At 40.7% G+C, this 144179-nt stretch overlaps 1 protein-coding gene and 1 long non-coding RNA gene across 2 annotated transcripts; one reads left to right on the forward strand and one right to left on the reverse strand.

The window, feature by feature from the left end:
* Positions 1-12257: 12257 nt before the first annotated feature.
* LOC308352406 (small ribosomal subunit protein eS24-like) lies at positions 12258-12578 on the forward strand (the record flags this gene model as incomplete). The annotated part of the gene is made up of 1 exon (XM_080818664.1): positions 12258-12578. The coding sequence occupies one exon, from the start codon at positions 12258-12260 to the stop codon at positions 12576-12578; it is 321 nt and encodes a 106-aa protein (XP_080674790.1).
* A 17852-nt stretch (positions 12579-30430) lies between these two features.
* Positions 30431-101179, reverse strand: LOC308352358. The gene is made up of 5 exons (XR_013967657.1): positions 101022-101179; positions 94290-94379; positions 35379-35432; positions 31109-31219; positions 30431-30954 (listed from the first exon to the last, which is right to left on the reverse strand). It is a non-coding gene; the product is annotated as an uncharacterized lncRNA (long non-coding RNA).
* Positions 101180-144179: the final 43000 nt, after the last annotated feature.

Below are 144179 nucleotides of genomic sequence, written 5' to 3' on the forward strand. Positions count from 1 at the left end.
TGCAAAGAAGCTAGATGGGCTGGGTGTCACTGGGTGCCGGTCTTTTGTTCGTTGAGAAGGATCCATTGTCCAAATACATGTCCACAGACCATGGCTCCTTTTTCCCAGTCATTACCCTCAATGGAAACTGGAAAAAAATTTGTCTAAACATTGTTGAGCATAGAAATTATTTTTCCCAAGTTAAGTGGATGGACTTTTTAGAATAAATCTAAGAATGGTAATTTGAAACGGAGGCTATCCACGTTCTGTTTCTGATTTCTAATGAGAAGAGATATATTACAAGATTTATGTAATTTTTTTTTTAATTCAATGATTTAAAAACTAATGTAGTGGATGGGAGTTGGGAAACAGTTTGGCTGGCAGCATGATTGATGGTTGTTGAGTTTGGGCAGGGAAAGAGACCCCAGGCCTTGGCCTAGAGGAGCAGTGAGACAAAGAAAATTAAATTGGCCTGCCCAATAAAACAAGAATTCACAATTTTCATGGCAGCTTAAGAGGGAGGCTATGAGAGGGCTTACGGATGAATTGGGGAGTAGGGAAGGATTGGGTCCAGCTGCATGGAGGGAGGTCAGAGGCAGGGGTCAGCCAGGGAGATGTTCCCTCTGGGGGAAATGGCCAGGAGAGCACCAGGGACGGGGGAGGGGTCTCCTCATACACAGGACTAGGCATTTTCCAGCCACCTGCTGTATGACTATGGAGTATTTCCCCTTACTTCTGACTCCTTAGGCAACTTCATTAAAACTACAGTCTCATGTGAGTGATACCTCAGAAAAATCATGGAAGAGTATCCGTCTTTCCACGTTTGGTTTGACGTAGAGTGGAGACAGGAAGCAGATGTGAGAGATGAGAATCTAAGTGAAACATAATTGAACAGAAGGAAGATATTAGTGCATGGAGTAACTGTAAGAAATGGAAAGTCCCTGAGATTCCTGAGAAATGCAGGGAGTCAGCTAACTGAGGGATGGGGAATAAACTCACTTTTATTTCGATTATTAAAGGAGAGGAGGATGCTCTCACAAGATGGAAGGCTTGGAAACACCCACACAGCTGATTCTGGGGCTGTGTCTGTAATTCCTCTGATGTTTTTCTTAAATGGCAGCTTCTCCTGACTTTTCGCTGACCAGTTGAGCAACATCTTCAACTTTATGGTGTAAACAGAACCGGGAATCTTGCCTATGACACCCAACATCCTCACGTCGTGGGAGGAACCTCCTCGCCTTTTTCTCAGCACCCAGAACTTTTCCTAGGAAGATGGTTTTAATGGCAAGACTTCAAAAATGGACCCATAAAGCTGCATTACAATAAGATATTTTTTTGCCAAAAATTATTATTATTATTATTTTTTCAGAAAACAGCATCAAACAGAAATTTCTGAGATCAAGAACAGGAAATGAGTGATTCAGCAGGTTGGATTTCACCCAAGGAGCTGTCTCCACAGCTGTAGAGAATAGTTGAGAAAAGTTCCAGGGGACTCGCCTGGTACTGCTTGAAAGCAGTCAGGCTGAGAACCACAGAGAACTCTCCAGAATGTGATGGAGGACAGTTGCAAAGCCCAGCTTTGCGTCAGAAGGATGTCAGCCCGGTGCTTCTGCTCCACTGACTCTCCTTTAACTCTCCTGAACCCACATTTGAAGGGGGTCCAGGATGACTAGGGATTCAAGAGGGAAAGAACATCTTCCCAGATAGGAGCATCCAGGTGTTTGTTCTTCTCTGAGAAGCTGAACAGATGGTTTACCCCAGCAGCTGGCATCACTGTGCTGTTTCCCAAAATCTAATATAGGGCTGTTTATGGGGATAGAACTGCCCTTTGGGTAAGGCGGGGGGAGCTCAGGGAGCAATGATTCATTTGCTTACTCCCTCTATCATCTTAAAGAGCACTCAGCAAACACCAGCTTGGCCTGTTATTATCTAATGAGTCTATGTGCCCAGTTCTGTTGGGTCCATGGAGAACCATTTGGAGGGACTTTCCCAGAGACCGGGCCTTGAAGGCCTGCATTGAAAAGAGGAGTAGTCCTCAAATGTGCTTTGTTTTTGAACACTTCGTGCCCTGATTTTAGTAGGAGAGCAACGCCCTTCTACCCCTGTAGATGTTTCAAACTTCCTTAGTCCTCTCACTGGTCCCCCACATCCTTCTGCCCCCACAACCAGCAGCACACCTGTGCCAGGTCCTTTTCACTACACGACTAGATTTCTGTAACAGACCTCTTTACTTGTTCTTCCTGTCCCCAGGCTTGTCACACCCTTGCCCAGCCCTCCCACCACCCTCAGGCTAATATTTCTTTTTAAAAATTGTTTTGAAGATTTTACTTATTAATTTGACACAGAGAGAGAACACAGCAGGTGGAATGGCAGACAGAGGGAGAAGAAGGCTCCCTGCAGAGCAGGGAACCCAAAGTGGGGCTCGATCCCTGGACCCTGGGATCACGACCTGAGCTGAAGGCAGACGCTTAACCGACTGAGCCCCCCAGGTTCTCCCCTCAGTTTAATCTTTCTAAAACATTATTTCCATCATGTCACTCTTCTGTTCAAAAATCACAGGGGCACCTGGGTGGCTCAGTAGGTTAAAGCTTCTGCCTTTGGCTCAGGTCATGATCTCAGGGTCCTGGGATCGAGCCCCGCATCGGGCTCTCTGCTCAGCGGGGAGCCTGCTTCCTTCTCTCTCTGCCTGCCTCTCTGCCTACTTGTGATCTCTGTCTAATAAATAAATAAAATCTTTAAAAAAATCGCAGATATACCTTTAGTATCTTTATAGTATCAGACGGGTTTTTTCTGGATCTCACCTGTGTTTTAAGTTGTATTTTACGCATTTCTGAAGCTGTGTACAACCTTTTCAAAATGAGTTGTGCTCTAAACACAGGGACACTTACATGTATCATAACAACAAAATATTGATTGGACTTTTCCTGTCATTGAATACTTCTGTCAAAAGGCCCTGAGCCAAGGATAAGGTTTGACAAGTACCCCCAAATTTTTACAAGTGCCTAGATTGCCTCTAAGAACTAGTAAGAGGTGGCCAAATTGGTCTTCCAAGTGCCTGTCCCAATCCCCAAATATTTATAACTAGAGAAGACAAGAAATTTGAGGGGAGTTCGACGTAGTGGCCAAATACTAGAAGTCTCAGTGCTGTGTACTGTTGGCTGAGTGGGGGAGCTGTAGGCATTTTCCCGCTCTCAGGCCAGCTGATAGAGACTCTAGGATAGCCATGTTTGAAAATGGGGAGTACCTAAAGGAGGGAAAGCTGGTGTTTACCTCCTCAGTGAGATGTTTGGTGTGGTATCTCCAGGTCTTCTCCAGGGCCGCCAGCCCCCGAGAGGGAAGTTGGATGGAGTGTTCTAGGGATAATTTTGTGTGTCTCTGAGAGCACGCGGTGCTGGTGAATGTGGGAAGGGATGCTTGCTTCTCTCCAGAGAATCCTGCAGGCAGGAGACTGGATTGAACAGCCTGTAGACGAAGGCTGAGGACAGAGATCAGCAGCATGGTAAGGATGCTTGAATTTCTCCAGGTGTCCAGACACAGAAGAATATAGACTCGAGACTTCTCAAAGGTGCCTCTATGAAAAGGACCACCTTCTTCACGCCCGCTGACGGGTCTCATGCCTGGTGTAAGAGTCTTTGTGCGCTGTGCTCTTAGGGACAGGAGCTGGAGGTGGTCAAGAAGAAAGGAGAGGAGAGCTGCCAGCACAGCATCCTCATCAGAGAGCTGTGAGGTGCTAAAGTCTGCAGAGGGCTTCTAAAGAAACCGTGCACACTTTCCAAGAGCAACGTAGCTGTGGGCCGGCCCACGCTGAACAAAACCATCAGCTAGAACAGTTCAGTGAAACAAACCAACACCTTTTTTTTTTTTTTTTTGGTAACATTCTCAATACTTGCGAGGGACTGTGGCATCTGCCCAGATGTTGGTAAGTCAGGGGAGAGCTGGTACAGGCTGTCTAAGGCAGTGGATGGACAAAATAAACCTGTTTGTTCTTTTTATTCCAATGAGTTTAGACTATACAATAAATATTTCACTTGTATACACATGTACAAAGTATAGCCAAAAGCTTTACTATTTAAAAATTTCCAATTTCCGATAAGCATTTCGCAGATCTCTGACGTCTGAGCAGTGGAGACATGTCACTTGTGATCCAGGAAGAAATAACTGTTCTTTCCAAGGAACGCATATGAGAGAGGTCATCACACAAACACGTAAGCAGACGTTGAGTTCCTTTCTGTATACAGGTTTGAATACGGAGTGATAGGAATGCAGGGGAAGGAGCGTTCGGGAGGCGGGAATTCCTAGCCCCCGTGACTTGGCCACAACAGAACTGGTCAATTTCATTGGTCACTTCCCCTTCAAAAATTCTTCTACTTCGTTTTTTCCTGGAACAAAACCTGAGCTTCCCTTTCCCTGTTCCCTCATTGACTTATTTCCATCTAAAACGTCCTGCGTTTCATTCTCTGCTTGGAAAACATGACTTATCTTTACGTTCTGCTCAGGTCTTGCCTTCTTTCCTAACCACCGCCTGCCTCTAAGTCTAAGACATTTCTATTTCTCCTCCGTGCTTAATCATACTCTAACTTGTTGCATCTCCTGACTGATGTTTAACTTTAAACTTGCAACACTGTTCTTTGCTTATCACTTTAAGGTCAGATGCATGATTTTCTAGCTTTCTTCTCTTCTGACTGGTATTCAACCCTGTTCACTGAGGCTTCATGGGAAATCTGCTGGGAGCATCTCACAATTGAAAAAGTCCCTCTGCGTGTCCCTCCAGACATCATTCTGTCTGTATGTCATGGGACACACCGTCCATGCATTAGGCGGGATGCATCATTCAGGGCCCAGGCAGGAGACACTTACTAGACCAGGAAAGTTTAATAGAAAGGATGATTAAGTCAACAGGGAACTAATCCATAAAGGGTACGGAGAACTCTAAGAATACAAGACGAGAAGATACGAGGAGCAGCCAGTACTTCTGAAACAGAGGCAGAGTGTTTAAGGAACGAACAAATCAGAAAGGGAGCCCAACAGCCCCCAGACTGACTGAGATTCATACCTCCCGAGAGTGTGGCTGTGCGCACCGCCCGTCCCCAACCCAGTGGAGAGGTTAACTGCGGTGTCCCAGGGCGGCACTGGCAAGCAGGAAACTGCCCATCGGCATGCTGGCAAACCGTTCTAGGAAAGCACCAGGTTTGCAGGGTCGTGGTATAGGAGCGAATGCTGCAGGGCGCCAGGAAGCTGGCCGAGGTGCCAGCGGAACTCTCTGGAAAACAGCCCTCTTGGATGTTGCTGAAATTCACTGGGAATCTGCCAGCTGGGGCCCCAGGGACACCGGGAAGCCCGCTGGGCCTGGGCAGGATGCACTGGGAGTGCACCCTCTGGAGTGGGGGTGAACCCTCCGGAGTGGGGGTGAGCCCCGCACGATGCCTCGTGCACCACAAGCCACCGGGTGCCGCAGGAGCCAGCGGGGCATTGCTCGCTGCAACCGCGAAGGGGCGCCCCCTCCCCTGGAGCACCCTATTTGGAGAAAGCTTACCATGGTGCCTTCTGAGCACAGAGCCCAGCCCCAGCATCGCGAAGCAGAGCAAAGAAGAGTGAATTTGAAACTAATGGCTGTAAAGTGATCGCAGGCTCAGCGAGCGGAGCTGACAAACCGGAAAGTGGTGCGGGAGGGCGCTGTGGGACCCCGTCTGAGTCTCCACCCACTCGGCTCCCAGACTCCTGTTTATGGGAAACCATGCTTATTTTTTATATATCGCTTTCAGGTGGAAATTCTGTTACCTGCAGCTGCAAGTATTTTATCTGATACAAAACTCAGTTGCTTTGTTTTTATCAAAATGCAAAATATCAAAAATACTACCCTGGCTTTGTGAAGGCACGTGATTAACAAACCTAAAGAACACAGAGTTTTAATAAAATACAGCGGTCTCATACCCACTTCTTGCTACTTCAGAGTCGATCAGTGAAACCAGTTCTCTCTCTCTCTATGGAAAAAATCTTAATTGCAGCAAGATACACTAACAGGAAAGTTAGCATCTCATCCATTTTCAAGCGCATGGTGTGAAGCGGCGTGAAGTACTCCCACCCTCACACTGTTGTACAACTGATTCTGTGTTTTGAATTTACTTTTGGTGGCCTTTGTGCTGCGAAAATATTTGCTTCACAAAATGCTGGTGTTTATTTGTCAGTGACGAAGTCATCTTTTTAGATCCTCCTATTATACGTGATAAGTCCACTTACTGGGCATCTCCTTCTTCAACCCAAAGAGCTATGTAACCATTTCATATATGACCCTTTCACTCTTGTCCTTGTTTTAGGAACTTATGTCATGGCTGACATGGCTGTAAACATGTCATGTAAACAGCCATTTCTCTAGATCGGAGGGACCATCTTTCTCAACTTCTCTTTGAAAAATACAGTATTTCCTCATTTTCCAAAGTTAAAAAGGGGAGTTACAAAAACCAGTTTATTTGCCTAACTACCATGTAATGACTGAGTGAAGTTTTGGATCTATTCGCCAGAATCCCAAGTGATCCAAGGTTATGGGCAGGAGATCAAATTTCTGTGCTTTATTTCCCGACTTAACTTTCTAAAGTTTTCTAAATCATGTCAGTCCTTTCCAGTGGTGTCACTTTTTTCTTTTTCTTTTTTTAAAGAAAGAGCGAGCAAGAACGAGCACAAGCGATGAGAAGCAGACTCCTCACTGAGCAGGGAGCCCAACATAGGGTTTGATCCCACGACTCTGGGATCATCAGTCAAGCCGAAAGCAGATGCTTAACCAACTGAGCCACCCAGGCACCCCCAATGGTGTCACTTTTGTCAGGGAGTTCCAGGCATTAGAAATGCCATATGTGCTGCTGATAGAAATTGATGGCTGGGTGATTCCAGTATACTGGGGCCATCCTTTGGGGAAGTTTGGTGGCATTTGCAACTGTGTTCCTGATGCAGACTTCCCTGTGCAGCTGTTGCTCTGGGACCTGACTTCTGCGTTGGGTTCCTGGATTCCGGGATTTAATGTTCTCCTGTTTTGGGTGGTTGAATCCTTCATGGTCCTAAGGTACATTCTTTAGTAGCTTTTTAGGAATAGGTACATTTCTGAATCCTTGCACACCTGAATTGTTTTGACTTTGCATGTTCGCTTAATGGATAGTTTGTGTATTTTATTTTTGTTGAATATAAATCATATAACATAAAATTCATCCCTTGAATTATACAATTCAGTGGGTTTTAGCATGTTAATGAAGTCATGCAATCATCACTATGTTATTCCAGGACGTTTTTATTATTGACTTGGTATTTAATTTGTGTGTATTTCTACATCCAATCTCCTACAAAAATCCTTCAGAGCAAGGACTATACATCATATACCTGGAGCTAGGCTAAGGCAGTATTGAGTAAGAGGAAAGGTAAATGAAAATCTAGAGATTTCCATTGCTGCCTTGGTGAAGTCAGTGGCCATGTTGGATAAACCCATGTGGTAGGAATCTGTGTTCAGCCTTTGGGGTCTGAGGGCAACCTCTAGGAGCTGAGCACAATCTCCAACCAACAGCCAGCAAGAAGCTGAGGCCCTCCGTCTTACAACGGCAAAGAAACGAATTCTGCCAATGTCATGAGCAAGTAAAGAGGGTTCTTCCCCATTAAAGCCTCCAGCCAGGAAACATCTTGACTGCAGCCTTGGGAGATCCTAAGCAGGAGACAGCCAAGCCATGTGTGGAACTGTGACCCACAGATAGTGTTAAGTAATAAATGTGTGTCTGCTTGAAGCTGCTAAGTCTGATAGTGTGTAGCGCAGGAATAGAAAACACGTCTCCTCAGCATCTTCCACTGATCATTCCCCAGAGAGCTCCAGCATCCTGTGCATGGGGCAGCCAACCTTCTCGCTGTGTTGTCAGCATCAAGAATGGGACCTTATAAATTGAAGAGAAGTCACTAAGATGTTGGTACAAATTTTAATCCAACTTCTGAAGAAATCATTACCCTCCATATTCTTTTGAAGAACAATAGTCTAAAAGCACAGTTGTAAGGTCAAGACATGCTGAATGTCTTCAGGAATTTTTCCTACCACGTGAAAAAGGCCAAGGGATACAGAATCGATATTACCAGTGCCATTGTTAAGGCTAAAAATCTGAAGAAAGACGATATCATCTTTTTTGGGGGGGGGGAATGGCTGAAGAGAATGTGGGCCCAGAGAAATGATAGGAAACAGCTTAGTGGGGTGCACAGAATCGGATATGGAATCAGGCAGACACATATTCAAATCCTTCATTTGAAATCCTGATTTCAAAAAAGCTACTTACTCTCTATGATGAAGCCATGTCATATGAAAAAAATGCAGCCAAAAATCTCCCTTAATTTTTCTTGTGATGAGTATTGAATAACACGTAAAGCATTTAGGATAGATCAGTACCTGGCCACATAGTTATACTACCTAGAGGTAAGACTACTCAAAATATCTAAATTTTTTAAAAGATTTATTTTATTATTTATTTGAGAGAGAGAGAAAGAGAGCACAAGCAGGAGGGACAAAAGAAGAGAGGGAGAATTTCAACCAGACTCCCTGCTGAACACAGAGACCAATGCGGGGCTCAGATCTCACCACCCTGAGATCTTGACCTGAGCCGAGACCAAGAGTCAGATGCTTAGCCAACTGGGCCATCAAGGCACCCCCAAAATGTTTTAATTTTTAATTTAATAATTTTAATTTTTAATATCTAACTTCACTTTTAAGTTTGTGGTAAGTTTTAACTTCTACACCCTAATTACTGCAGTGCCTCTCCAGGAAGATCCTGGCCCAGCCACGACCAAGGCTTTTGTGCGGCATAGACCACAATACGTTGACAATCCATGAGACTTTGGAGCACAACCTGCTCTCTGAGCTTTGCAGCTAAGCTGGAAACAAATAGTCAAAGGGACAAAATGCTGGACTCTACCTATCCAGATTTGCTTTTCTACATTAACGCCTGCTACTTTCACTCTCCCAGGAATCTCCTTTTGCACTTGTCCAAGTGCCCATGACTTCTTATGGCTCTCAAACTCGTTAAACTGGGTGGAACATAATGGTAAACACTGAGGGACAGTGTCTTCACTACCTGCACTAGACTTTGTTTGAAGGGGCTTGTGTTACTTCCCAGGGACACGTTATCCTCAATCCTCATCACTAAGGTTTCCAGGCAGAGGGACGGCAGATGAAGCACGGAAGTGGGGAAATATTTGGAGCATTTGAGGAACTCAAAGAAGGCCAGTGTGTTTAGAAAATGATAAATAAATGTTAAAGTGGCAGTAAATGAAACTGTAGAAGTAGAAAGGGGCCAAGATAAATAAATCTCTGCAGATGAGGGTAAAGAGTTTGATTTTTTTCCCCAATTGTAATGAGGCTTTTATTTATTTTTTAAACAATTTAATTAATGAAACAACCAAGCTTAAGGAACAGAGCATCACCAATTGTGCCAAATTCTCTCTGTTCCCATGGCTGCTTACTGACCATCCACTCTCAGGAAGCCCACAGTTTCCAACCGCTATTGCCCACCATGGTTGTGCCTCATAAAAGATGCTTTCCCAAACAAGGATATCATTATACTTTGTATAGTTTTAACTTTTTTGAAAATGGAGTAATAATACATGTCTTCTTCGGCAGTTGTTTTCGGTATCTCAGCTTTTCGTTTTCTAGATTCATCCATGTGTATGTGTGTAGTTGTCTTACTGACATGTCCAGTGTTCCACGGTAGGGCTCTTCTTATGGCTCTTCTTTGGGTTGTTTCCCATTTTTATTTTAACAGATATCATGCTGGGCACATTTGTAAACATGTCCTATTGGACCTGTCTGCAAGAGTTTGTCTGGTACATAGAAGTACGAGTAGGATGACTGAGTCATACTTTGTATACTCTTCAAGCGTATATGAGAAAATGTCTAATTATCTTCCAATATGGTCACCAATTTACACTATTCAAAAGACTATGAATTCTCATTGTTGTACATGTTCACCAATATAAAATGTATTCCAATTTAAAACATTTTTGCTAGTCTTTTGGGCAAAATTGTGTCTCAAGATTTTATTTTGCCTTTGGCTCATTACTAATGAGGATGAGCATTGCATCATTTGTTAATTTGTTTCCATGTTTCTTTTTCTCTGGAATACCTCTTTATATTTTTTGATCACTTAAAAAAATTAAGCTCTTTATCTCTTACTGACTTATATAACTTCTTCCATGTTAGATAATAATCCTTTTTTGGTTTTATGCATTGAAAGTATCTTTGCCCAATTTGTGACCTGGCTTTTCATTTACTGATAATGTTCTTTCAAAACAGATGTTTGTAATATAGTTAGTAGAACTGATTTTCTTTTATGACTTTTGCTTTTTGTATTTTGTTAACTGAATTTTTCTTTTCTTTTTTTAAAGATTTTATTTATTTATTTGACAGAGAGAGAGAGATCATAAGGAGACAGAGAGGCAGGCAGAGAGGGAGGGGGAAGCAGGCTGAGCAGAGAGCGTGATGTGGGACTAGATCCAAGGACACTGAGATCATGACCTGGGCCAAAGGCAGAGGCTTAACCCACTGAGCCACCCAGGCACCCCTGAATTTTTCTTACCTTGAAGTAATAAAGATATTCACATTCCTATCTAAAGTTATAAAGTTTTGCTTTTTAAGTCTTTAAGTCACCTGGAAATAATTTTTCAGTTTGGTGGAAAGGTATGAGATCTTATTTATTTTTTCTGTAAGGTTAATCCATTGTTAGAACACCATTAACTGAATAATTCATCATTTCTCCATTGACTCACTGTGTCTCTTTTGTATATGGTATTTATAACACCTGAAATCTTTCTGGATATCTTTCTACCATCCCCTTTTCTTAGATGTTTGTTTAATAATTCTCTACACAATTTCAGGGGCATAGTGGTTTTGTTGTTGTTGTTGTTTAGTTTAGTTTTGTTTTTGCAGGGGTGCTTAGTGTTTTTTAAGAAGAGATTTTTAAATCTCTTTTAAATTTTAAATTCTTTTCAGCCAGAAGCTTAGTCTGGAGAGCTGGTCCTCTCTACTTGACATCAATTGGTTATCTAGCTTTAAACCACTTTTACCTTTTTAGGGTAAACTCACTTTAGCCACTGCATGCTATTTCTGTTATTTTTTTTTCTTATTCTGCTAGATTTGTACTATCAATTTTTAAAGGATTTTTACACTCATGATTACGACTGAGATTGGCCTGTGTTTTCTCATTCATACTGTTCTTCTCTAGTTATTGTGCCGTAGTCATCCTAGGTTCATAGAAAGAGAGAGTAGCTCCCTCCATTTATACTCTGGAGAGTTTTGTGAGATTAGAAGGATTCGTCATTTGAAAGTTTGGTAGAATTTTTCTATGAAATATTCTGGGCCAGATGTTTTCTTTCTGGGAAGATTTTAACATATTGATTCAATTTCCTAATGTTATAGGGTTATTTTGGCATTCTGTTTCTCCTTGAGTCATTTTTGGTAAGTTATATTTTGTAAAAATGTGTCCACTTGCCAAGTATTTAAGTATATTGGCTTGAGGCTGATTTTTAAAAGCATTTTCTTTGCTAATGTTCATTTATACCTTCCTTTCTTATTGTCCTGAGCAACCTCATTAGCACTTTTTCTCATTATTCTTTTCAACCAGCTTTATGCTTTGTGTAGCATCTCTAACATATTTTTTGTTTTATATCTTTAATATATGATATATTTATTATCTCTTTCATCTACTCTCCTGAAGTTTATTTTGAGATTCTTTTTGCAATTTCTTTATCTGGAAGGTTCTTTCTTTTGATTTATGTATTTATTTTTATTTTATTTAAAAGATTTTATTTATTTATTTGAGAGTGAGCGAGCAGGAGGAAGAGCAGAGGGAAGGACAAGCAGACCCTGTGCTGAGCTTGGAGCCCATGCAGGTCTTGACCCCTGGACTGTGAGATTGTGACCTGAGCCAAAATCAAGAGCAAGTCACTTAACTGACTGAGCCAGCAAGGCACCCCTATCCTTCCTTATCTCTAATAAAACGTTTATAGCTAAAAATTTTCTCTAAGAAATGCTTTGGATTTATTCAACAAGTTTTAAAGTGTTTGTATTGTTTAAAATTCTAAATGTGTATTTTAAATATCATTCAGTTTGTACTTTACAATATGATCTCTACATTTACATATGCATTATTTGGAGGCACATTTAAAATTTTCCATATGAATAGTTTATTCTTAGTTTTTATTTTTAATTTGTAAATTAATTGCATTTCTGTCAAGAAACATAATCTGGGGCTTGAAGCTTGGCCGCCATCATGAACGACACATTAACTATCCAGACCAGGAAGTTCATGACCAATCGACTACATTGGCGCAAACAAATGGTCATTGATGTCCTTCATCCTGGAAAGGCAACAGTACCTAAGACAGAAATTCAGGAAAAACTAGCCAAAATGTACAAGACCACTACAGATGTCATATTTGTATTTGGGTTCAGAACCCATTTTGGTGGTGACAAGACAACTGGCTTTGGCATGATTTATGATTCCTTGGATTATGCAAAGAAAAATGAACCCAAACATAGACTTGCAAGACATGGTCTGTATGAGAAGAAAAAGACCTCAAGAAAACAGTGAAAAGAATGCAAGAACAAAATGAAGAAAGTCAGGAGGACTGCAAAGCCAATGTTGGTGCTGGCAAAAAGTGAGCTGGAGATTGGATAAGAAGGAGTAAAGATGCTGCCATGGCTCTATCTGTGGTGATTGTGCAGATTTTTCATGAGAGGATTAATAAACTAAGAATGTTAAAAAAAAGAAATATAATCTGGATATAGCAAATCTGTTTACATTTTCTTAAGAGCTTAGTATATAATACTTTAATAAATGCTCTGATGTATATAGAGTATACAGAAAATGTATACTTTAATTATTGAGTACCCAGTTTCTATCTATTTATCTATTAATTTATTTACCTCAAGCCTGTAAACTGTATTGTTCAAATTCTCTGTGTTTTTACTATTTGGGGAGTCATGTCAAGTTTTTCCCACTGTGATAGTGAATATGTCTGTTTCTCTTCATATGTTTTTACAATTTAAATTTTTATATTTGAGGTAGTAGGGGACAGAAAATTTGGTAATTTAAAATTTTTATCACCAGGAAGCAATTCTTTTATTCTCCAATAAATAATCTTACATAAGCATTGATTTTATTTGAAATTAATATAACTACACCTGCTTTCTTTTGGTTACTGGTTTAGTACTTTTTTCCTTTTTTTAATATTATTAATATATAATGTATTATTTGTTCCGGGGATACAGGTCTGTGAATCATCAGTCTTACAAAGTTCACAGCACTCACTATAATATATACCCTCCCCAATGTCCACCACCCAGCCACCCCATCCTTCCCACTTCCTCCTCTCCAGCAATCCTCAGTTTGTTTCCTAAGATTAAGAGTCTCTTATAGTTTGTCTTCCTCTCTTGTTTCATCTTGTTTCATTTTTCCCTCCCTTCCACTATGATCCTCTGTCTTGTTTCTCAAATTCTTCATATCAGTGAGATAATATGGTAATTGTCTGTCTCTAATTGACTTATTTTGCTTGGCCTACACCCTCTAGTTCCATCCACGTCATTGCAAATGGCAAGATGTCATTTCTTTTGATGGCTGCATAGTATTCTATTGTATATATATACCACTTCTTATTTATCCATTCATCTGTTGATGGACATCTAGGCTCTTTCCATAGTTTGGCTATTGTAGACATTGCTGCTATAAACATCCGGGTGAATGTGCCCCTTCGGATCACTGCGTTTGTATCTTTAGGGTAAATACCCAGTAGTGCAATTCCTCAACTTTTTGAGGACTCCCCATACTGTTTTCCAGAGTGGCTGCACCAGCTTGCATTCCCATGAGCAGTGTAAAAGGGTTCCCCTTTCTCCACATCCTCACCAACACTTGTCATTTCCTGACTGGTTAATTTTACCCATTATTACTGGCGTGAAGTGGTATCTCACTGTGGTTTTGATTTGTATTTCCCTGATGCCGAGTGATGTGAAGCACTTTTTCATGTGTCTGTTGGCCATTTCAATGTCTTCTTTGCGGAAATGTCTATTCATCTACCCACTTCTTGACTGGATTATTTATTCTTTGGGTGTTGAGTTTGGTAAGTTCTTTATAGATTTTGGATACGAGCCCTTTATCTGATATGTCATTTGCAAACATCTTTTCCCATTCTGTTGATTGTCTTTTGTTTTTTTTTTTTTTTTTTTGACTGTATTCTTTGCTGTGCAAAAGCTTTTGATCTTGATGAAGTCCCAATAGTTCATTTTTGCCCTTGCTTCCATTGCCTTTGGTGATGTTTCTAGGAAGAAGTTGCCACGGCTGAGGTAAAAGAGGTTGCAGCTTGAGTTTCTCCTCAAGAATTTTGATGGATTTCTGCCTCACATTGAGGTCTTTCATCTGTTTTGAGTCTATTTTTGTGTGTGGTGTAAGGAAATGGTCCAGTTTCATTCTTCTGCATGTGGCTGTCCAATTTTCCCAACACCATTTGTTGAAGAGATTTGTCTTTTTCCCACTGGACATTCTTTCCGGCTTTGTCAAAAATTAGTTGACCATAGAGTTGAGGGTCTATTTCTGGATTCTCTATTCTGTTCCATTGATCTATGTGTATGTTTTTGTGCCAGGACCAAACCGTCTTAATGATTACAGCTTTAATAGAGCTTGAAGTCTAGAATTGTGATGCCACCAACTTTGGCTTTCTTTTTCAACATTCCTCTGGCTATTCGGTTTTTTTTCTGGTTCCATATAAATTTTAGGATTATTTGTTCCATTTCTTTGAAAAAAGTTGATGTTATTTTGATAGGGATTGCATTAAATGTGTAGATTGCTTTAGGTAGCATAGACATTTTCAAAATATTTGCTTTTCCAATCCATGAGCATGGAACATTTTTCCATTTCGTTGTGTCTTCTTCAATTTCTTTTATGAGTACTCTATAGTTTTCTGAGTACAGAAACTTTGCCTCTTTGGTTAGATTTATTCCTAGGTAACTTATGGTTTTGGTGCAAATGTAAATGGGATCAACTTCTTAATTTCTTTCTTCTGTCTTGTTGTTGGTATATAGAAATGCAACTGGGGGCACCTGGGTGGCTCAGTGGGTTACTCCTCTGCCTTCAGATCCCGGGCTTCTGGGATTGAGCCCTGCATCAGGCTCTCTGCTCAGCAGGGAGCCTGCTTCTCTTCCTCTCTTTCTGTCTGCCTCTCTGCCTACTTGTGATCTCTGTCAAATAAATAAATAAAATCTTAAAAAAATGCAACTGATTTCTATGCACTGATTTTATATCCTGATGCTTTACTGAATTCCTGTATGAGTTCTAGAAGTTTTGGAGTGGAGTCTTTGGGTTTTCCACATAAAGTATCATATCATCTGCAGAGAGTGAGAGTTTGACTTCTTTGCAGATTCGGATGCCTTGTATTTGTTTTTGTTGTCTGTTTGCTGAGGCTAAGACTTCTAGTACTATATTGAATAGCAGCGGTGATAGTGGACAGCACTGCCATGTTCCTGACTTTAGGGGAAAAGTTCTCAGTTTTTCCCCATTGAGAATGATATTTGCTGTGGGTTTTTCACAGATGGCTTTTATGATACTGAGGGATGTACACTTATCCCTACATTGTGAAGAGTTTTGATCACAAAAGAATGCTCTACCTTTTCAATTGCTTTTTCAGTGTCTATTGAGAGTATCATATGGTTCTTATTCTTTCTTTTATTAATGTATTGTATCACATTGATTTGCAGATGTTGAACTAATCTTTCAGCCCAGGAATAAATCCCACTTGGTCGTGGTGAATAATCCTTTTAATGTACTGTTGAATCCTATTGTCTAGTATTTTGGTGAAGATTTTTGCATCTATGTTCATCAGGGATATTGGTCTGTAATTCTCCTTTTTGATGGGGTCTTTGTCTGGTTTGGGGATCAAGGTAATGTTGGCCACATAAAATGAGTTTGGAAGTTTTCCTTCCATTTCTATTTCTTGGAAAAGTTTCAGGAGAATAGGTATTAATTCTTCTTTAAATGTTCGGTAGAATTCCTTTGGGATTACATCTGGTCCAGGACTCTCGTTTTTTGGGGAGATTTTTGATTACTGCTTCAATCTCCTTACTGGTTGTGGGTCTGTTCAGGTTTTCCATTTCTTCCTGGTTCAGTTTTGGTAGTGTATATGTCTCTAGGAATGCATCCATTTATTCCAGATTGTCAAATTTGCTGGAATATGGTTGCTCATAATATGTTCTTATAATTGTTTGTATTTCTTTGGTGTTACTTGTGATCTCTCCTCTTTCATTCCTGATTTTATTAATTTGGGTCATTTCTCTTTTCTACTTGGTAAGTCTGGCCAGGGTTTTATCAATCGTATTAATTCTTTCAAAGAACCAGTTCCTAGTTTTGTTTATCTGTTCTACTGTTCTTTTGGCTTCTATTTCATTGATTTCTGCTCTGATCTTTATTATTTCTCTTCTCCCACTGGGGTTAACCTTTATTTGCTGTGCTTTCTCCAGCTCCTTTAGGTATAGGGTTAGGTTGTGTATTTGAGACCTTTCTTATTTCTTGAGGAAGGCTTGTATTTCCTCTCAGGACCGCCTTTGTTGCATCCCAAAGATTTTGAACAGTTGTGTTTTCATTTTCATTTGTTTCCATGAATTTTTTTAATTCTTTAATTTTCTGGTTGACCCATTCATTATTTAATGGTCATTAGCCTCCATGTATTTGAGTTCTTTCTAAAGTTCCTCTTGTGGTTGAGTTCTAGTTTCAAAGCATTGTGGTCTGAAAATATGCAGGGAATGATCCCAATCTTTTGGTACTGGCTGAAACCTGATTTGTGACCCAGGATATGATCTATTCTGGAGAATGTTCCATGTGAACTAAGGAATGTGTATTCTGTTGTGTTGGGATGGAATGTTCTGAATATATCTGTAATGCCCATCTGGTCCAGTGTGTCATTTAAAACCTTTATTTCCGGGGTGCCTGGGTGGCTCAGTGGGTTAAAGCCTCTGTCTTTGGCTCAGGTCATGATCTCAGGGTCCTTTCGAGCCCCGCATCGGGCTCTCTGCTCAGCAGGGAGCCTGCTTCCTCCTCTGTCTGCCTGCCTCTCTGCCTACTTGTGATCTCTCTCTATGTGTGAAATAAATTAAAAAATCTTTAAAACAAACAAACAAACAAACCTTTATTTCCTTGTTGATCTTTTGCTTAGGTGATCTGTCCATTTCCATGAGGGGGGTCTTAAAGTCCCTTACTATCATTGTATTATTGTTGATGTGTTTCTTTGATTTTGTTATTAGTTGATTTATATGGTTGGCTGCTCCCATGTTAGGGGCATAGATATTTAAAATTGTTAGATCTTCTTGTTGGACAGACCTTTTAAATATGATATAGCATCCTTCCTCATCTCTTATTATAGTCTTTGGCTTAAAATCTAATTTGTCTGATTTAAGGATTGTCATCCCAGCTTTCTTTTGATGTCCATTAGCATGGTAAATTGTTTTCCGCCCCCTTACTTTAAATCTGGAGGTGTCTTTGGTTCTAAAATGAGTTTCTTGTAGACAACATATCAATGGGTCTTTTTTTTTTTTTAATCCATTCTGATATGTGTCTTTTTATTGGGACATTTACCCCATTTACGTTCAGGGTAACTATTGAAAGATATGAATTTAGTGCCATTGTATTGTCTGTAAGGCGACTGTTGCTGTATATTGTCTCTGTTCTTTTGCAGTCTATGTTACCTTTAGGCTCTCTCTTTGCTTAGAGGACTCCTTTCAATATTTCCTGTAGGGCTGGTTTGGTGTTTGCAAATTCATTTCGTTTTTGTTTGTCCTGGAAGCCTTTTATTTCTCCTTTTATTTTCAATGACAGCCTAGCTGGATATAGTATTCTTGGCTGCATATTTTTCTCATTTAGTGCTCTGAATGTATCATGCCAGTCTTTTCTGGCCTAGCAGGTCTCCGTAGTTAGGTCTGCTACAAATCTAATATTCCTACCATTGTAGATTACAGACCTCTTGTACTGAGCTACTTTCAGGATTTTCTCTTTGTCTCTGGGACTTATAAGTTTTACTATTAGATGATGGGGTGTTGACCTATTTTTATTGATTTTGAGGGGAGCTCTCTGTGCATCCTGGATTTTGATGCCTGCTTTCTTCTCTAAATTAGGTAAGTTCTCTGCTATAATTTGCTGCAATATTCCTTCTGCCCCTCTCTTTCCAATGCTCTCCATGAGCTCTTTCCAATTTTGTCACTCTTCTTTTTCATAGCATCCAGTTCTTGTCTCATGGATGCAATATAGTTTCTTGTCTTTCTGAGAATAGTAGGTTTTTAAATTATTCTAATATCGTTTCATCTTATGGTATCACTTATCTCCTGAATTCTCCCCTCGTGATTCAGTAGTTGCTTATCTCTCTTTTTCTCAGCTTCTTTATTCTTCAACATTTGGTTTTTCCATACCACTTATTCTCTACTCTGCCTCATTTACCCTAGCAATAGGAGCCTCCATTTTTTATTGCATCTCATTAATGGCTTTTTTGATTTCAAATTGGTTAGATTTTAGTTATTTTATTTCTCCAGAAAGCAGTTCTCTAGTATCTTCTATGGTTTTTTTGAAGCCCAGCTAGCATCTTTATAATAGTCATCTGAACTCCAGTTCTGACGTAGTACTAGTGTCCATATTGATTAGGTCCCAAGCTGTTGGTACTTCCCCTTGTTCTTTTTTGGAGAATGAGTTTTTATGCCTTGTCATTTTGTCCAGAGAAGAATAGATGAATGAGACAACAAGATGTTAAAATGTTAACAATGACTCCAGAAAAATATACACTAAACAAATCAGAAGAGACCCAAAACTGGGGGGGGGGGGTGGAGAAGAAAGGGGGAAAAAGATGTATGATTAGACTGGTGAATAAAGAGAGCCACACAGTTGATTTTGTTCTGTTAGAAGAAACTGTCTCCCAAAATTTTAAAGAAAGAAAGAAAGAAAAAAATATATATATGAATTAGGGTAAACATGGTGAAAGACGAAGGACTGTAAAGATGAAAATTTAAAAAGATCTTAAAAAAGAATTGAAAAGATAAGAAGTTGTTTGAAAAAAGAAAATAAAAAGGAGAGAATGTGATCAGGCTGGAGACTAGAACAAAGCCATAAGCTAGATTTAGGGTATATTTTGGTTTGTTAGAGGAAACTGTATCCCAGAATTTTAAAGAAAGAATAACTTATATGTATACAAAAAATAAGGTTAAATACAATGAAGGGATAGAATATAACTATAAAAATGAAAATTTAAAAAGATTTTTAAAAAGGTATTGATAAGATGAAATAGTTAAAATAGGTTAAAATAGGAAACAGGAAAAATTAAAAAAAAATAGAACAAATAAAAAATAATGAAAATTTAAAAAATTTAACTGTGGGGACGCCTGGGTGGCTCAGTTGGTTGGGCAGCTGCCTTCGGCTCAGGTCATGATCCCAGAGTGCTGGGATCGAGTCCCACATTGGGCTCCTTGCTTGGCAGGGAGCCTGCTTCTCCCTCTGCCTCTGCCTGCCTCTCTGTCTGCCTGTGCTCATTCTCTCTGACAAATAAATAAAATCTTTAAAAAAAAAAAAAAAGAAAAAAAAAATTAACTGTGAAAGACTTAAGAATCATGGGGAAAAAAAGCTGTGAATTCTATGTGCTGTATTCCCCTGGCTTTGAAGTTTTGCAATTCTCATTGATCAGTAAACTTGGTCTTGGCTGCATGTTCTTGCTGATCTTCTGGGAGAGGAGCCTGTTGCAGTGATTCTCAAATGCCTTTGCCAGAGGCGGAATTGCACCACCTTTGCTAGGGGCCAGGCTAAGTAATCTGCATGATTTTGGTCTCCAGAGCTTTTGTTCCCCGAACGCTTTCCATAGAGCTTTGGACATGGCAATGAAGATGGCGGCCTCCTAATCTCAGGCTCAGAGAAGCTGAAATCTCAGGGCCCCACTCCTCAGTGTGCCCTCAGAGAAAAGCAGTCAATCCCTCCCGTCTCCCTGGTCTCTGGCCGCACTCTGAGCTCACCCAGCCTGATACAGCGCATTTCTATTTCTGGCCCATGACCCCATTTGGAGTCTCCAAATTCAGCAGATTCCTGCCACGTTGCTTCTCCTGGAAGAGGAATGTGAGTCTCCCCAGATCTGCCACTTGTGGGGTCCCTGCTCAAAGAATAGTGGCCCAACTGTGTCTTGGATCATGGTTTAAGGTAATCCCAAGCTGACAGTTCACTCCTTGGTTCTGTCTCCACAGCCGGCTTCCCTGCTCCGATACCTGGGAGCTCTGCCATTCAGACACCCCTGGTCTTTCTGTGACCCGAACGGTCCTGAGACTGCACTGTTGCCATGAGGAGTCCACCCTCCCCTTAGCCACTGGAGCAACGTCCCTTCTCGGGGCAAAGTTTTAGAAGTTTTAATTTTGTGCTTTGTTGCTCTAACACTTGTCAGGAGCCAGCCCCTCCCCTGCAGTCTATCTTCCTGTATGTCACCTCAGATTCACTTCTCCACACGTCCTACCTTCCAGAAAGTGCTTGTGTTTCTGTTCATAGAATTGCTGCTATTCTTCTCTTCAATGTCCTGCTGAGTTTGTAGGCATTCAGAATGGTTTTATAACTATTTAGCTGAATTCCTGGGACCAGATGAAATTTAGGTCTCCTATTCCCCTGCCATCTTGTTCCTCCCCCCAGTACTTTTTTTCTATCCTTTTGCATTTGTTATGTAGTACACTAGGACTTCTTCCCATGATCTTTCAGATGTCTATTTTCCCTAAAGTCAACAGTTATCTTTAAAAAAAATTTTGTTTGGTTTAATACAATGTATCATTTGCACACATCTCAACTCTCATAATTAACTAAATCACCTGTAAACAGATTAGACACACATTTCCCCCTTTTCAGAGTCCTCTTTCTTGGAAGCCTCAGACCTGCTTTAGAATGTGCTGATTACCCTCCAGGTCCACTCCTGACATTGAAAGTTTAGGACCTCCTTTCACCATCATCTTGGGAATTTCTTTTGCTTCTTTCTTAAGTTAGAAACTGTTTCATGGATTCAATTTCTGCCTAGCTTTTGACCATCCTCATTGATTTTGGGAGAAAATGGTAGATGATTGAATTTGCCCCTACAGATTCACTCTTCTTACTTTTCTACTCTACTTTGGCCCTAGGAGGCTAATTTCATGCACTGCATCAACTTCTTGCCCTCTGGTTTCTAAATGGTCTAGGCTAGTGGGAAGCATGAGCAGGAGCTCAGAGGGGAATAATGTCAGAGCTGGCTTCCTTTCTTCCTAATCTCCACTGGTTGTCTATGTTCCTTTACTGAAGTTCATAAGCTCCTCTCCACAGCCTTTACCAAAGTTAAAGCTATTCTTTTGGAGTTCTAGTAAACACTGCCTCCCATGGTCATTAGGGCCAAGGAGTGGTAATTGTTCTGTATCATTTTCAGGACAAGAATGCTTCACCACACCTAGCTGCATGCCCACCTTAGACATGATTTCACTACTTGTCAATGTTCCTGCTGGAAAACTGATGGATGATATAGGCTTTACTGGTTTCCTGAGAAAGTGTGCATGGGAAGTAAACATTTTACATACTGAATGTTTAAAATATTTTATCCTACCCTCACAGTAGAATAATAGTTTGATTTTTACATAATTCTGGGTTTCAGTTTTTCTTCAGAATATTGAAAACCTATTTTACTGTTTTCTTTGTTCCAATATTGCTTTTAGGAAGTAAATTCTTAAGATCTCCATCCTCCATGTATAGAAATTTCATCATGTGAGGTGTTGCTGCCCATCTTCATTTTTTTGGACATTAGATGATAACTTTCAATTGCAAAATTAGAATTTTAATTCTGAAAATTTTAAATTCTCTGTTCACTCTAGATTAACCTCTCTGACTTTTATTTTTATCTTTGCTCTGTTATTTTTCATATTGTCCTTTCTCTCAATTTTCTGGTAGATTGCCTCTTTATCTTCCAAGCCTTTCATTTCTGTTATCATGATTTTAATTTCCAAGAGCTCTTTCCAATTCTCTCCATGAGCTCTTTCCAATTTCGTCATTATTCTTTTTCATAGCATCCAGTTCTTGTCTCATGGATGCAATATAGTTTCTTGTCTTTCTGAGAATAGTAGGTTTTTAAAACATTCATTATCTTGCATTTTCTATTTTTTCCAACTTGTTTTTATTTCTGCTTTTGGAGGACTCTGTCTTTCCTGCTTGAGACCTCTGTGCTCTAGTGATCTTGGACATGACAGCTAGTTGTTAATCTTAAGTACAGAACACTATGTTGATGATTGGAAACTCTGATCACATGGCTGGTACTTGTTGACTGGGGGTTTTCCTGTAGAATCGACTAGTCTTGCCATTTCCCTGAGAGTCAGTCTCTTTAGGTTCTTTTGTTAGTTGGTTAAGATTCTACAAAAAATAACTTTTTAACATGCTCCCTTCTGTGTCTTACTCTTTTTTCTGTGTTCATGTTTTCCATTTCCTTATCTCTTTATGTTGCATACCAAGTAAATTTATACAGTTCAAATACGTTTACTATTGTTTCAGTTTTTAATCCATTGAGTGTTTTTTCTTTCAATAAAATAATTATATCTACTTCTAAAAGATTTAAAGAAGTCTGCCTGATCATTTTCTTAGTTTTGTATTCCTTACTAATGCTTTACAGTCTGTATTCATTTTGAAATATTTCATAAATATTGATTTTTTTTAAATTTAAATTTTTATTTTTTTATAAACATATAATGTATTTTTATCCCCAGGGGTACAGGTCTGTGAATCACCAGGTTTACACACTTCACAGCACTCACTATAGCACATACCCTCCCCAATGTCCATAACCCCACCCCCCTCTCCCGACCCCCCTCCCCTAAGCAACCCTCAGTTTGTTTTGTGAGATTAAGAGTCACTTATGGTTTGTCTTCCTCCCGATCCCATCTTGTTTCATTTATTCTTCTCCTACCTCCCAACCCCTCCACATTGCATCTCCACTTCCTCATATCAAAGAGATCATATGATAGTTGTCTTTCTCGGACTGACTTATTTCACTAAGCATAATACCCTCTAGTTCCATCCACATCATTGCAAATGGCAAGATTTCATTTCTTTTGATGGCTGCATAGTATTCCATTGTGTATATATACCAGATCTTCTTTATCCATCCATCTGTTGATGGGCATCTAGGTTCTTTCCATAGTTTGGCTATTGTAGACATTGCTGCTATAAACATTCGGGTGCATGTGCCCCTTCGGATCACTGCGTTTGTATCTTTAGGGTAAATACCCAGCAGGGCAATTGCTGGGTCATAGGGTAGATCTATTTTCAGCTTCTTGAGGAGCCTTCATACTGCTTTCCAGAGTGGTTGCACCAGCTTGTACTCCCACCAACAGTGTAGGAGGGTTCCTCTTTCTCCGCATCCTCCCCAGCATCTGTCATTTCCTGACTTATTAATTTTAGCCATTCTGACTGGTGTGAGGTGATATCTCATTGTGGTTTTGATTTGTATTTCCCTGATGCCGAGTGATGTGGAGCACTTTTTCATGTGTCTGTTGGCCATCTGGATGTCTTCTTTGCAGAAATGTCTGTTCATGTCTTCTGCCCATCTCTTGATTGGATTATTTTTTCTTTGGGTGTTGAGTTTGCTAAGTTCTTTATAGATTCTGGACACTAATCCTTTATCTGATATGTCATTTGCAAATATCGTCTCCCATTCTGTCAGTTATCTTTTGGTTTTGTTAACTGTTTCCTTTGCTGTGCAAAAGCTTTTGATCTTGATGAAATCCCAATGGTTCATTTTTGCCCTTGCTTCTGTTGCTTTTGGCGATGTTCCTAGGAAGAAGTTGCTGCGGCTGAGGTCGAAGAGGTTGCTGCCTGTGTTCTCCTCAAGGATTTTGATGGATTCTTTTCTCACATTGAGGTCCTTCATCCATTTTGAGTCTATTTTTGTGTGTGGTGTAAGGAAATGGTCCAGTTTCATTCTTCTGCATGTGGCTGTCCAATTTTCCCAACACCATTTGTTGAAGAGATTTGTCTTTTTCCCACTGGACATTCTTTCCGGCTTTGTCAAAAATTAGTTGACCATAGAGTTGAGGGTCTATTTCTGGATTCTCTATTCTGTTCCATTGATCTATGTGTATGTTTTTGTGCCAGTACCAAACTGTCTTAATGATGACAGTTTTGTAATAGGGCTTGAAGTCCGGAATTGTGATGCCACCAACTTTGGCTTTCTTTTTCAATATTCCTTTGGCTATTTGAGGTCTTTTCTGGTTCCATATAAATTTTAGGATTATTTGTTCCATTTCTTTGAGAAAAATGGGTGGGATTTTGATAGGGATTGCATTAAATGTATAGATTGCTTTAGGTAGCATAGACATTTTCACAATATTTATTCTTCCAATGCAGGAGCATGGAACATTTTTCCATTTCTTTGTCTCTTCCTCAATTTCTTTCATGAGTACTTTATAGTTTTCTGAGTATAGATTCTTAGCCTCTTTGGTTAGGTTTATTCTTAGGTATCTTATAGTTTTGGGTGCAATCGTAAATGGGATTGACTCCTTAATTTCTCTTTCTTCTTTCTTGTTGTTGGTGTAGAGAAATGCAACTGATTTCTGTGCATTGATTTTATATCCTGACACTTTACTAAGTTCCTGTACAAGTTCTAGGAGTTTTGGAGTGGAGTCCTTTGGGTTTTCCACATATAGTATCATATCATCTGCGAAGAGTGAGAGTTTGACTTCTTTGTCGATTTGAATGCCTTTAATTTCTTTTTGTTGTCTGATTGCTGAGGCTAGGACTTCTAGTACTATGTTGAATAGCAGTGGTGATAACGGACATCCCTGCCGTGTTCCTGACCTTAGCGGAAAAGCTTTCAGTTTTTCTCCATTGAGAATGATATTTTCGGTGGGTTTTTCATAGATGGCTTTGATAATATTGAGGTATGTGCCCTCTATCCCTACACGTTGAAGAATTTTGACCAGGAAGGGATGCTGTACTTTGTCAAATGCTTTTTCAGCATCTATTGAGAGTATCATATGGTTCTTGTTCTTTCTTTTATTAATGTGTTGTATCACATTGATTGATTTGTGGATGTTGAACCAAACTTGCAGCCCTGAAATAAATCCCACTTGGTCGTGGAGAAAAATCCTTTTAATGTACTGTTGAATCCTATTGGCTAGTATTTTGGTGAGAATTTTCGCATCTGTGTTCATCAAGGATATTGGTCTGTAATTCCCTTTTTTGATGGGATCCTTGTCTGGTTTTGGGATCAAGGTGATGCTGGCCTCATAGAATGAGTTTGGAAGTTTTCCTTCCATTTCTATTTTTTGGAACAGTTTCAGGAGAATAGGAATTAGTCCTTCTTTAAATGTTTGGTAGAATTCCCCTGGGAAGCTGTCTGGTCCTGGATTTTTGTTTGTTTGGAGATTTTTGATGACTGTTTCCATCTCCTTACTGGTTATGGGTCTGTTCAGGTTTTCTATTTCTTCCTGGTTCAGTTGTGGTAGTTTATATGTCTCTAGGAATGCATCCATTTCTTCCAGATTGTCAAATTTGTTGGCGTAGAGTTGCTCATAGTATGTTCTTATAATTGTTTGTATTTCTTTGGTGTTAGTTGTCATCTCTCCTCTTTCATTCATGATTTTATTTATTTGGGTCCTTTCTCTTTTCTTTTTGATAAGTCTGTCCAGTTTATCAATCTTATTAATTCTTTCAAAGAACCAGCTCCTAGTTTCGTTGATTCGTTCTATTGTTTTTTAGTTTCTATTTCATTGATTTCTGCTCTGATCTTTATAATTTCTCTTCTCTTGCTGGGTTTAGGCTTTCTTTGTTCTTTCTCCAGCTCCTTTAGTTGTAGGGTTAGGTTGTGTATTTGAGACCTTTCTTGTTTCTTGAGAAAGGCTTGTACTGCTATATATTTTCCCTCAAGACTGCCTTTGCTGTGTTCCACAAATTTTGAATCATTGTGTTTTCATTATCATTTGTTTCCATGAATTTTTTCAATTCTTCTTTAATTTCCTGGTTGACCCATTCATTCTTTAGAAGGATGCTGTTTAGTCTCCATGTATTTGTGTTCTTTCCAAGTTTCCTCTTGTGATTGAGTTCTAGCTTCAGAGCATTGTGGTCTGAAAATATGCAGGGAATGATCCCAATCTTTTGATACTGGTTGAGACCTGATTTATGACCCAGGATGTGATCTATTCTGGAGAATGTTCCATGTGCACTAGAGAAGAATGTGTATTCTGTTGCTTTGGGATGAAATGTTCTGAATATATCTGTGATGTCCATCTGGTCCAGTGTGTCATTTAAGGCCTTTATTTCCTTGTTGATCTTTTGCTTGTATGATCTGTCCATTTCAGTGAGGGGAGTGTTAAAGTCCCCTACTATTATTGTATTACTGTTGATGTGTTTCTTTGATTTTGTTATTATTTGGTTTATATAGTTGGCTGCTCCCACGTTAGGGGCAGAGATATTTAAAATTCTTAGATCTTCTTGTTGGATAGACCCTTTGAGTATGATATAGTGTCCTTCCTCATCTCTTATTATAGTCTTTGGCTTAAAATCTAATTGATCAGATATAAGGATTGTCACCCCAGCTTTCTTCTGATGTCCATTAGCATGGTAAATTGTTTTCCACCCCCTCACTTTTAATCTGGAGGTGGCTTCGGATCTAAAATGAGTTTCTTGTAGGCAACATATCGATGGGTTTTGTTTTTTTATCCATTCTGATACCCTGTGTCTTTTGATTGGGGCATTTAGCCCATTAACATTCAGGGTAACTATTGAGAGATATGAATTTAGTGCCATTGTATTGTCTGTAAGGTGGCTGTTACTGTATATTGTTTCTGTTCCTTTCTGATCTACTACTTTTAGGCTCTCTCTTTGCTTAGAGGACCCCTTTCAATATTTCCTGTAGGGCTGGTTTGGTGTTTGCAAATTCTTTCAGTTTTTGTTTGTCCTGGAAGCTTTTTATCTCTCCTTTTATTTTCAATGATAGCCTAGCTGGATATAGTATTCTTGGCTGCATGTTTTTCTCGTTTAGTGCTCTGAATATATCGTGTCAGTTCTTTCTGGCCTGCCAGGTCTCTGTGGATAAGTCTGCTGCCAATCTAATATTTTTACCATTGTATGTTACAGACTTCTTTTCCCGGTCTGCTTTCAGGATTTTCTCTTTGTCACTAAGACTTGTAAATTTTACTATCAGGTGAAGGGGTGTGGACCTATTCTTGTTGATTTTGAGGGGGGTTCTCTGCACCTCCTGGATTTTGATGCTTGTTCCTTTTGCCATATTAGGGAAATTCTCTCCAATAATTGTCTCCAATATACCTTCTGCTCCCCTCTCTCTTTCTTCTTCTTCTGGAATCCCAATTATTCTAATGTTGTTTCGTCTTATGGTGTCACTTATCTCTCGAATTCTCCCCTCGTGGTCCAGTAGCTGTTTGTCCCTCTTTTGCTCAGCTTCTTTAGTCTCTGTCATTTGGTCTTCTATATCATTAATTCTTTCTTCTGCCTCATTTATCCTAGCAGTAAGAGCCTCCATTTTTTATTGCACCTCATTAGTAGCTTTTTTGATTTCAACTTGGTTAGATTTTAGTTCTTTTATTTCTCCAGAAAGGGCTTTTATCTCTCCAGAGAGGGTTTCTCTAATATCTTCCATGCCTTTTTCGAGCCCAGCTAGAACCTTGAGAATTGTCATTCTGAACTCTAGATCCGACACATTACCAATGTCTGTATTGATTAGGTCCCTAGCCTTCAATACTGCCTCTTTTTCTTTTATTTGTGGTGAGTTTTTCTGCCTTGTCATTTTGTCCAGATAAGTGTATATGAAGGAGCAAATAAAATACTAAATGGGTGGCAAAGACCCCAGGAAAATGTGCTTTAACCAAATCAGAAGAGACCCCAAATCATGGAGGGGAGAAAGGGGGTAAGAAGAAGTTCAGAAAAAGGAAAAAAAAATTTAAAAAAGAGTACAAATAAAGAAAAAATATAAAAAAGAAAAAAATATATATATATTAGATAAACTAGTTAAAAAATGTTAAAAAAGAAAAGGGTAAAAGTTAAAAAAAATTTAGCAGAAGAAAAAAAAATGAAATTAAAAAAATTCAATTATCCGCAAGACTATAGAATCATGGGGAGAAAGCCATGAGTTCCGTGCTTTGCTTTCTCCTCCTCTGGAATTCTGCTGCTGACCTTGGTAGGTGAACTTGGTCTTGGCTGGATTTCTTGTTGATCTTCTGAGGGAGGGGCCTGTTGTATTGATTCTCAAGTGTCTGCCTGAGGCGGAATTGCACCACACTTACCAGCGGCCGGGCTAAGTAATTGGCTCGGGTTCGCTTTCGGGAGCTTTTGTCCCCTGAGCACTTTCCGTAGAGCTCTGGAAGACGGGAATGAAGATGGTGGCTTCCCAGTCCCCGGCCCGGAGGAGCAGAGAGCTCGGAACCCCACTCCTCAGTGCACCCTCAGAGAAGAGACCACTCACTCCCGTTTCCCTGTCCTCTGGCTGCGCTCTGTGCCCACCCAGCCTGCGACCTGTTCAAGGTAACCCCAGGCTGAGAGCTCACTCCTCGGCTGTCTCTGTAGCCGGCTTCCCTGGTCTAATACCTGCGAGCTCTGCGGCACTCAGACACCCCCGGTCCTTCTGTGACCCTGCGGGACCTGGGGTTACGCTGACCCTGCCTGGGCTTCCCCCCGGTTTAGCCTCTGGAGCGATGTCCCTCCGTGGAGCAGACTTTTAAAAGTCCCGATTTTGTGCTCCATTGCTCCGCCGCTTGCCAGGAGCCGGCCCCTCCCCCCGTGGTCTATCTTCCCGTCACTTTGGATTCACTTTCCACCAGTCCTACCTTTCAGAAAGTGGTCAATTTTCTGTTTCTAGAATTGCTGTTCTTCTTGTCTTTGATCTCCCATTGGATTTGTAGGTGTTTGCAATGGTTTGATAAGCTATCTAGCTGATCTCCTGCTACCTGATGTCATCTCAGCCTGCTACTTCTCCGCCATCTTGACTCCCCCCATAAATATTGATTTTGTATTCTGAATTTTATAATTTTAATATTAGTGGTCCTTGAGGGGCTCTAATTTTTGTCCTTTCTTTGCTTACTTTTCTTATAGGGAGCTGTTTCCTTGAATGTATGGAAATTTATTACTGAATACTCATATCTGGTTGAACATGAGCTGTAGAAATACTGGTGATAATTTTCTTCAGAAAACAGGTGAGTTTTACATGAACTATCTGTTAACATTTTAATTACAGTTTGTGAGCTTAGATTTCCCAGAATGTAGGTTGTGTTGCATTTGAATTCTAGATCTGCAGGAGAGCAGACTTATGATTGTAAATTAGTAGTGAGAATCATTATTATTTTATCTCATTTGCAGCAGAAGGAAAAAAACATGTTTCTTTGCAGGCAACTTTGTCAGTCAGAATAGGCTACTTAATACTGGGTACCAGAAACTCCAACAAACAACTACCAGTGACTTATACCACACTCTCAGAGACTTACACCGTAAAAGTTGTTGTTATTGTTATTATTATTATTATTATTATTTTATGTAAAGTATGATTTGGATCCAAGAAGCTCTTCAGGGAAATTGTCTTCCATATGATTGCTTAGATCACATACTACTTCAATTCTGTAGTATTTCCAACTTAATATGATGCATTAGAATTAATGCTTTAGAATTTACCATAGCAGAGGAAGAGAGCTTGTGGAATTAAGCACCAAGAGTTTTACATGAAAGTGACATGTGTCACTTTCACTCCTAGACTATTGGCTGAAGCTGTTTTCAACCACCAACAAGAAGGTGGAAACTTGTCCAGCAAGGGGAGGAGAGTTAGAAGTATTTATGAGTACCAGTAATAACTGTCACACAGTCCTTTAACTGGCATTGCATTCTCTTTCATCTCTTTTGATTGTTCTAGCTTAATGCTGAGGGCTGAGATCTCGGATTTAGCTCCCTGACCCTGTATAGGCCTATAGCTTAATCTCCTGTTTGTGGCATGCAAATGTTAATCCCCTAAATTCTATGTTGTTCGTATCAGTATTTGGCCCAGGGCTGCCTTTGGTTTTATATTCATTTATTGCTCACTCCTTTGTGTTTCGATTCACTACTTTTTTTCTTTGGGGATTGGGGATTGAGGGAAATCTTTGGGGAGTTCCTTTATCTTCCTGCTAGCTCCACAATTAATTTAAAAATATGCTCATGGTTATTTATCCAGAATGTATTTGAGTTGTGTTAGGGGCACTTTTGAGAATATCTACTTGGTATTACTTCCAGAAGCAGTTCAAAAAAAATTATTTCCAACTGAAAAATGACAAAAGCATTTGAGACCAGTAGCATGCTTCTAATTTTGTAAGTTAATGAGGACCCTGACATTGCTCTCTGGTTTTATATTATGTCCTGTTGGAGTAATTGGGTTTCTCTTAGATTGACTTTTGTATCATGTAGTATTATGTTCTATGTTTAGTTTTAATGTGATATATTTTTTATTGAGGACAAAAATACAGTCATGCCAAAGGACTTATAAGGAGCTGGGAAGAAAATGTCAGTCTACACATGCAATATTTAGGACAGGGTTTTGGAACTGACTTGTAAAGAAACACAAAACCTAGTCAAAGAATCAAAGATCAACTTGTATCGGAGAAACTTAAAGTCAAGGAGCCAATATTTACATGTTCAATAAAACTTTGATTTTGCTAGTCCTGCTTCCACTGCTCAGCTGGGGCAAAATAGATTCACAGAGGAATCAGATAGAGGCCTTTCTGTGGCAGACTCAGGTCACGCACTGGCTCTTCCTTCTTCAAAGCAGATGCCATGTTCTCGCCCACATCTCTTGACTTGATGGTAGCCACTCTTTCTCCATTCTGTGCAGGTTATCGTCCCCTTCTCCCAGTCCTGCCCCAGGATGGAGACAACACATTCTCTGGCACTTCTTTTTGTTTCTGCTCCCAAATGAGGGTACTTGAGTCCTTTTTCATATAAATGGCTTTATGGAGGGAAGAGAAATAGAAGTAGACATAGAGACATTCTAAAAACTTTATAATCCAATGTTCTGATTGTTTTGATCACTGACATCCTTTCTAAGCAGGAAATTGGGTTCTAGAGAGTTCTCTCTGTCCATCTGTTGGGGAAGCACTTACCAATGTAGTTTTCCTTTGGACGTGACATAATCTTTCTCCCCAGGAATTCCCATCCTTCCTGGCAAGTGTGCCAAAAGTTGCCAGCAAAGCTTAGGTGATGTGTTCACATTTCTGAAGGTCAGAAAATTAACTGGAGTCATACCCATTCCACAGAAGCTCTTTCCCTTAAATAGGTTTTTTGGAAGGTGGTTGGAAAGCCCAAAGGCATAGCACTAAAAAGCAGGACAAGTTACCTCAGGCTCTGATGGGGGCTTATTAAGTGACCATACACACAAGCAAAAAATAAGGAAAACATCTGGGAAATGCCGCGACATGGGGAGTTGATACTGGGAGGAAATTAGTAGTCTATATCTTGAATAATTATTTAACAAATATAAAGGCAACATGCTCTGCCAGTCTTAGCACCATGTTAGGCCATAAGAACACAAAAGTAAAGATATACATGGTCACTGCTCATGGAGATTATACCCTCACAAGTAAGACAAACATTAAACCAATTATTTAAGTAAATGGTTAATGAGAGTAGTTTAAGTAGTAGGAATAAACACCGCTATCTTTTTCTCTCTTGTAACTTTTGTGGTCCTCAGATTTTCATTTGTTTATTGAATTCTTTTCCAATCTCATGTGGGGTCTTCCTTCCCAAATGGTGTGATTGCCTTGATAGAATTCAAGGTCATGTTTGGTGCATGTGTATAGGTAATAGCCCTGTACCTAGTATTACTCCAGTCCTGCCCCATACCAGAGATGTCTATCCCTGTGTCCCTAAGGGAAAAATATAGGTACAGGAAAGTGACCAAAAAGTGGAACAAGAAGAAACTTTGTTTTTTAGCTGGGACTTTGGCCCCAAGCCAGAGTGTATAACTTCACAAAGCTGACCTGAACCACATGTCTTGTCACCCTCCTAGACATAAAACTATGCAACTTGGGGGGATGTCTGAGTATTGATTGCATCACAGTCAAAACACACTGATTCAAAAAACCCTTGAAAAATAATGTAAGCTTCTGCTGAAGGTTCTAAAAGACATAGTGAAAGGTTGAATTACTTCAACCCATGCAGTGTCCTAAGGTTCCTCACCCCTCTATCTCACTCCAGTTCTTTATAGTGGGTAAGCTGCCCTATTCTTGCTTCTCCCTCTTCTCATTTATTTCTAACCCTTTAGAACTATGAAGCCCGACTGCAACGGCCCAGAGTTCTCCCTCCTTTTCCTATAACCCTCTCTGCCCATCTAGATGAACTCTTTTGCCCTTCTTCGTAGAAACCCATTTAGCAATTTAGCATTTCTCTGTCAGCATGGCTCAGGTAATATTGGTTTTTCCACAGTCTCTTTGCAAGGTCTGGCTTAGTCTTCCAACTACTGGCTCTTGCATAAGATCTGGAAGACAAATGAGAAGGATTAGCTGCTATTCTGGAAGAACAGTGGTAGCTGCAGGTAGTTGGATAAGCAGAGGCAAGTTCTTGACAACCACACACTTTGACAGCAGAACGCACTGGTGGTCACTTGCACAGTAATTGCTGAGATTTGCTACAGCTTCTGGGCCAGTCCCAGCAGCCCTGAACCTTACCTTTGCTCTCCCAGCCCCTCTGGTGGAAGTGAAACCTTAGTTCTCTCTGTGAAAGCTCTCCTTACTTGAAATTTCTGGAGTGAGGCTGCTGTGACATCTGGTCTACCTGGACAGTCCCATTTATATCTTTGGTACTCACTAATAATAATGCCTCTGTTTGCTCTCAAAGTGTTCCAGAGTGAGTAATAATTATGTGATGGCTTTGCCTAGCAAGGTTCCTGTTTCTCTGATGGAATCCTGTCCACTGTACCAACCTTGTATAATTCTCTCTTGCCATCGACTTGAGATATGACAAAGAGGCCAGTCCTATGGAGGGCAAGTCTGTGAATGCTTCCTTTTGGTCTCTATCACACTTCAAATGAGGTATCCCCAAATGGAAACCTGAAGCAGCCTCTGGGTAGAGCCCATTTTACCTCTCACCCTTGGTCTTTCCTGGGTGCAACAGGGGCCGCCCCTCCAAGAAATGCCACAGAGTCTTTTTATCAGAGAAAGGGAGCCCACACCCATGTATGCTTGTAAACTGTGGTGTTCCTTCTACTGCTAGAAAACAGGGCTCACTGACAGGTCTTTGAACTTGACCAAACCAGATCAATTCTCCCCTTTGGAGAAGAGGAATGAGTTGGATGAATGAGATGGTCTTCCCTCAAGTATAGTTTCATGTGGAACTGTTTCCCTCTTTGCTCACAAGCAATGAACTAGCAGCAGGATACTCCTGTTTGGCACAATAATTTCAATGTTGAATTTTGTGCTCTAGATGCTATGTGCTACGAAGCTCCTCATTTGTAAGCAAGGAGGAGAAAATTAAGGGACCGTCCTCACAGCTACTCTTAATGCTCCAAGACCTCTTTAAGCTAGATTTCAGGGAGAGACAAAGAGGGAAGGAAGATACTGAAAAATAGCACCAAGGGAAATACATGGCTTCATTGTGAAGTCAGGGCACCACAGCTGGTCCAGCTGGGTTCTCCAGAGAGCCCTTGGCCTCAGGAGTCGCAGGTGGTCTGCATGCTAGATGACAAGAAGAGGGTCTTGGCTCTGTAGCAGAGTGATGTGCACAAGATAGGTTTTCCCCTTGGACCTGCAAATGCTTCATTCATAGTAAATGAGCACTTCGCTGTTCTTCTGAGCTTATCCTCCACAACCTCTGCTTCCAAGCCTTGAACCACGGAGACCAATTGAATATGAGTATTAGAGGCTGTGGAGTGTGTCTACTGAAATAGCACTATTTCATTTCCTCAACAACAAGAGAACAGCATTTAATGGGAAAAACAGAAATGACAAGGAAAACGATGATTATGAAAGGAAGGCAGCAGAAGGAACATTCTAGGAGGTGCAGTAAAAGAGCCTTCCCTTGTTCGGAACAGTGGGAAACTGGTTGAGGATAGAATTTGTCATATATAGCAATACTGTCACCTTTTCTTTACATAGAGCTGTATGTTCCTGTCACTTTTGGGAACAATAGTACTGAAAGGTTCATATTTCCCCACCACAGAAGGCAAATAACTTTTATGTTGCTGTTTTTAATTCTCAGTTAATTCTGAGTCTACTCAGTTCAGATTGAGGGGAAGCTGGGAAGTGAGCTAAATCAGCACCAAAAGCTAGTTTGGGTAACTCAGGGTCTCAGTCGTGACTGTCTTTCATTAACTGGGTATTGCATGTTAAACCACAGCATATCCCTCATATGCTTCGATATATTTATTGTGGTGGTTGCATAGTTACGCTAAATATCATTGGCTTATCAAAAATATTGATCGTGATGGTTGCGTAGTTATACTAAATATCATTGGTTTATACACTTTGAATAAGTGGACTGTACAGTATGTGAATACTGAGTTTTATCTCAGTAAGATTGTGATAAAAATCAACAGCTTTATTGAGTGCCCAATATATGGCCAGCAGGCTTTGTTCACATGTCTCACATTTGTGAGAAAAATTTAAATTCCTGACAAAGCTGTGTGATATTTATCCCCATTTCTCAGATGAGGAAATGGAAGTAAAATGGGGTTAAGCAAATTTCCCAAAGTCACCAGGTGGTAAACTGGGAAGCTGAGATTTAAACCCACATCTGTTTGAATTGAAAGCCTGTGCCTTTTATCACTCTGTACTCAGGCCTCCCATTAAAGGTCATTTGTGAAAGCCAATACAAGATTCACATTCAGTGACCAAGTCATCAGATTACTGTGTGTGTGTGTGTGTGTGTGTGTGTGTGTGTGTGTGTGTGTGTTTAACCACCTAGCCAGTCAGAAAAAAGGATTGCTCGATCGCTTGTGATCTTGGCCAGGGTTTGGATGCACATTGTGAGGTAGTTGCCTTACTTGGGGGAGTCCTCCCACCTTCAGCGAGAAAACACACATGAACCCCAACTTCCAGGACAGTCAAACCAGCACTTTTATAAAGGGTGACTCACTTAAATTTCATCTCTTAGAGTAAAGATAGAGGCAACAGGTTCTAAGTTAGCCTTTCTGGAAAAAGTGGTAGCAGACTGATCTCTTAAAAACCAAAGCTCTTCTCTTTATGGACAGATAGTTAGTGGCTAGTGGTAACTACCAAGAATCAGAGCAAGCTGAACTATCAGTCAGGGGCATCCCAGGCAAAAGAAGAGCATGTGCAAAGACCCAGGCATGTACGGGTAGGCACTTGGCCGTGTATTGAGTGTGGAAACACAGCCCAGATGAACCAGAATGTCCTCAGTGGGTTCTAACATGCTTACAGTTGGTTGGGCTTGGAGGTTTGGGCTCCCGGGCAGGTGTAGTGGGACATGAGCCTGAAAAGGAAAGTTTGAACAGGATTAGGAAAAGCCTCGTATATGCACAATCCATTTGGGAGATTTTTTTGAAGGTAACAAAGAGCCATTGGAACTTTTATTTTTCTTTTAAAATTTTTTATTGTGGCCAAATACACAGAAAATAAATGTACCACCTTAATGACTTTTAAGTGGTCAATGAATAACATTAAATACAGTCATAATGTTTTGAAACCATCACCACTGTCTATATGCAGAGCTCCTTTCATCTTGTAAAACTGAAACTCCACATCTTTTAAACACTAACTGCCATTTTGAACCTCTCCCCACATTTCTACTTTCTATCTCCATGATTTTGACTACTCTCAGTACCTCATGTAAGTGAAATCATACAATATTCATCTTTTCGTGACGGGCTTATTTCACTTGGCATAATGTCCTCAAGATGTTGCAGCAAATGTCAAAATTTCCTAAACTTTTTAAAGGCTGACTAATACTTACTTCATCATATGTAGATGCCATGTTTTGCTTAGCCATTCGTCCATTGATGGACACTTGGGTTGCTTCCATGCTTTAGCTATTGTGAATAGTACTGCTGTGAACAGGGGGGATTCAAAGATGTCTTTGAGACTCTGCTTTTAATTCTTTTGAGTATATACACAGAAGTGAACCTGCTGGATCATGTGGTAATTCTATTTTTAATGTTTGGAGGAACCACCATGCTGTTTTCTACAACAGCTACATCACTTTATGTTCCCACCAACAGTGCACAAGGCTCTAGCTTCTCCACATCCTTGTTATTGTTATTTCTGGGTGGTGGGGGGCTGTTGATGGTAGCTTTCTTTGTGAGGTTGTAGCTCATTGTACTTTTGATTTGCATTTCTTGACTGATTCATGATGTTGAACATCTTCTCATGTATTTCATTCTCACATATATCATTAGTATATCTTCTTTGGAGAAATGTCTATTCCAGTTCTTTGCCCAGTTTTGCATCAGATTTTGATGTTGTTGTTGATAATAAGCTTTGAGAGTTCTCTCTATATTCTGAATATCAGTCCCTTACAAGATATATGATTTGCAGGGGCGCCTGGGTGGCTCAGTGGGTTAAAGCCTCTGCCCTCTGCTCAAGTCATGATCTTAGGGTCCTGGGATCCAGCCCCGCATTGGGCTTTCTGCTTGGCAGGGAGCCTGCTTCCTCCTCTCTCTCTGTCTGCCTTTCTGCCTACTTGTGATCTCTGTCAAGTAAATAAATTAAAAAAAAAAAGATATATGATTTGCAGACATTTTCTTCCATTCTGTAGGTTGTATTTTTACTCTGTTGATACTGTCTCATAATGCATAAAATGTTAAAATTTTCATGAAATCTGATACAGGTCTATGCCTTTGGTATCATATCTAAGAAATCATCACCACATCCAATGTCATGAAGAATTTTCCCTGTTTTCCTGCAAGAATTTTATAATTTTGGTTTTACATTTAAGTCTCTGACCTATTTTTAGTTATTTTTTTTATGGTGTTAGGTAAAGGTCCCATTTCATTCTTTCACAAGTGGATATTCAGCATCATTTAATAAAAAGATTTTCCATTCCCCACTGGATGGCCTTGACACCCTTGTGGAAAATCATTTGGCCATAGATGTGAGGATTTACTTCTGGGCTCTCTATTCTAGTCCATTGACCTCTATGTCTGTACACTTACATTAGTATGATAACTTTCATTGTATTCTGTAGCTTTCTAGTAAGTCTTGACAGGAAATGTGAGTCCTCTAGCTTTGTTCTTCTCTTTCAAAAACATTTTGGCTCTCTAGGTTCTCTTGAGCTTTCCTATGAATTTTGTGATGGGTTTTGGTATTTCTGCAAAAATGTCATTGGGATTTTGATAAAGATTGCATCAAATTCATAAGTTACTTAGGGAAGTATTGATGTCTTAACAATACTATACCTTCCAGTCCATGAACATGAAATGTGTTTCCATTTGTTTATGCCTTTTAAAACTCTTTCAGCAATGTTTTGCAGGTTTTTTTTTTTTTTGGTGTTCTTTTTTATTTTTTTACTACGTTCAGTTAGCCACTGTATAGTACATCATTAGTTTTTGATGTAGTGTTTAATGATTCATATAACACCCAGTATTCATCACAACATGTGCCCTCCTCAATACCTATCACCTGGTTACCTCATCCCCCCACTCCACTCCACTCTGAAACCCTCAGTTTGTTTCCCAGAATCCAGTCTCTCATGGTTCATCTCCCTCTCTGATTTCTCCCCCTTCAGTTTTCCCTCCCTTCCCCTATGGTCCTTCGTGCTATTCCTTATGTTTTACATATGAGTGAACCCATATGACAACTGACTTTCTCTGCTTGACTTAATTCACTTAGCACAATTTCCTCCAGTTCCATCCATGTCAAGTCTTTCACTTTCTTAGTTAAATTAATTCCTCAGTGTTTTATTATTTTTGATGTGGTTGTAACTGGAATTGTTTCCATCACTTCCTTTGCAGATTGGTTATTGTTTGTATACTGCAACTGGTTTCTGTGTGTTGACTTTGTATCCTGCTCCTTTGCTAAATTCATTTATTGGCTCTAACAGTCCTTTTTCTGTATGTACTATCTTTTTTGTTTTCTACGTATGAGATTATATCATCTGCAAACAGAGCTAACTTTACTTCTCTCTTTCCAGTTTGGATGCCTTTTATTGCTTTTTCCTGCCTAACCATTCTGGCTGGAATTTCTAGGATTAAGTTGAATAGAAGTGGTGAGAGTGGGCATCCTTGTCTTGCTTAGGAGCAAGGGGAAAACCTTGGAGGAAAAGCTTTCAGTCTTTCACTGTTGTGTATATGTTTGCTATAGGTTTTTCATATTTGGCTTTTATTTTGTAGAGGTAGTTTTCTTCTCTTCCTAGTTTGTGAAGTTTTTTTTTTTTGTTTGTTTGTTTGTTTGTTTGTTTTTATCATGAAAGCATGTTGAATTTTGTCAGGTGCTTTTTCTGCATCCATTGAGATAATTGCGTGGTTCCTTTCCTTCATCCTGTCAATGTGGTGCATTGTGATTGACTTTTGTATGTTGAACCATCCTTGAATTCCAGAAATAAATACTGCTTGATCATGATATAATCCTTTTAATATGCTGCTGAAATTGGTTTGCTAGTAGTTTGTTGATGAATGTCTGTAAGGAATCCTGATCTGCACTTTTCTTTTATTGTAGGGTCTCTGTCCGACTTTGATGCTGTAATTCTGGGCTCATAGAATGAGTTAAGATGTGCTTCCTCCTCTTCAATTATTTTGAAAATTTTGGAGAAAAAATGGTTATGAATTCTTTTTTAAATGGTAGAATTCATCAATGAAGCCATCAGGTCCAGGCTTTGTTTTGTCAGGAGACTTTAATTACTGATTCCATTACCAGTTACAGGTTTATTCAGATTTCTTATTTCTTGTGATTTTTGTCTTGGTAGATTTTGTGTTTCTAGGAATGTTTCCATTTTCATCTAGGTAATCTGTTGGTGTACTAATATTCATAGTTCTTTCTAATAATTCTTTTTATTTGTGCCAAATGAGTAGTAATATCCCCATTTTCATTTTGGATTTTAGTTATTTGAGTCTTCTCTTTTTTTTTCTTTTGTCCTATAGACCTAAAGATTTGTCGATTTTGCTTATCTTTGCAAAGCCCTAACTTTTTGTTTTGATTTTCTGTGTTTTTTTTTTAATTCTCTATTTCATTTATCTCTGTGTTAATTTTTCTATTATTTATTTCCTTCCTCTAGCTTTGGGTTTAGTTTGTTTTTCTTTTGCTAGAGCCCCAACTTGTAAAGTTGTGTTGTTGAATTAAGAAATTTTTAGTGTTTTTTTTTTTAAATGTAAGCCCTTAAACCTATAAATGTCCCCTTATATGACCCCTAAGTTTTGGTATATTACGTTTTTGTTTTCATTTGTGTTTAAGTGTGTCTAACTTTCTTTGTAATTTCTCCTTTGATCAATTGGTTGTTTAAAAGTGTGCTATTTAATTTTCACAAGTTTTTGGATTTTCCAGTTTTACTTCTATTGTTGCTTTTTAACTTCATTGTATTATAGTCAAAGAAGATACTTTGCATAATATCTATCTTTTAGAATCTAATGAGACTTATTTTGTAACCCAATAGATTATCTAGCTTGGAAACTACTGCCCTAAAATGGTTTATTAAAGAAATTCTTGGAATCCCATAGAATGGTCTGGAATAGTCATCATCCTCACTTGTCTCCATGGCATTCGATGGTGCTGACCCCATTCTTTCTTCTAATGCTCTCCTTGCTGTTGCTGACAGTACACATTTCCTAGGGTAGCAAGGGGGAAATGCCATTTTGACAAAAACTCTGCCTTTAACCTTCAGTGAGTGAGATGTAATATATATTCCATTAGGAACCCAGTGTTGATACTATTCTTGTCCAGTTATAGATATTGGTGGGAAAAAGCAGAGAGGGGATTTCAAGGCTTTTGCCAATTCTTCCATATTGCTGAAAAGTAATTTAGTAGACATTTTGTTTAGCAGAGTATATTTATGAGTCTTTAAATATGTAAATACAGGCCCAAAGCCAAGGAAAAGGTGAGGAACAAAATTCATCTGAATAATAAAGTGAAGGGAATTACATTTAGCAGGGAAGGAGGACGGAAGGGAAACTCAAGAAAGAAAGAAACACAGAGAGGCTGGCAGGAACTTGAAGGAGAGGGAGGCAAGCCAAAATAACTCAAGACTCGACACTATGTAAATAGTGGTTAGTGAGAATCTTCCTGTCGACTATTGGCTCGTCTTAGGTGCTTATGTGGGTCTGGGGGCAGGACGAGGCCAGCCATAGATCTAGTTTCTGGGGGCTGAAGAAAGATCAACATACCAGTGAAGGCTTCAGATGGCAAACTTATTCAACTGGAAATCTATCAGAAAGCAGTCAGAACTCTTTGGCAAGATTCACATTGTCCACACAGCCTCAATCAAATTCCTTAAACAAAACAACAGTAAGAAGGAAATCTTAGGGGCGCCTGGGTGGCTCAGTGGTTAAAGCCGCTGCCTTCGGCTCAGGTCACGATCCCAGCGTCCTGGGATCGAGCCCCGCATCGGGCTCTCTGCTCAGCAGGGAGCCTGCTTCCTCCCTTCTCTCTCTGCCTGCCTCTCTGCCTACTTGTGATCTGTCTGTCAAATAAATAAATAAAATCTTTAAAAAAAAAAAAAAAAAAAAAAAAAAAGAAGGAAATCTTATTCTAGGAACAACCACAGATAGTGTTACCCTGAACCTCAACAGAAATTTTCATCTAAACCAGTTCAAAGCAATAGAACTTTCTGCAATGATGGGAATATTCTCTAACTGCATTTTTCAGTATGGTGGGTTTTTGTCACATGTAACCAATCATTGATCACTTAAAATGTGGCTAATGTGACTAAGAAAAGAAGCTTTACTTTTTCATTAAGGTTAAGTTTTTTTTTTAAGTATTTTATTTATTTACTTGAGATAGAGTGAGAGAGATAGCATGAGTCGGGGTGGGGAGGAGTGGCAGAGGGAGAAGGAGAAGCAGGCTCCCCCATGAGCAAGAAGCCCCACACAGGGCTTGATCCCAGGACCCTGGGATCATGACCCAAGCTGAAGGCGGATGCTTAACTGACTGAGCCACCCAGGCTCCCCTAATTAAATTGTTTCAATAGCACAAATAGCTAATGACTCTGCCAACTTTTTCTGTGAAGGGCTTTGTGGGCCTCTTCTGGTCTCTGTTGCATTTTCTTTGTTTCTCTGTTTGTTTTGTTTTCATAGCTCTTTAAAAATATAAATCATTCACAGCTGGAGGGCCATACCAAAACAGGCCACAGGCCAGATTTGGCGTGTGGGTCATAGTGCACTGACCCCTGTCCTAATCTCTCAGTGCTTTTGAAAATGTTTGTTTTTAATATTACTGAGAGTAATTGTTACTCTCACTCCAGTTTTAGATGGGTAAGTGGTTTTTCTAATTGCTGTAATAGAGGGTTCTGCAAAGCATGTTCCATGGTACCCCTGGTCATTTTAGGCCCTCTCCACAAAGAAGTAGCTCTGTGTTTGAGTAGATTGGGAAACACTGCATACTAATATCCAATTTTTAAAGATTGATAATGCATATTAGAATAGTAAAGTCTCTGGTGAGCTGATGCAAAATATTGGTTTTACACGGATTAGGTTCCTCAATACTTTCTTGACCACCATCCATGCAGTGTGCAGCATATGTGTGTGTGCAAGGGGATGAGTGTGTATATCGCATGCAGTGTGCAACAGCTGCATGGCATGTACTGTAGATGTGTGCAAGCAGGCTGTGAGTGCAGCATGTGCTCCTATCAGTATTCTGTAGAATGAGCGTCCCACAGAACCCACTCTGAGAAACACCGGCTGAACACGCCTGAGGATAAAAATCTTTCAGGGACTCGGAGCAGAGGCACAGGTGGTGATTAAGTGGTATTCAGAAGGAGTGGGAGGATTTATTCCTGTTGAACTCGTTCAGAGATGCCGTCATTAAGACTTTTCCAGAAGGGCCAATGAGGTCAGCTCATGCCAGCATGTTCACAGGTTCAAGGCACGAGGAGAGGAGATGGCCCTAGAAGGAAGCCCCAGGTCCAGCAGAGTTGGCTCTGGTCCCTACAACAGGGCAGAGCCAAGAGGCTGCGGGAGCCAGAGCGAGGAGCCTGTGAAGGTGGCTCTATAGGACCTCAGGAACCCTTGCAAGACAAATTAAAAGTCACAACACCCCTGTGAGGAAAGGAGAGCGTTCCTGGCCCACTGTAATTGAGGAAATGGAGGTCGGCTGGCTTGAATTCCGTGGAGATTTTGCAGCGCAGATTTTGAAGATCACACTCAGGAAACTCTAGCTGTTTAATAAGGAGGAAATACTGCCCCAAGGACCGGAAAACTGAGTGGCCCCATTGCTCTGCTAAACTTCGGAGAAGCAAAACTCAGTATAGAAAGGGCACTCAGTTCAGGGGCCTTCAAGGAACCCCGTTAGCTTCTCGGAGAGAACAAAACCCCTAGACCCTGTTTGGATATCACTTGTTTTTTATTCCGAGATGCTGAGGAGTCAGGACCAAAGTGTAGCCGACCTAGAAAATGCCGGGGTCTGTCTGGTGGCAGGCACGGGCTCAGGGCATCCGCGGCAAAGCTCCTCGTCCCTAGAGCATCTGGGAGCTGAAGCGCTGCTTTCTGAGGCTGTGACTTCCCATATTCACCTTCTGTTAAAGCCATTTCCAGGTCAGCTTCTTACCAGGGACGCTGGTGTTTGAGTTCCGCAGATGTTTGCAGTCACGTTCTGTCTCCACAGTGGTGCGGTTTTATGTTCCATTATTTCTGTTCTTCATAGCTTTTAATAGCATTTGAGGCCAATGGAGGGTGAGTGAACAACCTTCCGTTCCCGGGCCAGGACAGACGGCGGCGACTGAACTCTGCGCACGCCTCCGCGGCTGTTCCTGCCGCGGCTGAGCTGCGCGTGCGCCCCGTGTCCCAGCCGGCCCTGTGGCTGAGCGCATGCGCCTCGCCTGCCCGGCTCATGGTGGGATTGGGTCCCGGCCGGTGGGGACACACCGGTTACGCGGGCAGGAGTCGGGTGTGTGATACCAGCACACGTACCTTCTCCGCACGGGCAGCTGCTTGACCTCTTCCGGGACTATTCAGGATAGTCTAAGTAAGCTAGAACGTTTTTGATTTGCAAAGGGCCACATCTCTGATGATGAAATTTCATGTTTCTTGCCTTGGACACTCATCCAGGGGCCTCCCAGATGGGGCCACCTGAGCTCCCGAGCCTGCGGGCCGGAGCGGAAGAGAATGCTGGCAGGACGGGGTCAGAGCCCGCTCGCCTTTCGCAGCCGGGAGCAGCAGTGGTGGCTGAGCCGCCCGCACGGTAGTGGGGGGCAGCGGCCGCAAGCGGGGGTGGCCAGCGCCGCCTGGGCTCGAGCTGAACAAAGAACACAGGACCGCGCGGCGCTGGCTGCCTCACAGTCCCCACTCCGCCGCCGAGACAATCTTCTTGCTGTTGCTCAGTTTTATGACTATGATGTCATCGAGGGCTGCCGACAACAGAGCTGTTATATCACCAATGAAAGGGCCTTAAAACTAAGTGAGGGACCCCATTATGCCAAGACTGGGGCTTGTCATAAAAATCATCGGTCATTGATGTCTCTGAGCTTCTGAGTCGAGCCTCGAGGGAAAAGAACTGTGAAATTTGGGTTCAATTCCGTTGTTTTGATCTGGACTTCTTTATGAGGAGAAAGAATTCCGTTGGCCATATGTGACCTTGTATTTCAAGGAAATCCAATCATTCAAACAAGATAATTTAGCCTCTTGTCCAACAATTTCTCCTTTTCTCTTCAACACCAGGGGAATGGACTGGGGCCCCGTCTGGCTGCTTTTTACTAGAGTTCAGAAAATTGGAATAGCATTGTTTCTCTAGTTAGAGGCCCAAAATGCATTGCAGATTTCCTCAATGGAAATAGGTCCCTGCCCTTAATATGCTATGAGAGTGAAGGACTTTTCTCAGCCCTCAAACTGAGCTACCAGAGGGAACAGCCGTGTAGCAGGCCAAGCCGTGACAGTGGCATTAGTGCTCTCTTCTTTGTCTGGCTTTCCCATCTGTTCACCTGACAGATACTCGCTGAGCCTTGGCTACATGTCAGTCAGTCTCACTGGGTACTGGAAATAAAATGAAGTACTAGACAGCCGTGTCATTCTTGCCCTTACAGAGCTTTGAGTTGCTGATAGGAAATAAGCTTTCCTTTTGTTTCTTTACCTCCAGATTAAATCACTTCATGATTTAATGAATGCCCAAATCACTTCATGATTTAATGAATGTCACAATGCCCAGCCATTTAGTGGCAGAAAATACTATCCTGAAAAGTGATACTAACGGAAGCTCGCCTTGAATTAAAAAAAAAAAAAACAAACAAAAACCCAAAACAAACAAAAAAACAATGCTCATGCAATTCTACATAGTATTTTAAGTAAATACATGAACACACAAAATACTACTCTCTGTGTAATAGATGGGGAGCTCTTCTGAACACCCCGGTTGCTGATAACGCTCTGCTCTGTGTGTGTGGAGGAAATGAAATCTGAAACCAGGGAGGGAGACAGGAGATTTCAGTAAATTTTTAGTTTTCAATTTTTTAGCTGGGTACTGGGTACACAGGTGTTTGTAGTATATAATACATATACACACTGTGTATATAATACATATGCACATATATATAGTACATGTAGTAGAATGTACTTAAAATTCTATTCACAGTTAGGGGCGCCTCAGTGGCTCAGTTGGTTAAGTGTCTGCCTTCGGCTCAGGTTATAATCACGCGGTCTTAAGATTGAGTCCAGCATCGGTCTCCCTACTCAATGGGGAGTTTACTTCTTCTCTCTCTGCTCCTCCCCCCTGCTTGTGCTCTCTCTCTCTCTCTCTCTCACTGTCTCTCTCAAATAAATAAATAAATAAAATCTTAAAAAAAATACTTAAAATTAAAAAGCCACAGCTGATGGACGCGTGGGTGGCTCAGTTGGTCAAGTGTCTGCCTTTGGCTCAGGTCATGACCCTGGAGTTCCAGGCTCCCTGCTTGGTGGGGAGTCTGCTTCTTCCTCTCCCCCTGCCCATGTTCTCTCGTTCACTCACTCTCTCAAATAAATAAAATCTTAAAAAAAGAAAAAAAGCTATGGCTGAACAATTGTGTCCCAGAAAACTAGATATAGCACTGAGTCCTGACAGGACCCGCCTGTGTCCCCTTGTCACCACACCCTCATGCCCAGACGCATGTCTCTGTAGCACACCTGTCCATTTCTTCGACATCTTAATGTTTCCTGTTTGTCCCTGCTCCCTCCCTTCCCTGGGTCTGCATGTCTACATAGGACCCTTAGTTCAAAATCCCCCTGGCAAGAGAGAGAAACTTTAGGGGAAGCAGCAGTGAATAAAACTAACCCATTATTTTCGCTCACTTCCCACATTTGAGGGAGTGGCAGCAGAAGGATGATAAGGAATCTGATAGCCTCCTTATAAAGTACCCAATTCAAAGTACATAGAAGGGTATAGAAGCTGAGCTACAACAGAGAACTGACACTATCTGAGGGCCAGAGTGAACTTTATGTAACTCTTTGGGATTTCTCAACTGGAAGATTCCCATGAAATTTTATGTTGGATTACCCCGAGGGGGAAATTAAGTTGTTTTAATTACTGCTGCCATTTGGTGTTTTATGAATTTTAATTAGTTTTAGTATTTGTACTTCACTCTGAGTCAGTTGCACCAAAGGCGCAATTTTGAAAATAATAATGATAAAGACATATCAATTTTTGTAGTAAATGTTGATTATAGGTTCACCACAACAGTGGAGAAATCTGATAGGGCCAGACCATGATACACAAAGTTCTGTCTGTTTTATGACTGTGTGAATTCAGAAAGTCTGAGCTGTCCAGGGCAAACACCATGTTTGTCCAGGCTTTAGACCCATCTTGACTTTTAGGGACTTTCACACAGCTGTTCACTCTAGAACACCATGCATCCAACCTTGGTATTTTGAAGGTTGATCTGAAATGCCAGAGTAGGGTGTGCAAAATATTAGCTGGTGGGTAAGGAATGGAGGGCTGAGGAGGGCGGCATGGAAATGAAAAACAAATAAGAAATTTCCTAAGTTAATTTCATTTGGGGGGCTGGGGCTCATCATGGAGATGATACACTTGCCCACGTACAGGCTTTGCTTAAAAGACTTCCAGAAGCATATGTTGCCACTGACCAGCACGTGATTTAGCCCTCCTGTGTTCCTAGCCCAGACAATTTCTGCCCCCTGATGCTAAGGCAACAGCATAACGTGTTTGTGTATGTGAGGAAGCAGGAGCTTGTGGTCACAGTGTTACTTACGGTGACAGTGTGAAAGAATACTTGAAGTCCAGACTATTCCAGAAATCTACTCACCATAATTATACTTTGAACAGATTGATTATCCAAATATGAAAAAAAAAGGTATGGCATTAGAAGAAGATCTTTCATATTCAAGATTTGAAAAATCAGTAGGAGGTGTTCACAAATGCCTATTACTTGAGTCTGACAGTGACTGTGACACCCCGGCAGCTATGCAGGCCCCAGACTGGGGGATGGTTTAGCCGTGGATGATGGGAACAAATGCTCAGCGAGCTGGCAATGCCCCAACACTTCACAGTGACTCTGGAGGAGGTGCTCCCACTGTTACTGTTTGAGAGATGAGGAAGGCTGAGTAAAGATTGCATGTTAGTAAGAAGTATAGTTGGTATTTAAACTCAGAAAATAAGACTTAAAAGTTCAGGTGTGCCTGGGTGGCTCAGTCAGTTGATCGTCTGCCTTCGGCTCAGGTCATGTCCTGGGTCCGAGCCCTGCCTTGGGCTCCCTGCCCAGCTGGGAGTTTGCTTCTCCCTCTTACTCTCCTGCTGTGCTGTGTGTGTGTGTGTGTGTGTGTGTGTGTGTGTGTGTGTGTGTGTGTTACATAAGTAAATAAAATCTTTGAAAAAAAAAGACTTAAAAGTTCATTCTTTTCTATTATTATGGTTAGTTTTTCTTACATGACGCTTTCTTTTTGCTGTTTCTCCTTTCCTCTGCCCCTCATTGCTCTTTGCTCCTTGTTCTATTTTTTTCTTTTCCTACTTCTTCCAGAATCTCCTCTGGTTCCTCTCCCTACCTTGGCTTCTTTTCTGTCTTTATTTTCCATTTCCTCTATTAATTCTTTTTTGCCTGGAATTTGTTTCTCCCTCAGTCTCTGTTTATGTCTCTTTCTCCTTTCATTGTCTTTGCCACTACATATTCATAGACATGCCTTTTGCTTCTGTGTCTCTAGTATTTCTCTTCGTAAAATAAGGGGGGGGCATGGTACGTAGTCAATAAAGTTGTTTATTGACATGGCATTATTTATATGGACTACACACAAAATACTACACTATATAGATTTGGTATTCTTTGATTTAACTTAAAATGAGGCACTATAAATGTCTTCTACTGTTAAAAATTAATGCAACTAAGGATTACTATATGATACTTTACAGTTATATCACCCTCCTATTTTTTCCTGTTTTCCTTTATAAATAAAGGAAAGAGAAGAATAGAATTCTCATCCATAAACTAGAATTGATTTGGAAATCTAAGTATAGGTTTTATTTGATGAAAGAGGATTTCTCCTTGTGAGATCGTGATGGGGTACGTGCCTTTTACAAGAGTGAAGAACCACTTCTGCCCGGGAGGAAAAAAGCATACATGTGTTCAGAAGAGCCATATGACCAGGTAACCTCGAAAAGCTCCCTTAAATATGAGGTTCTATGAATCTAGCCAAAACAACCTAGTAGTGTAGGAAGAGTAGCATTTAGTTAGCCTTTCCCAGAACCGACTCCCAAATAGACTGGTTCTAAATAAACCCACCTACGTAAGTCCTGAAAGACAACTGGAAAGACTGTCATTCTTATCTATTGCTTTGGATTCGAATTCATTTCCACAAGCATTCACAAGTGCCGGCCACAGGGAGGAAGTGGGCTGAGCACCGTGGCTACCAGGAAAGTGAGGCCAGATCCCTGGCACGGAAGAGCCCACAGTCAGGGCAGAGACAGATCCCTGAGGTCCCCCCAGGAAGAGACAGTGAGGCTATGTTGCCTGCCGAGCTGTCCACCCTGCAATTACAGGGGCATGAGAAGCCTGCGCATTGACAACCGCAAGAAAGCCATCACTGTGAGTCATCTGCAAATATATCCAACTTTATGTCAGCATCTTGCTTCAGCAGGTGGATCATTTATATTTTCCCTGGAAGCCATCTGCTGGTCTGAATGTTGGGTTGATTTGTTTTTCTGTTGAGGGAAGAAGGTGGCTTTCCCAGAAGTTACCAGAATATGCCTGGACTTTGGCAGAGGCCCAGGAACAAGGAGAAGGAGAAGGAGCTTTTGAAATCTCTCTTCTACTGGAGGCAAATTTTCTTGAGCGGCTAAAAGCCTGCTCATCTTCCAAATATTCCAACCCTGAGAGAAATGGGCAGCTCACAGTGGGATCACCACATGGATGTCTTTGTTGGCTGTCATCAGGTTCTTTATTGGCTGGGCAAGCACGAGGGCCGCCCATCTTGCCCTGCCTAGTGCTCTGGCCCACAAGGACCTTGAGGCAGTAGCTCCCAGCTCCTGTCATAATCTGTGTCTTCCTTCCCTGGTGTCTCCTTCCCTGGTGTCTCCAACCCCACCCTCATCAGTTCTGCTGCTGGCTGGCCAAGAAAACTCAGAACATAGCTAAGAAAGGTGGATTCACAATGCAACTGACCTTTTCTGAACATGATTAATCGCTCTCCCACCTAATGTTTAATTGGAAAACATCTCAATGGTTATCTAAAGGGAAGAGTAGAAACCATTGACTATTGCCATGCATATCTCAGTCTGGGAAAGAGAGATTCTGGTACGACAAATCAAAGGAAATACAAATTTGAAAATGTGAATACAAGGATGGGGAGACTTAAGGGCAGGTGTCTCTTATCTAATTGAACACAAGTGTTCCAGTGCTATGTCAAAATGGGATTTCTCATGTATTCATTTTCCCTTAGAGTTGGAGTCATATTTTCCTGGAAAGTTCTACAGAATCTGGGTGTCATGAAATAATAATTAATATTACAGTGGGCTTTAAAATCATAAATATAAAGGAAAGCGATTTTCTGGTTAATGATTACAATGACTAGATTAGCAATGATGCTATATTATTTTCACAGATGGAAAAATACATATTGTAAGGGAAAAAAGGAACTGTCTTGGCAGAGTGATTACCTACCTCAGCTAACATCTCACTCCCAGGTTGTGATTGCAATGTTCGGCAAATTCAAACTTTCGTGATCTGGAGCCTGTTTTCACTGTGGCAAGAGGACAAAACAGCTGGCCTTAAATCAAGCCTCACACAATTCTGCATGGCGGAGCCTAACCCCCGCTGCCTTCTGGAGGTCCCTAAGATGTTTGTAAACATCCACATTATCTGTCCTACACTCTTTCTTCTCCAGGCACAACTTCCTGAAGAGCTCACGCAGCTTGGCCTTTCCTGGAACGTCATTACTCTTAGTTGGCAACCTGCAGTGCTAGCTGCCAGCAAAAGCCAAAATTCACGAAGTCTTGGGGTCTTGAATGAGCAGCAGTTTGTGGAGTAAGGGAACAGGCGATGGGGTAGGAGGAAAGGAGCTCCCCACGGAGCAGCTGCCGAAGACATGGCGGCCCCTCCCTAGTGACTAGAGAGTTGCCTTTTCTCTGGCCAGCAGTGGGAAGGATGACAATCCCTCTCGGCCGGCCTCAATTTATAACCAGTCTTTTCTGCCTTTTGCTTCAGTGAAAGTGGTTCCCAGGTTGTAAACCTCTGACTTGGGCCGAGTTTTCTGATAAAGGCCCACTTTCAAGTGTCTGCCCAGCTCTTGGCACCGTTCTAAGAGCCAACTTTTCATTGCTGATCATTCTTTTCTCTTCTGTGCTTGCCGGTTACTCTGTGAGCAGCAGACATGTACAGAAAAGGGATCACCAAGTGTGGGTTTATCCGACAGTGAGAAGGAAATCTGTGGTCTGCCTGTGAAGTTGGGGGACAAACACTGGTCATGTGTGTGAGATGGGCCTTTGCTCCCCAGGATCTCATCCCTTCTTCTTAACCCTTACTGGGACTGGCCATTAAATAAACATATGAAAGCCCTCCATTATCGGACTAAATGTCAGCTCATAAATATCAAACTGGGCTGGACTCTTTCTGTGACTCTAGGTATAAATGCTCCCATTACTCACCAGATACGGCTGCTGCAATTTAGGAAAAAGACTTCTCTTTTCCAGAAGTGGAAAAGTCATAACTCATGTCCAAAGGCCTCTGATGGCCTGAAAAACTGGGATCCAAGCCCCAAAGCCCCTCCATGGATCTGAATGCAGATACTCACAAGTGTCAAGCTGATTATACATTGCAGGCTCTTAATGTTGTTTTGTTTTGGAACAAAGGAAACCAAAAACTCGTAGCAGTAGGTTTAGTGTGGACACAATGAATTAGTGGGAAATGGGGAGCTTTAGCATAAAAATTTGAGCATAGGACTCTTAAAGTTTATTTAGGTAAGTATGACCTTATTCAAATATAGGTTTTTAAGTCCTATTCTAGAACTGATTTAATCCCACTCTTTGGTGGGGAACTCACAGAAGTTGGGTAATCTATACCAGGGCTGTGGTTTTGAAGAACTCCTGCAGTATTTTGGTTGTATATGAGAAGACCACAAGAATAAAGACTTTGTCCCACAGCCAGTGTGAGCTGAGTTAGGGAAATGGAAGGGGGCCTGGTCTGCAAAGATGTCAGGGTCAGTACTTCTGCTCTATGGCAAACATGGTGGAGTTCTAGGCTCTCTACTTGTTTTGTGGCTCCTAACTTGCTTTGTTATTTCGTACTCATCGTATGAGTTTTCTGGACCTCATAGTTGTTCATCATATGCCTTTATGATGAGGGTATTGTGCCAGAGAAACTGCCAAGTAACTTCACCAATTTGAGGGTTTAGTCTCCGTGGTCCTCAGGCAGACACGTGGAAAAAGGATGACAACAGATAGTCCTCTCTTCTCTGTTTTTCTTTTTTTCCCACCAGAGACATTTCTACTGGCTATAATGCAGGGGAGGTAGTCTAGGAAAAAATGGATCTTCTCAGACTTCTGAAACTCTTCTATTTAGTCTCCAGAAATACTGGGGCATGTTTTTCTGGGCCTGCTTCCTCTCAGAAGGGGATACCAAAGGAGCCGAGATGCTCTGGTGGAGAACCATGCCACTGGGTGTACATTAGGGACCTTTTTTTGGTGGGCTCTTCCTCAGGCTGGTCTGCATACCTTGCTCAACAGACAGGAGCCCCCGCTTTCCTTATGCCCCATCAACACCAGCCTTCTTTCTTCTCCTTGGGAAAAGCGCCTTCTGGTTTTAAAATCTTTAGCCCGTGGGGATACATCCGCCAGGAATGCTCCTTCTCACTCCTTTTCACGTGGGAAAGTCCTACTTACCTTCAAGCCTTGCCTTGAAGGCTACTTCCTTAGGGATACTTTCCATAGTGCTCTATCCTGGCCACAGTCCCAGGCTAGGGACTCTGTGACAGAGTATTTCATTTATCGTGCTTACTTCAAACATAATGGTATGGTTTTGTGTGTGTATACATGTGTGTGTACGATCGCTTATTTATTTAAAGTCTGTTTCTCTCTGACTATTCCGTGATAGAAGAACTAAGTCTTCCTTACTCAGTATGATTTCCCAGCACTTAGCAAAATGTCTGCCACAGAGAAGGTACTTAATATTAATTACATGGATTTTTTTCTTTTCCATCAAACTTCTAGACCAGCCCATATCTGATGTATATACGATGTAAGCCACAAAAATGAGCCACATGTGTAATTTAAAATTCTTTAGCAAGTAACACTAAATAAGGTTAAAAAAAAAAAATAGGTGGAAGGTCCCTGTTCTGAGTGAGATGAAAGAAGCACATCCCACCCTTTCTGCCCAAGTGATCACAACTATAAACCCGGACAGAACGCATGGGCCAGCTATCTAAGGACCCCGAGAAGAAAATAGCCTGGAAAGATTGGCAAAGAGCCCAGATCTGAAGTGCCGTTCATCTGGCAGTGAGCTTACCGTTTATCCTCCAGTATCTCCTCACCCGTGTTCATCACATCCCAAACCCTGGAAACTGACTTCAAGTCACAACCATAAAAGAAGCCCTGTGGCTCTGGCTCAAGCAGCTGGGATATGAACTCCTAATGCACAGACTGGGGAAAATCCTTCATTTTATTTATTTTTCTTTTCTCTATTCTCTCCCGACCCAGCCCCCAAGCAGTCCTCTCGCAGCTGGGAAGTAGCTGGTAATAGGAAACTGAAGGAGACAAAACTTTGAGGAGGTGTCATTTGTGATTCTCATGGGTATTTCTTATTTTGTTATGAATGTGTGTGTGTGTGGATCAAGAGAATATCTTTTTTCTTCTCTCTCCTTTGCTTTTATTATATAACGTAAGATGTATTAACTTTACATCAGGGTATTTAAGTATTGTTAGCTTTACATGATAAGATTTAAGTTACAGGATGTCAAGAAGAATGACCATCACCCAAATACTTTGTCTGTTCTGGTATTAAGTGTGGTTTAAAAAGCTGTATATGGGTGTCAAGTTGACAAAAGGTGGACTTGTGGTGGTTAATTTTATTAACAAGGCCACATTACCCAGGCATCTGGTCAAATACCACTCTAGGTGACACCATAATGGTAATTTTTAGAAGAGACTAACATTTAAATCATTCGACTTTGAGTAAAGCAGATCATCCTCCATACTGTGAATGAGCCTCACCCAGTCAGTTGAAGGACTTAAAAGAAAATTGAGGTCCCTCAAGAAGAAGGATTTCATCTTCACCTTTTTTGAGGGAATGCTGCCTTCAGATTTGAGCTGTAACCTTAACTTCCCCGGCTTTCTAAGCTGCCGGCCTGCCCTGCAGATTTTAAACTTATCAACCCCAACAGTCATGTGAGCCACTTCCTGAACATAAAGCTCTCTCTTTCTCTGTTTCTGTGTACATGTGTGTACGTGTGTGTGTGTGTGTGTGTGTGTGTGTGTGTGTGTGTCTCCCTTTATCCTTCTCTCTGTTTCTCTGGAGGACCCTGACTAATAACAGATAAAAACTTATCTCTCCATTCAGTGGAGCAAGCATTCCCATAGTGAGAGGCAAATTCCCATTGCTTTCACCCTTTCTGTCCTCCCATGGCTTGGCCATTTTTTGATAGAACCGTGGAAGTGTACAGAATAGAGTGATAACTAGAACACCAAGTTTCTGGCCAGAGGAGTGAAAACAAGAGGCTCTTGGAAACTGAATGAACCAAAGAGACCATGATGAAGGAGGAGCTCAGGAAAGCCGCCCATAAAGTTGTTTATGAACCTCCGTGTTGCACGTATGTGAATGCAATTCTAATTATAATACCAAATATTTTGAGAACTAAGCTGACAGACCACTGTTCATGCCCCAGATTGGCCATTGGGTGGCATTCACTGTGACAGATCCACAGAACTGTACAAAGCCTTTAAAAAATGAACTGACATTGGAACCACAGCAACAAAATGTGGGTTGGCTTGGAACTTACAACCTGAATTTAGCCCTTTCAATTGCCGTCTGTAACTAAAATAACATTTCCCATGAAATTGAAGGAAGATCAAGAGTCTCATAACTTAATATCAAAATGTCCAGGATATAAAATTACTCAGCACATAACAACTCACATGGAAAATGACAATCTGCAGAAGCAAACACTGAGATTACACAGAGGTTGGAAAATACTTTTAACAGTAATTGTAAAAATGTTCAAATTAGCATTTGCAAACACTGCTGGAAAAATGTTAAAACTGAAACTCTCAACAAAGAAATAGAAGATATAAAGGAGAACCACATGAACACTTCAGAACTGAAAAATATAAGTAAGAAACTCAATGATGGGTTCAAAAACCAAAAGGGTATGACAAGGGAAAGAGTCCACAAACATGAAGAGAGGCCAACAGAAATGATCCGATCTGAGTAACAAAGTGCAAAAACACTGAAGACAACTGAAGAGAACATCAGGAGACAATAACAAAAGGTATAACATACTTCTTGAAATTTCAGGGTAAGAGGAGAAAGAGTATGATGCTGAAAGAATGCATTAAGAAATAATGGCTCAGGGGCACCTGGGTGGCTCGTGGGTTAAAGCCTCTGCCTTCGGCTCAGGTCACGATCTCAGGGTCCTGGGATCGAGTCCCGCATCAGGTTCTCTGCTCGGCAGGGAGCCTGCTTCTCCCTCTCTCTCTGCCTGCCTCTCTGCCTACTTGTGATCTCTCTCTGTCAAATAAATAAATAACATCTTTAAAAAAAAAAAAGAAATAATGGCTGAAAACTCCAAGTTTGGTGAGAAACCCAAACCTACAATTTTTTTAAACTAAGTGTTTTTCAGTTATATTGAAATATGATTGATAAATAAAAATTGTATCTGGGTTGTCACAATGAGATTTTTTTAAGGCATACAATGTGATGATTTAATATATACACACATCGGGAGATTAATACCACACTCAAGTTAATTAACACATCTATCACTTTGTATGTTTACAATTTTTTAAGTGTGGTAAGAACACTTTAGCAAATTTCATGTATATGTTGCAGTGTTATTAATTATAATCACCATCCTGTACATCAGATCCCCTGGATTTATTCATATTATAACTATAAGTTTGTACTCTTGGCAAACATCCCCATTTCTCCTATCCCCTGTCCCTGAGCAATCACCCTTCCACTCAGTTATCTGTGAGTTCATTTTTTCTAGATTCCACATATAAGTGAGATTAGACAGTGTTTGTCTATCTGTCTTTGATTTATTTCATTTAGCATAATGTCCTCCAGGTTCACCCATCTTGTCCCAATGGTAGGAGTTCCTTCTCTTTGTGGCTGAATAATATTCCATTGTATGTATATACCTCATTTTCTTTATCTATTCATCTGTCAATGGGCACATAGTTTGTTTCCATGTCTTAACTATTATGAATAATGCTACAGTGAACATAAGAGTACAAATAGCTCTGAGATCCTGATTTTATTTCCTATGGCTATATATCAAGAAGTAGGATTGTTGAATCTTATGGTAGTTCTATTTTTAATTTTTTTGAGGAAGCTCCATATTGCTTTCCATAATGTCTGTACCAACTTATATTCCTATCAACAGTGTACAAGGGCTCCCCTTTCTCCATATCCTGGCTTACACTTGTTATCTCTTGTCTTTTTGATACTATCTTAACAGTGCAATTTGATATCTCATTGTCATTTTGATTTACATTTCCTTGATGTTTAGTGATGCTGAATATCTTTTCATATACCTGTTGGCCATTTGTATGTCTTCTTTGGAAAAAGATTTGTCCAGATCCTTTCCCATTTTTTAATCCAGTTACTTATTGTTCTATTACTGAGTCAAATGAATTCCTTATATATTTTGGATATTAACTTCTTCTCTGATATATGGTTTGCAAATATTTTCTCCTAGTCCATAGGTTTTCTTCTCATTTTGTTGATTATTTCTTTTGCTGTAAAGAAGCTTCTTCCTTTGATGCAATCCCACTGGTTTATTTTTGTTTTATTGCCTGTGTTTTTGGTGTCATATCTAAAAAGGTATTGCCAAGATCAATGTCAAAGAAATTTTTCCTTATGTTTTCTTCCAGGACTTTTATGGTTTCAGTTTTTGTGTTTAAGCCCTTAATCCATTTCAAGTTAATTTTTGTGTATGGTGTAAGATAAGGGTCTGAGTTTATTCTTTTGCGTGTGGATATGTAGCTTTCCCAACATCATTTATTGAAGAGACTATCCTGTCTTTGTTGTGTATTCTTGGCACCCCTATCAAAGATTAGTTAACTGCATATGTGTAGATTTATGTCTGGGTTCTCTATTCTTCTCCATTGGTCTGAGTGTCTATTTTTCGCTGGTGTCATACTGTTTTGATTTCTGTAGCTTCATAATATAGTTTAAATCAGTAAATGTGATGCCTCTAGCTGTGTTCTTATTTCTCAGGATTGCTTAGGTTCTTCATAGTCTTTTATGGTTCCATACAAATTCGAGGATTATTCTATTTTTGTGAAAAATACCACTGGAATTTTTGATAAGGATTTCATTGACTCTATAGATAGTTTTGGGTAGTATAGATGTCTTTTTTTTAAATTTTTATTTTAATAAACATATAATGTATTTTTATCCCCAGGGGTACAGGTCTGTGAATCGCTAGGTTTACACATTTCACAGCACTCATCATAGCACATACCCTCCCCAATGTCCATATCCCCACCACCCAGTATAGATGTCTTAACAATATTGATTTTAGCCAACCAGGGACATGGGTTATTTTTCCATTCATTTGCGTCTTGCCCACTTTATTTAATCAATGTTTTATAGTTTTCAAGGTACAGATCTTCTACCTCCTTGGTTAAATTTATTTCTAAATATTAAAAATTTTTTGATGATCCCATTGTCACTGAGCCTGGGTGACTCAGTCAGTTAAGTATCTGCCTTTGGCTCAGATCATGATCCCAAGGTCCTGGGATCCAGCCCTGCATCTGGCTCCCTGCTCAGCTTCCTGCTCAGTCTGCTTCTCCCTATCCCTCCTCCTTCACTCCCCGCTCATGCTCTCTCTCTCTCTCACTCTCTCTCAAATAAATAAATAAAATCTTTAAAAAAATAAACAAAATTTTTGATGCTATTGTATATGAGGTTGTTTCTTAAGTTCTTTTTCCCATAGTTTGTTGTTAGTGTATGGATATCCCACTGATTTTCATATTGATTCATATTGATTTTGTATCCTGAAACATTACTGAGGGTTTTTGTTTTGTTTTTTTTTTTATTAGTTCTGAAGTTTTCTGGTGGAGTCTTTAGGGTTTTCTATATATAAGATCATGTCATTTGCAAACATAAAACATAAAAAAGGTTTTATAGGATTCAAAGCAAAAAGTTACATCACACATACTCATTTAAATAAGTCAAAGTCTGTTACAGAAAACATAATTCCAAAGCATTTTCAATTTTATTACTGAAACTACTTAAAAAGGCTCCAAGTCAAAAAAAGATGAAGCAAAATTGCTCAGGCAATAAAGTGCACTGGGAGGAGGGGCGCGCTCTGCTTCTGGGGCCCAGAGCTGCCACTGCGGGCCACCGCGCTGAGATAACGCCAGGCCCCTGGTTCTTGGGACAGTGTTTCTCCGATGGAAACTCTCCCAATTTAGTCTTTCAGTCGACACAGTTAGGGGGGAATGTCACTTACAGAAGTGACTTTCAACTCTTTTCTGATTTGGATACATTTTACTTCTCTTCTCTGATTGCTCTGGCTCAGAATTCCAATACCACGTTGAATAAAGATGGTGAGAGTGGAAAACCTTGTCTTGTACCTGATCTTAGAGGAAAAGCTTTCAACTTTTTCACCTTTGCGTAAGATATTAGCCATGGGCTTATCATATATGGCCACTATTATGTTGCGGTACATCTCTTCTATACTTTATTTGTTGAGAGTTTATATCATGAAAGGACATTGAATTTTGTCAAATGCTCTTTCATATGTTTATATCACATGATTTTTAGCTTTCATTTTGTTAATGTGGTGAATCACATTTATTGATTTGAATCAACTTTGTATCCCAGGCATAAAACTTAACTGATCATAGTTGATGATCCTTTTTATACACTGCTGAATTTGGTTTGCTAATATATTTTGGGGTATTTTTTGCATGAATGTTCATCAGGGATATTGACCTATCATTTTATTTTCTTATAGTGTTTATCTAACTTTGTTATGAGGGTAATTCATGTCTTGTAAATGACATTGAGAATATTCCCTCCTCTTCATTTTTTTTTGAAGAGTTTGAGAAAGATTGGCATTAATTCTTCTTTACATGTTTGGTAGAATTCACCTGTAAAGCCATCTGCTTCTGGAATTTTCTTTGTTGGGAAGTTTTTTTATTGTTGTTTTGATATCCTTATTTATTATTGGTCTGTTCAGATTTTCTATATCTTTTTGGTTCATTCTTGTTGGGTTTTAGGTTTCTAGGTGTTTAGTCATTTCTGCTAGGTTATCTAATTTTTTAGAATATAATTATTGATGGTAGTCTTTTATAATATTTTGTGTTTAGTGGTATCAGTTGTAATGTTTCATTTCTCATTAGTAATATTATTTATTTGAGGCCTGTCTCTTTTTTTCTTGGTTAGTTTAGCAAATGTCTGTCAGTTTTGTTTATGTTTTCGAAGAAACTCTGTTTCATTGATTTTTTTTAAAGATTTTATTTATTTATTTGACAGAGATTACAAGTAGGCAGAGAGGCAGGCAGAGAAAGAGGAGGAAGCAGGCCTCCCACTGAGTGGAGAGCCTGATGCAGGGCTCAATCCCAGGACCCTGGGATCATGACCTGAGCCGAAGGCAGAGGCTTAATCCACTGAGCCACCCAGGTGCCCCTCATTGATCTTTTCTATTGTCTGTATGTCGAGTCTTTATTTCATTATTTCTGTTTTGATATTTATTATTTTGTTATTTCCTTTTTAACTCTAACTTTAGGCTCTAACTTTTTTTTTTTTTTTTTTTTAGTTCTTCAAGATGTAAAGTTAGGTTGTTTATTTCAGATTTTTCCTTTTTCTTAATGTAAGCATTTATTAATGTAAGCCCTCCTTCTTAAGACCCTTTTTGCTGCATTCCATAAGATTTGGTATGTTGTGTTTTCATTTGTCTCAAAATACTTTTTGTATCTTTTGATTGTTCAGGAGTGTGTTGTATAATTTCTACATACTTATTAATTTTATGGCTCAACATATTATCTGTTTTAGAAAATGTTCCATGTGCACTTAAAAAGAATGTGTATTCTGTTGCTGTTGGATGATATGATCTATAAATATCTGTTAGGTCCTTTTGGTCTGCAATATTATTCAAGTCAGCCATTTCCTTATTGATTTTTTTGTGTGGATGATCTATCCAATGATGAAAGTGAAGTATTGAATTCCCCTACTATTATTGTGTTGCTATCTAAGATTCCCTTTAGTTAATATTTGCTTTGTATATTTAAGTGCTCCAATGTTGGGCACATATATATATATTACATGACATTTGTTTTATCCTTTTAGTGAATTGACCACTTTATCATTATACACTGACCTTTATCTCTTGTGACCAGTTTTGACTAATAGTTTTTTTTTTTTTCTGATATAAATATAGCCATCCCTCTTCATTTTGGATTACCGTTAACATGTGGTATCTTTTTTTATCTCTTTACCTTCAGCCTTGTGTCCTTAAAGTTAAAAAAGGAGTTTCTTATAGGCAGTATATTGTTGAATTCTCTCTCCCTTTCTATATTCTGTGTTGAAAATTCACTCTCCCTTTCTATTTTTAATCTATTCAGCCACTCTGTTCTTGATTGGAGAATTTAACCCATTTACATTTAAAGTAATTACTCAGGGCACCTGGGTGGCTCAGTTGGCTAAGCAACTGCCTTTGGCTCAGGTCACGATCTTGGAGCCCAGGATCAAGTCTGCATTGGGGTACCCGCTTGGTGGGGAGTCTGCTTCTGCTTCTGCCCTTCCCCCATCTTGTTCTCTCTCTCAAATAAATAAATAAAATCTTTTTAAAAAGTAATTATTTCATAGATAAGGGCTTACTATTATTTTATTGTTAATTGTCCAGTCTCAACTAACTTATTCAGCATTGTCCTAGAAGTGTTAGAGTAATAAGGCAAAAAAGAAGAAAAGAAAGAAAGAAAAGGCATACAGATGGGAAAAAAATATTTGGGACTATTCACAGATAATATGATTATCTTTATAGACAATCCTAAGGAATAGAAAAAAACCTTCTAGAACAAAAGTGAGTTTAGCAAGGTTGTAGGATATAAGCACAACACACACAAAAAATTGTACTGTATTATATAGAAATATATTTCTACACATTAGCAAGGTACATGCAAATAAAAAATTTTAAAAATTATATGTATATAAAACAGGTTCAGAAATAAAATATTTAGAGAAATTTAATGAAACATATGGATGCAGTAATCTGAAAACTATAAAATGATAATGAAAGAAATCAAGTAAGAACAAAATAATTAGAGAGAACAGGTCATTCCCAAAATTGATTTAATCCATGCCCAATTAAAATCCCAGCATGATTTTGTTTTTGCAGATTTAGGCAAACCAATTCTAGAATTTATGTAAAACCAAAGGAACTTAGACAGCTAAAACAATTTTGAAAAAGAAGATGAAGTTCGAGAAATTATAGGATTTTAAGGTTTTACTGCAAAGCTACAAAAATCAAGATAGTGTGCTCTTGGCAAAGAGATTGCTTCATAATGAATCATCACAGCAGCCCTGGGGTGGTCATGATTAATAAGCCTGCTGGTTTGCCAATTGGCATCTTCCTTTTGTTTGAGGTGGTCCTCATGAATGAGCATTTTGCCATAAAAGCATTTCCTTAGGTGGGTGGTGCATTTTGTTTTTCACATGACCCAAATCTAAGTTAAGTCTGGAAACTCAAAGTGGAGGAAAAATAACCAGTGGTTCAGCTCTGGAATAACAAGTTAGCTCTGGGGTCTCTAGATTCTAGAGCTGGTGAGGTGAGTATTCTAAATCCCAGCACATGGGATATCTCCTGCAGCACTCAGGATTTTCTTTCATAATAATGAGCATTATGCGGTGATTGTCAAACTTGAGCATGCATCAAAGTCAACTAAAACACTCTGAGTTTCTGATTCAGTGGGCGGGGTGGGAGACAAGAATTTGCCTTTCTAACGAGTGTCCAAGTGACGCTGATGCTGCTGGTCCAGAGACCACACTTGGAGAACCGCTGGAGTACTGCCTACTAGTAAATCTGTAGATGAAAATGCAGACGATACAAAAATAAAGAACATGAAGCTAATTATGAGTAAAATGAGAATGCCTGTAACATTCACTTCAGAGGATTACTATAAGGCCCACAGGCACAGATAATGCACGTATACTTGCCTATATAAATTATCGAGTGCCACACAAATAAAAAGTGTTTTATAGTACCTTCAAAATACAGGATTCTTTTGCATACCCCTGTACCACAGTCCTTCATTTTAAAGACTGTAGTAATATTGGTTAATGTAAGTCTTTCGATTTAGGAAGTACCAGCGAGGCGAGGAGTAGTTGGCATTTAGGATTAATCAAAGGTATATTTCATGGTGGAGTAGATGACATACTTGATCTTCTCTCAGTTTCTAGGCTAAATCAGCACCAAGAAACCTCTGCGATTGTCATTGAAAGAGTCCCAGATTTATGATTCAGCTGTTCAGTATTGACCGTGTTGAGTTTCACATTCACGCAGAATGGCCGTCCCGTATGGGGCATTCTTGCATTACTTCTGTTCCACAGCTGCTGTTCTGAACATGTGGCCATTCCCATGCTCTGCTTCGTTACTCAACATCTCTTTGAAGCTCCCACTGCTGGTTTCAGTGTCTCTTGGGTAAAGGTCTAGCCAGCGGCTTTTAACTTCTGCCTCGTCAGAGGAAGCCTTTGCTGGGGCCTCTCACCTGCAGCTACTGGGGAATCTGGCTTATCTTCCTTTCTCTGCAACTCCCATCCTCCCATTTCTTTCTTAGAAAATAGAAATCAGGGGCGCCTGGGTGACTCAGTGGGTTAAAGCCTTTGCCTTCCGCTCAGGTCATGATCTCAGGGTCCTGAGATCGAGCCCCGAATTGGGCTCTCTGCTCATCGGGGAGCCTGCTTCCCTTCCTCTCTCTCTGCCTGCCTCTCTGCCTACTTGTGCTCTCTGTCAAATAAATAAATAAAATATTAAAAGAAAATAGAAATCACTCTACTTATTTAACAATCCCAAAGACAGCCTCACGTTATTATTTTTGAGGCCTTTGTCTACATGTGTAAGTTACTTCCCCAAATTGCCAAGTAGCTAGGCCCCAGCCATTCTGTTCCCTGTAAGCCTCTTCCTAAAAGTCTTACCTTCTTTTTATAAAGAAGACTTAGTACATATAGTAGAGTAATGGGAATTTCTCCCCCCTTAGAACTACCTGGGACAGACTGATCCTTGGTGATGTCTGCCCTCAGATCTTTTCAGTCTCAACTCTAGGCTTCAGATAAGAGGAAGGAAGAAGGTTTGACCCAAAATCCCTGTCCAGGAAACCCGGCACTCTCTGGTCAATGTGGATATCCAAATCCAGCAGCTCCGGCATGGAGAAAGGTGGCATAACCACGCTGGGTTGTCAGCAACCCTTCCCTCCCTGATCTCCACCATCAAGCACACGACATCATGAGATGAGAAGAGAGTTATTTGCTCTCAAATGTTTCAGGAGGCCCCATGAGCACACTTTTCCTGTTAAGAACTGTATTGTTGAGAAGGCTTTTTTTATCAGTGACATGGGCAGATTAGAGACTGATTCATAAATATCCTGAAGGCAACCCTTGTTTAATTTCACACCTATTACATTTACTGAAATGTACGGTCTTACACAAGTGTTAACCTCTTGAAGCCTCATTTCTCAAACACAGAAATTAAGGGGCTGGGCTAGATGATATTTTAAAAAAATCTTTTTTTTAAAGATTTAAGATTTATTTTTTTAAGATTTTAAAAAAATCTTCAAAAATTTCCTGTGAGAAAAGTAATGCATGAATTTGAGCTTCATATCAATGATTCTGGACCCAACTTAGTTTTTTGTTTTGTTTTGTTTTGTTTCAATGACTATATAGTTTATAATGGGACATTTATCAGATTGATTCATATGAAATTAGGTTTTAAGGTCAAAAATGGTTGAATATTTTCCATGCATCAAGCTAATATAGTCTAGTAAAGATAATAAAAAGCCTCACTTTAAGTGGGCTTAATTTTTTTTTTTTTTTACTGAATACTATAGACTCAGGTTTTAAATTGAACATAATCCGTTAAGATCTAAGAAATTTTTTACCCTCAAATTTAATGTCAAAGAAATCTCTTTGTCAGAAGGAAAGTGATATATTTCTTTTTCTTCCTTTCCATCCTTCTTTCCTTCTGGGAAACCAGCTCCCAGCTCCTTTAGCTTGAGCTGATGGCCTGAAAGATCTAAGCCTGGGGATCTCAGACAGCACCTGGCTTACAGGTGCATGGAACATTATAAGACATCTTTTGCATGAAAGTTCAACCAATAGAAATACTCATACTTTTCTTTTTGCAGGTGTCTTACCACTTTAGCACACACAAAAAATCAGGAACTGACCAAAAGTTGTAATAGCATTGGGCTCAGCTTTCTCTTTTGCTAGCCGACTGCTTCTCCCTCTCTTCATGTCTTCACCAGAATGCGCATGTCCTGGGGAGCTGAGGTTCATGCGTGGCCGCCTCCCTCCAGCCAGCTCATGTTCTCTTTGGCCCCTTTGGCTTCCTTCCCCTCTGCCTGAAGGATTTGTTTTGAAGTTTGCTGTGATCTACAGAAAGGGAAAGTAGGAGCTATCGTATAGCGTGTGGTGATGAATGCCTGATACAACTACCAGAGGATATAAGGTGTCTAAACCAAGTGGGGCCCACAGTACTGGGCACTGGAAAGGATACAAGCTCTGTTCTTCAGGGATTCCTCTTGGAGTTGTTCCTCAGCTACAGAATTTGAAGGAATGCTTCCAACTGATTTATTAGTATCTCAATTTTATTGGCATTTTGAGAGGAATAGTGTGACATCCTTGGACTATTTCAACCAGAAATCTCAGCTCTTACATTGCTCAAATCTGTTCCAACTGGTTTAAAAAAAAAAAAAAAGGAATTTTGAGAGTACTCCCCTATCACTGGTTTCTCTTTTTGTTAATTATTTTTATTAACATATAATGTATTATTTGCCCCAGGGACTGGTTTCTTTTTGGTTCCTGCCATGTCCTGTGTACTCTAGTTTCTGGACCAGTGCTGGTTGGAAGGGTTGATCTTAACCGAGAATTACTTCCCCTAGCAACTAAAAGGAGTTAGGGACTTTGTGGAATAAAATCAACTGAAATTATACACAGCAAAACAGGTGCCCACATAGAACCAGGTACTCACTCAGAAGAAAGGCATGAAAAGACAGGCTGTCACCTGCAAGGCAGTGCTCAGGGTCCTGGAGCTTGAACAACCACTCTGCCTCTTGGCCGGATGCACCCTCAGATGTCCAGACCCAGGTAGCCCATAGTTCCCTCTGCAGCTAATCTTCTCCAGGGACCCATACTTCTTCTTATTCCACAGCCTACAGCCCTGTACTGACTCCCCTCTCCAAGTGGCAAAAAGCACCAACATGCCTTCTAGAAATAAACACTCCTGTGGATGTTTCATCTTCTCACTGTTTGTCTAGTTGTTGTTGTTGTTTTCCACTTTCACCAGCTTGGGTTGTCCCCATTCTTATTTTAGACTCCATAGGATCTATCCTACCCTGTCTCCTACAGAGAATGTTTTAATTCACTGGGGTCCCATTCCCAAGTCTCCACTTCTATTCTGCACCTTCCACTGACATGAAGAACGAATAACCCCAGTCTGGCCACATTTTTTTTATGTTAGTGTCCAAAGGTCAACTGTTCCACTTGTCCATCAAGAATCTGGAGCACATGAACCTCTCTGTTTAGAAATGAATACCCACTTTGGGAACAATTCAGGAAATGGACCTCAGAGTGCTCCTGCTAAAAATATTGCAGAAATTGCCATTATTTAGTAGGAATCACTCAGCACTTACACCCTCCTCCTGTTTTAGCACATTCTCTACCCACTTACACCCTCGTCCTGTTTTAACACATTCTCTACCCAGTGGACCTGGGTAGCCCTCTCAAGAAGGCTTTCTCAGAGACACATTGTTATAGTTGCATTCAATTGAAGAACTCTGTGAGATCAATATCTGAAGAAGGTATCTGGGAATCCTGCAAAACTCCAGCTGAAGATAGTGCTCATTGTTCCTCCCAAGGTGTTAAGAGCAACTGTGTTGGACAACTTCCTGGTGCACAAACACTTTGTGCATGAGGAGTGCTGCTGACTCTAGTTTGGCTTCTTCCTCTTATTTTTACTCGTTTATTCTTCACCAACTTCTCACCTAATTGCCTTGCTGTAGTATTTTTTAAAAGATTTATTTATTTATTTATTTATTTATTTATTTATTTAAGAGAAAGAGAGCAACACAGAAGGGGCAAAGGGAGAGCAAGAGAGAGAATCCCAAACGGCTTCACACCCAGTGGAGCCTGACACGGGGATCGATGTCTCAACCCTGAAATCAAGAGTTGGATGCTCAACCGACTGAGCCACCCAAACGCCTCTACCTTGCAGTGCTTTAAATATATTGTAAGCCATCTTAAATACCTTCTGAAAAATAGTAGGTTACTGGTAAGTACCCCAGACTGACTGCAGGTTGAGAACATCAAGAGACAGAAAAGCAAGCCCCCAAATGTCAAAAATACTCCCACAGCACTGATCAGAGCTGACACCTCCATGACTGGGCACCGCTCTTGATGCCCTGGGTTTTCTTGCTTAATACTCAGCTGTGCGTATGTCCTATTCTGTCTACAGTTTCCACATGGTGCCCACACCTCCCCAGACTCCTTGCTTGTTTTGACCTCTGTGGTTAACCTCATTTTCAGTTCAGGTGTTTTCCGAATTCCCCCTCAACCTGACTTCCAAGCTTCAGTCTATTTGAACCATCTAAACCTGGGTAAGGACTTTTCTCTAATGCAGGACTTTGCAGATTTCAGTCTGCTGCATTCTTCTGCACACCTGCACCATGATTTTGCTCAGAATCTTCCTTTCGATGCCCTCGTTTTTCCTGTTGGATGTCCAAAGCATGGATCTGAATTCATCATGATATTGGGCTGCTGGTAGACTCTCATCATTACCCCACTCAAAGTTTACTTTCCCTCTTTTTGTTATTTACTTAATTAATTACTTTGAATAATGTAACAAGTGTCTGTACCCACAACACCCTCAGTGAAAGCCAGCACTTGACAATGACCTGAATCCAGCCATGTGACCTCTTCTGCAAACCATCTTCCTACAACCTATCACCTCAAAATCATCTTGAAGCTTATGTTTATCATTCTGTTGCTTCCTTTTCTAAATAGTCTCATTTCATCAATATGTATATCTAAAAATGTGCATTTTCACTTCAGGTGTTTTGAACCTTAAGAAGAGAATCTGTGTGTAATATTTTGAGTTTTGCTTTCTCCACTTTACATTATATTTTATATTATTTAAATTCATCCTTATTCTGTGCGGCTGTAGTTCATTCATTTTGACAGTCATGCAATATTCCATTCTGTGAATTCATTAGAGTTTTTTCATCTCCTTTCCTACCAACAGTGGGTATGGGGGTGATTTCCATGATTTTGTTATTGCCCAGAGGGCTCCTGTGAACTTTTGCTGCATATGTCCTGCTACTCAAGTGCAAAAATGTGTCCTGGGCATGGACATACCAGTGGGACAGGGCATGCATGGACATACCTGTGGGACAGAGGCTTGTGGGGACTGGCAATGTTCAGTTGTTTTCCAAAATGGTCACATCAAATTATTCTGCCTCCAGGCACATGCAGGTGTCTCACAGACCCACACCCTCCTCAGTTCTTGCTGTCGTTAGATTTCTGAGTTTAGACCACTAGGATCGGTAAAAATCTGCCTGGAAAAAATAAATTTATTCTACGGAGAAATAGCTGAAAACTAGTCTCACTTGTTATAGATAGAAAGAAACCAGGAAAATAAATGAATAAATAAACAAATAAATAAAAAACAAAACCACATTTTAAACCGTCACTTAGAAACTCTCACCTACAGAACACATTTGGTTGCAGGTCACTGTTCCCTTTATTAAAAGGGAACGCTAGCAGATTTGGAGAGCATTGGAGCCAATGACTTAGCAAGTATCAGAGATGGTCTGATCAAAAGACCACGAAAAGGAAGTGCCTTTCTCACTCGGTGATTGGCTGGATTTAATTTTGGAAACTTGTCATTCTTAAAATCCCCCACACTGCCACCCACACACTTGCCATACAGATCTCTGTAGTTCTTCCTCAAATAACCTCTGTACTTAGAGCCAATTCCTGGGTGACCCTCTGAGGCTCTGAAGCATATGGCATCTGTTTGAATAAATAACATCTTGTATCTGGAAAGAGTGCACTCTTCAGGCAGAACTAAAGAGCACAACAAAGTCCATTTGGGTCTTACACTTTGTTTCAATATTTAGAGGTTCCTGTTGCATGCTAAGTCTCCTGGCTGAATGTTCTCGTCCATCTGAACTGTCTCTGGTCTTCTGGTCTTGCTTTAAATGTTTTGTGTCGTGGGGGTTTTAACACTGTAAGCTACTTCAAATGGTTTAGAAGTGTGTTTTGGTAAATTGTGCTTTAGGAAGTTGAGCTTTCATTGACTGTGAATGACAGAAGGAATAAATGAATGGAGACAGTGGTCAATACTACTTTGCATCATTATTAAACTATTGTATGGGAGTCCCTCGTGTCTTTCCACCTAGATCACAATTACCCCATATTTCACTCACAAGGGAGTGTATTTATGTAGGAACACCCTCTAAAGTAAGGGCAGGACAATTGGAAGGGACAACGATCTCAGTAGGGTTTGCCAACCTTTGCTTAAGTCTCAAAATTGAAACTCAAGGCTTTATACAATTTGAGGGAGATAACCGTGTCATCAGGGGAACCTGGGTTCTAGTTCAAGTCTGCCAGTCATCAGCTATGCAATCTTGGGTATGTTCCTTAATTTTTCTGTTTTCATTTACTCTATAAAATGTGATCCATGATTCCTTCCAGATTTAATTAGGTTTAATAAAGGCAAGGCATGGGCCATAGAACAGATTCCTAAATGTTGCAAATTCCCCTCCCTCAACTTTTCCGAAGGTGCTGTTCCCCATGTGGAATTGAAACTCACTTAGAGCTCCTGCTCATACATAATAATTAGCATTAATTTTAGCGACAGCTAGATTACGTACAATGGATTCGTGTGTTGAGTCTTCATTGCCTTGATATATGACATTAGGCAAGTATTGTCTTATGTCAGCTATCCTTAAATGACATTGGAGTTATCTGTCATTCTCCTGAGATCATTCCTCTAAAACAGAATGAGAAAATCTCTCTAAAATCATGTTGCCTTCCCATGCAGTAGACTACTATAATACTGTTTTTCTTCGTAAAACCAGTCTAATGGTTTGATGAGTGATAATTCTGCTTCAGCTCTGAACATTAAATGTTCTCTCACCTCATACATAATCAAAAGGAAAGATATTCCGGGTTGTGTACACACTAGATCTCTCCCGAAGGATTTTCCTGACCCTGAAGAGTGTGTGCTAGAAACGAGGGTTAACATTTGTGTTCTGCGTGGGATAGGGCCTTGCATACTCCAAGACACCCCGATGGGAAGGCTGGAGAATGTTATTCACAAGAGGCCAGCATCAGATTCTGGGCAAATCAACAGGGGTGCTTGTAAGATATGAATCACGTCCATTATCTGGCCCACACTTTAGATTCTGAGTCTGTCAATGAAGTCGGTCAAAATTGGCAAAAATGTCCGTTCTGGTCTCCATGAACACTGGAGAGCTATAAAATTGCTCTGAGTGGAAAATTCAACTCTAGCAGAAATTACAAGTCTGCAGCCAACACCACCAAGCAAACTGAAAACCAACCAGAATATTAAAAAAACAAATGACCACAAACCATACAAAATGTTCAGGTCTGTGGTATAAAGAAAAATACTCCAAGGACTCCAAAGGTCTGATTTATTAAAGACCTGAGTTCTTGCAAATGCATAAAATTGCACAATTACTCATAGAAAATCAGTCCTCAATGCATTTTACACCAGGTAGAAGATATATGAAGAAAAACCCCATTTATATAAGGAGCCCATGATCGCTATGATTTATTAGGCAATTTCCCCACGTGCAATTCTGTGTGAGCACCAGGCCCAGCATGGAACCCTAACCAGGAGGAGAAATCAAGATGTGGCCAGAGGGCCCGGAAAACGTCCGGATTAAAGGGCATGTTTGTGTGCAACTTGGCAGTAATGAGACCACGTAGGGAGGCTGGAAATCTTAAAGAAAGAAAAACATATCCCTTGGGCTCCAGCGACGAAAGAAGGAAGGTTTTCCCTGAGGAGAGTCATTCCCTCCCAGCTCACTCTCCTCTCTTCACAGGACAAGAAGGCCTGATGAGGGGAGAGACCCCACTCCACTTCCAAGAAGGCAGGGGTGGCCAGATCCACGGTGGACTGGCTTCCACGCCCCCCTCCGCTGAGGGCTGCTTCTATTGTGCTATTCCAGAATGTTCAATTTTGCACTGAGCTGCACAGACTTATTATGCCTTAGGGATGCAAAGGCAGGGAAGAGGATACTGGATGATAATCTCGAAGTCCTGTTTGTTGCTGAGAACAAAGTGTATATTTTAGTCTAAAAATGCCTCAGACTGCTCTCTCTGCGATCCTGGCTGCTACATCTAAAACAGATTGTTTGGGATGCTGGAAGTCTTAGGGAAAGTTGATTTAAACAGATGACTGGGAATGGACTGAATCTCTTCCATGCTTCCAAGTCATGAATTCCCCCAGGTAGGGTCATGGAATATTGCCATGTGGCATATTTCTGTCTTCAGCCACTCACAGAATATTGAAATTACATAGCTGGAACCCAACATGAGATTGTATTAAAAAGTTTAATTAGAAAATTCATATACATATGTCAAAGGATGCGTATGTGGAACATATACAGATAGGTATACGTGTGTGTGTGTGTGTGTGTGTGTGTGTGTATACACACATGTACATATTTTTAATATTTGTACATATTCCACAGACACAGAATTCCAGGAAAACTTCGGTCTGGAAAACCCATTCCCTTTCTTTCAAGAAAGCTCAAGGCATATGCAGCCTTCGTTCAGGCAGCTGGAGTGCTGGGGAATTCAGTCTACTGTGTGCACTTGACCTGCAGAAGCTGGTGGCCCTCCGTGTCTCTTCCTGCACGTCCAGCCCGCCCCGCGTTGGCACGGGAGCTGCTCTGGGGCCACCTTTGGGAATGAATGGCCTTAGCCTCGGGCTCTACTCTGTGTTTGATTTTTTAGCTCGTGGCTCCAGCCAGCGTCCAGGCTCCTTCTGGGAGCCGGGATGGGGGAAAGGGAAAGAACACTCAACTGTCGCAGTTGGGGTCACGCCATCCTTTCTTTTCTCCAACAAGATACCCTCTTCTGTAGAGGGTTTTTACCTAATTTCTTGGGTTCTCTTTTTCCCCGATTTGCTTACTCAGCTCTCTGACTGCATTAAGGAAAACAAACCAAGCAAACAGTTAACTTATCAAAGCATCAATTTGCAAAGCAACCCTGTGAATTCAGAGAGATGCAGGTTCCAATCTCAGCTTCACAATTTGCCAACATTTAATCAAACTGCCTGCACCTCTGTTTCCTTCTTTACCAAGTGAGGATAATAATTAACCCAACCCAAAATATAAGCTTATAACCTAGGGCCTGATTCTTATAAAGTGCTTAATAAAAGGTTAAAATCATCATCGTTAATATTAAGAGTTGCTTGATGAGGTCAATAAATCATTAGCAGTTCAAATTCAGACATATTTTTTTTTTCATACATGCGTGCGTGTGTAGATATAAGCCTGATGTAGCCCTGGGCATCCTCACAAGTCCATCTGGGATGTTGACATGGAAAATCCACCAAATAAGCCCTTCCCTGCTGAGTCCCTTATCATCCCATGTTCCTTACTTAGCCTCTTGCTTATACCTAAAATGCATACATTATTTCTTATTCTTACACAGCTCTCTGTGTGCCTTAACTCTTTGCAGTATGATTTTTTAACTTGCTTTGTGAACAGACCGAAGGTCATGGTCATGTCCTCACACACTTGGTATAGCACAGTGCTCTCTGAAAATGTCGTAGATAATCCGGAAGGCAGAGGGTTCATCACATTTAAAGAGCTTTTTTGTACACTCTGTGTTGTTGAAGATGTTCATGTTCCTCCTTCACACAAGTCTATCTCCAGTGAACATGGTCTTCAGAAGCAAACCCTTAGCAAATCATATGGTTTCAAGGGGGAAACTCACCAAGGGGAAATTTAACTTCCAGATAGTATTCATAAATACTGTCCAAGTAAATGACCAAAAAATTAAAGGCAACACTGTGTCTTGTTAACCATACTTTAAAACAGATCAGTGCATCAAAAATTAAGTAAATAAATAAGTTCATTAATTAATTCAAATCGATCAGAGGAGCTGTTCTGGTGTCAGAATGTGGTTGGAATGATGGTGGTAAAACCACCCCTGACCAGCTGACCAGGCGACCAGCATACGAGGGTTACTGGTTCAAGCAGGTTCTTCTGTGGGAAACTAAGGGATACGGGGGTGTTATCAGCACCCTCCAAGCGAAGGTGGCTGCTTTTCAGTTGCCCGACGGGTGACGACTTTCCAGCGCTAACTATAAACGGACCGTGTTAGGCGTTATCACGCTGCATTTTCAGAGCCTCGTGAAGCTTAATTCTCAAAAGGTAAATTTATAAATCTCCGCAGTTGGATGTGAAGAATACAGTCCAGCTTGAAAATAAAACTATATTTATTGGGCACTGCGGTTTCAAGTGTTATATTTTAAGGAGATAAGTTGAATAATTACTGAAGTTAGTTAAGGAGCCATGGGTATTAACTTCCTCACTTCCACGCTTCTTGAGTGAGACTCTAAAATACAGGTGGTCCTTGGCATTGGCAGGGAAGGGAAAGAGAACTTTATGTTAAAAAAATCCCCAAGGGGTGCCCCCCAGTATATTACATCCCATTTTGTTTTACCAGTGAAACTTGTCATGACTAAGTGGTTAATTGCAGGATAGATAGAATATTCTGCTCATTCGATTTTTTCAGTAAACTAAATGATGGAAAATGAGTATGAAGTGTAAAGAATGAGCGGCACTTCATGGTCAAAAAGAATCGATGAACTTTTGGTCTAACATGAGTGGAATCATGCGGAAGCTTCGTGTGTTTTTTTTTCTTGTTTTGGGGCCCATCCCGATTCACTACTAATATGTTTTTAAAAATCGAGGAGGAACTTGTCCAAACCTCAGTTCATAGGAATGGAATTAATATTGCTGTAAAAACAAGAGTGGGGGGAATAACTCGGGCACTCTGGCTAATAGGAACCACTGAACTCAGCAGCCATGTGGACAGTGTGACTCATTCTGGGAACAAGCTCCCCTCTGCTGCTCTCCGACGGGGACTCTGCCCCTTCCAGCCGCCGTTAGCTCAGCTCGGGAAATGAAGCTTATTAAGACCCAAGGTTGCCTAAAAAAAAGGTGTGTGCGACGCATCATCGATGCACTTGAAGACACTGACCAGGATTGTGAGAGAGGAGATGTTCTGAATTTTTTTTTTTCTTTTTATAGCCTTTCTTGTAAAGTCAAAAAAAAAAAAAAAACCCTGGAAAAATAAAGTTTTGTGGAAAAATTTCAGAGTCCCGTTCAAATGAAAAACATTACGGGGAGCTATTTATTTATTTATTTTTTTTACCCCAACTGGTCTTGTTTTCAAAAAATATGACACATGCCATTTAAAAACTTCAAGATGAGAGAAGCAAAAGTCACACGCTTTTAATTAAAGTAGGTTCTTTGAGTCTCCCCAAGAGTATTTAAGTATTCCGTGGGAGCCTGAGGAATAAATGCAATTTTAGGCTTTCTTTGGAAGGGGGAGGCTGCCTTTTCTCCCAAACCCCTGCCCCGTGGTCTGGCCTTGAGCAAATTTCCCAATTTGCTTAGAAAAGAAGGATTACTTACCACCTGGTTGAAACAAGTTTCTCTTTTACATATTTTATCAGATTATGTCACAGTGATGAAACTTCCCATCTCAGTGGTACAAGCCACCACGTTCTCTTTCTCAGGGACACTATGCAACTCCGTATCTGTGGGGACTCGGTGACCCAGCGGCCGAGAGTCACGCCGGGTGGAAAGAGAATGCTGGGAGGTCTCGTGTTAGCATTCAGGGCTTGGCTCAGAATAGACCCGCATCAGCTAGGACCAGAACTAGTCACGTGGCACCGTCCAACCGCAAGGCAGCCGGAAGTTCTGTGTGCCAGAAATATTGGATGGGCCGCGTTAAACACAACCACACATTAATTATCATGGGGGCTTGGCCTCCAATTATCCCTTCTTGGCCAGGAGGGGTCTATGACTTCCAGACTGACTTGCAACTCAGGTAAGTTATCCTCCCTCTGCTTGCCTCGTTTCTTTTGTCAGCTCATATCAGTTTAGGTGAAACATACTGACTGTTTTGAGCACGGTTACCATCAAGCTAGAAGTTGAACATACGTTTACCTTAAATTTCCCCATATTTCCTTAAGCCAGAGAATTCACCAGTTATCACCCAGTTGAGAATTTGTGTTCTCTTCTTCATTCATGAGACTCAATATTTTCCTATTACAACACAACAGAGAAATCACTAATTGGAAACTGCCTCCCCTCCAGGAATCCAGAAACTATGACTCAGCTTTCTGATTAGGAACACAGTGATGTTTTCAAAAATTAATTTTAATGGTTGCCTCTCGATGAATATTTTGAATATAGCTTGAGGATTTTGCAGCTATTTTGGAGAGTAATGGTAAGATTATGACTAATTCCATTTGTAGTCTAGCATCTAGTATGTGCAGACGTCTGGCAAATGCTTTGAAATTATATTGTTTTGAATCCCTAATTAAAAGACATTAATCATGAGAAATTGAGAGGCTGCTATGATGAGATACTATCCTAGGAAAAATATCCTAAAATAATAAATAAGGGAGTTAAAGAAACTCTTGAGAGATCAAGTGCAGTGGTCCTGAAAACTGTTCACTCCTCCAAATAAAACTTTATTCCAGACTTTAAAATAGTGAAAGATAAAAGCAGGTCTGTTTTCTGGACACAGAGCTGCTGTGGGCAGTGGGGGGCCGGATGGGGAGGGGGGCAGCTGGAGGCAGACCTGTGGGGGAGGGCTTTCTGCCATGACGGGCCTTTCTCCTCTACTCACATGGCTTTTGGGCACTTTCATTCTGGGGTGGGGCGCCTGAGTGGCTCAATGGGTTAAAGCCTCTGCCTTCAGCTCAGGTCATGATCCCAGGGTCCTGGGATCTGCATTGGGCTCTCTGCTCAGCAGGGAGACTGCTTCTCCCTCTCTCTGTCTGCTTCTCTGACCACTTGTGATCTCTGTCTGTCAAATAAATAAATAAAATCTTTTTAAGAAAAGAAAGAAAGAAATCTCTGGGGCTCCACGGAGCCCAGGCTTCAACTTCCCTACTTCATAGATGAGGCACCTCAGGTACAGAGAGATCAACCACTGACCTAAGGGGCCCAGCTAATTAAAAAGCCAGGTATCTAGAAGTAAAGACTGATGTTTGGGGCTCCTAAGAAGGTATTTTATCCACAGACCCCAAACCTGAATTCAGCCAATGCTTGCTAAATCCGTGTATAAACCTCAACCACTGTGTGTTTATTATATCTCTGCTTATTTAGTGAGTTGGACAATATATTCTAGGTGCCAGGGGAATAAAAAAAGAAGTCCCATTTCTGGCCCCCAAGGAACTTGGTGTCTAGTTTGAAGCAGCAAATTTTTTAAATCTATTTTTCTGAACCTAGCATCCATCCATCTCTGCATTCCATGAGCACTCACTCAATAAATATTTAACAAGCATCTTATTTATCAGACACGCTCGATGTCAGTTTCCACCTGCCTCTGTTACCTCTTCTGTATTCTCTCCCACTTCACAGCCTGTCCCTTTTCCTCTCCTGCTTTCTGATTTCTCCCTCCTTTACTCTCTCCTCATCCCCACCACCACCACCGTCTAAAATTGCTGTAAGCTAGTGAAAGCCTGGAATTTCTTTTAGCATAGAAAATAGCCTTTTATTCCACATTGGAAGATAGAAGGATTAAATGCAAATAAAGAGTTGAAAGCACAGGTGATACTTGTGTGACTGGATTTCAGTTAAAGTGCAATTAATCAATCCATCATCAAGCATAAGTGACTGATAACAGCGTCTTTCCTGTTTTCTTAGGTGCGGCGGGTGGGAGTGGGGAGGGAAGGCAGTGAGAGGCCTTGGGCACCGGCGGGGGTGGGGGAGAGGTACCCGCTAGGAGCTAGGGGGTCCGGGACTGCCCTGGTAGTTTTGCCTGGGACAGACAGAAGCATTCCCCTCAAGGATCTGCGGAGTACAGCTGCAACACCACAACAGCTCTGTGTGATTTATGAAAGGGTTCACAAGATTTATGAAGACTTAAAAAAACATCAGCACACAGCTGACTTTCTATAAAGGAGCTCCTTTCCCCGGGGATTCAGGGAGCTTGGAATTTAATGAGGGAAACGGAATCTACAATGAGAGACGATAAGGAAATGAGACTGTTTCTCACACAGACGTACCAGAATTTATGTATCCTGGTTCTCTGGCCTTCACAGGCCTCAGCCAAAGCCGGCTACTCCTGGTTCCCCGGGAAGCCTGGTGGAACCCTTGCACTCGGCCCCTGGCCCCGATGCTCTTTCTATTGTGATCATCCCCCAGGGATCCTCCCAGAACCTTGGTCTGCTGATGCCTGCATCCCATCCTCCCCCCGCCCCACCTGCTGTGGCAAACCTGCCCATCCTTCACCTCCTAACCTGAATGTCATGTACGCTCTCTCTTTCCTCCAAACTTTTAGAGCACTCTGCTCTCAGCCATAGCATGTATTATATTTTACTTCGCTGTTGGCAAACGTATTTTTCTCAGGTCTGTTTCATAAAAAGACAAAAACATAAAATTAAAGGCAAAAAGAAAAAACAAGGAGGTGTGTATGCCTGCAGCAGGATATCTATGGCTGACAGAGAACCATGGAATCCCCGAATCCTAGATTACTTCCAGAGAGAATGGGATATTCCCATCACCTGGCCGAGGCCAGCCAGAGACAGGGCAGAGTGGGGAGCGGTAGGGGAGGGGTGGTGTGGAGGGGCCTGGGCTTGGTCCCTTACTTGATGCCCATCTGCGCAGATACAACGATTGGTCTCAGACGCTGGCAGGTGTCTCAAGTCCAGCCAAGCAGAATTCTTGCCCAAGATCTCTTCATTTAAAATTAGAATTGAGCTTGGACTTGGGGCTGCTGATGTCTGTTGCCAGTGAGAGAGAATGAAGTCAGATAGATACACGAACACGGAAGAAATGGAGGGAGAGAGGCCAGTTCCAATCCCCAAACCTATGGTTCCTTAGGTCTTTTGCTTCTGTGTATACTCTGTCTTCTTTTTGGTTAGCTCACTTTTTTTTTTTTTTAAGATTATTTTTTTGAGAGAGAGAGAAGGAGAGAGAGCAAGGGGAGCGGCAGAGGGAGAGGGAGAAGCAGACTCCCCACTGAGCAGGGAGCCCAATATGATGTGGGATCCCAAGGATGAGCCCATCCCAGGTGGGATCATGACCTGAGACAAAGGCAGACACTCAACAGACTGAGCCACCCAGGCGCCCCTTGGTTGGCTCATTTAAATTGGGTTTCTGTCGCTGGCAACCAAATGTCTTTGCTACATTGATCTCAATTAAAGGAAATGATCTTAAGACCCAAATGGGGAGGGGCACCTGGGTGGCGCAGTTATTAAGCGTGTGCCTTGGGCTCAGGTCATGATCCTAGGGTCCTGGGATGGAGCCCCGCATCAGGCTCTCTGCTCAGTGGGGAGCCTGCTTCTCCCTCTCCCACTCCCCCTGCTTGTGTTCCCTCTCTCACTGTGTCTTTCTGTCAAATAAATAAATAAAATCTTAAAAAAAAAAAGACCCAAATGGGTACAATAGCGAAATTTAAAAAAATGCCAAAATATAATCACTTAGTGGGTGAAGTAATTCTAATAGAACATCTTGAGGGGGGTTGTTTTTTTTATTTTTTTTAAAGATTTTATTTATTTATTTGACAGAGAGAGATCACAAGTAGGCAGAGAAGCAGGAAGAAGCAGGCTCCCCGCTGAGCAGGGAGCCTGATTCGGGGCTCCATCCCAGGACCCTAGGATCATGACCTGAGCTGAAGGCAGAAGCTTTAACCCACTGAGCCATCCAAGTACCCCAGAACATCTTGTCTTTTTAAAAAATAGTTTTTATGTCCTGGCCTCAGCACAGGTGCCTGTTGTCTGTGCTTAAAGAGGAAAAACAAGAGCATAAAGAGATCTAGATACCAGCAAAGATTCAAAAAAGGAAAAAAGGAAATACCACGGAGAGATGGCCAGCGACCCCCCCAAAGCTAATGTTGCCCCTGCATAGCCTAGAGTTGAGCTGGGGAGAGGCTGGGACAACTTCCCATTTGATAGAGCCTGTGTCTGCCTAAGAGGCAGGTGGACCTTCTCCACCTTCTCTTTTCCTTCCAAAGACTTCCGAGTGACAGAGCCATGAGTCATTAAGTCCTAAAACCCCGATCTGGAAGTTGTAAGAATCATGAGCCACTCTGAGACTCTCACTGCATTAATCCCACTAAGACCGTGGAGATCACTTGTTGTAGACATGAGCGGTACCCAGTACCCAGTATCGGTACCCAGTACCGAGGCGCTTCTCAGACTCAGGCCCGAGAGCAGCTGCTGACTCCTGGAAAACTTTGGTGCCAAATCTTGTACGTTAGAAAGGGAGACAAGCACCCAAGAATAAGTTGTGTCAGACTCACCTCAGCATTTGTTGAAGTAACTGGTGAATGAGAACCACAGTGAGACATATGAGTGCATCTGGTATACCTGCACGCAAGCGAGATAATTGATGTGGCTTTCCTGATATCCTTAAACACGGGTCATGTTATGGACACTGAACTAGAGGAGTTGCCCTACATGGATTATTAGATTGAGATTATCTGGAGGATGGCCCTAGGTGTATACGCTATCCTTAACCCTGTCCGGTCTGTATACATTTTTTGAGATTTTGTAAAAGATGGAAAACGTCATCCCTATCAGATTGGAGCCCTTGTGAAGAAGGATGGATTGTTCTGTGATCAACAACAGAATTAAAATTTAGCCCAGGGTTTGGCAAGCTTTCCTGTAAGCGGCCATACAGTAAATATTTTAGGCTTTGCAGGCCAAGAGGTCAAATTAAGGATAGTATGTAAATATGCTATATATATTATTTTCATGTGTCATTAACATATTTTCGTTTTGATATTTTCCAATGATTTATGAATATGGCAACAATTCTTAGATGGTAGACAGTCCCAAAGCAGGTGGTGGGTCAGATTTGACCCAGAGGCTGCTGCCTGTCCAACCCCTGATCTAGAACGAAATATTGGAGTGAATATAAAAAGATGAAGTTATTATAAATTAAAAACAAGATGGTGGCATCAGACCTAAAGAATCAGCCTTCCACATACAGGAGGAGAGACCAGGCTTAGGTGTAAAAGGAGTTTTGGGGACTTCAAAACATTCTTCGATGGACAGCACCTCAGAGGAATGCTTGAAGGCTCGAGAGACAGCACAGGGCAAGACAGAGGACTTCAGACTAGGGATGTTAGAAGAAGTGCTCCCTGGAGAGGGAAACAAAGCCTTTAGGGCATAGTGAGTCACAGGGCTGTTCATCTTAGGCTCTAAATTTGCCCTATAAGGAGACAGCCCGGTACACCTGCGCTCCCAGGGATGGCCCACTGAGATGACCCTTCTCCCCTTTCCAATCTGGAGAGTCTAGTTTCTTTTTTCTCTCTTACAATCAGGCTTCTTAAAGACATAGGAGGTATCCGTTTCATGATTCTATCTCTCACCGTAAATGTTCCATGAATATTTACCAGTGAGTGACCTTACTAGAATTTGCAAATTGCTTTGATATATGAGACAAAGAAAAATAAATTCTCCAAGCAGAGGGAGGTGGGCTGAGTGCGGGGCTTTGTGGTATGAAATACTCGGGAGTTACTGGACTCGAGGCAAAGTTTGGCTTCAGTTCTTTTTAACCTTGGCCCTGAGGAGCACAAGCAGCCCTGGGGTCTTAGTCCCATTCTCGGGCTGCATTACATTTGTGCTTTCAACACCAGAACAAACGCTCCTCCGGCTTTCAGGCCAAGCTAATCCCGGTTGCCCTCCAACACCCACCCACACATCGCAGGCGGGAATCGTCCCCGGGAAAGGCTGAATTTTCAAGCTTGGCTCATCACCGGGCAGTACACACGTCCTCAGAAACCCATTTAACACGCGTCATCCAGGACTTACCAGCTGGCTGCAAAACTAGAGAGAGAGCTCAGGAAAACACCCAGTGGTTGCAGAGCTCCTGGAAACAGAATGCAGGGGCAGGCACCAGGGATCTCTCAGTGAAAGTAATTTCCAGAGCTCACTCTGATAAGCATTTACAAGGGGTCTTATTACTCCTGCAAATGAACAGGCAGCTGCCTCGCTGTGATTTTGCCCCAAGGGGGCGGGGTCAGCTGAAAGTCAAGCCAGCAAACCACTGGGACAGGGGAGGCGGGTGCCCGGCCTGGGGGCACCACCAGGCATGGGGACCAAGGTAAGCAGGTTATTTCCGGGACTCCTTGCTAGCCGCAACCCGGTGGGGCCAGGCCAGAGTCCTGAACCAACAGGTCACATGTGCCACCTCCTTGAATCTCCGTCAGATTCAGGATGTGTAACCGGCTCTTTCTTTCTGTGGATCAAGTCTAGCGGTCTTTCAACAGAGCCCCGGAAGCTTGCTGTTTTAAGGAGAAGCTTTCCTAAGAGACAAGCCGCACATGTTCCTTCTGCTCCCACGGGGCTGTTCCTTTATTCCACAATCCAGTCACTTCCCTGGGAAGATCATTGGGAAGGCAAAGATTCAGCCACGCCAACGCTCGGGCCCTGGGACGGCCACCCAGCGGGCAGGTAGGAGGGGGACAGCCGCAGGCAGGACCCCTGAGGTTCCGCATGGCCTTGGCTCTGGGCCCTGGAACAGGGATATTCCAGGAAGAGCTCCAGTCTCAGGCTCCCTGCCCAGGTTTCCGAGACCCCAAGGAGGGTCGGACATGGTCATAGGCACGGGTGAGATTTGGCAAAGAGCAAAAAACGCATTTATTTCTAGGTCATTCCCTGTGGCCCTTAGTGAGTTCTCCGTATCACCGCTGCCCCTCTCCTAAGGACCAGTAGGAAAATTAAGAAGGCTCCACGGACTGACATTCTATGTGACTTGGGGGGCATCTGGGCCAAATGGGGAGATGAGAGATGAAAGGGAGGGTGTTCACAGAACAAGGAGCTCTGGACTGTACTGCCCACCGGCTGTCAGGACAGGATGGGGCCGTGGTGGCTCGGTGCCCCCTGGCCCCGCCCCCCAAGTACAAGAAAAATGCCTGTTCCCCAGGCGGCTCCGTGGGGCAGGCGGCTCCGTGGGGCAGGCGGCCCCGTGACCAGCTCTGCTCTGAGACTCACCTAGGCTTGGATCATGTCCGTATGAAAAACCCTTCAGATTAAAGTGTCCAGTTCTTAGGTGGTGTCAAATGTGCTTCTGGGCCCTCCTCCGTCTCCTGAAGCTCCTACAGATGCAGCGCCCCCCTGGGCCTCTCCCACTGCTCTGCACCCCCAAGTTGCCTCCAGCTCTCCCCTCTTCCTCTGGCCCTCACCACACTGTCTCCCGTCCGCCTCTAACACACCATGCACGCACACACACCATCTGGACAGCACCTCCTCATCCCTTATGTATCAGCATTGATGTCACCACCCTTAGGAAGCCCTCCCTGATATCACCCCCCACCAAAGTGTGTTAGACATTTTCCTAAGTCCTCTCTGAAACTTTGTTCTTCCCTTCAGAGTTCAAGGGTCCCACCATCATGTTTGTACCACCCACTAGACAGAAGGTCTGTGAAGGTAGGGCCATATCTGTTTTGTTTTGTTCTGTTTTTTCCAGGCACCTAGCCCAGAGCCCAGAACTTAGTAGAAGCACAGTGAAAACTGGTTCATTAAATGAAAGAAAGAAGGAATAAATGGGCTCTCCTATTGCTTTGTTTCATTGTGGCCAAGATTACATCATGGCATCTGCACCTGCTACCTGTCTAGACCCAGGGAGTCAAGGGGGCTGAGCACTGGCAGCTACACCCGCATGGGCAACTGGTTCCAACACAACACCTGCCCTCATCCCCTGGGGAGCTCGGACATCGGGCCCTGGCCTCCCCATTATGCTCCCTTTGGTTACAGTTGACTAGACCTTTCCATGTGGTGCTTGTAGACCTCCTAACGCGGAGCTCACTATGTCGAGAAGCAGCCTGAGAATTTGTTGCCAGCACATTCTGGATGATTCTGCCATGGAGCGATGGGGGAAAGCCAGTGCTTGCAGATACATTTCCTCCACCACTGTCCCGAGAAGGGGATGCAGCGGCCTATCCTTAGGGACATATATCATACCAAACCCATTGAACCAAACCCAGTTCATCCCAGAAAATGGACAGATGTAATTTGGGAGAGAAACGAGACAAGCGAGGAAAGACTGGATCAGTCAAGTGGGAGGTAGAGAGGGGAGGAGAAGTGATATGTGGGAGCTCTCTTCAAATACATGAAGCTTGTCATCTAAAAGACAAAGGCAGCCCTGTGAGGGGCATGGATGTGTTTTGCTGGGAGGGGGCTGGCCCATGAACTCCATGAATTAGAAGCAAAACTTGGAACTGTGCGTCCGGTTTTCTTCCTGGAGAGGAACTCCATAGTTTTATTTTGTTTCTCAAAGGGAGTCCCCAAATACTAAAAACCAAAATAGGATTGAAAACCCAACATGGATTCAAAGCACTGAAATATATCCTCAAGCAGAGCTCCAGACCAGTGAAAGGCACGAGCAAGTAAGAGATGAATACGTCCACAAATAAAAATCTTAAAAAAAAAAAAAAAGAGATGAATACGTCCAGGAGGAGAAGGGGCAAAAGAAAGGATGGGATGAGAAGGAAAACTCCACATTGGTTACGGTAAGTGTTTCTAAGAACACCCTTGAGGTGGCTTTTCCAGATGAAGTTTCGCCAAAGCCCGAGCACTCCTGCCCTTCGACTCTGCGGTTTCCTTCAGCTGATCTTAAAGGTGAGGTTTCCCAGCATCTGACACTGCTAGTACAGTATAAACCTTTAGTATAATTACATGTTTGGTTTCCTTCTAGAATTTCTTTAGTTGTGTGCCATTGCTACACAGTGCTAGAGAGAACTCAGCCCCAGCAAGAGCTCCTGCAACAGTCTTGACTCAGGATGCTCTCTGCGTAGGCTTCCGGAATCTTCAATCCTCCTCGCACCACAAGAAGCTGCCAACGTGTGTGTGTGTGTGTGTGTGTGTGTGTGTGTGTGTGTGTGACTCCCCAAAAGAAGGGGCAAAAGGCTTTAGTCTTCCCTCGTGGGGCGGACTCAGGAGAGAGCAGGGTGAGGGTCTCCCTCTCCCTCTCCAGAGCTCCAAGAGTGGCCCTGCTCCCAGGAGCATGACAGAGTGGAGTATTAATTACTTGCTGAATTTCATGCCGAATAAAACCACATGTGTCTTTCAGCTGTGGTTTGGAAACATTTCCACCCTGGATATTATCTGTGAAAATTGGATAGGATGACATCACCTTGCTGCTGCTTTATGCGTGTTCGGATTTCGCGTCAGCAGGGAGGAGAAGGCGCTTCTGTGTGCCCCTCCCGGAGGGCCTCACCGAGAGGCCGCTGACGGCCTGAGGCAGGGAGAGCTGCGTCTGCCATCTTGGGAGCCTGGAGAGGACGCTACGGGCACTGGAGACCCATGACAGGTTTGTCACAGGACACTGGACAGCGAGGGGGTGCGGGATCTCAGATGAATTCCAGGTCCCGGCCTAAGTGACTACTGCACGGGGGAAGCCTGGGAGACAAAGTTAGGGATTTCAGGGAACAGGTTTTGGAGGATGATAGTGGCTCAGGCGGGGCCCCTTGAGCTGTGAGATAGGCATGGGACAACTAAGTGTACACATTTCAAGGGACAAGCTGGTATATGAATTTGATGTGTTCATAAAAGTGAAGGTGATAGTTTGGGGTCACTGTTGCATAGGGGACAATGATCAGCAGCACAGGTGGGCTTGCCCTGGTGGTAAATGCATCAAATTATGCAGAAGATCGAGGAACTAATAACAAAACATAATTTTTCTTGAAAAGTCAATAGGGTGATTTTTTTCTGGAGCAGTCTCAGGGGAGTAGTGAAGATAGAAACTACATTATGAGGTTTTGAGATGAGACTGGGATGTGAAAAAATGTACAGGAAAAATGTATTCTACTCTTTCAGGATCCTGGTCTTAGAAGAAGAGGGATAGGTCAAGGGTAAAGAGGTGTGAAGACCACTCAAACGGGAAGCCTCGCGACAGGAGAGTAGGGGATCGCTGATTGTCTTTCTGCTGTAACCAGGCAATAAGGCGAGAATTCCGTTCCCTGATCAGGTACTGACCCCAGGCCGATGAGATTATGGCAGAAGCTGCAGATAAAAGAGAAGTACATCCAACCTTGCCCAATTCAATGCAACTACTACTACTACTTGTTAGAAAATAAAAAATCCAGGACAGACGGGATTCCAAGATAATGGGCATAAACCAGGAGTCTTGAGGCAAATCAGAAAGTCTCCTCCCTCAGAAGCAGCTACCGATGCCGGTGGGGCCGGGCGGTGCTGAGCCTGCTGAGGGGGCCGGGCAGGGACTGGGTGTCCCCATCATGGCCTCTGCTGGGGTTGACTACTCTGTCTTTTCAGCGGCAGCAGCTCAGAAAGAGTTTACTGCTGTGAAGATTCGCTTTCATCTTTGAATTGTGGCTTCTAGTTTGGAGGCCACAGGGATAAAGCTAGAAAGTCTCCTTCCTGCTGTCAGAGGTCCCCTCGCTTAGAAGAAACAAAGCCTCCCAGTGCACGGGGGCTGGGGTTGCTCACTGCAGGCAAACGAGGGTAATGCCCACCTGATGGCAGGTAAAACAGCCACCCCAGAGCTCCCCCAGGGTGTCATCCCTATGGCTGAACTTTGCCCTTACCGTTAGCCTTGTAAAAATGTAGACGGCCTCCGGAAATAGAGCATAATCCCTTCTTTTCCACATTTTACTGTGAATCATTTTATCAGACGCCTTTTCATCATGCAGGGAGAAATCTGGATGAAGCATGGGGCAGGGGTTGGGGCTACAGATGGAAAGGGCAAACAGGTGAATGTGGGGGCCAGTGACGATTCACTGGCTGCGTAACTTTGCTGGGAGCAGATCTAGAGGAGGGAAAATCCGGCTGACCAGGCACATCTTTGGTTATGCTTTTAGAATTTTGGTCTTACAAACAGACTTCAGGGGAACTTACTTGACAGAGTCCATATCTGTTATCCTGTGTCTGGTCTGGACTTGGCAGCGAACGTAGAAAGGGAGAGGTGTCTGATAAATGACTTTCATTCTAGCCTTTCTGGAAATATTTAATGTCTAAAATATTTGGATAGTTAGGATTTACAACTCTAAGGGACCTGCAAAGAGGTAACAGCAACTACCCAACTACTGAATCTGATCTTTCCAAGTTTTATTTTCATTTGTTTTATTGTGAAATAAAACAGATGCACGGAAAAGTATATAAAATACATATATGTCCGATTTAAAAATAATAAAGCAGGGAGTGAAAAAACTATTTATGCATCCAAAAACATGGGTCAATTTCACAAATAAAATATTGGGAAAAGCAACCCTACTAAAAAAGGAAAAAAGAAAAAAGAACATATACTATGTAATTCCATTTATATAAAGTTCAAAACAGGCAATACTGATTGATACTGTCAGAAGCCAGAATAGAGTTACCTTTGAGAGAAGGGTAGGGACTTGCCATTCCTTATTTTGTACACTTTTTGTTTGCCTTTTTTTTTTTTTCCCCATTAGGACAGCTAGTGATTTGGATGTAGTGGAGTTTGGTGGCAGCATGTTGGGAATTTCAGCTTCTTTCATTGATCTGTTTTCTTGTTTCTGCCCTTTTGTGTATATATTTTACAGCTAAACAGTTTGCTAAAAATAATACAGAAAATACCCAAGAACTCAACACACCCATGTAAAGAAACAGAATGTGCCATTTTCTTAAAATACCCACTCTGTGCCTCCCCGCTCTCCCCCACCAAATGTAAGCAGTATCCTGGCTTCTGAGACTTTTGCATGTATCCACATAACGCATTGCTTAGTTTGATCTGTTTCTAAAGCTTTTTACAAATGGAATCACCCTGCCTGTACTTTCTCTGACTTGAAAACTTCGCTTGTGTTTTTGCATTTTTTTTGCGATTCTTCTCTGCGGATGTACGAAGCTGTGCTTCCTAATTTTCACTACTCTGTAGTTGTCTGTTGCATAAACACACTCTAAAGTGTTTGGGCATCGATGGATTTCTTTTCAATTATATGCTGTAAAATTTAAATCCTGGATATATTCTTGTCAGCTAAAACTAGTTTACAGTAAACTCGTCCTCTTTTTTTCCCAGCAGTGTGTATCTGCTGGATAGGTGTAAGGTCTGACATCACTGTGTTCTTTCCAGCAATAGCAGTGCGGTTCCACGGTTTTTTAGCACAACTGTGTTCTTTGGTGCAAACACATTTACAATTGCTACGCCTGACTGGTAAATAAATATCTTGTAATTTGAAATTAACTTCTTTCTGGGATATCTATTTGCCTTAAAATCTATTTTGTAAATTATTAACATGCAGCGGCTTTTGTTATTATCTAATATTAATAGTATGTTTAATATCATTAGTATACTTAATATTATTAATATTATTAAATTATTAAATAAATCATTAACTAATTAAATTATTAACTAATTAAATGAATTAAATGAATTAAATAAATCATTAATTATTAAATATTAAATAAATTATTATTATTTCCAGATACATATTTTCCATTCCCTTACTTTTAGTCTTTCGTGTCCTTATTACTGGGAAACACCTTGAGTTGGCATTTAAAAAATTTGGTCTGACAACCTTAGCACTTAATTGAATTGAATTATTTAATCTCCTTACATTTGCTGTAATGTCTAATATACTGTATTTTGGTTTGTATCTATTGTCTTACTTTTTTTTTCAGTTGTCTCATGTGTGCTTATTTTTTCATTTTTGGACTTTTGGAGATTTGGTTTTTTATTTATTTTTTATTTTTTTATTTATTTGACAGACAGAGATCACAAGTAGTCAGAGAGACAGGCAGAGAGAGGGGAGGAGGCAGGCTCCCTGCTGAACAGAGAGCCCGACGCGGGGCTCGATCCCAGGACCCTGGGATCATGACCTGAGCCGAAGGCAGAGGCTTTAACCCACTGAGCCACCCAGGCGCCCCTGGTTTTTTTATCCATCTTTTTCCTCCTCTACTTCGAATATTGTATATTTAGTTTCTATTCTCTTGCTATTTACCTAAGAAATTCCGACATGCACACTTATCAACATTAAATTTCATTAGTGTCTTCATCCTTGTCCCAGAAATATAAGGATCTGAGAACACCTTGGCTCCATTTACCTCCTTCCCAAGTCGTATGCTATTTTTATGGTATATATTATTTCTCCGTATGTTAGAAAAGTTATTACGGATTTATTCAGTCATTGGTCATTAAATATTACACAATATTATTATTTTGTTTGCTCTTTGTTTTTCTTGGCATTCCAAATCTTTACCTGGAAATTACCTTCCCTTGAACTGAAGGACATACTCTAGTATCCTCTTTAGTGAGTTGTATGAGCAACAAAACCTATCAATTCTTTGTTTCTTTAAAAATATCCAATCTTATTTCTGAAAATATATATATATATATTTCTTGGGCATAGGCTCCGAGGTTGAATAGGTTCTAGGTTTAGTTAGTTTGTTTGCTTGTGTTTCCTCTTAATACAATGAAAATTCAAGTGCCCTATCTTCTAGTTTCCATGTGACCTTTGAGAAGTCTTCTGTCAGTCTGACACACTTTTGAAGGCAAATCGCCTCTCATCTCTTGCTTCCTATAGTACCTCTGCTTTGGCATTCACGTTTCCCAGTATTAAAATGATGTATGATCATATTTCAGGTCTTGAATCTCTTGCTCTAATAATTCTCATAATTTTCTCTTCAAACATTGCCTTTGCCACATTCTTTCTCTCTTCTATTTCCGGAACAGCAACTTAGAATAAATTAGATCTTTTCCATCTGTCCTTCATGTCTCTTAATTCTCTTTTATAATTACTGTTTCTTTGTCTTTTTGTGCTACATTCTGGATAAATCCTTCAGCTCAATCTTCCAATTTACCTTTTGATTTCCAGCTTTGTTTGATCTTTTTTCAAACGCACACACTGAGTTTTTAAATTTTCATCGTTATATGTTTCCTTTCTAAAAGTATTGATTCTTCTTTCAAACCTGCTTTGTTTTTCTTACAATATTTTATTCTGTCTATGCAAACTTGTAACATATATTCTATTTACTTAAACTTTGCAAACATAGTTGCTTTGTTTCCATGTCTGAAGTTTCATACAGAGTGTTCAACCCTGCTGTCTCTCACTCGAAGATATCTTGTTTCTTCATCTGTTTAGTCATTTTAACAACATGAGCTGCTAATTTTCCTATGTGATTTGCATGTGTGTGTAAATCTTGTAAGAACAGAGATAAACGTATATACTTTTGAAAAGGATTATTGCTTTCCTCTGCCAGGTGGCATCCAATCTAGGATTATTTAAACAATTCCATCTGAAGTTTTTGGGGCCATCCAGATGCTATGAAATTAGGGCAGCAAATCCACATGAGAGCTAGCTTGTAAATATAATTTCTCAGTCCTGTCTTCCCTTCTGCTCAGTGCCAAGATTTGAGACAGGCAATTTTCTTTCTCTTTTTCTTCTTTTTTAATTTTCCTTTTTACCATTTTCTGGTAGGAAGCTGATGGAGAGTTCATTTCTAGTTTATTCTCATTCTGAAGATAGAGCCTCTTGGTATTCCCACTTTATGGGGTAGGTTTCCCATTCGAGTCTTACTTGGAAGGGACCCGTGCTCTCCTTTCTGGCCTCTGTACCACACAGGATCATAAAATGGTCAGCTTCTCCAAATCTTCTCAGGGTACAAATACTGGGTGAAATGCTACGCTTGCCTCTCTAGGTTCTCATGTTCACTTAGATTTTGGCCCAAGTGTTCATTATTTCCTTGCTAGCTCACCGAAGCAATCATTCAACACATAGTTATGGAGTGCCTGTGATAGACCAGCTCCTTCCCTATGCATGTGCTGGGGACACAGCAGCGTAAGAAAGAGACAACAGTTCCCTCCCCTCAAGGCATTTATAGCATGACCACTGAGGGGCTGTTTTAACAAGATTTTAAAAAAAAAATATTTCATCTAGCTTTTTTGTTTCTGTTCAGCACACTAATCTAGTACCGAGTCTGACATATATCAGAAACAGACTATTTTTCTTTCAACCAGGCCTTGAAAAATGTAGGGTAGTGACAGTTTTCTGGGTCCTCTGTTTTTCTCTTTTTTTTAGGTGCCTTGGATTTTGGTGCTTTGAAATGAACACAGGACTGAGAAATGGGAAGACTGGCTGTTAGGCCCATTTTACAACTTAGCGAGTATAAACAGCACACCTTACTTTTCTTCCTGGGTGAAATGGGTTGGTCACGTCTCCACTGCAGGGTAACCAAGAGGCACTAATGATACAATGTAAGTGAAGTCACACTGTGGAGACTAATATTCAGATGCCAATGTTGTATTGTTTTTGACCTAGAGAAATAGTCCTAAACAAGTCGAGTATCATGTCCAAAGTCATACTGTAATAACGTACTGTTCAGATCCAGATTCGTCTCTTTTGGCAGGAGGGTTGAGAGTGGGAGAGTGTAGTTCTTTCAGTGAGCAGGGTTCACACTCAACAATAGGCTATTTTATTTTATTTATTTATTTGACAGAGAGATCACAAGTAGGCAGAGAGGCAGGCAGAGAGAGAGGTGGAAGCAGACTCTCCACCGAGCAGAGAGCTTGATGCGGAACTCGATCCCAGGACCCTGAGCTCATGACCTGAGCCGAAGGCAGAGGCTTTAATCCACTGAGCCACCCAGGCGCCCCACAAAAACAGGCTCTTAATTTTTCGCACTTTCAGGGAGAAACGACTCTCCTGAATTCACAGGACCACCCCGTCGTGCCTCACCCCCATTAAATGGGGTGTAAGCAATAGCAGCGGGGTGGCTCTGACGGGCGGTCCTAAAGCTACGCGCTGTACATTCCTGAGAGCAGAAGGAAGGAGCAAGATGGAGGATGTGTGGGGTGGGGATCCAAACCCTCTTTAACGTCCTATTTTCTCATATCCACAGCCCTTTAGAGGGCTGTCTCATCTGGGTCTCCTTTATTTGCCTGGTAACAGTGAACACCACCCTGAGGTGGCCGGAAGGCAGACTGACTGTCTCCTGCGTTCTGGTAACTACCGAAATGCCGACTGAGGTGTGTTTGTCAGGAGCTCCAGGCACCTCCGCAGGGCAGGAAAATCGAGACCGTGTTCCAAGGTTCTGCAGAGCAGCTGGATCAGGGCTCCCCAGGAAGAGGCAAAAGCGTGCAATGCACTAGCTCGTTATGTGTTTCTTTATGTGTGTTCACTGCTGGGTTCTAGAGAGATTCGGAACATGCTCTGCGCTTCTGGCGCCCAGTGCTCGATTTGCTCTGGAAACCCAAGTCCACGGACTCATGGAATTCACAATCATACCCGGACAAAGTGTTTATTTATAATAAAAAAGAGAATTTTTCTACTAAAGAGGGGCAGATGTTAGCCATCTTGATTCATTTCAAATGTGCTCGGCCTGATTCAACGAGCTTCACGTGGAGGCTCTATTTTCCTTCCATGCTTCAGGGTCACATTAAATCCATGCTGTGCTCTCCGACAGATCAGAAACAGGCCGCTCCAGGTAGGCCAACAGTTTTGAGATGCAACTTCTCCGAGTCCAGTGTGAAACCTCTCCGTTTTGCTTTCGTGGCTACGACGAAGAGTTGTTATCTAGGCTACATGCCCTTTATGCAAAGTCTTAGATGCGCAAGGAGGCTCCCACTCTATGTATTCATCATTAAACGCCAAACGTATCAAGGTAAGCAAAATCCAGGGATGCGAAGAGATACGTTTGTAATTTTCTAAGAATAAAAATACACGTCTCGCCCGCAGAAAAGACAGCGCTCCGTGCATAGGACTCCCCTAATCCGAGGGATGATGTTTCCTTCTGTTTGAGAAGTTTACCTTCACCTTAAGTAAAGTGAAGCTGGTAAACATTAAGGTCCCATGCAGACCAGCTGATTCACAAGTTGCTTTAGTGCAAAAGGAGAGGCTCAAATATTTGGGCTTTACCATTTTTCACTGAAGTCTTTCACTAAACCTGACCACAGCTGTCCTTGAGGCCAGATGTTTGCTGTAAAATTCAGCGAATTTAATATACCATGCAAGCTCCCTGCCTTTTTAGACCGGCTGAAGCCCCCAGCGTCCGCGTGTGTTAGCTTTACATAGCTCTGCCTGCGGGGTCCAGATGCCTGTTATCCTCCGGGGGTTTGGCGGTGGCTCAGCCTGCTGCCCAGCTTGCTCACAACCACCGCGTTGCAGAAGCCCCTGCCTCGACTGGGGTGAAGGAACCCAACAAATGCACGCGATACGGGCTGATCACGAAAGTACTGGGTGGAAGTCAAATACTTTCCCTTTTTATCGCTGTTAAGCTGCCCAAGCCCAGTGAATTGTGGCCTCCCCGAATGTGCTTTTCCTGGGGGGTCGCAGGACTGCCCCCTCAGGCCCCCCTGCATGCCTTGTGGGAGAGTGAGCCTTCCTCTGCCAAGTGCAGAGTGGCTGGGCTCCTCCTCCCTCCCCACCTCCCACCGCTGCATTTTCTGGTCCCTTAATTAGAAACTCAGGACCGTGCAGATGCCTGTCTCTAACTCCTCAGGGCGAATTCACAAAGCCTGGAGAGCAGTGATGCAATGGAAAGAAAGACCCAGGCTTAAATCAAGCAACACCACTGAATTCCCTGAGTGCCCGTTGATTCCTGCCTAAGTCCTACTCCTCCCGACTTAAGGCGGTCATTTTCAAGCCCTGCTCAGGACTGCTTCGGGGTCTGCGAATGTCTGAGTGCCTTTTTAAAAGACACATTAAAAAGTTTTAATAAAATCGTAATTAAAAAGCAGAGACACTAGGGCGCCTGGGTGGCTCAGTGGGTTAAGCCTCTGCCTTCGGCTCAGGTCATGATCTCCGGGTCCTGGGATCGAGCCCCATATCGGGCTCTCTGCTCAGCAGGGAGCCTGCTTCCCCCCCCCCCCACCCGCCTGCCTCTCTGCCTACTTGTGGTTTCTCTCTCTGTCAAATAAATAAAAACAAACAAAAAACCTTTAAAAATAAGAGACACTCAAGTGCGTCAGGTAGCTAAACGGCCCCACTGTTCCTACCGACCGCCCTTACCTATGTGAGTCCTACTTTAATCCACTCTGTATGTGGGAATCCCAGGTAACGTTTGGTAGGAGAAGAAGGCCTCTAGTATTTAAAATATCTGAAAGCCCCTGCTTCACAGAGGGATTCCAACCCTTCCAAAGTGCGCCTCCTCTCCCGGGGATTTGGGTGTTCCACATCACCCACGAAATGCGGCTGTTTCAAGGTCCTTAACTTTTAGAGCTCTCTGTCATCCTTCCCTTTAGAGGTTTGAAAAATGACAAGGACGTGGGGCCGATTTGGCGGAGCACATCCCCTGTGCTGGCTCGGGGTTAGAGCGCAGCGAGCCTGGGCGCAGGTCCCTCTGCCCAGAGAGCACCCCCTGGGCGGAGGAGTCTTGGGGATTCTAGGGTTGGGGGCGGCGGGACGAGCTTTCCACAGAGGGAGCCGCCCTAGAGAACGTGGAGGCCAGCAAGGCATTCGGAAGTGGGAACTTGCTGGGTGTCCTGGAAGGAACGTGAGGAAGAGAGAGGGATGAGTGCATGCAAAAGACTACGCAGTGAGCAAATAACGCAGGCTTTTGTACAGAAATATGTTTGGTTTTATCCAGTAAGAACTCAGTAAGCCCAGAAGTTTATGTATATATGGTCGGCACACACAATGTTACATCAGTTTCTCCTGCACAATATACTGATTTGACGACGCTGTGCATTCTGCTATGCTCCCAAGGGTGGCTGATTTTCTTTTAAAAGAAAGACATTTGGAAACTTCTGCATGTGTCTTTTGTATTTTCCCAATGGTGATATTACTCTTCCCCTTTTTAGCTCAGATAGTTAAATTATATACTTTTTTTTTTTTCTTGAATCAAATAGGTCAAATAGAGCTGTTCAGGTTTTGACTAGCCCTTGTCACTTGTCACTTCCTAGTATGACTTTGGCCAAGTCCTTAAACATCTGAACGGCGTTTCCTAGATCTGGAGCCATTTCCTTGGAAGCAGATTTTAGCTCCTATTAAGGGAAAAGCTCGTTTGCACATGTTCTTTCTTCCCAAGATGTTGTTTTGACTTCCTCACACCCCAAAAGTTCTCTTTAGAAGACTGGGCTTTCCCCAGGTTCTCAGACTGGATCAGGTCTCTGAGATACTTTCCAGGAGCACCTTGGACTAGCCTGTAACAGTTGTCATGCTTGTGATGATTTACAATTGTTTACTTTTTCTTTTAAAGAAATTATCTTAGATACCTCTGGGCCCTTCTATACATGAATAAGTCCATCAACTATCTTCATAAAAGCACAAAGTAGATAGTCACTTGGCCATGGAGAAATCTGAGTTTAGCTTGATTATTTTCCCCCACTTTTCTTAGTACTTGTTTTTTATGCTTGGATGGCTGAGTCACTAATTTTTAGAGTTTTATTGAAGTATAATTTACATGAAATAGAATATACATGATTATAGTGTACAATTTGATAAGTTTCAAAATATGTGTATTACCAATCAAGATAATTATAGTATTTGCCATCTCCGAATGTATCCTTGTGCCCCTTTGTAATCATTTCATCCTGTCCCCACCTCCTCTCTCCAAGCAAATGTTGACTGGCTTGTGCCATGGCCCATTAGCTAGCGTATTCTGGAATTATATATAAATGGAATCATACACTTTGTACCCCCCTTTTTGGGCCTGACTTCTTTTACTGAACATAATTACTTTAAGATTCATCCAAGCTGTTGAATATGTGAACAGTTCATTCATATATTTATATAGTTCATTACTGAATAGTAACATACCAATGTATGAATACACCAGAATTTATTTATCCATTCACCTGTTGATGGCATTTGCATTATATCCAGGTTTTTGGTATTGCAAATAAAATGGCTATGAACGTGTGTGTGTGTGTGTGTGTGTGTGTGTGTGTGTGACTTGATACATGGGAATTTATCAAAATAAGAACTTTGCTCTTTAAGTGACACTGTTTAGTGAATGAAAATACAAACCACACTTTGGGAGAAAGCATTTACAAACCACATGTCTGAAAATGTCTTGTAGCCAGAATATATATATTGTGTATTTAGATCTTCAAAGTTCTCATCACAAGAAAAAAGAAATTGTAGCTATGTGAATTGATAGATGTTAACTAATCATTTTGCAATATATATATGTACATCAAATAATTATATCTTAATAAAACTGGAAAAATATATAAAGAACTTTTAAAATTCAATAATAGAAAACAAAAAAAATCTAACTGAGAAAAGAAAAAAAACAGGCAAAAGATTGGGTCAGACATGTCACTAAAGGAATTATTTAGAAACATTTAACTCATTGAGAACATTTTGGGTCTTGTGTTCAAGCTCTGTTAGACTGGCCCAGAGCAGCATTTGGTCTAGAGCTAATTTTTTCCCTATGATTGAGGCATCTGAGTCCCTCTGGGCAGCTCTCTCTTCTCTGGCCCTCTGCCTTGCCTACTTCAAGCACATGGCCTCAGGGGAAGCCCATTTCCATCTCCTCAACTCGGAAAAACCACTGGTTCTGCCTGGGGGCCCTTCTCCTACCCTGTGGCACAGAAACTCTCCCCAGGAAGAAAAACTGGGCAGTTGCAGTGCACATCTCATCTGTTTCTAGTCTTTCAGAGATCACTGTGGTTTGTTGCCTGGAAGGGGGAGAGTGGGTCTAGTATCTTGAAAACCTCTGTTCCATACAGCGGGTCCAATGGTTTAGTTTAGGAGGAGAGTAAGTCCAGTCTTTGGTTCCTTCATGTCAGCCAGCCTGGAGCTCTGAATGATTGTTTTCAACCTAACAGTCACTGAACACCCTTCCTGACAGTTCCTGAGTCCTTAGGACACCCCTCTGAGATACAGACACTTTGGTCCCCCAGAGAGGTAGCCCAGATCGCCGGGGAGAACACAGACGGAAACTAAAAGGGTTGTGATCTGAGCTCTGGAGGTCTTACTGTCAGCTCCACATGCTTAGATAACACACTATCCAGCCTATTCTTGAAATGTGGTACCTTTATCAGCATTTCTTCTTTGTCCAAATTCTATGTATATTTTTTTCTGGAACAGAGTATATCTTATTAAGTGAATTTTTGTCCTTAAAATTTGAATACATTTTCAAGAATCGTTCTTTGAATTTTTTTTTAATAGGGTACATCTGCCATTTATGTGTTGGATTATCCTTGAAACAAATACTCATTGATAGCAGAATGACTCGATGCCGTATTTTCTTACCAAGTGGTAGCTGTCACGATTAGATGATGCTCTGTTATGCTGCATTACGGAGACATCAGATGGAAAACCACAGACTTCAACAACTCTGAGCTGAAAAGTGAGGACAATTGGGCACAATGTAAGAAACTAGGGATTTTTTAACTAATTCATCTTGTTATAAATCTTGACAATGTATCCTTTCCGTATGTAGCAGAACCATGCCTGATATAAAACAATCTGTGTCTATGATTAAACGAGCTCCATCAGTAAATACAAAAATACCAAGAAATAAGACAGCATTGGGTCATGGTGTTATTGGCAGTGCTTTTTCCCTTTTCAAGGGGTACATAAAATAACGATGTGTCTTACAGTTGATGGTGGCTTTGATTTAATGAAATATGGTGTTATCTATCTGTTTTAATTTTTTTTTCCATTTCCCTTCTGCACCAACCCTTATCTAAAGCCTTTATTTCAATAATGAAATTTCAGACATGGTGTTTTATTTTAGTGCCTAATGTATGTGTTTCCAATATTGTTGTTTTGTTCCTTATTTTGTTTCTTTAACTGCAAAATCTTTTTTTCAATTCATTGTTGTTTTTTACTATTCCTTTCTCTGAGCTCTTTCTTCGAAAATGAGTTTTTATTAAGTTCTATGGTGGTAAGGGAATTTTTTTCATTTCCTTGGACTGAGTTCTTGCCTATGGAATTAATTTCCCAGAAGGAATTTCTCACTTTAGTTTTTCTACTTAAGCTTCAGCCAGGTTGCCCCCCCCACCCCCGCCACCCCATCCATCCCGTCCTTCCTCCTGTGGGGCCCTGCCCTGGCCTGCCCCTGTAACTTCAGCCTGTCAGATTCCCACCAATTCTTCAATGTCTGTCTCACCTACTTCTTTAATAATGCTTTTCATGATTTTGTGGAAGTGATAAGGCTTCCCTCCTTCTTCTACCCCTCATGGCACCCTTGTCATCTCTTGTAGATCTTACCAGATTCTCCCTTGGAGTTTTGTTATTAGGGTCACTGTGCAATAGGGTTTTGTTTTGTGTTTAGCATACCTTTGTCTCCCCCCAGTCCGAGGAAGGTGGCTTGTTTATAATAGATTTTTGACAAATATTGGTTGATTTGAATTAAGCTGATAGATCTAAGTTATATGAAAAAACTCCACATATGAATTGTTAATTACCTAACATGATTTTAAAATCATTGAGGAGTCCTTAATACATTTCAAATGGTTCTCTACCTTTAGGACATGTGAGAATCACCTGTGTAAATAGTTTTGTTTGTTTTAAACAGCAATCCTTGGTTCCTGCCAAATCTGCTAAAACTGTAATCGAGAATTTTGCTCACAGAAGGTTAAAATACTGGTTTGAGAATATCAAAGGATTTTCTTCTGAGCTTATGTAGATTTGGGGACCCTTCTTAGATCTCCTAATAACTGAGCATGTGTCCTAATAAAGCAAAATGGTGCATCGCCAAAGATCTATTTTTCCTAGGAAGGAAGGAAAAAAATGTAGAGGCTACTATGAGCCTTTTCTTCACAGATTCAACATATATGTTTATGTAAAAATAATCTAGCCCTGACTTCCATAAATACGGTGGCACCAAAGAGAGGAACATGTAATTACCTTGTGCCCCTGCAATACATAGGCTCCAATGTGAGACTATATGTTCTGTTGACAGAATAAAGCCCTTTTCTGTTTTTTTAAATTTTTAATTATTTTATTTTATTTATTTTTTACTTTTTAATTTTTTGGCAGTGTCTGCTCTATTTTGTGTAAATGGTCTGGAAACATGGTTTTCAGCATGGCTAGCAAAGCATGTATGGACAAGTTTGTTAAGTGCATATTTACACACCACCCCAGGTAAGTCATCAATCAGGTAATGTGCACAGTTCTCTACTATGTACCGAGTTCCCTGTGTTAATCATCCTAGAGCATTAGAGTCTTTATTAAGAATTAATGTGTTGAAGTTAGTATCTGTACAAATTTCAAAGTAGCCGCTAGGGTTCCCATCCTCCAGAAATTTAGAACCTTATGTGGAGGAGAGAATGTGGATATAAGTGAATTTATTTAAGTGACATGGAATTGCTAGATAAGTATTTTTTCCTCCCACTGGTTGTAAATAGGCTTGTCTTTGTGGGTCTGAGACTACTAATGAATTTGTACAAACCATGCAGCAGACACATGATGAATCTTCTATAAATATACAAACATTTGAAATGCCAAGCTTTGGAAACAACAGGATTACAACCTCTAAGTTTTAGGAAAGAGAGTGAATCTGGACTTAAATCACCCATATTTTCTATTCTGGCATCACTTGGACATAAATGTGTGGCTTCCTTGTGAGCAGTCCAGAGTTAACCAGTGTTCACGCAGGTAGAGAACTCCTTTTGAATTAGTTGAGTTAGAGATTCTGCACTCAGTGCTAGTTGCTTTTTGAGCCCCTAAATCATACGCTTTGGGGCAGCAGAGTCTGGAGAAGATGTTTTTGTGTAATCTGTTACTAGGATGTAAGGTTCTAGAGGGCAGAAAGGCATTTATACCCTGGTGCAGCCCAAACACCAAGAGCAGTGCAAGACACATAGTATATGCTCAGTAAATATTCTATTCAGTGCCTTCAATTTAAAATTTTCTGTGTTTTTGTTTTAATACTTAATTCCTATTTGTAAAATGCATCGGTTCATTATAGAAATTTGGAAAAAATTTTAAACCTAAAGGAGAATATAAAAATTATTGATGATACCGTTAACTAGAGGTAATCATCATAAACTTTTTTTTCATTAATGTGTGAGTTTCTAAAAATGGTTTGGTGCATGTGTGTGCATGCATGTGTACACATGAGAATCACTGAACTTGTATGCATAAAGTTTTTGGCAACATATCATGAGTGTTTTTGCATATGATTAAATTCTTTGATTTGATTTAAAATCATATGATACCATGATTGTTAGTGGTTACATAATTTTCAAGCATGTAGATTTACCATAATTTGTTGGATATATACCCTATTTGGGACTATTAAGTCTGCTTTGTTTAGTCATTTTTGATAAAAATAAATAATTCAACTATGAAATTCCTTATATAGCAGTCTTTTGACATCACTAATTATCCCCTTGGGATAACTTGTCTTTGAAATGCTTATAGAAATTTATAGCAAAACAAAAATTTTCAGGACTGTCTCTTTACTTCATTCTCGATAACATCAGTTATTGTTCTTTTCCATTGTTTCCAACTATGTAAAACGTAGTATCTCATTATGTGTGAATTTGAACTTAATTTTTTATTTGTGCATAACAGCATGTTTTCACAAATGGATATTTTAATAAATTAATTGTATGTGTTATTTATGTTTTTGGTTATCTTTTTCTTAGTGACTTACAAGAGCACTTTATATATTACAGATAGGAAGCATTTACCTGCTGTACAAATTTTTCCCCTTTGCAATTTCATCTTAAATGTTATAATGTTTTTGATATACAGAAGATTTACATTTTTATATATTTCAACACATTAATTTGTGGTTTGTTTTCTAGCTTTCATTCCTACAATGGTCTTTGTTAACTGATATCACCTACTAAATAATCATTTCATTCTAGTCCTTCTGTGGCTTTATATTTCAGGTAGGTTGAATTTTTTAACCAATCTATAATTTGTTTCAATGTAATTTGTGAGACAGAAATTAAATTGTCTTTTACCAATTGACTTGTTATAATTTATTCAATAGTGGTTTCTCTCCCCCAATTATTTTGTATACAAATTTTATGATATATTAAATTTTGTTCCTGATTTCCTCAGCTAGAATATCTACTTCATACTTCACAGGTACTGAAGCTTGATAATACCTTATAGGCAGTAGAGTAAATCTCTTCTCTTTATTCTTATTTTTTTTTATCTCAAGGCAATTCTTAAATTTCAAGTAAACTTTAGAATCCTATTAACAAGTATAAAGAGGGGGAAAGGTAAGATTTCCACCGAAAGTAAATAATTAAAATTTTTAAATAACTCGAGAAGAAATGTGTTGATAATACTGAGTTCTCCAACACACTCTGTGCCCACACAGCACAAAATTATGTTTACACGAATATAGATCTTTTTTCAATAAAATAAAATCTTTTGTATCTCTCATCAAAGTTGTAACACTTTCTTTGCATAGATTAAGCTTATTTCATGTCATAGTTATCCACGTGTATTTTAATATTTTTCTTGGGATTTTTTTTTAACAGTCATTGGCCATATGGGTTGTTTTCACTTTTTGGCTATTATGTTTAATGCATCTATGAACATTTGTGTGGAAGTGTTTGTGTAGACATAGGTCTTCATTTCTCTCATGCAGACGCCTAAGACTGGAATTTCTGGTTCACAGGGTAACTCTATACTTCAGCCTTTGAGTAACTGCTGGATGGTCTTCCACAAGAGCTGTGCCATTTTGCATTTTTATCCATAGTGTATGCGGGTTCTAATTTCTCCATCCTTGTCAACACTTCTTATTATCTGCTTCTTTTGTTCTAGCAATCCTAGTGGGTATGAAGTGGTATCTTACTGTGGTTTTAAATTAAGATTTTCTTTTAAAGATTTTATTTATTTATTTGACAGACAGAGATCACAAGCAGGCAGAGAGGCAGGCAGAGAGAGAGAGGGAAGCAGGCTCCTCACTGAGCAGAGAGCCCGATGTGGGGCCCGATCCCAGGACTCCGGGATCATGACCCAAGCCGAAGGCAGAGGCTTTAACACACTGAGCCACCCAGGCACCCCTTAAGTTAAGATTTTTTAGGACTCCTTTCAACTAGTTATTGTGGTTATAAAACAAAGATACGGTAACTCTCGTAACAGATTTTCCTAAGACCTCTCGCCGCTGCACCTCTATCAAACATATTGGCTGATGTCTCGTGCACAGTGAACACTAGTGGCCTCTCTGTTCTCCAGCATCCACATGGGAGAGATAGGGACTGAGTGCTTACAAAGGCAGGCTCTGTGCCCAGACTGCCTGGACTCAGATCTCAGCTCTGCAGTGTACCTGCTGGTCTGACCTGGGAAAGTTTTATCCATTGGGTCACAGATGTCCCTGGATTTTTGGTATTAAGAGATACGATTTATGCAAGAAAGACAAAATGGAATTTTAACAAGTGTACACACTGAGAGAAATAGCCTGTTTTATAACCCCTCAAAGCAAGTTGTTGGCAAGTTGTCATAAACATTTAGTTGAAATCATTTATTTTCAGGCATATTTGTATAATTTTAATGATTCTCCACTTTAATAAGTTGTTTTCAATAAACAAGTCAAATACTGCTATCAATTTTATGAAATAAAATATTTCTGTAGTGTTTTTGTGTTTATTTTATATATAATTATCTTTTTCAATGAATTCTAATTGATTTTTAGGAAATAAGTATTATGTACAAGTAGTAACGTACTAGTAAATGTTTAATAATTGGCTCTGGAAAATGTATGTATAGCCATATATAATGTGTATGTATATACATACACAGGCTTATAAATTTTACTGATATAAGGGATGGTAACACAAAATTAAAAAATACAATTTACATTACTTTTTATTGAAAGTCCTGTATAGCCCATTGATTCTCACAGAATGGGTTCACTGATTTTTACCAAACTCCTCTATTTGAAACAACCATGATTGCTCTCCATCCATGAATTGAAAAGTGGAGCTGTGACCCAATTTACTTTTCCCAAAAAATGTACTGTCAACAGATTAGGTGCATGATCTACAGGTGAACTCTTTCTCACCCTTGATCAAGGACATTAATCCGTAACATGCCGACCTTCCCTGCCGCCAGGGTTCGGCTGCTCAGGAAAGAGCCCAGAGTGTTGTCTGAGTACATTCACCCCTTCTGTTCCATTTATTGCAAAATGAGCTGCTGAATTACTCAACAGGACAGAGTTTGTTCAGTAACAACTAAGGCACTCTTCAGATTTATCAGCCTACTGTAGTATTGGCAATTGCTAGGGAAAGGTAAATTTTATTTATTATTTTCCTCTTTTCATCTTTTCCATGTAACTTCTAAATTTCTCATATATGTCTACTATTTTTCCAAAGTGATTTTTACAAAAGCTGATTTATCACACTCTACTTGTTTTGTTTATAACCCTTCAACCAGCCAGTATATATTTTTATTCTTGATGCAGACTCCCCTGAGCCCTATTCGTGACTGCTCAAATTTGTTTCAAAGATAAAATGTCCTATTCAATCATTTAGAATTGAACATGAGAGATTCTCTAAATTTTCCTCCTGTTCAGGCAGCAAGTTACTGTGCTGTTCTAGAGAACTTCTTTTTTTCACTGACATGCAATATTTTTTAAGAGACTTGACCATTTTTCTCTTTTTGCTCATCTTTACATATTGATTTATAGTTAAATATGAGTTATAGCCATCCCAGGGATGGAATAAACACCTTCCTGAGATTTCTGAATGCCAATGAAAGAAAAAATGACATTTACTGTACTTCTGCATTGGTTTACAGAGACCCAGCAGACCTCCGCAGCCACTCGGTAATCCCAGCATACTTGGATACTGCTTTTTCTGCACTGTGTTCAAGAAAACACAAGAGCGGATGCAAGCTCTGCTGGTGATCAACTTTGCCTTGAGCAAAGCCCGAGCTCCACACGGATGCAGTGACAGGAGACAGTACCCTTTTCATGCCCTAGCCACCCAAGCTCCTGTGCATCGGCAACTTGCCGAGGGCAGAAGGCCCCCAAAGCCCTGGGGTCTTCACTTCCCGCTAGGTCTTACTTACCTAAATTGGGAGACCTTAGAGGGTTTCGTTAGCATCGTCTCTGATTACTTCCCAGGCAGCTGCTCCTTCTCAGGATCGGAGTCTGACTGACATTACTTCCTGCTAACTGTATTCCCTGGCATTCCGGCCGCAACCTGAAAAGCTGACCTAACGTTCCAGCTGGCCTTGGGACTTTCACAAAATGATCTTCGTTCCCTGCCTTTCCTCTCCTTTCCCTCCCCTCCCCACCTTCTCCATCCATCATCCCTTCCACACAGTTTTCTGATGAGCTTTTGTCCAAGCAAATTATTGTGATGCATGTAGTCAATTTCATAAGCCACCACGAGTGTCTCATGTAACCAGAAACTTAGTATATTAGTTCTCTGTTTATGCTGTAACAAATTACCATACATTTAGTGGCTTACAAAGCACAAATTCATGAACTGTATTATAGTTCTGGTGTTCAGAAGTCCAAAAACCCTGTGAAGATGCTAAAATCAAGGCTTACATTCCTTCTAGAGGCCTTTCTGTGGGTGGCCCACGTCCCTTAGCTTATGGCTAGGTCACTCAACCTCTGCTTCTACTGGCACATTTCCTTCTCTGAGTCTTCCATCTTCTTCTCTCCTTATGAAAAAAACCTGTAATTACTTTGAGTCCACCTGGATACACCAGGATAATCTCCCCATCTCAAAATCCTTAACTTAAATACGACTGCAAAGTCTCTTTAGTCATGTAAGGTAACATATTCACAAGTAACCTAAGATTAGGACATGAACATCTCTGGGGGACTGTTATTCTGCCTACCACACTTACTCTCAATTTTGCATATCTTAAGCTGCCATTTCTGTGTTGGTGTGTTTATTTTTGCAAACAGGGTTGCCATGAGAAAAAGACTTCTGCTTTAATTTTCTATCCATATGCAGTGATTTCTGGAGCGGAGCAAAATATGAACATGGAGGATTGATCAACTGTTTACTGTAATGTAAACAGTATAAAGAAAATCCAAGCATTCGAATATCTTGTTATAAGAAAAATCTGAGGTCTTGCTTATGAATGTAGTCAGTCTTATTCTTGAGCCAAATAAATGCAAAAATTATCCTGACACTTGGTTGGAATCTGGGAAAGAGCTCAGAATCTTGGATGTAAAATGGAACATTCATTATGTTTAACAGAAGGGATTCTAATGCTTATGGATTGGTTATAATTTTATATAATAATATAGGGACCCCAGGGGACTATTAATTCAATGGAGGATCTACTCTTGTATTTCATGGTATTGGAAGACAAACTGCAAATTACTGTTGGCTCTTCTGACAGTCTACATCAGTCCTTTGTAAGACTGACTACGAGTCCCATATGGGACCTCATATTGACCACATATTATTAATGTCTTCTGTGGAATACTAACCTTTCTCTCGTCTTCTATTTTTCATTCAAACTGGTCCTGTAAATAGTGGAATTGTCACGTTATTTAAAATTTGATACCTCTTTTTGAACAAGGTTATACAATATAGTCATCTGTTTAAACTACATTTTCTGTAAGTTCTTTATGTCCTGAGGCAGTTTTGAATTCTAAAGACTTGATGTTGAATCTGTCAGTCGTGATGAGGGGAAAAAAAAAAAAAAAAGTTGTAATTTCAGTTAGTGAAATTCACCAAAGACTTTAGATTGAATTTGATCAGATCAGGTCAAACATACAACATAATAGCTTTCTACTGGTGGTGAAATAAAATGTTCTCAGAAGAGACTAAAGCGATACATCAGGTTATATAATTTGAGATGCTTCCTTATGCAACAGAAAAAAAGTTGACTATTAAACAGTACCCTATCCATAACTTTCTGACTCCAGTCCGGGTGGAGTGAGCACACTCTACCCTGTGACAGTCACACTGAGCAAAATATAAACTCCGGACAGAATGCACACAGTAGCTATGACTCTGAAAAGTAAACGATAGCAGTGGATTAAGAAAAGAGCCGACAGTTTGATGTAATATGACACTGGCAGGAGTTTCTCATGTCTTCCCTTCCAGAATTGTTCTACCCAGACTCAAAAATGGTCAAAAACCCAGAGGTATACAGTGCGAGGAGGTGGGAATGACTCCAATGGGAGTCCTTTCTTATAGCTCCAAAAGCAGGAAACAAGACTCCAAGTGTCACAAAGAGTAAGAGGAAATCCCTCCTTTGTTTCTCTTCTTTTTCACTGTGGTCCCCAGACGTTTCCATGATGGCATGTTAGGGGCATAGGTAGTGGCAGCAGTGGCTCCAAGGGAAGCACTCTGAGGGAAGAAAATTCTCTCTGACAAGAGAAGCTATAGTCACAAGACGGTTCGGGAATTGTGGGGCAATTCCTACTGCTAGTTTTTCCTCAGTTCTTGTGCTTCTTGGTCCCTGAATAGATGTAGTCATGAGAATTGTGCTGCAGATCAGAGAAAGTAGAGTTTGGGCTTTCTGTTTGAAGTATTGGGAAAGGTTGAGAGGGGTGGCAGATCATGGAAACTTTAGTGAGATTGTGGAGGGGAGGAAGATGAAGAGATCAGTTCCATAATGTTGCTTATGATCTCCCAGTTTCATCCGAGGGCTTTACGAGTGCATCTAGTCTTAAATAGCATACCCTAATCTTTAAGGACTGCAATAAAGGACAGACCTCCAGCTACATCTCACACTGGCCACCAGTGCTGCGCATATGAAAGAGACCTAAGTGGTACTGAAAAGGCCTAGGAAAATGAATGAATATTGAACCCACAGCTAAAAAAGGTAGATCAGAAACATGGACTAAAACTCATCTGACTCCTGATCTCAGCTAAGCTGTTGGTCTCAAAGTCATGAGTTCCACCTCCACATTGGACTCATGGAGCCTACTTAAAAAAATAAAAATAAAAATAACCAGGGAAATTGCCTGCTTGAACAAACAAACAAAAAGTCAACATTTTCAAGATTTAAACAAGACCCACAGTCTCATGATACAATATCCAACATGTCCAGGATATGACCCAAAATTGCTCAGCAAATGAAAAGCCAGGTAAATCTCAATTTATAATGGGAAAGGCAATCAAAAGCAGCTATTACAACCATGTTCAGAGAAGTAAGGCTGAAACAATTTTTTTAAAGAGATTTTATTTATTTATTTGACAGACAGAGATCACAAGTAGGCAGAGAGGCAGAGAGGGGAAAGCAGGCTCCCTGCTGAACAGAGAGCCCGATGCGGGGATCAATCCCAGGGCCCTGAGATCATGACCTGAGCTGAAGGCAGCAGCTTAATCCACTGAGCCACCCAGGTGCCCCAAGGCTGAAACATTTTTGAAACAAATAGTAAAACAGGAATTCTCAGCATAGATATAAGAAAAATATTTTTAAAAGGACCAAAAAAAATTTGAGAACTAAAAAAGCATAACAATCAACATAAATAATCCAGTAGATGGGGCAAATAAAAGAATGAAAATGGCAGAACAAAGAGTCAATGATTATGAAGAAAGACATTATACCATCTGAACAGCAGAGAGAAAAAGATGAAAAGAAAATGAAAAGACTTCTGGAAAAGGTCAAAGGTATAACATTTGATGTCATTAGACTCCCAGAAGGAGAAGAGAAAGCATAGCACAGAAAACTTGCTTGAGAGAAAAAATAAAAAAGTCTGAAAACTTGTTTTCTAACTAAAATTGAGCAAAAGACAAACTTACAGATTAAAAAAGTACAGCAAATCTAAAAAAGTGCAAACTTAGAAAAATCCACGCCCAGATGCATAATAACCTAGCACGCTATAAATGAATGCAATGGAAAGAATCTGAAAGCATTCAGAGAAAAAAACAACGCACTACGCATTAGGAACCAGCAGTTGAAATGACTGTGTTTTAAGTGGAAAGGTTGGGCAATAACATCATAAGAGAGCTGAAGGGGGAAAAAAAAGTATAAATTGAAAATTGCATATCTAGCAAAAATATGCTTTAGGAAGAAAGATGAAACAAAAACATTCTCAGATATAAGGAAAGTAAGAATCTGCTGTTAATAGGCTGCTATAGGAAAGAAATCCTAAAGTGACTTCTGCAGGCTTCTGCATCACAGGGAACATGGGAACATCAGGAATAAAGAAAGCATGAAAGAAACTGTAACTATATAGATAAATAAAATGGGCTATTCTCCTCTTATGTTGTGTGAAACATTTATGCAGATGAGGGATAATGTTACAACATTGTCTACACCAATGGGTTTTAAGTATATAGAGGTAATACATGACATCTACAATGATGGGGAACATAAAGACACCTATGTGATGGGAAGTTTTCAACATTCCACTTGAAGTGGTAAAATATCAATCCCAAGTAGAGCATGAAAAGTTAGGTTTGTATATTGTAATCCTTACAGCAACCATTAAAAAATTATCCAAGGAAATATAGTCGAAATTCATAGAAAATTTAAAATGAATTGCTCAAAAATTCAAATAATTCAAAGGAAAGCCTCAAAAGAGAAAAGAAGGAATGAAAAGGAGAGGAAACAATACAAAAAGGAAAATGCTAGACCAAATCCAAATATCAAAAATAATTACATGAAGCATAAATGACCTCGGCACATTAATTAAAAGACAGATTGTCATGATGGATAAAAAGAAGATCCAACCATATACTATCTAAAAGCAGCCCACTTTAAAATAATGATATGGGAACTATCAAGGGAAAAGGATGGAAAAGATTTCCCATGGAAAAGGTAACAGAAAGAAAACTTAAGCGGCCATAAATATCACATAGATTATACATCAGAACAAGGAAAATTGCTTAAAATAAAGACATTGTACAAGGATAAAACTCAGTGAACATAACAACCTAAGTGTTTACGTATCTAACAACAAACCTTTTTTTTTTTTTTTTTAAAGATTTTATTTATTAGAGAGAGAGACTGAGAGAGAGCAAGCATGAACGGGCTGGAGCAGAGGAAGAAGCAGACTCCCCACTGAGCAGGAAGCCTAATGCTGGGCTTGAGCCAGAGACACAATCCCAGGACTTCATGCCAGGACTCCAGGATCATGACCTAAGCTAAAGGCGGATGCTTAACCAACTGAGCCACCCAGGCACCCCATAGCAATAAAACTTCGAAGTATAGGGGGAAAAGTGACAGAAATAAAAGGAGAACTACAGGTGGAGACTTCAAAGTGTCTCTCTCAGTAATCAATGAACAGCTCAAAACAGGAGACAAAGCAAAATAACCCCACAGCCAAATGTATCTAATTGACATTTATAGAACATTCTTCTAACAACAGCAAAATATGCATTATTTTTAAGTGCACATGGCAAAAGTCCATACATATAGACCATATTCTGGATCATAACACAAACTTCATGATTTAAAAGATATAAAATCATTACAAGTATATTTTCTGATCATAATGGAATTAAACTAAAAATCAGTAACTGGAAAGTCATAGAAAATAATAGAAAGTCTTCCTCTGAACTCTTGAAAATTAACATACATCTAAATAATCAATTGATTAAAGAAAGAGTCTCAAGGGAACTTAAGAAAATAGTTTGATATATTATACATACCAAATTTATGGGATACAGCCAAAACAGTGCTTATAGGGAGATGTATCAGATTAAACGACCATGCCAGGGCAGAGATGTCTAGGAACTTTTCTGGTTGAGGGACTGCTGGGCCAGATGGAGAAGTTCTAGAGCAGAGGTGTGGAGGCTGCCAAGTTGTGTGTTCAGGCTCTGTCAGGTCCCAAGGATTAGGCAGAAGTTTAGGGAACCTCAGGTAGTAAGAGTTTATTGGAAGACTGTACAGAAGATAGAAAAGAAAGCAAAAATCAGTTTTAAAAAATTGTTAGCAAATACATGCGTGCCTCATGAGAAACTGACCTGTGTTTACCATTTTTCAGGGTATAACAAACACATGGGCTTTGGACATATTTAGGTTCAGATCCAGGATCTGCAATTTATTAGTTAGATGATCCTTGACACACAGCAAGTCCTCAATAAATGGTAGGTGTTGGGGGGCTGATGACAGTAAAACAGGGAGAAGCTTTAGAGATGCAGCAGGACCCCTGCAGTCTGTATGCAACTGACTCAGTTCCTCTATTTCTGCCTCTAACTCCTTCCTTCTCCTCTGCCATTTCATTTCCCTCTCTTCAGACCTTTCTTCAGGGTCCTGCAGGATCCTGGATTAAGACTTGCTTATTTGGATGACATGATACTAGAAAACCCTAAAGACACCATCAAAAAAATAACTGGAACTGATAAAGGAATTCAGTAAGGTCACAGAATATAAAATCAATATACAGAAATCCATTGTCTTTCTATACACTATGCTAAGAGAAATTAAGATAACAAGCCCATTTATAATTGCATCAAAAAGAATAAAATACGTAGGAATAAATGTAACCAAGGAGGTGAAAGACCTTTACTATACAAACTATGAAACACTGATGAAAAAAATTGAAGATGACACAAACAAGTGGAAAGATATTCCATGCTCATGGATTGGGAAAACAAACATTGTTAAAATGTCCATACTACCCAAAGCAATCTCCAGATTTAACGCGATCCCTATCAAAATACCAACAGCATTTTTCACAGAACTAGAAGAAACAATCCTAGAATTTCTATAGAAATTCTAGAATTTCTATAGAATTTCTATGGAATTTCTATGGAATTTCAAAAGACCTCAAACAGCCAAATCAGTCTTCAAAAAACCAAAACTGGATATATCACATTCCCACATTTCAAGAAAAACTACAAAGCTGTAGTAAACAAAACAGTATGGTACTACCACAAAAATAGACACATAGATCAATGAAACAGAATAGAGATCCCAGAAATAAACCCACAATTATATGGTCAATTAATCTTTGATAAAGGAGGCAAGAATATGCAATGGGAAAAAGTCTCTTCAACAAATCATGTTGGGAAAACTGGATAGCTACATGCAAAAGAATGAAACTGGACCACTTTCTTAAACCATACACAAAAATGAAATTCAAAAATGGATAAAGGGACTAAATGTGAAATCTGAAACCATAGAAATCCTAGAAGAGAGCACAGGAAGTAATAATGTCTCTGACATACACTATAGCAACATTTTTCTAGATGTGTCTCCTGAGGCAAGGGAAACAAAAGCACAAATAAACTACTGGGACTACATCAAAATAAAAGGGTTCTGCATAGCAAAGGAAACAGTCAACAAAACTAAAAGACAACCTATTGAATGGGAGAAGGTACTTCCAAATGACATATCTAGTAAAGGGTTAGTATTCAAAATATATAAAGAACTTTACAACTCAACACCAAAAAGCAAATAATCTAATTAAAAATGGGCAGAAGCAGCACCTGGGTGGCTCAGTGGGTTAAAGCCTCTGCCTTCGGCTCAGGTCATGATCCCAGGGTCCTGATCGAGCCCCGCATTGGGCTCTCTGCTCAGCAGGGAACCTGTTTCCTCTTCTCTCTCTGCCTGCCTCTCTGCCAACTTGTGATCGCTGTCTGTCAAATAAATAAATAAAATCTTTTAAAAAAAATTAAAAAAAATAAAAAATAAAAATGGGCAGAAGACATGAACAGACATTTCTCCAAAGAAGACATACAGATGGCCAACAGACATAAGATGCTCAACATCACTCATTGTCAGAGATATGCAAATCAGAACCATAGTGAGCTCAAATAAAAAACAAAAGAAAACAAATGTTGGTGAGGATGTAGAGAAAAAAAGTCTTCTTGCACTATTGGTGGGAATGTAAACTCACACAGCCACTCTGGAAAACAATATGGAGATTCCTTCGAAACACTAAAAATAGAATTACCTTATGATCCAGTAATTCCACATTTACTCAAAGAATATGAAAACACTAATTCAAAAAGATATATGCACTCCTGTGTTTATTGCAGCATTATTTACAATAGCCAAATTATGGAAGCAGCCCAAGTGTCCATCAATAAATGAATGTATAAAGAAGAAGTGGTATACACACACACACACACACACACACGGAATTAAGAGTATACTTACTGTGATGAGCACTGAGTAATGTATAGAATTGTTGAGTCACTATCTTGTGCACCTGCAACTAATAGAACACTGTGTATTAACTATACTGGAATTAAAATACAATACAGACTTGTGTGGGGCAAGAGCCCGGCTTCCATGCTTTAGCAACCCCAGTAACATAGGGAGATAACATTCCCTGCTGAGGATTCAGTAGCCCACTTCCTTCTCACCAGGACCCCATATTGTAATAGTTTCATCTCCGTTATGAGCAGAGGTTCCATGTGTAAAAGAATGATCAGTCTGACCAACTGTCAGTCTGTCTTTCCCACATCACACTGCTGCTGGGAATGGCATTCCCCTTATTGAAGTTTATGAAGTAAATTCTGGTCCCTCTGAATTTTAGGATGCCGCTTCCTGTAGCAGAGCTAACGTATCGCAGAACTGGCTTGGGTTTTTCCCTTCAGTTTTCATCCATAGTTAACAGTCGGTGGAAGTTCCAAGAGGCAATGGAATGATTAAAAGCAGGTAGAAAAATCCACCAACCAGAACATTCCTTATTAAACAATCAAGAGTAGACTGATTTCTTGCTCATTTGGATTGTCAGGGAGTCTCGGGGGAAACTTCACAGGATTACTGAACCCTTAGAAGCTCTGTTGGCCTCATTCCCTCAAGCCCTCAATGCTGTGGCAATCTGTGCATTAGAAACCGTGATACATCTGCTTCCTTGGATGGAGTTTGCAGTAGATATCCTGGACTATCTCAGGGATGTGAGAAGAGTTCTGAATGCAACAGGCACCATCCTAGAGGCAGCTTCCTCTGGGGAAGGGCCTGCTTGGCCTCCTGCTGTAATCCGTTCTGGTGTCTGCAACTCAGGACATTCCCGTCGGAAAGGATCTCCTCACACTGACCTGCGCTCCCGGGGCAGCTACTTAAGCCCACTTCTTCTGAGAGTGGGAGAACAGCTGGTCACCTTCAGGAGAGCACACCCCCGCTGCTGGCATTTTTAATACACATTGAGATTACTGAAACTGCCAAGATAAATAGTTGAAGAGTGTGTACGTCTTTACCTTCTATATTCCAAGATGACACTGAGAAGAGTTGTTCTCCATGTGGGGCAGGAGGGCTGAAAAACTGACTGAGACCCTGGACAAGTTATATGTGAATATGATCCTTGTCCTGACTGTAGAGCCTGTTGCTGCTTAGAGCTCTGTCTCCTGACCTTGCAAGATTACGTAGTGCCTTTGCTCAAACACCCTCTTGTCCTCTGCCCTGTCCCCCTCGTGATATGTCCCAACACCCTGCCTCTACCTTCCTTGGTTCCCCAGTGTGGCTCAGTCATGCTGCATTATCTGAAAGGACTTCCGTAGTCTTCATCATATTTTATTAGCCAGCCTGGCTTGAGTTCTTTCTAGAACAGCTGCTTGTGAATCTGGGGGTCACTCATTTTCCCACCTGGTCAAGTTCGTGGGCTATTCTTGAACGATGGTGGTTGTCTCCACAATGTTGAAACCCAAACACCGGTCTTACCTTAAATATTTTTCTCTTTTCGGTTGTCTCCACAATGTTGAAATCTAAACACCGGTCTTACCTTAAATATTTTTCTCTTTTCAAACAGCGGTCCTCCAACTTGAGTATGCACTTGGATTCCTTGTAGACTTCTGGCAAAATACAGACAAATAAACACTACCCCAGACCTGCTGAATCAAAATGGTCAGAGGAGAACTATTCACTCGGGTCTATTAAGAAAAATCTCCCCATCGCTCCCCCCGCGAGGATCTGACGTGACCAACGGTTACATGGTTTTTAACTATCTCTAGGGAGCAGTGGTTCTCAGACTGCAGCACACTTCAGGATCCCCAGTAGAGTTTGAAGAAACAGGAATCTTTTTATTGTTTGGGTTATGGCGTTAATCATCTGTACAAGGGAAAGGAGAATATAGGTGTCGGGGAAATCTTTCCTTCCAGGCGACGATACCTGGTCAATATGACGACTCACAGAGGAACTCAAGATGGTGGCTGTGGCACAAGGTCTAAACAAGCAAGGAGCCGAAACAAGGAGGTACACTATCGGACGCTGCACATGTGTGAAAAGTCAGCGGGCATCTGTTGATTTTTTTGCCTGCCCGGCATCTCCTCTCCTGTCTTGCGTTAAAGGAATTCTCTTATCAAGAACTTCTCCCGTGTTGTTGAAGTGGAAATGACGCCTCCTCCTTCGCTTCCCTCACGGGGTGGACCCATGAGCTAGACCCGGCCCACCATAATTCTGCATTCTCCTGTCCACAGTGTTTGGATTACAGAGAGATGTAGCATCCAAGCTGGCCAATAAGCGCTCACCCTGGATTGTGCTAGGGTTCTCAGAAAATAGGAATTCTTTCCTTCTGATATCACAGATCTGCCACTTTATAGAAAGAGGAGGGGGAGGGGGAGCGGAGGGTAGCAGGGCTGAACCGCGGACAGAGCAAGGTCAAGAAAGAACTAGAGAGGAAGTCCTCCAACTGAGCACCTACTCAGGCTTGCTTGAAGATGCCTTCTAATGTTTCTGCTTCTCAACTAGGCAGTCGGTGGGTTTTGTTTTTACTCAATCTGTTTTTGCATTAACTTTTTATCATCTCCATCCTTAAGAGTTCTGCCTAATATAGTGCATCCTCCCAGATGTCTACCATGTTATACAAATTCCTCTGCTGTAAAAAATGGGGATTTTAAAATGCACAAAGACTGAATGTGCTTTGTGTAATATTCTGTTGCACAAAAGTGTCCCACTGATCAAATACTTTGGGGTAATACACCAGATTATGTTCTTCTCCTGGGAATACATTTCACACATCAGCCTATTTAAGAACCTGAGAAGTTTTGAACTATAATTAACCATTTTAGTCTTGTAACTCAACATTTCCCCAACATATTTGATCACAGACTTTTTGTGTGTGTGTGTGGAACTTGCTATCCAATATCCGTGGTTTTTGTTTTACTTCTGTGATGAATTTCAGGTCATTTTGTATGGTCCATAGATGAAGTGTTACTCTTAGGTATAAACCATTCCTCCAAAAAACACATTATGTCTGTTACAGAACAAATACTACATGAAATTAAAAGGCATGTGGCCTCCTTCCCGGAAGGATCTCTCTATAAATAGCACTCTGGTTTAGCTTTGACTATGAAAGATTAAGTGGTGTGATCAAAGTTAGGAGTAAAAGAAGACTTTCTTTGATTTGGGAAGAGGTCTATATTTACTTAGCACTAGCCTTTCTTTCTGATAACAATTTTGGACCTGGGCCTCAAAATCTCCCTGGTAGGGTGAAGGGGCTCCACGTGGAGAGGGTCTCCGTAAGCCTGCAGAGATAGAACATGGTCTAAAGATCATCACTTTTTAGTCAAAAAGCAAATACGTGAAGTGAGGTTAGGAGGAGGAGCCAACAAGAGACACGTCCTCTCTTCATATCCCTGGAGGTCCAAGGCCAATCTTCTGATTCCCATGCACTCTGATACTGTTAGCTACTTTTAAAACAAACAGAAAACTAACTCAGATAAGAAAATATACTCATGAGTCTCACTCCAGTATGGTCAGGTTTTGTCTTTTGGGAATTTGTACAAAGTTCTGGCAAGACTGGATTTCTAAGTAATGGTGTCTAACCGTCATGCAGATCTGCCAGCTTCCCCAGGTCCCCAGGGCTACCAGCAGATACTAGAATGTCCTCTACACTGCTCTTGTGACCTCCACCAAGCTCCAGGTACTGGCACTTCTGTTCAATCTTTTTGCTCAAACAAGCTTCTCCAAACAGACCCTCCTACTGTCACTGCCTTCCGCCATCTTGGCCGCTGCCTCACTGAACACAAACACCTGACCAGACCAGAGTTCCCCCGTTGTCAAAACCTCATGACGTGACATGGCACTGAGAGGGGAGATGTCCCTCTCCCTTTCAGTCCTGTGGCTTTGCCCTGCCCCCTTCAAAGAGCTCCCAGAGCAGCACTGCATTGACTGATCTCTTAAACAGATGGTAGTCAAAAAACTCAGAAGAAGAATTTTCATCCCGGATTTCATTAGGATGAAGGAGAGAGTCCTGGGGAGTTGTGATTGGAGGACACAGTCATTACTGAAATTGAGCCGTGTGAAGAATGCTCTTCCGAGGCAGTCAACGCCTTCTTCTTGGGGCCCAGTTTCCTGACTCTGTCTTGCTTCAACCTGGAGTTTTCCAAAGATGTTCTTCAATCCCCATAAAAATTTATAAGCCATGTACTCTGTGTCAGAACTACTCTGCTCTACTCTTGGATCCTTAAAGCTGAAAGACAAAGACAATATGTAAATGAATGGACAAGACTGTTCCAATAAAACTTTTAGAAAAGCAGGGGCAGGCTGGATTTGATCTGTGGGCTACAGTTTGTCAACCTCTATTCTATGTGATAAAAATATTTCAAGATCTTCCTTCTTTGAAGTGCTAATAAAATGTTTACAAATCCATTTTCTTGAACTACATATTGAAATAAAGCATTTAATTGATATTTTCTTTTGTTGTTGTTGTTATTTTTGGTCTTCCATTAAAATGTTCAATACTTTATAATTAGGAGCTGTTGAGACATGCCTTTAAGGTCTCACACTAGAGGTAATTTGGAAGCCTGAGATACAAACTGTCTGGGAAGTGTTTATTTAACTCAGTCAGATTGCCAGAGCGGAGCAGGTATTTCTCAATCTCTCTCCCAAATATGGAAGATAAATACAGCCTCAGCTCCACTTTGTGTGCACACGAGCAGGCAGCAGAAGAACCCGATTCCTTCAGGTCTGAAATGCCTGTTTGCTGCCTCACCCCAGCCCATCACGGAAGCACAGTTTTAAGGCCCAAGTTTACTCTGTGTCCACTTCCCACGGGGGACCCAAGACGGCACTGTAAAATCGTCTGTTCCCCCTTTGCCTGCTGCTCTGTCTCCTTCTCTCTTCCGCTCCTCATCCCACCCGTTTCTAACTAGCCCTTAGGAGTGTAGCTAACTATCTGGGCCAATTCAAAATTTAACTTATCTTAGTTTAGAAAAAAGACATGCAGAAGTAAAGGAAGGTACACTACAGAGTCGTAGGAGACGATCTCAAGGTTGGAGAAGTATTTCATCTTCTATTTCAAGAATCAGTTCCACATCCTTCCCCTCATCCAACAAGCAGGTATGGAATACCCAGCATGCGTCAGGTCTGAGCTTGGCGTTCCAGGCCAGATAGCTCGCTTAGACATCTAGATTTTGCAGCTTAAGGAACCACCCACAGTTTTGTGAATTAGGACAACAGACATCGTTTTCATTACTTTATGCATGATTAAAAGGCCAGATAGGCTTGTAAGCAAACACAGCCCACTGGTGATGCTGCTCGTGAAACCACAAGAAGGAAAAGTGAAAACCATCACCAAGGAATTAGGAATGTAATTTCACCGAGCAGTGATAGTAAACAGTACTTTTTGTTTCCCCAAATATCCACTGAAAGGAAAAGGAGCTGGAAAGGGGCAGAAGAACATCCTGGAGGGCGCCTGTTGCAGTTCTCCAGGGGCAAGGCTGGCCGGGCTGCTGTCTGCACAGTTCCTCACCCTGCGGACACCAGCCCGGGTGTGCTCATGGGGACAGAGGGGCCCGCCAGCAGGAGAGCAAGTCCCAGAGCGCAGGTGCTTTCTGAATCTGTTTGCATCACTTACGCACTTGTCGCATCCACCAAAGCCCTGGCCAAGGGGTGGAAAAATCGACCTCTTCTCCTGCGGGCCAAGTCCCATTGAGAACTGGTGGCATAGATGGAGGTGGGGGGTGGGGGGTGGGGCATGAGCACATGGGGGCTGTTGTCGGAATGATCTAACCCAGCCAACGAGCTCTCTTCTGCAAGCCCCTGAGTGCACATCCTCCCCTCCTTGTTTTATTTCCTCCTAAAAAAGTATGAGAAAAGGCTCTGCTGGCCCATGAGCCCTGATTACTTCTGATGGGTACAAAAGAGAGGGCCGGCTGCTGACGTGCCAGCTCATGTAACCATGATGTAACCCAGAGTCCTTACAGAACAGTTTGCGGGAGTATATTTGGGTGAAATTACAGTTTTTTACATCGTAGAGCTGTTGCATGGGGAAAAACAAGGAATGAAAAGTTCTGGAAAGAACATACCCTTCCCTGCCCTTACTCTGAGCCCCAGAGCCAACCTGGGGCTTATAGATGAACCCACTATTTGGAGAATGCCTTTTCTTCCTTCTGGATGTTGGTTATAATGGGAGAAAAAAAATCACCCTTCTTTCTGGACCTGGTGGAAATCAGCATGCCGCAAAGTCAAATGCACACAATTTTTAAGATAACGTTGTGAAAATGAGGTCATTGATCCTCTGTGTATTTTTTTTTTTTTTTCGCAGACATGCTGCATCCCCCAGACCCAAGAGCCATGCCAGAGAGAGCCATGCGCATCTACCCTGGCATGAGGGTCAAGTGGAGATTGAGCAGTACAGCAGGTGAGCATGAGCTTGCAATGCTGGAAACCTGGTGGCTGTTTTCATTACAATGACGAAGTTCAGGCCTCTTCTGAACACCCGGATTTTCACTTTTTGCTGGAACCAGCCCTTCCAGTTAGGTTTCTAGAACTACTTGCTCCTACTAAGTGTAGGCAGGAGACCACACAACAAAACAAAGTAGACAAGTCATGTTTGGGGTTCAGGGGAGGGAGAGAGAGTGAGAGGGGCTGTCGGTCCGGGGCTGTCAGTCCTGGTCTGCCCAGGAAAGAAGAAGCCACTTCCAGTCTGTCACACAGAGGGGCTCATGCATGGAGCCGTTTTCACACGCAGCGGAAGCCGAGAGGCGGCCAGACGAAGACGCCACAGTCAGAGGTTCACAACAGGCAGCGGCTGCTCGCACCCCAGCGCTGGAGAGCACTTCAGAGAAGGCAGGCCGGCAGCCAGAGCCCCGGCAGGCCTGGGAGCCCCAGGAGCCGCCCTCACAAGGCCTGGCTGTGCGGGGGGGCTGGAGTCGTGGGGCTGTGGGACGGAGGCGCTGTGTTCTCCTGTCCCCCAGCCAATGCCCCACGGGGCGGCCCCGGGGGGAGCGGCTGCCAGGAGCCCCCTGCTGTTGACCCTCAGAGCCCCCACTCTCCCCAGACCCCGGGGCTCCCCAGGGTGGGCCGTTCACGCCTGATGCAGGACTCCTGGTGGGCAGCTTCTGCCAAAGGTCTCTGCACCAGCGCAGGACGCTCAGACTGCCCTTGGAGGCGCTTCCTGCCCGTCCTTTCTGCCGCCGCTCTTCTGACGTGTGTGGGACGGACTGCAGTCAAAGCTCTCTCTGTCCCCTCGCTCTCTCTGGCCTTTATCCATCACTACCATTCCCACCCCCCCCCCCCCCATAAATAAATCTCTGGCATGTCTGATTCCATCTTGGTGTCTACTTCTCAGGCGACACAAGCTGATAAGCCCCTCCCCGTCTGTCTTGCGGTGGAAGAGGAGGCACAGCTGCTCCTCCCACAGACTTGACCATGAACACGGCTTTCTCCTCGCCTCCGACAAGGCAAGGCTCTCTCCTTCTCAAGTCCTGGCCTCCACTGCCCTCTGAAGCCCTGATCTCCCTCCTTTCTCCATCACTCTTATCCTTCTCTCTCGAGTATCCCCAGTCCCACCCTCTCCGGTTCTTCCCCAGTGAAGCCCCATCCATCCCCAAGTCCCTCCTCTCAGTCCCCCGTCCCTTTCCAGCTTTCCAGCTCTCTCGCCCTCCTTCTCACAGCCAGGAGCCTCCGGTGGGCACTGGACACACTAACCGCCTCCATCTATGTGGCAAGGTGCTCACTGCACCCAGGGGAAAAAACAGAAAACCCCCCACACCCAGGTACCTGCGGGCCCCTAGTCAGTAAGTCCAAGGTAGGCGTATGTTACCTCAGACTCCTTATATTTCTGTCCTTACATTACTTCCACACATCCAACCTCTTCGGAGCATTAGGCAACTCTTAGCTGTGCCTTCCTTTGCTGGAAACTCCTTTTTCTCTTCATCTGGGGGCACATTTTTCTTTAGTTCTAGAACTAGTCTCTCCTGACAGAAGGAATTTTTTTTGAGTTAATAAATAAGCTATTCTGCTTTAAACCTATTAAATGTCTGCCTATATGTAATGACACTATTTTTTGCTCAGGACATCATATTCTTGAAGATAATTACTGACCATTTATAATGAATATATTTTTAGTATACACATTTTAGTTTTATAGTTGGAATTGTGCATCTTAATTCTTAGGCTTGCTGAAAAAAACTGTCCAATTAATCCTCAAATCATAGATCTAAGATTAATGGATAGAAGGTATAAATAAATTATATCGTCTTAAGAATGGAGCCTATCCCCATAAGGAATGGGATGAGGTGTGGTTCCCACCACTACAGTTATCTGGGTGTAAATTAGATTAAAAAATCATATTTGGGGTAGACTCCTCAGTTGATACTTAAGGCTATTTCTGAAACATCAGTAAAATTTTGATTCTGATGATTTATACACTTACATCTCATAAACGTATAATTTTAGGCCTGAAAAATATCTTAGGAGTTAAGATAGGAGCAGAATCTCAAGGTTGAAACCTTGAGGATATTCATCTATGAGCTCTTTGGCATGTTTGGTTGAATAGCTACAATTTTTATTATTTTAAGAGAAAGTAGACTTCTTTTTAAGGAGATTAAGTTGTTTTCCATTTAGGATATTTTAAAATGATTATCTTTGAATAATAAGCTTCTAGCATATTACAGATTGAAGTAGCTTTGCATGAACCTCAGCTAGTTTTGCCTACAGCTCTTGACTGAATGTCCAGTAGGCAATTAGTGGGGTATGCCCTTGGGTTGTTGTCCAGCCATACCAAAACCATAAAGATGCAAAGTTCGTCTTCGGTTCCCTCTTTCTGCCCAAGCCCTCTGCGCCCTTCCTTTTCCAGTGCTTTCATGCTTTTACTTTGACCCCCTGACTTCTCCCCTTGGATGCCCAGTCTGGAACCACTCTTCTGGTTGGGAGGGGGCAAGCCAAGGGGCATATGCCAGGTCACCTGTTTCTGCAACAGACTAGACTGGTCTGCGGAGACAGATCTTAGACAACACACGTGTACCTTTAGGTACAGGTGTCACTTCTGAACAGTCTTCTCCCACATTCACCATTTCTGGAGAATTTCTGACAGTCTTTTCCTTCCTCCCTTCCTTTCCCTTCTTTTCCCTTCCCCTCCCTTTCCTCCTCTCTCTCTCTCTCTCTTCATTATAATTTACAACACTGGGGCTCTGGGAAATAATGACAGGACCTTTTCAATTCCTGTCGAGCCATCCTTTCCTGATTTTGTTATTCCATAGTATGTTAGCTTCAGGTTTATCCTGCAGATAGATAAAAGTACATAAGCAAAAAACAAAACAAACCAAAAAAAAGGAACAGATGGCAAAGGTTGGAGAAATTGACCAATGGTACGCCAGTAAATAACTTAATTCTACATCAGCTAAAATCACCTCTTACAGCCTCAATATTCCAGATCTTGCTCAATCACTCCTCTCTTATCTAAACTACCTGCTATATTCCCATTTCCTCAGGGCTCTGCTAAATGAATTGTTATCTAATTTCTGAGAAATCATTTCATTAGAGTATTAATGCTCTCCATTATTTAACATATTATCCTCTGGCAGATAATATTTGCATTTTGAGAGGCACCTTCTGTGCCTTAATCAGAATACTGAGCAATATGTTAATTTTAGGTGCCACGTCAAATCTTCCAAAGACATATATCTGCCCATTAAATCTTAGAGGGAGCCACCCATGCTTAGTGCTGTGCCAACTTATGGTTTCCATCACCAGGGAGTTTTTAACTAATGCTGGGCAAAAGATTCCAAAAAGGTTAAATTCCAGATATAGTTGATGGAAGGTGCTCAGTGAGGGACCTGTTTTAGATTCGGTGGCCACAATTTAGTTTTTTTATGTCATACTTAATGGCTGTGTAACCCTGGGCATATTATTATCTCTGTTTCTTTCTCTAAAATGGTTCTTATCCTGACAAAATAAAATAAAATACAAAATAATATAAAATAAAACCCCACCACCATTAGAATTCACCACAAATTAATTCTTACTGGTTGAAAATGCTCCAATGAGAAACACTATAAATCTGAAATAATTTTCAGCTATGCATTATGGTGGGATTTAGAAAAGTTGTCCTTTTGTTGATGACGCAAAAGTGGCATATAGGACGCCTAATGACAAACACAGTGAGGGCTGGACACTGGAGAGCTGGCCTGGTTTGTTACTTGACATGCCCTCCTTTCCCCCTAACTAGTTAATTCATCTTTTGTTTACAGAATCCTTAGCCTTTGTTTATACTTTAAAGGCAACAGATTTTTATTTAGTTCCCAAGGCAATAGTGCCAAGAGGAAAATAAGAAGAAGGTGCCCTGAAGGTGGCATTCCACCTTTAAAGGGCAGACCAGACTTTCTCAATGTCTTAGAGGCTGAACTCTCAGCAGATTATTTTAAAGAGGGCAGCATTGTCTACTTTGCCCCAACCTAGAAAACAGCAAGTTATTTGCTCTCCAAGGGTGACCATTTTTTTCTTAAACAAATAGAGATAATTGTCTATTTAATTTATGACTTGGGGCAAGTCACTTATTGCCTGAAAATATTCATTGGAAGAGCCTGGCATTTTTAAATTAAAATACACTGTAATTTGGGTTACAATCCATCATTTCTTTTTAATCCAATCATCTTCTTTCATTTTTATATAAACAATTTTGATGGAAAGTATATATTTAAAAAAAAAAAAAAAGCTCCTTTCCCAACTTCCTTCTAAATGACCTATTGCAGACCCAGAAAAACATAAACACTCATAACGGCAGAGAAAACTGGAAGTTGCAAACAGCCAATTGCCAGAATCTGGGAGAAATGTGTGCTAATTATGAGGATATGATAAGTAGTTTCAAGGAAGGGGCACTTGATTGGGCTAGCGGCCAAGTGGTGAGTGTCTGAGATTGGGTTCTTTGAGGCTGGAAGCAGGAAGAAGAGAAAACCCCAATTAAAGCAACACAAGACATCATGAAGTGGAGAAACATTCCAAATCAGAGCCTTCTAAGAAAAAATAAGGTTTCTATACTTGTAACAACTGGTTTTGAATTAACAAGCACATTCACCAGATTCTTACACAGAACACAAAAACGTTGAAAGTAAAATAAAAAAAATTGATAATCTGGACTTCATGAAAATTAAAGTTTTTGCTCATCACATCAGAAGATGCCATGAAAAGATAAAAATACGAGTTACAGACTGAAGAAAATATTCCCTTATATACATATGTCTATATAAATATATATATGGACAAAAATCTGAACAATTACTATGCAACCTAAGATAGACAAATGGCTATTATACATGCTCATTAGTCAGCAGGGAAATACAAACTAAAACCACAATGAGATACAATTCCACATCATTTGGAATAGCTAATATTAAAAAGAATGACCACACTAAATGTTGGTGAGGATGTGGAGTAACTGGAAACTACTTTAGAAAGCCTCTGTCCTTTTTTTTTTTTTTTTTTGAAAGCCTATATGTCTTTACAAAATTTAAATGTGTATCCACCCTATGCTCCAGCAATTTCATTTCTAGGTATTTGTCCAACAGAACAAGAAATGTTTTAAAAGACTCATACAGTAGATAAACAAGTGTAGAATATTCACTTGTACAGTGGAATGCTGCTCAGCTATGAAGAGGAAAACAGTTATTTTTTCTCATGAAAGGTTGCATGAATCTCCCAGATGTCATATTAGGAGAAAGAGAGAAGATACAAGAATACGTACTACCCAGTGTGGGCTTTCCTAACTTCTATCGTCATAGTTGAATTTTGGCTGTAAGAGGACGTTCTGGTATGCTAGATATTCTCTATCTTAGTTGGTGTGTAGATTACGCAGGTGCACGCACTTGCCAAAAATCCTCAAAATGTAGTCTTAAAATATTTGATTGCATTGCATTTAAATTAACTTCCTTTTTTTGAAAAAAGTAAAGCTTAAATATAATTATTATGTTCAAGGAATTAAAAGGGAAGATGAATTTTGCAAGAATACTTACAACTTGTTTTGATTTGGGTTCCCTCAAAAGTACATTTTGAGACAAAGATTCAATTATAGGTAGTTTGTGTGATAAGTTCAGGGAACACTGTGAGAGCCGGGAAATGAAACAGAGAAAGAAAGTCAGCCAGTAGTGGGTATGTTTTGAAACGGATTCCACATTGTACAACTAGAGCTTAACATTCTGGAAAGACCTAGGGAAGAGTGTAAAATGCAGGCAACAGCATTATTCTCCTGAGGGAAAAGAAGTGAGTGCTTACATACCTACTCAAAGTAGTTTTAGGTTGAGGTTATTCACACAGGTTGTTAATTTCCGGATATTCCCAGCAGGCTAAGTGAGTAAAAAGAGATATAATCTGTGATTCCATAAAAATGTGTAGGCACAAAAATGCAGATACTAATGGTTAGAATTCATTTGTATCACTAAATGATAATGTCCTAGGGGTATGTGGGGTTATTGGTAGCATCTGTTAAAAACCTTTTTAAAATAATCAGGTGGAGAAGAATGGCCTCAGGTTAATGCATGGGCGATATAAGACTGCCCCACTGTCAAGAAAAACGGTAAACGATGAGAAGACTAAAAAGAACAAGGAGGAGGAGGAGGAGGGGGAGGAGGAGGAGGAGGAGGAGGAGGAGGAGGGGGAGGAGGGGGAGGAGGGGGAGGGGAGAAGGAAGAAAACATCTGTTCAACCGCCTGGGAGAGCAACCAAGACAGTCAGAATTTGAAGGGCTAAAATTCTTGAGAAAAGGGAAGCATGCTGAAGTAAGCCCTACATGTGAAGTCACTTTACTCCTTTGGGACAATTGCCAATTCGAAGTATGGGGCATGGAAGCCAAACAGAAAGCAGTAATTTAGAACAGGGCTGTCCAATAGGAATATAATGTAAGCCACATAATCTTAAGTGATCTGGTAACTACATTAAAACAGGTTAAAAGAAACAGGCAAAACTAATTTTAATAATATATTTTACTTAATCCAATAGATTAAAAAATACCACTTCAACATGTATTTGATGTAAAAAAATAATACAACATTTTAACATTTTTTTGTACTACAACTTCAAAATCTGGTGTGTATTTTACACTTACAGCACATGCCAATTCAGATTAGCCATATTTAAAGTGCCCAGTGGCCACATATGGCCAATGAGTGCCATATTGAACAGTACCGGGCTGAAGTTTATAGTAGTCTCACTGGGCTGTGATGACTATAAGGACATCTGAGACATCAGGTGCCAGGATCCTCCAGAATAAACTGTGGATGAGAGGGCCAGATATTCTGCATGCAACTTTTCCTCTAGACATTTGCTAAATCCAACAGTGTCCAAATTCAGAGAGAAATTCTAAAAACTAAGAAGAATATAGCTGCTAAGATCCCTAAATATTACAGCATTTTCAAGGGGCCAAGAAGGCAAACTTGCAGTTCAGAACCTCCCAAGCTGGCAGGACTTAGACCAACAATGCAAGATGTAATCTGAACCCATTGAAAGAGTTGGAACAGAGAAGAAGAAAAGCCAGAAGTGGAGCAGTATGAAGGAGATTTAGTTGAGATGCTCAGACTATAACCCTGACAATAAAAATTAAATTCCCTATAGAAGAAATATCATTATGCAACGTCTCTGTAGTGTTTCATTAAAAATATCTGATACTTGGGGCACCTGGGTGGCTCAGTCTGTTAAGCATCTACCTTCGGCTCAGGTCATGATCCTGGAGTCTTGGAATCGAGCCCTGCATCGGGCTCCCTGCTCAGCAGGGAGTCTGCTTCTCCCTCTCCCTCTCTACCCTCACTCTCTCTCTTTCTCCCCCTCTCAAGTAAATAAATAAAATCTTTTTCAAAAAAAGTCTGAGACTCAATCAAAAATGACCACACCTTTCAAGAAGCAGGACCAAATGGCCAAGTCCAAGAGGAAAGGCAGACAACTGGAACACTCTGGAACAACTGGACCATACCCGTGTAATTCATATGTTTGGGGTTATCAGACATGAACTTAAAAGTCATTGGGATGAAACTATTAATCAAAAGAGATAAAGTATAGATAATATTATCTGCCAACTGAGATCAATTAAAATCATGTAATATAAATCTTAGCACTGAAAAAATACAATAAATCAAATGAAGAACTGAACAGATGTGTGTAATAACAGACTGATGGAGAAGAGAAGGTGATTTGTAAACTGGTTGGTAGGTAAGCAAAAGACGTACTTGAATACGGAGAGAAAAAGATGAAAAATGCAGTCAAGAGTGTGAGAGCCACATGTAGTTCAATGGAAAGGTCTAATGTGTAGGTAATCAGAGACTCAGGAAGAAAAAAAGAATAGGTCAGAAGTAGTCATTGAAGACATAATGGCCGGTGACACGCCAAAAAGTTTCAAAAGACATCACATCACAGACTCAAAGAGTTTTACAAATTCCAAGGCTAGAAAAAAAAATCACAATATATTATATTAAAATAAACTACCAAAAGGCAAAATCAAAGAGGATCTCATAAAAGTAGCCAGAGGAAAAAATAATATATACTTTGAAAGGAGCAACCGTAAAACTGATGAGAGAATTCTTTTTTTTTTTTAAAGATTTTTTTAATTTATTTGACAGAGAGAGAGATCACAAGCAGGCAGAGAGGCAGGCAGAGAGAGGGGGGGAAGCAGGCCTCCGCCGAGCAGAGAGCCCAATGCAGGGCTCGATCTCAGGACCCTGAGACCATGACCTGAGCCAAAGGCAGAGGATTAACCCACTGAGCCACCCAGGTGCCCCTGATGAGAGAATTCTTACTAGAAATGAAGGACCCTGGGAGCAAATGGAATGACATTTTTAAAGTTGTTCTGAGTTAACTTGTGTCCAATCTCCTCTGGATTCATATGTTGAACTCTTAACACCCAGGACACCAGAATATGATCTTACTTGGAAACAGGGTCTTTACAGATATAATCATGTTCTATTTACCAAAAGACTTATATAAGAAAGTGAAAATATGAGCCCCAGATTGCAGAAGCTCTTTGTAAAACATTTATTTGACAAAGGACTCATTGCTAAGATATATATGGAACTCCTACAAATCAATAAGAGAAAACTGATAATCCAATTTAAAGATAGTAAAAGGACCTCCACAATCATATCACAAAATAAAATACCCAAATTACCAATAAGAATACAAGGTGCGCTTAATCTTACATGTCATTAGGGAACAGCAATTAAAACCACAGTGAGAACCACTACTTACCCATCGAAATGACCAAATTTAAAAAACTGACCTTAGCAAGTGTTAGCAAGTGAAGCAATGAAAATTACTCTGATACTGATTGTAGGAATATAAGCTGGTACAACCACTTGGGAAAACTTGTTGAATTTATAAATATCAAATAATACAGATAATTCACTCCTGGATATATATCCCCCCCCAAATGTGAAAATGCACTAAAAAGGCTTATAGTAGTATTATTTATAATTATTAAAAACTTAGAACTACCCAGAAGTCTATAAAAAGAACAACTGAATAAGTATATTGTGCTCTGTCCATATAACAGACTATTTAGCAATGGGAATAAATAAACTATTGCTGTGCACACACACTCAAAGAATAATACATGAATCCCAAAAACATAATGTTAAGTGATATATACCAGAAAATAAAGATCATATTCCATTTTTACAAAATTCTGAGGCAGGCAGAATGACCCATATGATAAAAGTTAAGCGCACCAGAATTGGGAGAAACTTCATTGAGTGCCTTCTGAAACCACGCACTTGGAAGGTTAAAAGAAGACAGCATCACTTCTGGGATAATCTCTCATTATACATATGTGGGAGTTATTATGGAATAAATTGGCTGCCATGACTATGGAGACTGAGAAGTCCCACAGTATCTGGTGGACACCAGAGAAAGCTGGTGGTGCAGTCTGAAGGCCTGAAAACTGGAGAACGAAAATGGTATCAATTCCAGTCCAAGTCTGAAGGCCCCCCAAAATCAGGAATGTCAAGGGCAAAGGAACAATGTCCTCACTCAGTCAGGTAAAAGAGAGAGAATGGGAGTCCTCCCTTCCTCCATGTTTTTGATCTATTCAGGCTCTTAATAGATTGGATGATGCCCATGCACATTGAGGAGAGAAATAAGCTACAAATTCAAATGCTAATCTTCTCTGGAAATATCCTCATGGACACACACCACAATAAAGTTTACGCAGGTATCTGGGCACCCCATGGCCCAATCATGGGGTGACACAGAAATTTAACTAATATTTATGTTGACACGTAAAATTAACTCTCACAAATGTATAACCTGAACCTAATCATGAGGAATCATCAGATAATCCCACATTGAGGAACAGTCTACAAATAACAGCTCTATCAAGGTTACGAGGGACAGACTGAGAAACCATCCCCATTTAAAGGAGACTAGAGAGACACAAAAACCAAATGCAAATGTTGGATCAATCTTTGATCCTGGAATGTATCCAGAATTGGTAGGTAGGAATATCCACACATGTGTGCTGAGGACACACACACACAATATAAATATGAGCCATTGGATATATGTGGATTAGGTTCCCATATTAGATAATAGTATAATACTGATAATTTCTTGATTTTAATAGTTATACTATGTTTATGTAAGTAAATGTCCTCATTTGTAGGAAATACACATTGCAGATTTAGGAGTAGAGAGGCATAATATCTGTAATTTACATTTCAGGAAAAAAATAATCATATGAGATTATTTTCAAATAATCACAGAGAGAAAATGAGAAAGCATACATGATTAAGAATTAATAATTGAAAATCTATGAAGAGTGAACAGGGATTCATTTTTTAAATTCTGGCAACTGTTCTGTAAGTATGAAATTATTTGAAAGTTAAGTTACAAAAAACATTATTAAAAAATCCCAGTGAAGGTATAAAACTTGAGAGAGCTAGATTAAAATATATACTTAGTGGTTCTTCAATCCTAAGTCTATCTGAAATTTAACAGAAAGAAACTGTCTTTTTGTTCCCCAATTTAGAATGTTACGGAACCTGGACTGGATTGCCCAATGGAAGAACCAAGCAGCATTTGGAGATCTTGGAGGATAGGAGGTTTATTTGACACTGGTGGGCTCAGAGAAGAGTGTTCTCCAAAAGTATGAGCCCTGATCACAAGCAAGGGGGGGTAATTTATACACTTCTACGTCCATATACGTGGTACTTTGGGTGTGAGTGGCAAGCGGGGCAGGAAGAAGAACCCAGAAGGGCCTTGGGGCAGGGACTGGGATTCCCCTGCTGGCTTGGTCAGCCATCTGAGAACACAGATTTTCCTTATCAAGAACACAAAATCATGACCACCTTAAAACTACTGTTTTGTTCCCCCACCCTTTCCCCATTACCCGTCTTTCGGTATCCAGAAGATCCTACAACTCCACGTCAATCGTCAACTAGAAAGACACAGGGAGAGAGGCAAAGTCTATGTATACATTCATAAAAGTATCTTTTTCACATCACAGTTAGATGTGAGTCAGGATGCTGTTCTGGAAGACTATTTCGAGTGGTAATTCAGGGATCCATGCTCCTTCCATCACATGGCCCCACCATTTTATCCTCTAGCTCCCAGACACATGTGTGCATGTGCGAGAGATCCTAGACACAAGCATGGGGTCACCAGAGTGTTGCACATCATTCCGTGTGCCCATCATCACTGGGCATCATCACTGTAATTACCAGGGCAGCTGAGAAATGTGGGGGGGGCATTAGTGAGCACTAGTGAGCACTAACTAGTGAGCACTCACAATTCTGCCACACCAGCTCAAAGCTGGCAGGATGTACTGGACAGTAGGAATGAAGTAGGTAATGTGTCCCCCCCCATTCACCCACCACCCCAAAACCCAAAAACCCACCTGTTCTGCCTATTTTTGGGTTACTGGTCTCGTCTAGTCTGTTTAAATGCAAGCATCACAACATGCAATAAACTTGAATTAATTCTGTCGAACCACAGAAAAGAAACATTATTCTGGGAACTCAGAAACACAGACTTCTAAAACTCCTTTATTACTGAAACCAGGGGAAAATTTTAGAAACCTGTTTGGCACTACCTCCACGACACAGGATGAGCCTCAGGAAGAAAGATATTGCTGAGACACAAAGACAAAAAAGGAAAATGTATAAGAACATCGAGCAATCGGGGGCGCCTGGTGGCTCAGTGGGTTAAAGCCTCTGCCTTCTGCTCAGGTCATGATCCCAGGGTCCTGGGATCGAGCCCTGCATCGGGCTCTCTGATCAGCAGGGAGCCTGCTTCCCTTCTTCTCTCTCTCTGCCTGCCTCTCTGCCTACTTGTGTTCTCTGTCAAATAAATAAAATCTAAAAAAAAAAAAAAAAGAATATCATGCAATTAAAAGTGAAATTACAGAAATATTATTTTTATTGGAGTCAGTGAGGGGCAGAATCAATAATGTAAAAACCTTATCAGTGATGTCAAAGCCAAGGACAAAGATATCCCAGGATGTGCAGGAAAGGGATGAAAGAAAAGAAAATGAATATAATAGAGGAAAAGAATAAGAATCGGAGATGCAATCTAAGAAGTATAGGTATTTCCAAGGGAGGTTTCAGAGCAATTACAACAAAAATGGTTGAAAATAGTACAGTTGAGTAAAACTTTCATGAGGTGGAGGGGGAAAAAGCCATGGATACAATTTTTAAAACATCAACATAGATTTGGCAAATGCAAATATTAATCACAGCTAGATAAGTCTTAGAATTATTTTTGTTACAAAGATAAAGAGAAAACCTAGAACAAGTAAAATCTAAAAGAGGAAAAAATGACGTTGTATTTCCTTTTACCAAAAAAAATCAGAAAACAATGGAGAATAATTTTATAAACTTTTGAGGAAAGGGGAAAGTAGCCTAAGAATTTAAACAGTTTTTGCGATTTGCCCTTGAAGAAAAACACTAAACCCAAAAATATCACCATGAGAGACATTTTTCTTTCTTATGAGAAATGAAATTAGTTTATAGATAACACTATGGTTTTAAACCAGTCACACCAATATCTGTGTGCTTTTTCTCTAGATTATTAGTTACAGGTTGCAGCAAAGTGGACAAGAATGAAGGACAACACATATGCTTGCAACTTTCCTGTTAAAAACTCATCTTTGTTTTTCAATTTGCTAGTCTGCTTCATTTTAGAGGATAAAGGGAATCTTGCCCTTCAATGCCCCAAGTAATGTGAAAGCATAGTGACCCGTGTCTCTACTGAACTTTCCCAAAGTACTGTTTCAAACAGGGTGGTCAGGGAAAACTTCATTTATAAGGTGTAATTTAAGCAAAGACTTGAAATGAGGGAGTCAGACTTGTAGATTGCTGGTGAAAGTGATCCAGGCAGAAGGAAGATCAAGTGCAAATGCCCTGAGGCAGGTGGGTATGAGGACAGCAAAGAGACCAACTTGGCTGAGGAAGGAGAGGAGCAGGAGATGAAGGTCATGGAGGCCAGGGAGTTTACAGTTCATGTGGGGCTTGTAGATCATCCTAAGGACTTTGATCTTCACTCTGACACAATTTCTGGAAGGTTTTGGGCAAAAGAAATTATCTCCTTTATTTTTAAAAGAAGTTGCTCTAGACATTGTATGAAAAATAACCTTGAGATGGAGTATGGGCAGAGGAGAGCGGGGTCGAGAATGGATGCAGAAAGCTCAGCAATGAGGCTACTATGAGAGCCAAGGCGCGCATGATCACAGTGTGGGTCCGGATGATCATCTTGAAAATCCAGAGAAGTGCTCAGAGTCTGCATATATTAGGAAGGTCAAATGCACAGCACTTGCTGGTGGCGTGGATGTGGAGAATTAGAGAAAGAGAAGTAAAAGGAAAGCACACTATCTCAATTCAAGAACTCTGCCAAGTTCAACAATACAATGATCCTACGACCTTTTAAAACGCACAACTCCCTTAAAGCATTTTCCTTCTCTCACAACAGACACTGCATTCCCATCATGACAAACTCTCCTTTGCATACACCTCGTCGCCCTTGTCTCACTTCCTCTCCATCGTTCTCGCCTGGTGCTCACCTGACTTGTTAATTCACCTGTGCCTATGGCACACCTACATCAGGAACTAGACATAGTCAGAGAAGCAGACATGGCAATACTTACTGATCTCATTGTAAATTCACTGTTAACAGCTACAAGACAGATGTTAGAGTTGTTGGTGATATGAGAAATACTAGAGTCTCACAATTCCCTCATCTGGTCACTCATCCCCCACTCCTTTTTTTTTTTTTCTAGATTTCACAACTTCCTTCTCAAAACTCTAATTCCTCTCTACTCACTCATATTCATATTCATATTCTCTGCTTTATTTCCTATTACTGCAAATAAATCATCCGAGTCCCTATTCAAACCCAACCCTTACCATTGGGCACTGACTCCCATCTTCTCGTGTCTATTCCAAAATACTTCATTTCCTCCATATCATCAAATTTCCTTTATCAGATCAATCCCATCAGCTTACAGATAAATATTTCCTCTTCTACTAAAATTCCATTTCTCTGTTCCCCGTTGCAGCAAATCTCTTAAAACTGTCTTTCTTCTTTGCCTCTATTTCTTCTTGCTCCATTCCTCTTGAACTCATTCCAGGAAAGCTTTTCCATACATTACTTCACCAAGATAGCTCTTTGTGAGATCTTCCTTGACCCCCCGCATTGTCAGATACAGTGGTTAGGTATCAGTCCAATTCCTAATCCTACTTGACCTAGGACTGGCATTTGACAGCCTGGGACATTCTTTCCTTCTTGAAATAGTTTTCCAATACGTAGCTTTGGGGGCTACATTCCCTTTCCAGTCTCCACACACTTCACTGACAGCACATTCTCTCTCCATCTTTTTTACTGAGTCCTCATCCCTCTGACCTTTTAAATACTGGCCTTCTCAGGACTCAGTCACTTCCTTGGTGACCTCATCTGGTTTCATAGCAATAAATACCACCAGTACCCTGGTGCCTCCAAATTTATGTCTCTTCAGAACTTCATATTTCTTTATCTAACTGCATAACTATAAATCTATGTTTCATTTGGATGACTAATTGGATTCTCACATTAACCCCAGATTGTTGATACCCTCTGTGCCACCAAACCTGATTTTCCCACATTCTTGTCCATTTCAATAAATGAAAATAGTATTCTTCCTACTGCTATGACAACAAATTTGGAGTCCACCTTAGTTTTTCCTCTATACCTTACAACTCCAGACTTCTGAGAAGTTCCTGTCAGATTTATCATTAAATTATATGCAGAGTCTGCAAATGTCACCAGTTCCCCAACCAGCACTGCAATTCCAGTCACCGAGACTCTTGAAATAGCCTCCGAACTGGTCATTCCCATTCTGTTCTGAGCCTCCTTCAGACTGTACTTCACATAGAAGCTAGAATGATCTTCTTAAAATGTAAGTTGTCTTCAGTTCAGAATCGTCCCAAAACTTCTCATTTGGAATAAATCCCAAGTCCTTACAATGGCCTAAGAGGCCTTTCCAGTCCTTCTTTGACTTCCTTTCTTCCATCTTCTCTCTAAAATAGCCAAACACCCAGTCTCTCAGTTACTCATTGATTGTTTAGAGTTCTCCAAAATCTCCAATTTAATGTATGTATGTGTATATTTTATTATAAGGGAAGACTTAGGTGATTGTGGAGGCTGATAAGATCAAAATCTGCAGACCCCAAGTCCCTATTTGAGTCCAAAGGCTAGCACACTACTTAATGTAGAACTAGGAAGAGGTGGTGTTTCAACTGAGAGGTCTTCAGACAGGAAGAGCTAATGTTTGGTTCATAGGCTGTCAGAATTCTCTCCTACTCTTGAGATGGTCAGACTTTGATCTATTCAGGTCTTCAACTGACTGGACAAGGCCCACCAGTGTTAAGAAGAGCAACCTGCTTTACTTGGTCTACCAAAATAAATGTTAATCGCAGTCCAAAACACTCTCACAGAAATACCCAGAATGAAGTATGGCCAAATATGTGGGCACTCCTTGGTCCAGTCAGGTTGACACCATAAAATTAACCATTATATCCACAAGGACTTTAGCATTTACTGTTTCCTCTTAGAATACTCCCTCCCTAGGTATCCACATGACTTCCTTGCTCACTTTCTTCAGGTCTCTTCTCAAAGGTTATATTAACGGGGGGGTAATACTCTGACCCCTCACCCACTTTATATGAGCACTCCCTGCTCCTTCTGGCCTATTATTTTTTTTCTCTCTTAGCATGTACCACCACCTGTTATAGTACATGCTTGTTTGTTTAGTGATTCTTCTCCCTCTCAGTTTCCATGAGCCTGTAAGCTCCATGAGGGTAAGAATTCTGTTTGTTTTGTTCACTGCTGAATTCCCACAGCCTGCCATACAGTAGCCCATCAGTGAATATGTGTTGCATAAACTAGTTCTTGATTGTAACCACAAAATAACATCACCTATACAGAAAAAATAAAGATAAATGAGTGAAATTTACATATGCCAAAATGATAATGTAGTATTCCCTTGAGTTTTAGTATTTTGAGGAATTTCTCTCTTTTTTATTTATTTCCTTTAAACAAAAACATTTCATTTAAAGTCCTATCCACCAAGAAGAGTAGAGTTGGAGGAATAGTGCTACCCGACTTCAGACTAATTATAAAGCTATAGTAACTGAGACAGTGTAATGTTGATGAAGGAATAGACAAACAGATCAATGGAACAGAATAGAGAGCCCAGAAATAAACCCCCATAAATATAGTCAACTGATCTTTAACAAAGAAGCAAGGGCAATACAACAGAAAAAATAGCCTCTTTGGTGAATGGTGGGGGAACAACTGGGCATCCACATATGAAATAATGAATCTAGACACAGATCTTATAGCCTTCACAAAAACCACAGACCTAAATTTAAAATGCAAAACTATAAAACGCCGATAATATAGAAGAAAACCTAGAAGACCTTGGGTATAATGATGCCCCTTTAGACAAAACACAAATGAGATGATCTAGGACAAAAATAATTGGTAAACTAGAATTCAATAAAATTAAAAACTTCTGCTCTGCAAAGGACAAAATCAAAAGAAGTAGAAGACAAGCCATAGACTGGAACAAAATATTTGCAAAACACGTATCTCATAAGGGATTGTTTCCAAAATATACAAGGAACTCTTAACATTTAATAAGGAAACAAACAGCCTAATTTAAAAATGAGCTAAAGACCTTAACAGACACCTCACCAAAGCTGATATATAGATGGCAAATAAGCATACAAAAACATGTTGCACATCATGTCTTCAGGGAAATGTAAATTTAAAAAAATGTAAGTTACCACTTTATACTTATTAGAATGGCCAAGATCTGGAACATTGACAACCTCAAATGCTGGTGAGGATGTGGGTAACAAGAACATTTCTACACTGCTGATCAGAATACAAAATGGCACACCTACTTCTGAAGATGGTTTGGTGATTTCTTGTAAATATAAACATACTCTTATCATATGACCAGCAATCACACTGCTTGGTATTTATCCAAAGGAGTTAAAAATTTATGTTCACATGAAAACCCAAGCAAAGATGTAACAGGTGTATTCATCATTGATCAAACTCGGAAGCAAGCAAGATACCTTTCAGTAGATGAATGGATAAACTGTGGTAGACTTGGGCAACAGAATATTACCCAGCACTGAAAAAGAAACGAACTCTCAAGGCATGAAAGAAATAGAGGAACCTGAGGTGTATATTACTAAGTGAAAGAATCCAGTCTGAAAGGCTACAGTCTGTCTATATGATTCCAAATATATGACACCCTAGAAAAGACAAAACTGTGGAAACAATAAAATGATGAGTTGTGGTCAGAGGTTGGGAGTCAGGGGAGAGATGAGTAGGTGGAGTACAGAGGATTTTTAGGACATGAAATACCCTGAATTATATGATAATGGTGAATATAAATCATTAAACATTTTCCAAACCCATAAAATTAAAGAGTGATAGCCAAAGAGTGATACAATACCAAGAGGGATAGCCTTTGGGAAATTACAGTGTGTCAGTGTAGGTAAAAATGAACCACACATGTGTGGGGGTAGCGGGTGTATAGAAATCTCTGTATCTACCTCTTAATTTTTCTGTATAGTTAAAACTACTCTAAAAAAATTAAATGTGAAAAAAAGTCCTATCAATCTACACACTATTATTTTACTGATTCTGCTGGTGTTTAAAGTGCAGAGAAAGGAACTGGAAATCAGAATTCAAATCTTTATTTGGTTCTTCAAAAAAATTTTTTTAAAATATTTTATTTATTTATTTGATAAGAGATAGAGAGCAGAAGTAGGCAGAGCAGCAGGCAGAGGGAGAGGAAGAAGCAGGCTCTCTGCTGAGCAGGGAGCCCGATATGGGACTCCATCCCAGGACCCTAGGATCAGGACCTGAGCTGAAGGGAGTCGCTTAACCAACTGAGCCACCAAATTTTTTTTTTAAATTTTTACGTGGTTCAAATTTTGCTTTGATACCTTTGCTTTAACATAGCTCTGATTTTTTTTTTTTAAGATTTTATTTTTATTATTTATTTGACAGACAGAGATCACAAGTAGGCAGAGAGGCAGGCAGAGAGAGAGGGGGAAGCAGGCTCCCCGCTGAGCAGAGAGCCTGATGCGGGGCTTGAACCCAGGATCCCGGGATCATGACCTGAGCCGAAGGCAGGCGCTTAACCTACTGAGCCACCAGGCGCCCCATGATACCTTTGCTTTAAAAATAATGTGCTAGTTGTTCATTTAAGTGGAGGAGACCTATCATGCAAATTTCTTCATATATTGGTATAGAAATCTGTTGTTTTCACCAACAAGATAAGGTTAAGGTAAGAGTGTCAATTTATTTCTTACATATGCCTCAAAGCATTTTAATAAATGCTTGGTGAGCACTTACATACATCAGGTACTCTAACAGAAAGTTGTTACCTCCTTTGTTGTTAATAAGCCCAGGGCTGGCAAACTATGCTTCCAGGTCACATGTAGCCCACTGCCCACTTTTATAACACAGTGTACTGGAACACAGCCATAATTACTCACTTCTGCATTGTCGAGAGCTGCTTTTGCTTCACAATGGTAGAGGTGAAGAGTCGCAAGAAGACTCTATGGTCCACAATCAAATTATTTACTAGTTTGTCCTTTACAGGGAAGGCTTTCTGACCCCTGCCCTGAGGAATATGCCATGATATAAAGGCACTGGCTCATGACAGGAATATATAAAAGGGTTTAAGAAGAATGGGAGGAAGGATACCTTGGGTGGGCCAGTGAGGCAAGGTAGGTGAAGGAGGTAAGACCGACATCAGGGGAAATCCGGTCATATGTGCAGGAAACGAGAATGACTGGCAGTGAAAGGTCCATCTCGAAGGGAGATGGTGACTGGGGACAGGCTACTGCAGTGTTGCAAATAAGCTGTGCCTGTTGGAGTGGAGGCAGCCAAGACAGTCTGCTTATAAATCACGTGGAAATCCTTGACAGAAAGAGACCTGCAAAGGAACAAGAATGATACTGCGGCTGGAGAAAAATGTTTAGTAGAAGAGGAAACTAGAAATTCCTCATTTTTCTTACGCTCGAGAAGAAAAACAGGTTGTTGGTAGCACTGTGATTGGAGAGACCTAACTGAAACCACAGCCTCTTGCCTTTCTGCCAGAGCCTGCCGCTGCTCACGCCACCGAAATCGCAAAGCAAGCATACATGTTCATACTGGTCATAAGTAGAGCTGACTCTTCTGGGGATTATCTACTGGAGAAATACTGATGTTTGAGCAGAGGAAGGTGGTATTAGAGCATAGCTGTTTCAGGTGTAGATGGGTAGTATTCAACAGGTTTTGAAATGAGAAGAAATACACACCTTTCAGACAGCAGTTCCAGGGACAAGGCAGACAGAGCAAATGTCACTGAGGCAGAAGGTATCTCACCTGTATCCCATTATACACAACTGCCCGAGGGCCTTCTCTGGCCGCTGAAACCCACTCAGTCCAAGGGCAACACCCAGCAGCCTTCTACAAGTGGCTGAAGGGAGTGGGCAAAATAAATCCCCAATTCTCGTCGTCTCCCAGAGTTCCCTTGTGGGGCTGAGCTCCCCATCGACTACAGTGACACTGGCTTGAGAACATACCCTTTCCTGTCTTACTTCCCTACTCCTCTACTGGTCCTGGGATCACCTCAAATCATTGTCCCCAAGTTTCCTTCTGGGAGAACCCAAATTAAGACTGTTATATACATTAAGACAAGAGGTGGCATGAAACAGGTCACCTCATGAGGATATGTCTGAATTGTAGTCGAAGAAGAATATTGAGCTTGTACTAAGAAAAACAGGTTCAAGTTTCTGGTTTGAGGAGCAAGATGAAGCCTTAAATGCAAGAGCAAAACTAAGGAGTTTTCGGTCTTAAGAGCATCTAAAGTACTAATATGGGTCAGAAAAAGCTGGACATATGTATATACCTTGTTAAGATCTCGGGGCTTCAAAGTTGAGTAAACAAAGTTTCCTGCGCTCGCATGACACGATGACACATGAGGCTTCAGGGTTGTCAACGTCTTTTCACGGTCACAGCCATGTCTCATCCTGGATGCATCCCTGTGGGAATCCGGCGTATACATACGCTGGCCTCCTGAAAAGATGAAAGGTCAAGAGTGGTTGATAGTTCCGAAGATTGTCAATGGGAGAGGTGGAACGAGAATCCAGGACTTCTGAGAACTGGGTGAGCTCTTTATTATTTTCTTTTTTTTTTTTTTCTTTTTCTTCCTACCGCTCTGCTCCTTTGCAATTATAATGGTAATTAGAGGATTAGAATTGTGCAGACCACAAAAGACAAGAATTTTCTCTGTCTAGCCAATTGTGTGTAGCAATTTAATACCATTCCATCCAACACGTATTTGTAGGGCATTTAATAAGAAAAAGGAATAGTTTCTAGTGTAGGTGAGATAAAGGGCACACATTTACCAGAATATAAGGAAACAAGTCAGCAGTATTTGTTGCATTTTATAGAGAGAGCCATGACAAATACTGAGGTGATAAATTATGTGATTCAGACAAGGCCAGTATTGGTGCTAAGGTATGGACCAGTCTTCTGGGAAAGCTGACTAAAAGGTCAGCATTTGAACAGACATTGCTGGATGGATGGAATATGGTGCTGGAGAATAGAGATCACTCTCCAGAAGGATGGCAAGGGGGAAAGCATCATCATGGAGAAGAACAAGATTTGGATGGAAGATAGTGAGCAGTAGGAGAGCATTTTTACAGCTGTTTGATGGGTTTTCAAGGTTTTTTCATGGACTGTGACAAAAAATATGATGGCGATGATGATGATGATGATACTAATTTGATGCACCATAATTTATGCAACTTTCCTTGATCCTTCTACCATATTTGATTCTCAGCCCTCTCTGTGCCTTAACTCATTCCTCACCCTTGTCTCATCCTTACCCCTCCCTCCAAGCATGTCCCATTCTTCCTCCCACCTCTGAACTCCAGCCTGTACATGAGACAAATCCCCTTTTTTCCCTCCAAGAAATTTAAACCATTAAATTAGTTTAATGGTAAACTAATTTCCAATCCATTGGTAATTAGCCACTAATTAGTTTAATTAATCAATTAATTAATAGCTATAAGTAAACTAGTTATTTTAAGTAATAATGAATTGTTGAACAATGAATTTGTCTAACTAGTTAGTTAATTGGTTATTAAGCTGATTGGTTGGTGATTTTTTAAAAACTGAAATTTTAATTGTTAGGTTTTGGCTAAAACCTTAAAAAGTTCCTGTATTAAGTAGCTACATGAAAATGCTGTGTTTCTTTACATGAGTTTGGTGACATAGCAGGTAAATTACAACATAGTATTTACATATCATTGCTAAAATCAAATTCAGTTGGAATAAATTTTGCTGTCATCAGTCAGTATGTGTTTACACAGCCGTGGATCTCACACTTCTACCCAAGTACATTCATCCTAATAGGCATCTAATATTTTGACGTGGCTTTTAATTTTGTGTTTCCCAGAGGCTTTTAGATATCATTAGAAAGTGAACCAACAGTAAAATTCACAGTGGGGGTGGAGATAGATGGATGAGTATAGGGGCCCCAGCAGGAAAAGGAGAGCAAAAATTGTCCCAGCACTAGGCAATGGACTAAGTGTTTGACTCAGAGTTAGGAGAGTAACAGATTTTAAAATTGGATGAATAGAGGACTCGGCTTTCTAGTAGGGAACTCTATTTATATAGATCATTTTAGGATAAATAGATTAAATACCATAGTTATTCCTTAAGGCTGATCAAATTTACTAGCTATGGTGGATTAATAATGTTCACAGTTTTTTGCCACTCCTTCCACCAAGGGATGGCATCCGTATCCTTTCTCATGTGAGCTCTGAGCTGTCCCTATGAACACTTGCTTTGACCAACAGAATATCCTAGAATGGCACTGTACCAGTACCGCAGCATAGGTCTTCAGGATCCTTGCCCTCTTAGAAGCCAGTTGCCATCTACACTCCTGGAGAATAGCCATATGCAGGAAGACTCTGGAGAATGAGAAATTACAAAAGAAGAGAAGACCAAGGAAACACAGCCATCCTAGAAACCCAGCGGAGGCATCAAACACGAGAGGGAAGCCACCTTGGATCTTCCACAATTGTGAGTGACCCAGGTCAGTACTCTTACAGAGAGCAGAGATAACCCAACCCTGCCAAAGCATACACTGACTGCAAGTCACGAACAAATAAATGGTGGTTGTTCTAAGTCACTAGGTTATGGGGTAGAGATAGGTAACAAAGGCAGTAATTGGTACTTGCAACGAGTGTACTTCTGTTCAATAATTTAAAAATAAATAAACAGAAGCCCTAAGACTACAGCATCAGTGTTGGGAATGAGCTGATGGTGGGGTGACAAGGAAACTGTTGGTGAGCTGGGAAAAGCAATGAGGAAATTACTAATGGAAGCTGGATATGGGACAATACCTGCTATGTAGAGGTAAATTTCTGGCAATACCACTGCTTGTGATAATGAGAAATGTAGAAAATGTACCTAATGAATTTATAGATTTGCACAAGATTACTAGGCAGAATGCTTAAAGTGCTCTTTGACTTTATTCAGCAGCATGTCAGAAGGTATTGTGATGGAGATGAGCTAAAGAAAGAAATATTAGCTATGCAAGCAAAAATGTAGGGGAAGCATAGAAGGCTCTGGATAGCTTTCCAGACAGCAAAAGATTTTCAAAATGAGAAAATGCCTCATGGCAAAGATCAAGTCCAGGTTACACTGAATAAAATATGATCTCAAGGTAAAAAGCAGACAAAAGATGTGGCTGAAAGATGCTTGTTAAGGTTTCTGAAAGATTTACGACAGTCTCCTATCCCCTCTCAGCAAGACCAAATGACTTCTAAATTCTTAAGGATTTTGCCGTATATTAGCTTGACACACTCAAAGTAGGCAAAAGTTTGTTCAGCAGGAACTACAAATCAGGCTTTTAGTGCACAGAATAAACCTCCAAAATATTCATAGAAAACCCAAAAAGTTTTTAAGAGAATGACTTTTGACAAAGCATCACCAGCTTGGGACTAAAATGGACAAGAGTTCAAAATGAAAAGAGGTCTGTGGGCTCTCAATTTTCTGTGTACAAGAAGCAGGTTGAGTGAGCTATTTTTAGCTGCAAGTAAAACCATCTGTTCCAGGAAGTGAAGGACTTCTCAGAGGATATAAACAAAAATGTAGAAGGCAAAATCGAGATCTGCAGACAGCAATGGATGAAAGAGCAAAAAAGGCCTCATCAGGGAACATTCTCTGTCCAGTGGACCTGGCTGGATCATTAGCAAATGAATACATTATTGTTCTTTTAAGTCTGTATGTTTTAAAATGGCTTGTTCTACCCATGTAGCAGATAACTGTAATAGTGTTAGCTTGTGCATTACAACAAACTTGGAAAAGATTAATTTGGTCCCTTATTCTCATTAAAGATCTATGAATATAATAAATTTTAAAATGGGGGCACAATTACAAAAGCAATTTCTGAAGAGAGAACACAACAGATAACTGTCAGTTAAAAGCCTCTCCATCCAAGTGAGCCATGGTCCTCGAAGGATGCAACGTGCCCCAGAGATGTTTGGACAAAGTATCTCAGAATGCTACAGTGTCAACCTAATATTTTAAACACATTTTCCTTATCATCTAATGAAAGCCAAGTCATACTAAATTCAAGTACATATCCAAAGGAAGTTAAAATCATTTGTGTTCCCCATTACTTTTTTGTACCTTCACAAACATTTTCTCCCAGTGTTTTAACTGAAAGGCAACAAAACCCAACACTTATTCAAAGAAATCCTGGCATTCATCCCATATAACTTAACTATAATAATATTGGTAAAAATTTTTGGAAGATGGGTGGGAGATACAGGCTTCCAGTTAGGGAATGAGGAAGTCACAGGAATAAAAGACACAGCATAAGGAATACAGTCAATGATAGTCTAATAGCATTGTATGGTGACGGATGGTAGTACACCTGCGGTGAGCATAACATAATGTATAAACTTGCCAAGTCACTATGCTGTATTCCCAAAATTAATGTGGCATTGTGTGTCAACTATGCTGAAATTAGAAATTAAAACAAGTAAATAAGTAAATAGTATATTTTAAACTTAGAATCATGTTTGTGCAGGTGAAATTGCAGGATAGATTCTTTGATGTGGGATTGTTAAGCCAAAGGGTAAATGCATACATAATATTGTTAATGATTGCCGTATTACATCCATAAAGCATACACCACTCTGCTCTCCCATGAACAATGCATCAGACTGCCACCCTCTCATCAGAGTGTCTTGTAAAAGCTACTGAAATTTTGCCTGGCTGATGTGTGATAAATGGCTTCTCAATATAGTTTTAATTTACATTCCTCTCGATATGGGTAAGCTGAAAACATCTCTTTGTATGTTTGATGGCCATTAGTACATCATTTTCTATGAACTGTCTTTTTGTGCCTTTTGACCATTTTTCTATTTGATGCTAGTCCTTTCTCCCTTAAATGATAAGACTTAGTTATACATCAGAGAAATTAGCTTCCTATGTGTGATATAGATTGTACATATCTTTCTCCAAATTTATCTTCTCTCATTGGTCTTTGTTCATTTTTTTGGCATGCTAAAGTTTTTAATTTTATTTCTATATAGGTGAATGTATCTTTCATTTACTGTTAATGGATTTTTAGTCATTATTAAAAGATGTACACACATCATACAATATTATTTATTGTGGTGTTACTTGTAATCACAAAATATTGGAAATATCCTAAATGTCTATCCTTATGAGGCTGCCTAAATAGATGTTGTATCTAAACAAAGAAGTACCATATATCCATAAGGAAAAGTGAGAAAAATCTCTATGCACTGTTATGAAATAATGAGAAAGATGTATTGTCAAAGTAAAAAAATTCAATATGTAAGAGAATATATACAATATGCTATCTTTTATGAAAGAAGAATCAAGGTATATATACATTTTATATTTAAAAAATTCTTTTTCTAAATTATGAAACCATAGAAAGCTAACAAATATTTAAATGTTTAGAAGCAGCTTCTGAAAATGTAATGTGGATTTCTTAAGTTGACACAATTAGGCCATTACATATAAGTCACAGTATTTCAAAAGAAGGTTGGAGAACTCTTGGCAGCCCAGAGATATATTCTTGTGGGTTTGCAAGGTTTCTATAAACAACAACAAAAAAAATTATTTTGTGTTTTTTTCATTTTAGTGATGATCTATAAAAACAAGGTAATCAAATTCTGGATCAACTGCGTTGATAATCTGGAACTTGCCCTGTCATGCAATTTTATTAAGTATATGATTTTTTTCAGTTTTACTGAGAAATAACTAACATATATCATTGTATAAGTTAAAGCATACAGCATGATGGTTTGATTTACATATACTGTGAAATGATTACCACAATAGTTTCAGTTGATACCCATCTTCTCATATAAATACAACTTAAAGAAAAGATGGGAAGAATAAAGAAAAAAAAAAACTAGACACATAAAAGGATATACACAGTATCCTGTCTTTAATGAAAGAAAGAAGATTAAAGGTATATGTATTATGTCTTTTAACACATTTTACATAAATATAAATGTGTAAATATAAATTTGAGACATATACATATTTTTGCCAAAGAACCCTGCAAAGGATAAAGCAGAAACTAATGCAAATGCTTACCAAAGGAGGTGGGTGGAAATCAAGTAAAAGAGAAGGGATGAGTATGAGACTTTGTAGTATACTTTTGATGTAATTTTGAATTTGAACCACTTAAAATTTTAGATGTTTAAAAATATAATTAAATTATTAAAAGAGTAAATTCTACAGAATAAGATCAACTCAACTCAATATCAAATGGAAAAACAGGGGTGTCTGGGTTGCTCAGTTATTAAGTGTTTGCCTTTGGCTCCAGTCATGATCCTGAGGTCCTTGAATTGAGACCTGCATCGGGCTCTCTGCTCTGTGGGGAGGCAGCCTCTCCCTCTCCTTCTGCCTACCTCTCCCCCTGCTTATGCCCTATCTCTCTCCAATAAATACAAATATTAAAAAAAAATGGAAAACCAAACCCCACAGAATAAATAATTAATTCATATAATTTCTACACTCATGGTGGTCTCATTCTACACCTTCAGTTGGATATATTTTAGGTACAAAAAAGAAATCTAGAAGTTTGCTTGTAGGTTTTGTTGTTGTTGTTGCTAGGAAGGAAGGAAGGAAGGGGAAAGAAAAGAAAAGAAAAAAAGAAAAGACAAGAAAGAGGGAGGGAAGGAGGCAGGCAGGCAATAAAGATATATTTTGGAAGTAATTACAGGATTTTAATATGGACTCTATTAAATAATATATGTTAAAGCTAAACTTATTGGGTGTTTAACAAGACAACGGGAAAAAAGAAAGACTCAAAATCAGAAATGAAAGAGGAGACACTGCAGCTGATACTACAGAAATACATAGCATCATAAGAGACTACACAAACAAAATGGACAACCTAGAAGAAATGGATAAATGGACTGGATCATGAAGAAATAGAAAATAGGAACAGATTGGAGAAGCTAAGATGATAGAGAAGTAGGAGAATGCTAGGCTTGTCTCCCCCCTTGCACACAGCTAGATAAATATCAAATTGTTATGGATACCCAAGAAATTGACCTGAGCACTGACAGAACAAACTGCACAACTAGAGGGAGAGAAGGGCCACATCAAGGAAGGTAAGGGGTATGGAGACATACTTTGGAGGAGAAAGAGATCACAGGTGCTGTGATACGAAAGGGAGGTAGCCCTGGTCACACAGGGAGGTGAGAGAGAGGGAGCAGGACACAGGGGATTGCACGAGGAAAACACTTCCCCAAAGCCATTGACCAAGAAAATGAGAGGGGTTGATTTTCGTAAGTTTTTACAAGTGGAGCTCAAACACTAGAGTTTTAGAGGCATGGCCAGTGTGGGGCCCTACAGGCACTGTAGTACTCCTGCAGAGAAGGAGTACAGATAGCTCCAGGGCAGACAGTGTGATCTGAGGATCCCCTGGGACACACTGGGAGAGATGGTTCCCCCTTCCTGGAGTACATCTGAGAGAGGTGGCATGGCCAGTGCCTGCCATTACCCGCATGTCCCACCTGTCAGCATGGGCACAGAGACACCTGCTGAAGGCAACTAATCTAGACACTGGCTCTTTGCTGCACTTTACTCCAAACTCCCATGCCTCTGCACTTTGTTGTGACTGCCCTTCTGGGAAAAGCCTGCATCAATCCCAGCATATCAAGACCCTCCCCAAGGACAGCATGAATACCCACCATGCCAGATATCTAGTTTGAACTTTTAAGATTCACCTGGCCTGCCTGGGTTAAAACACAAGTGTACTGTGATCCTGGGTGGGCAGATGGCCTAGACACAGATAGGGTAAAGGCAGGGAGGGATCTAAGGGACAACTGGGACACACAAGGGGAGATTGTCCTTCTGAGAGGGCTTCCTGGACAGCAGTGGGGTGATCTTCCCTCTCCGAGGATAAGCAAAGGGGCCAGTACCATTTCTTCCCCCACCACTCACCATAAACAAATTTCAGTAAGCAACACAGCACCATTTCCACCAAGGCCTACCGCCTGCACTCTGCAGGTGCTGCTTTTCTCTGGCAAATGTGCCTGAGAACCAGAGTAGTGGGCCCCTCCCTCAGAAGAATCAGTACGAACCTCCTGAACACTGTGATCAGGTCCACGGATCACAAAGTTCTGCAAAGCTTCAGCTCTAGTGGAAATAGCATCAGGTCTCTTTTAACAAGCAGACCACAACACATCTAGTTGAAACTCACCACACTCAGGGTGCCTGAGTGGCTCCGTTGGTTGAGTATTCAGCTTTTGGTCTCGACTCAAGTCATGATCTCACAGGTCATGGCATCAAGCCCTGTGTTGGCTCCATGCTCCCCAGCAGACTGGGAAGTCTGCTTGAAGATTCTTTCTCTCTGCCTCTCCCCCTATTCACACACGTGTATGTTCTCTTTGCACGTCTCTTTGGATGTCAAAAGAAAACCAGAGTAGTCATACTGATATCAGAAAAACTAGATTATAAACCAAAGACTATAACAAGAGATGATGAAAGACACTATATCATAATAAAGGGGTCTATCTAACAAGAATATCTAACAATTATAAATATTTATGTTCCCAACTTGGGAGTACCCAAATAGATAAAACAACTGATAACAAACACAAACTCATTGATAATAATACAATAACAGTAGGGGACTTTAACACCCCACTTATAGCAATGGACAGATCATCCAAACAGAAAGTCAATAAGGAAACAATGGCTTTGAATGACACACTGGACCAGAAGGACTTAACAGATATATTTAGAACATTTCATCCTAAAGCAGTAATATACACATTCTTTTCAGGTGTACATGGGACATTCTTCAAATTAGATCACAAACAAATCAGGCCTTGACAAGTACACAAAGATTGAGGTCATACCATGCATGTTTTCTGACCACAACACTACAAAACTTGAAGTTAACCATAACAAAAAAATCAGAAAGACCACAAATACATGGAGGTTAAAGAACATCCTACTAAGGAATAAATGGCTTAACCAGGAAATATAAAAAGAAATTAAGAAGTACGTGGAAACAAATAATAATGAAAACACTGTGGCTTAAAACCTGTAGGATACAGCCAAAGTGGTTACAAGAATATAATAATG

This window comes from Martes martes, assembly GCF_963455335.1.
Source record: "Martes martes genome assembly, chromosome: 11".
Classification (NCBI taxonomy): domain Eukaryota; kingdom Metazoa; phylum Chordata; class Mammalia; order Carnivora; family Mustelidae; genus Martes; species Martes martes.